Source organism: Megalops cyprinoides, chromosome 2, assembly GCF_013368585.1.
Source record: "Megalops cyprinoides isolate fMegCyp1 chromosome 2, fMegCyp1.pri, whole genome shotgun sequence".
NCBI lineage: Eukaryota > Metazoa > Chordata > Actinopteri > Elopiformes > Megalopidae > Megalops > Megalops cyprinoides.
In genome coordinates, this window is record NC_050584.1 from 18,856,919 (window position 1) to 18,985,298 (window position 128,380).

The following is a 128,380-nucleotide window of genomic DNA, read 5'->3' on the forward strand; positions in this document are numbered from 1 at the left end:
TGAATTGAAATGCACGTTCAAAAAGCTATTCAAAATGCTTACAGCAAATTGCATTGGGTCACAGCCATGTGTCTAAAAGCACTTGCAAAGACCCTTTATGACACAAATTACCATTTTAAAAAGCAAATATTAAGTTTACAGGTTAAAAAGTTTGACTCACTAAAAAATATGACAATAACCTATGTATAAACATAGAAAGAAAACACGAGGAAGTAGTTTTTATTTCAGCACACAGTGTGGAATACATAAATGGCTATGTTGGATATAGTCAAGCACACGAATAAACAGATGAATTAAGTTTATTCTTTACAATACCGAAAGCCTAAGCAACAGCTGGTTGCCCTTTGTTAGGTCTCTCCACAAGCACCAGGCTGAATCTGTCCCAATACGAAGGAGAGTGCTACTCGACATTTAAATGCAAAACTGCTTTGTGTGACACTTGTTCCAGGGCCACGATTTCTATAAATTCTAAATAGCTGTATTGATGTCTGACCTCTCTTGCAGAAAAGAATATTGCATTTTATAAACATAATCGATACCTTTTATAACAGCAGGGTATGAGAAGAAGAAAAGACATGCATTTTGTATCTGGAAAAAATAAAGCAACTGATTCGAAATCCAAAACTAGTGTTTTAGAAGTCCACTGTTTGTAGGTTACTTGTTTGTTTTAACAGGGCAGAACAGCCAGTGACATTTAATACCCTCACACATACCTAAATACTGTAGACACTCAAATACAGAGTAATCACAGGGTTTCATTTTCCAGATCTTTGTACATTGTTCATCCACCGCAGCTATTTAACCCTTCAGAAGAGCAGTGACTGATTCTGTCATGTAATGCACTGCCCTTTGCTAATTGTAGTCAAACCTGTCCTAATTTCATAAGGAATGTTCTTTTTCAAAACCAAAAATGACTTTTGTACATGTATTACAAGACAGCTATTCTGATCTGATCATTGGGAACTTAAAGGCTCTTTTGAGTTACATGAAGAGTATAACTGTGTCTCTAAAAGCATGTGCTTATCAGATTGTTGTACTTGAACTACGTCCTGCTAATTATTAAAAGGCAAGAGCCTTTCTTTAAAGAACCTCTCCATAAAAATGACTAAAATGTTGCCTTGAATCTTTTAATAAACGGTCAGTAAGTCCAAGAATATAACAGTGCCTGTCTAGTAAAACCATCCTCAATATTTCATACAGATGCTTTGGGTGGACGCAGCCATTCTAAACAGTTAAGTAATTTCTCTGAAACGGTGAGAAATCACTCAAGCTTTTGTCTGCGTCATTACACGTCAGGAACTTACCCCTTGTGATTGGGGATCACTATCAGCCCCCAACTTCTCCTGACATTTAAGAACTATCTACCACCTACTCCATCAGTTTTATTCCAGTGAAAGCGTCATACGTTAACACTGAGACGTTTTTTAAAGTGAAGTTACAGCTCTGCCACTGGTCTCATACTCTGAAGAGTCAAGCTGTACGATTTACTTGTGATTGGGTTTACCCGAGGGTCGTTTTTCTCTCTCGGTTTTCTCCAGAGAGATTGGTTGGCTCCTGTATAAATATTTGGTGCGAAGCTACGACCGCATCAGTGCAGCTTGAAACTTCAGCGGAGTTTAATAGCACCCAGGGATCAAAGAAGGTGAGTGGTCCCCTGCATTGCAAATTGAGCTATTTGTTTTTTCCTTTAATTGGGGCGTAATATGCGATCTAGTGATAACAGACAACTGTAGACCTTTTTTCTTAAAAAAAAAAATATAATATAGCCATCATTTAGAAGTGCGTCTATTTTGCAACAACTGTGTCGATGTTGCCTTTGAAGTGAACACATGCAGTATCTTAAGTTACTTGCTTAAACTTAGTCATAATACCTAAAGAAGTCGTCACACGAATGCTTAAAAAGCTAATTCCTTTAACGGGTGGTTGTTTGAAAGCGTTTTGCGCTCATCCCAAACCACACTGGTGGTAGGGACCCCTAAGCGTGATCTCTCGGAAACATTTGATTGTTCATGGAATCTTGACAGGACCTGAGAAGCTTACCATTTTGTCGGCGCTGGGGTTCCTCTGTTGCAGCTCATGGCGTTATCGGTATACCCGTGTTGGATGCTGGTGCTAGGCGCCTGCCTTGTGCTGCCGATCAGTGCCGAATGCGACAAGGACTGCGCGTACTGCATATACCACATGCAGGGTCGTCAAACAGAGATAGACACTATTGTAAGTATAACCTGATTGTATGTATATTTTTTTGAACTTTATTTTCACTTCTGTTTAATGAACTAAACCTGGCACTGTTTAGTGATATAGTAACTCATTGACACATCGATTCGTCTACATGAAGGTAAGCCATCTCCGTTAATGCCCTGTTACACTGAAACGCAGTTGCACCGTGACAAATCGCGACGTGCCTTCAGCCTGCTGGACCCTCATGTCAACTGGGAAGAAACCTCAAGACCAAACTCAGTAGCCTGTATAACAGTTACTCTTGCTGACTAGTGACAATTTAATTATCCACAGTCTATACAGCGCCAGAGTTCTCAGAAGGGGAAAGTTCCCAACATATTATTCGCTTCTGCGTGTCCTACGATTATCTTAAACAATATTGATATACATTAATGTGACGATAGACAATGACTTAACGGTGATTAGAAATTGATCTTCATATTCAGTATAGATATCCTTTTCCTTTTTAATACATTTTCTGCTGTGAACATATAGCATACGCTGATCTTAGCGATAAAATAATAAACTACTGTTGCATTTATAGTTATAAATAAATATAAAAAGAAATTGGGGAACAAGAAGAACTTTACCTTTATATGCTCAACTGGTTGACGCTTAAGTGCACGCACCAGTATTGCCTATGGAAGTTAAGTTACTCGAACGTGCAACCACATCTAATCAAAGTTGAAATTCAATAAAACGAATGTTTATGTATAAACAAGCAGTTAATTGACACCGCTGTGACCGTTTCTTTATTGAGGTAAATGGAAATATTATCTGTTGTATCATTTATGTGATTATAACCGCGAACGGTTCTTGAATTGCGGTAAATGTGCGCTGTTCTGTAATAGGTTTGGAAGTTTGTAATTTAGGAATTCCTCTGATGGCTTCTCGAATTTTAGAAAACCGTCAGAAGCTTCATGGGCAATCTATGCCACAGTGGTGACAAACATTGTAGGCTACGCTTTCAAATTCTCCAAATACACATAACGACAATTGAAGCGGTTACATTATGTTACCGGTATTCAGAAGTGTTCCGTTTTTAAAACCTTAAGTCATAAGTTTTCTATAGTTTATTCCCATACTTAAAAAGTCGTCCAATGTAATGTATAACACGAAAGAAATTTAAATAATACAATTATATAACTGGTCCGTCTCCAGCTTCAATCGGTTTTACTGGATGAGATCTTGCAAAAGAGGGAAAAGCTGAATTTAGCTTACTGTGCGTTATTGAAACAGAGGTTTACCGACTGCTAGCAGCACCATTCATGAGAGCCTTACGCAATATGATGTATTTGACAGTGGGGGTAAAATTGTATCCATCACCGCCCCCTTTCTTTTTGATGTCCGATTAATCAACATGCAACATTTGATGAGTAATCCGTTCAAGTACAGTATGGTAATAAATCACATTATATTAAAATTAAAGCATCACACTAAGTTTTTTTTTTTCAAGAGTATTAATTTTGAGCTTTTTCAGTTATAGAGTGTGTTCCCTAAAGGCGTATTTATGGCAGCGTTATCTGGATGGAAGAGCGTCTGCTTTGGTGTAGAATACGTTTTCTTCTTTCCTCCACTAGACTGCAGTAACGTGTCAGAATTTCCCTTTGTTAATTTTCATCCCCGTATAATGACTTTCGAGGGTCATGGCAGGCATGCATCGGTGATTAACGGCTTTGAGGTAAAAGTTCATTTTATATGCAAATAGATACAGATACGTGGTTCCCGTGTTACTACCGATTTCCCTCGACTCCGAGAAGCTGCAGTAGTTGTATGGAAATGTTTTGTGTGAAAACAAGCTTCTAGGGAAGTGACATTATCAGAACACCCATTCAGCACTTCTCTAATCTCTGCCACTCTCCAAGGCGCTGTTTATTGAATCGGGGCAGGTTCAATATGCCTCTGTTATTACTGGCTTGCTGATATCATGTGCACGACAAGTACACACATGAGACATTTTAACTGATCCTAGCAGATCCACAGAGGAACATTTTTCCTTTGGAAATAGCAGGCCTACTTAAAATCATTTTTCAAAGACTTCAGACTTGTCGTCTATCTGCTGATCATTTTCCCATCTTCTATATGTATGTATAAATTTGTTGACAAAATACATTTACATTTAACATTGATTTCTTATGGAAATTGGTGCTTTTGGTATGACCTTTAATACACAGACCCAAATATGAAATCCTTGGGGGAAACCTTTGTTCATGAGCATGGTCCTCAACTGTTAGGCCTGCTTTTAATCATACATTGTACACAAATAAAAAAAGCATTACAAATTAATTTATTTGATTATGTGATTACTCTCTTTCAGACATGCACATTAGAATGTGAAGGAAAGCTGGTCCCTAAAAAGTCTTGGGATCTCTGCAAAGACATATTGCAAAGGGAAAAGCCCAACAGTTCAACAGAGGAAGGCCAAGTTGCCACTGAGAGCGTGAATCAGGAAAATGATGACCATCAACTGGCAAAGAAGTATGGAGGCTTCATGAAACGTTACGGGGGTTTCATGAAGAAAACCGCTGAACTGTATGGCATCGAACCAGATGACGAAGACCACGGCAGAGAAATTCTCATGAAGAGATATGGTGGATTCATGAAGAAAGACGGGGAGCACGGAGTGGACACACTTACCCTTTTAAATGAGATCTTGAACGCGGAGGATGCTAAGGCAGGCCGGGGAGATCGGGAGGGAGAGATCCTGAAAAGGTACGGGGGGTTTATGCGAAGCGTTAGAAGAAGCTCGAGCCTGGAAGATGGGATCAAAGAGCTGCAGAAAAGGTATGGTGGATTCATGAGAAGAGTGGGCCGGCCTGAGTGGAAGGAAGATCAAAAAAGGTATGGTGGGTTTCTACGGAGATCCTGGGAGGAAGACGGTGAAAACAACTCCGAGATCATGCCAGATGTGGAGAAGCGATACGGGGGATTTATGGATTATTAGTTTCCAAATGAAAAGACTCTTGTGAATCATCTTTTCATGTTCTACTGTCTTTGCTTGCAATGTACAGTTTTGTTTGTGTTTTTTTTTACTGTCTGATCTAAAGATGACCTGTACGTATAATTCTTCCTCTGCCATTTGATCTCCTCATCTGTTTCAGTAAGTATGTGGAGGTCTGTGTTATTTCAGCAAGTGTCATTTGGATGTTCTCCACTCTGTACCATGCAACTATGAACCCTCGCTCTTGTCAGAGTCCGCAAAATTGAAGAAAATGTTTTTTCTTTCCCTGTCTCACTCTCTCACTCTCTCCGTTTCTCTCCGTCCCTTGCTCTTGTGCTCACTTCTTTAGTTTTATTAAGAGTTTATTTGAATAAACCCATTATCAAAATGGAGAAAACATATAGAGAACAGTCTCTGAATATAGACTATTTCATTGAAGACCATTTGTTACTGTGGGAAAAGTTGACTTCATCATGCTTGCAAATACACATTCAAGTAAATGATTCTATTCTTTTTACAACAAAAACATGACATGGTGCAATTTGTCCTCCATGAGCAGTTTGCTGGCCAGGAAAGGGTTTGAAATAAGTTGCTTTTTTCTGATTTGTGTATGTTGTCATTGAGGCTTTTACTCTATTTTTCAAATGTTCTATATTTTTTCATTTGAATCAAAGCTGTTTCTCTTATTGCCTAGCTGTATATATTACAATAAATTCATCGAACTGCAGAAATGACTGTGTTTGTCATGAATAGGTATCCTGGGTAATAACATGAAAAATATCACCCAATGTCCTAAACTCTCGCTGTATTTCTCCATTTTAATGTATGCTGTTATCTCAGTCTGGAAGTAATAATCTACACACACAAATGCTTTCATTGAGCTGCCTGAGCAGGACTCACACTCACACACCTCACAACCAAATCTCTCTACAACTGCTTTTTCCCTGTTGTGTAAAACACAAGTGAATTCTTCGTTAGCAGTGAATTGTCATAAAGTGTTAATATTCTGCTATGATGTTTGATAGGATGGACACCTTGTGTGAAATAAGAATGCAGTATCACGGAGCAAATGGTAGAGTAACTGCATTCATTGGCATTGATTGTAATTGAATTACACATCATTTCTAAAAGGATGTGCCACACGCTGTCCACAATGTAAAGATTAAACGGATTCAAAAAGAACCATAATGCAGCAGCATACTTCTACATACTGACCCGGTGAGAAAATCATTTCCACCTTTCACAACATATATGTATTCCACATCCACACACATTCTTCATATAATAACAGCGTCAAACCTTGTTACTATAACAGAATACATTGATGTTCATATTAACTGTTGAAATTTTTAAATGTATTCCTATCAATATAATTATTTTTTTAAAAATAGTTTGACAAGTTTAAACTCTACATTGAGTAAAGACTGCAAGTAAATTAGTTGTATAAGGAATTCTCAGTAATTACGTCTGCATATTTTGTATGGCATTTATGGCATTCATAGAACAACACAACATATACTTTCAATGATGAAGCAAAGTTCCATTTTAAATGTGACAATGTATTCAACCAGGGTATACATTACGTCCAGTATATCCATATAAAAAGACATCACCTCAAGGCAATGAATGAAACATTAGCTGCATTGCATTTTTAAATTCATTAATTCATTGGTCTTTGCCCCATTTAACATGTAATGTTGGTATGCAAGCACACGCTCATTATAATAAATGTAATATACATGTAAAGCTAAAGCAGTTATAATGACTAATTGTACACTGAATTGTTTTATTTATTCAATTGACTGATGTAATTGTTTGGACCAATTAACTAAACAGCAAGTCTGTGTCTAACAGCTAATACACACACTTATTATTTTGACACTCTTTTAATAGTGCTTTTGAGTTGGGCTTGATTCTTGGACAAGATGCTTTGAAATATCCCCTGAAATCATACCTTGGCCTAACACCTCAGATTGTGTGGTGTCACAGGTCCTACAAGTGATGATAATTGTTGTTCTGTGCACCTTCAAGCTGAGAACTCACAGTATATATCAAGGTTGAAATTTCTTTAGATTCCTGCTTCAGGCAGAGTTTCAAGAACTGCCAGCAGCCAGTGATAACCATTCAATAGTAATGGAAGTGGTTGGATACTTCATTTTAGACCTCGTGCAACCAGTCAGACATTTAAATGATCTTAATATGAGCCCCCAAAGCATACCAAAATTGCTCCTCTGCCTCCAATCACAAGCATGCAAAGTGAGGGTGTTTGACTCAGAGAGAGAGAGACTGTCAGGACTCAGGCAGGGACTCAGGCGCAGACGGAGATAGAGGAGGCACAAGGGATTTATTAAGGTCCAAATCGAAATCCAAAAAACTAGGTCAAAATAGGTGAAGTCGGGGCCAGGAAAACACAGAGGACGAAACCAAAAAAACAGAACCGGAACTCGTGGTCGAGGAAACAGGCAAGGTAAACTAACTGGCAGGCAGAACAAGAAAAAGGCTGGTAGCGAAACAAAAAACTGAGACAAACTGGCAACAAGACAGGGACAAGCAGGGTAGATAAAGGGCTGGGGAGATGAGGAGATGGGATGCAGGTGAGCAGGCAGGCAGGTGGAGGTGATCAGGTAATCAGGTGGGCGGGGACAGGGCGGAGAGCAGGGCAGGGCCGGAACACAAGGGAACTGTAAACAAGAGCACATGGACGGGGAAACCAAAAACAAACCGGCTAAGATGCCGCAGTACTGACAGAGACAGAGAGAGAAAAGCATTTCAAATTGGCTCGTTGTATTCCTTTGTGGGGAAAAAATGATGGCTCCTCTGTGTGGCTTTGTAATATAGCAAAGGTGATAAACGGCACATACATTTATGAAACTGCAGTTAAATTATACTTAACATTGTGGCAATACCATGATGATTCATATAAAACACCCACAAACAGCTATCACTACAACAGTTACCACTGCAAACACTGGAAGCACAATACGTGCGCAGTAATATCTCGTTAGCATGATAGAAACAGTCAATATCTATGTGCACTGTGAAGCTATGATAAGCTTCCTTTAGGGATCCATCAGTGACCGATGGGCGGCACTATAAGGCTTTAAAATGATTGAGGCAGCCACAAACAGTACAGGTCCTGGTTTTGAAACTTGTGTGAATTATCAGCCCAACGTTTCATGATTATGAAATACCCCAGTTGTAATGTGTGATAGGTTAACCTGTAATACACTTGCTCCTGATATTCAGGAACATTAATATGCGATCTGGGCTTTATTCCTTGCAGATAAATACCAATTTAAATTCCAGTAGTACAAATACACTGGACTTTTTTGTCCTGAACTACCATGAGCTCACAAGAGAAAACAGAGATGAGCCTTAGTCTCTCTCTCTCTCTCTCTCTCTCTCTCTATATATATATATATATATATATATGTGTGTGTGTGTGTGTGTGTGTGTATATATCTGTCATTGAAACTATGAATATTGCATTTTGCACCTCACAACAGTTATTGGGCAGAATGTTACATAAATTGAGGAAGAGACCTTGGGGTGGCAGGATGTTTGGCAATAATGACTCATGCTATCCATCCTCATTCTGAAACACTCAGTACTGACCAACATGAAGTGCACTGATGCACTTAAGAGAGGAAATGGCCACCACAAAAAAAAAAAAAACTTTTTTAAACCTATTTTTTCCTCTGCTGTGTTGGAAATATATGTGACATATATTATTCAGATTTGATTTAACATTGGTGATTGATCTGCAGGACGTCATGGAGGGAACGGATGATTGTAATTTCTGAACTGTTCAGTGGAAAGGGGCCTGCCACAAATAACTGTGATGGGGGTAGCAGGGCCTTGGTTTTGCTCTCTGCTCATTCAGCATCACTTCAGCGTGAAGTTCTGTGTTGGCCCTATTCTCAGGTGGGGCTATATAAGAAGAGATGCGTTTGCCTTCAGTGTCCACAGTATGACACCAGCAAGAGGTGAATTTTGTTTGTCATCTCAAAGTGCTGATTCATGTCTCTCTGGCCCCATTGACTGTGATGCTCAGAATTACGCAGACTTGCACAGAGGTCACTGTGTACACAGACTCCACGTCAGTAGAAAATACAAAAGAGTGTAATTGTTAATCGTAATAAACGACCCAATAGACATTGGGTTATAAGGAGACAACTAGGGATGCATTGAGGCCCGTCTGGTGGTCTCCCACAGTGCTGGTCATGTGCGTACATCAGGACAAAGTATCCTGGAAAAGAAATTACAATCCGCTCAATTCCGTGGCAACCATAAACTTAGCAGAAACAAATGGTTGAACTCTTGGTTAGTGCAGGCCTGTGGTGGGTTCTAGAATCATAAACAATTGATGGTAATTTGCCGGGCTATCGTGACTGCTAGTGAAAAGTGGCAGCATTATGAGCTCTTCGTGAATTCAAGTCAGTAAATTTAAGACGCAATTGGTGACAAAAGGAATCCATTCTTACTTAATGAAGGTTGTACATAACATCTAACCAGGACATTATGGTTATTGATTTTCTCTTCTTTTTATCAGCATCACAATAGTGAGTTCTGTAAAGTGGAGGGACGTGTTTTAGGCGCTGCTGTTAGTGTAAACATACTGCGAGACTGTAACTGTTTCATAAACTACAGAGCTTATGCTAATACATTATTCACTATTACCATTCCCATAAGTGATAGGTAATGCATGAGGCTTGTGTCTGAGAATCTTCTAGTTAAGTGATCTATACGTTTAGCGGAAAAGACAGTCACTGCAGAGTATGTAAAGCAGGGCAGTGCTGGAGAACTGACTATACGCGAAAAAGGACTGCATACACAAGGCAGCAAACTGTCCTAGCTGCAGATTCTGCTTCATAAAATGAGCTGTGTTAACGAAGGTTTGACAAAAACAAGCAGAGCCTGCAAAGCCAACCAAACACCTCTTAACAGTGAAGCGGACGCTCAAAGTGGCCAAATGGCCAATCAGGTCACAGGACAAGGACAGCACCCACAAAAAAACACACCTAAGGATAAATTCACCTGTGACTTAATTAAGTGAAAAGATAACAACAAGACAGATTGAAACCACTTTTTCTTTTAAGAAAAAAAAAAAAAAAACCAGACACAAACTAAACAAATGACAATGGTTTGTTCGCTACCGTTGAGAGAACAACAGGAGCTAAACCTGTTTAGTAAAAGAGCACATCAAGTGAAAGGTGTGCAGAGTATAAAGAGGAAACACAAACATATGGGCTGTGACAATGCTAGCGTGATCTCATGAGGTCTCAGGCACAGTCACATGGGAGTACATCATGCTTTGCCCTTACCGTGACACAGATCTAAGCTTTCATTTCCTCCTCTGTGTGGTTATTTCTGCATGAGCTGTGCGGTGTGATTGTTCCTGCCCAAGATCTGTGGATAACTTCTTCCATTCATAATCATAGTATGCTTTTTACACATAATTGTTATGTGCTTTGTGATTAATCACCAATCATGGTTAGCTGTATAATACCCTGAATTATGATAAGCATAACATAAAAAGCTACAAGATCAAAATTTCCAAATATCATTTATTTCATTTTCCTCATTATAAAACGCTTATATCAAATGTATTAATTCCAGTTATCGTTAAACATCTGACATTCAGACTCGGTCTGGTGGCTTGAAATGGTTATTAGCAATAGGTAATTTAGCTATGAATTTAAACAAGCTGGGTAGACACAGTGTGGCATGAGCAAGTAGCGGGAATTTAGGCCACTTGTGTGGAAATCTGCTCGGTAATAATCATGGTGCTTTTGAAAACAGTCATTTTGAACCGTTTTACTGGTCATTTTAGAGAATGACAAGCATAGCCTTCTACAGATATATGGACAGAGTATTTGTGACCCATAAATTCTTAGCAGTGACACTGTTACTTGACTAGTTGTCCACAAGTTCAAAGTACTCTAGTCGCTGCGCTATCGCGCGCTGATTGCGCTATTTTTATCGTCTGGATCGGATAATAATAGACATCAAGGTTTATACTGACGTGTGCGTATAATACACAGATAATCTGGATATACGCAGAGCCTTGGTTTAGTTCGACGCTCATATATAAATAGTAGGGCACGAGGTCTAATGTCAAATCTGTAAAGACTGCTTTAGAAATGGCCTACAAGTGCAATACCCTACCACGTGACATTTTAACCCTTGACCCGTTTTCGCTGGACGTTTCATTTTTCTTTTCAGAGACACGACCAACCTCTTTCTTTGACTTCAAAATCGTATGGTTAAAATGAAAACAGCTATGTCGGCTTTAATACTTGCTTGTATCTGATTCCACACAATTGTATGCGCACATAAACAGAAACCGCCGGCGATTAATGGGTTAATTTAAACCCCGCCCTCATCCAGATCCTGTGCACCGTTAGCAGCCGGAAAATGGGTGTGTGAATGAACTTTGGGTAAGATACGGTGCCGCTTTTCAGTAACCAAGGGTACGAAGGTCGTGTAAGCGTTTGTTTAAATAACACTCATAAGCACTGCGGACCAAACCATTTACTTAGACAGCAATCTGTCTGAAATCGGAACTTGAGTCAAGTATCTAGAGTGGTAAGTTCATCTGTGCATCTTTAGCTAAATTACTTTAGAAGCAACCGATGGACCGCTAGCTAGCCAGCCACTTTGCTGCTAAGACGTATTATGACCATTAAATGTGACTATATTATCCTTTCCCAATACTAAAGTGAAAGGCGGGTTGCCATTTTCTGACATTGATTTCATGTTATAACCGATAAATATTAGAATACCAACCGTGATGGAACTGTTTCCTAACACCTGTAATAAAGCTTGTATTCGATGTCGTTTACACTATTAATGAAGAAACACGAACCACAACAAATGTAGCTAACTGAGCAAGTTAGGTAGCTAGTAAATTTTCGTTAACACCATAGTTATAAAAATGCGAAGGGGGGTCTGAGAAGGCCACATGTGTTCTTGTTTTTGATTAAATAAGCTTCTAAAATAGATGATGTTATTGCTAATGAGTGCCTGCTAATACAACGTTAATGCCGTGTTTTCCCCATATTAACACGTCTAGGTTCCTCGGATCTCCACAATGAACTTCTTTCTGGAGACGCTGCGGGTGTTAGTCCTGTCCATATATTTCAGCTTGGAGGCATTTGTGAAATTGTTCATCCCCAGTAGAAAGAAAAGTGTGGCCGGAGAGACGGTGTTAATCACAGGTGCCGGCAGCGGCATCGGCAGGCTGATGGCTCTGGAGTTTTCCACCATGGGCGTCACGTTGGTGCTCTGGGACATCAACGAGGAAGGCATCAAAGAGACAGGCCGGCTGGTGAAGGAAAGGGGTGCTACCGACGTTTACACATACGTCTGTGACTGCAGCAAGCGGGATGAGGTCTACAAAGTTGCTGATCAGGTAAAGCGTCGACTCAAACGACGTATCGTAACAGCCAAGGCTTTGGTCCAACGTGAATGGACGTCTCATTGCTTTAAGTAATAATTTCTGGCTTTGGTTAAGGAAAGTGGTACCACGGCAGTTTGCACATATGTTTGATCCTGGTTAGAAGTTATCCAGGACTAAATCACACTTTTGGCTAAAGAGACTGTCCAGTTGATTTCAGAAGTGTACCAACAACGTGAAATCTCAGTAAGAAATGTGAAGGTTCCTAGCATTTTACCCAGTATAACTAAACTAAATATGAAGAATGAAGTCAAACTTTACCTACTACATTGGTTGAGGTTACAGTAACCCATGTAAAGCCTGTTTACCCTAACCAGTTTTTAGTTATATGAATTACTGCATCAGATGAAGCTGGAAAATACTTAAGTATTCTTGCTTTTCATATCTGTGTTATGACAGCATTGTGTGTAGTTTGGATGTAAATACAACTGTTTATTATAAAAATCAACCAGTATTTTATCCAGTTAGTATATTGATAATTGTCATGGTGTTTGGTAATGCTATATTTATCTCATAGACAGTGTCACCTACTTTGTCTTTTTGAGAAGAGCCTGTCTGTAGTTTCTCAAGGGACTTCCATTGTTAATTGATACACCAGTAATATTGGACAAAACCACAACGGTCTGTTACATTGACAGTCATGCCTCTGTGATGGTAAATTGTTCCTTGAAAGTTTTTAATCAGAAGTAGCTAGCATTCCTTTGTAGGACCATTACGTTTTTTTAATAAATTAATTTGAAAGAGTTGCCATATTATATTTACTATTCTCCTCGTGTTGATATGGTGATATTAACTGCACCTGAGGATCAGAGTAGACGGTTGTTTAACTATGGTGACTACTTATTTGGCAACTGATGACTCCATGATGTGTAGTCCGATCCATCTGTCTGTGTATCTGTCTCCCTGTTAATGAAATTATCTCCATTTAATGAAAGATTCCCTAAAGAGGAAGTGACAGTGCATGCCAATTTAAATAGGAACAAACAAGCTGTCTTACTTTTCACATCATTTCCACATGAGAGGAAAGAGAGGTTTGTAGTCTAAAGAGCATTGCATATCACAATTTGGCAACTGCTTCCTAAACTGTGTCCAAATTTATGGAACAAGACAACCACACTAAATTTATGACAGATTTCTGCAAGTCTCTAATTACATTGACTGATTTGAAAGATGGTTCTTAAGTCACGTTTATTAATAATCTGAAATGTAATTAAATATAATCACAAATTCAGCAGGTCGAGAGCACTTATTATTTAAATTGAATACATTCTTATCAATTGCATACAGATGGGTTACAGACATATAAAATGCAAGTAGGTGTGACCAACTGCTGGCAGAGAGACAGTTTGATTAGATAGTACATATATGTTGTGGTAATTTTGCAAAGTTTTTAATACACCAATTGGATCCTCGTTGTTGTTCTTAAAGGAATGTTAAGTATTCAAACAAGATTACGCAGAATGATAAGCATTACATTTTGGTTTAGGTAAAGTTTCACATTATTATCTGACAGCCAAACAACAGCAGCCATTTAACTGCATTACTGACAGTCCCATACTTGCTAATATGGTTTTCAGTTAAAATGGGAAAGTACAATTGGTTAAATCAACAAACCTATATGGTATAATTAAATATAATTCACATCTGAGATAGATAAAACTGATAGGCTGTACCCATACCACTGCTAGTGAAATATTCCTGATGGTACTGTAGGTTTATAATAGATATACGTGTAAATACGTGAAAATGTTGGTATGTAGCTCAGTCGCTCTTTTGCTGCTAGTGTAGACACATCTTTTTTAATTGTGATGATGCAACTGTAGGATGCAAATATTTCCATAGGGGAAAGCGAGCCAGAGACAATATCCTCCTTGTAATTTGACACCTCAGTTGACAGGGTGATATGTCAGATAACCATAACTGTAACTGGAGGATGGTTTCGTAGTCTGAGAATCAGTACCCTTTGTTCACTTTTCTGGGGTTTAACAGCACGTACATTTGGTGAAACCAGGTTTCTCTCAAGGCGTTTTCCAGCACAATAGGAAGTACAACTGCAATCTGAAAGTACTAGTTGGGCAGAATGGTCAGAGAGTCCACATCCCTTCTATTCTCACTAAAATACATTAGAGAAAAGACAGTGAAAATTGCAATCTGGTACTGTCAGCATTAATGCAAACTAACTTTTTGAACAAGCTTTGTTTGTGCCAGTGTTTACAGTAGTTCTGTGTCAAACATCAGACCTTTGTTACTTATTGGATCAGAGAACTATGACTAGAAAAGTACTGTTTCTGATAAGATTTTTGTGATCTCTCTGATCATGAAAATCTTGGGCTGGTATTAAGGCCAGCTTGTATCTTCAACTGAAGGGTGAGGGTCAGGTTCTATATTTGCCGGGACATAATTCAGAATGCACAATTTTGCATTTAAGTGCTTGTTGGACATAAAACATTTCATATTTTTGACAGGAGTTCTTGTAATCACCATAGTAATACCAGGCTGTAAGGTTTTGGTTTGGGAATCATGGGATATTGAGACTTGACATGAAAGTTAGCCGGTACAGTAATTATCTGGTATGATTCTGCTCTTACGTACATGACTCAAACCTGGTGTTTTACTACAGGTCAAAAGAGAAGTTGGTGATGTCACTATCCTCATAAACAATGCTGGCATTGTTACTGGGAAAAAGTTCATGGATGCGCCAGATGGCCTGGTGGAGAAAACGATGGAAGTTAATACAATGGCGCACTTCTGGGTAAGTTAATTTTACCCACCAAATACACGTGTAATTGATGGGTCCATAAATCAGAATACATTGCGAACATTCAGAACTGTAATTTATTCATTAAAATTTGCCTAGAAAAACATCCAATAAAGCTTAACATTGGACTGTGGTGATTTTTTTTGGTTTTATGATTGCATTGAGTCATCTCATCTCAGGCAGCACACTGCTTTTTGGAAAAGGTTTAACACAAAATATATTGTAATCTTGACTAATCGTTATCACAGAAGTGCATTTAACTGTGGAATTATTTTTTCAAGACTTATAAGTCATTCCTCCCAGCAATGATTGCGAGAAACCATGGGCATCTTGTCAGCGTTGCCAGTTCTGCCGGGCTCATTGGCGTTAATGGACTAGCAGGTAAGGTTCCTAGCCCTCTTCTTTTTACTCTTTTTATGAAGTATGGGCTTTCCTAACCAGCACGTTGCAAGTTGGAATCTGGGATGCTGATCTTGAACCCTTGAAGGCATTGTAGTTTAAATTAGGCTACTCGAGTAAATGTCATATTTGATAAATGGATTGTATTTAAGAAGAATGTAAGATCTATGAATTATCCACTGCTGAACTGATAATGTGAAAGTTATATAACATCATTCTAAAGTGCATCTCGCAAATTACGTAAAACGCGTAATTATGGCTTTATATAGATGCAGATGTAGACACGTGATACAGGTATGTAAAAATAATTTAAGAATACGCCATGCTTTTGGAGAGTTGTTGTTGGAGGTGTCGTGTCAGTCTTTCAAACTGCAAAATGAAACAAACATCTGTAATACTAGCATTCTTTGACAGGAATCCTACACTTGGCTGGTTGTTCAATATTTCATTGAATATGTTTCTTCAAAATGGGAAAGGATTCCATGACAGGTCATCTCAGTTCAGTGTGTAGATCTGATGTAAATTGGAGAGCTCATGAAAATATTCTTCCAAATTTTACTGTATCTGTGTTCTGTCACATTCCAGAATTCTGATGTAAGACCATTACCAAATCTTGATAAAAGTCTATTTGTTTTTTGTTTTTTTTTTTTTAAATAGAATTGCTCAGAAAATATCATGAGTCATTCTCCATTCTTGTGTGTACAGTTGTTAACCTCTGTAACGGGTTAGTATTGATTTATCATGTTTGGACAGGCCTCCTGGAAAAAGAGGATGAAAAACAAGGGTTGCTTAACAATAAAGCCAGTCCGCACGTATATTTCTTATGTATATGATTGCAACTTTCCTGTTTGCCACCCAGTTGTAGTATGCTTACGTATTTAAGCTGGTTACCACTGCAGTGACAACCACCAAACCCACACAGGAGCACAGGGCAAGGCACATGCATCCTCCGGTACACACGCATGTTTATCATGACTGTGCCAGTCCACCACAATGCACCAGTAGGCAGATGCTGTCTGAGAGTAGGCACATCCTCCTGACGCTATCTGAGCAGCTCACAGGGGCCCAATCAAATCGCAGTGAGGGAACCCTGGCTGGCTGAATTACCTTCCCACACTTACACCCGGTAGAGTGAAAACTGCGTTGTGCCAATGTGGGGTCCCACTCATTGTCGGAAAATGACATGCCCGGTTTCAAACCTGGGCCATAGGGCTCTGCCTGTGCTTGAAACGAGGGCTTCTACTGTCTGAGCCACTGGGGAGCTGACCGTATTTCTTTCCAGCATGACCAGACTTTAGAAATTCAAATAAGTGACAAAAAACGAAAGTAAGAGAACACATTGACCATAGCTGGTGAAAACACTTGCTCTGTGTCAATTATTTTACATGAAAGCATTTTACATAAATGCAGGCCGCTTTGTTGGAATTGTCGTAGATGGTGAGAGAAGCTTATGAATAATTCAGGCGTAGAGCTTTTCACAAAGGGTGAGAGGGATTTCATTGTCTGTGGAATGCACTGAACAATTGAACAAGAGCTCACTAAATTTGGAAAAGCAATCCAAGGTATAACTTAGTGTTTCACTAGGATTACTGTTGTCAGTAATATTATTCAGCTATAGTTATAGTTGATAGGAGGAGGACTTTGTTTTAAACATCTGCATTATTTGCTGTAGTTGTATTTGATTTGTTCATTTAGTCAAGTGTAGCATACATTAAAGCCGTCTTTGTTGAGCAACCGATTATTTCATCTAAAATGTGTTGTAACGCTGGTTCCAAATTAGATCGTACTAGGATGCTGTTACCTCATAGTATGTCTGAACTGGATCCATTTCATATGTGTCTGAAGAAAGTATCCAAGCGAAGCACAGACCAATTTAGGTGAAGCTAGGGGCAGCGTTTTTGTTTGTGCACCATTCCATTTAGTTCATTTTTTTGTTTTCCTCACTTACATACAGATCACTGTGTTATGCATTATGCATCTGGTCCAGGAGAGGCAACCTCAGTAAAACAACATGTCCAAGATTCAAAACCTTGCTGTGGCTGAAACACTAATCTTGTTTAATATCTCAGCTAAATCTGCCTAGCATTATAAGCCTGTTTGTTATTTTCTGTGAAAGATTTTGAATAAGCATGATGAAAACTGCCATTGCACAGGGTTAGAATACTAGCACTGATATCTACCTGCCTGTATGTGACGGTTTCTGTATTTTACTGCATGCATGGTCATTCGTGTGCTTTCTTTACACAGATTACTGTGCCAGCAAATTTGCTGCCATCGGCTTTGCTGAGTCTGTGGGTCTGGAATTGTTAGACATAGGGAAGGATGGGATTAAAACCACAATCGTGTGCCCATTTTTTATCAACACTGGGATGTTTGAAGGATGCAATACTAAGTAAGTAGTGTAATGGATGTCGCCTTTTGCTTTGCTGCCCACCTCTCTTACATAGTAAAGCAACACAGCACAAAAGGTCATGTAGCATGGCTCTGTATGTAGTTGGAGAAGGTACCGCAGCCCCTAAACTGTTCCATAACACAGCCTCAAGCGCAGTGGTGTTTGTACTATTTCTACTGGATTTATGTGAAACCTGTAATTATGTTAAGTCATTATGGCAGTATTTAGTTCTTTTAAACTTTGCATTTATAGTTTAGAACCATGGTAGTATTTTGACTTGTTAAATGAATTTAAATCACGTCTGCCCTGTCTGTTACCAGGAAGATAACGTTAGAAATCCGGGTTAGAGGCTACTTCCCAGTAGCTGATTGGCTAGTTACTCTGCATGTTTCTTATACTAGTATTTATACATACTAATATGAATATTACCATCAAACTCCCACAGTTAAACAGTCTGTTTTGTGAGTGTGACACAGTGTTCTGCTGTCAAGAAGTTTCTTCGGTATTTCCATTCTTTTAGAAAAAGTCACCTGTAGAATGCTATGATTTCTGTTCAGACACAGACCTGTGGACCAACAATTACCAGTTTCTGTATCAAAGTAGCACCCAGGCTGGAGTGAGTGTAAATTACACCTGTTGTAAAGGGAACTTGGCTTAGAGCTAACCATATATTGCTGCCAAGAGAGTCCGTTTTCCTTCGGGTGGAGACAAAAGGCAGGTGGGTTTTCAGGTAGAAAAGAGGTACACTCTAGAGATTGCACATAATCTAACCACAATTTCCTCATTCCTCCTGGGCTGTTATCTTTGTTACCTCCTGGAATCAAACTGCTGCATACTTTTACCCATTTTTCTTACAATGACCAGGATTGCTCTCAGATACCAGGTCCCCTCTGTGTTTGGAGTGGGACTGTATGAGACCACACAAGATCATGTGCATTGGAACAATGGGCATGATAAGGTTATATGGGAAATCAACATTCAGCTGTACAGTTATGAATATTGTCACGGACAGAACACGTATTGATCAGTCAGGCAAACAGGACCGCAGCTATCTATTTTGTAACACACCATATTTTGTGCCAGCCACGTTTTGTATTATATTTGTGCCTACACAGGTGCCTTGGGTCATGTTTATTCATTCACAATGTTGGGTTAGTGTTCTGCGAATGTGGAACCTTGGGGCCTTGGGCAGAGGTGTCGTGAATGCGGTCTGATGTTCTGTTTGAGAGAGGCTGATGTAAAGAGACAGACAGGTGCTCCACTCTGTGTGACCTTGCCGGCTGCATGGCCCGAGACGTGAGGAGTTAGCATGCCCTCGAGCTTATCGCCGTCTGCATTATTTAGACTATCGGAGAGGGCCATGTTCAAATGTTTCTGTCAGGTTGGACTGTAGACACAAGAGATTTGTCTGTCGTTGGGTATTTTTGGCTGTGCTCTGGCTGCCATTCCACTTGTTACATTTGGTTGAAAACTACATTTAGTAGTTTTGTGTAAGTTGTGTCTGCTTAAAGTTGTTAATGCTTTCATAGTGCTTCTGCAGTTAATATTAATGATTTTTTCTTTTTATCCTCAGGTGGCCTCGTATGATTCCAATTTTGGAGCCGCACTATGTGGCAAAAAAAGTTGTGAATGCCATCCAGACAAACCAAGTGTACCTCCTGCTTCCCAAGAGCATGTACTTCATAATGGGCTTGAAAAAGTACGTTTTTTTTTTTTTCTTTACCAGTTTTCTGTTCTTCAGTGATAGGAGTGTTCATGTGGTCGGGCGTGTAGTCTTAGAATGCAATTACAGATAAGCAAAATAGAATTGGTCAAATAAAAAGTTCATTTTAACAAATTTATTTTGTGTTGTAGGAATTCTGAACTTCTATTGTAGAGGAAAATGACCATGCTTTACAATGCAGAAAAGCATGAAGTTAAGAATGCATTTACTTGATGGTTTTTTAAATGTGTATTTGGATTAAACTTTTGCTTATTATTGAGTGTATTGGGAAAAAAAAAGATGTGCTTGTTGATAAACCATTACATATTCATAAACAACTTCTATGAAGCATCAAATAAGTAATGATTGTTTGCCAGGCAAAGTTTTATTGTAGCTGGATAACTCATATTTGTGTAAACACTTGACTGTGCTCAAACCTATGAGTAATTCATGCACACAATACAGACCACTTGACATGACATTTCTGGAGAAGAAGGGAATGGAAGGGTAGACAAAGGTTCAAGGACTGCTATATATGCTGTTCGCTGACAGTGACTGGTACTTCTTCAACCACTGACACACATAGGGGACTGAGTCATCCTCCAGGGAAATTACACTGACAGCAGTGTTGGGTACAACAAAAGCAGGACAAATTCTGCCGGTGACAGGCTTGCACGTGTCTGCTTTCACAGCGCATTGGCTTAGGAGTTCCTCAGAGGCCTGAAACAAATGCACACATCGCTCAGATGACATTCAACTCTTCGGCACAAGAGTGGCACGTTTCATCTGCTGTTTAGGTATAGTCTCATGAGTCAGTGTGCTAAGACGCAGTATGTATCTGGCTTATGGATGAATAGACTCATTTAGGAGCTGTTTAGAGCCAAGACATTGCTCTATTTGTCCGCACAAAGGAAACTCAGCGAGATGTTTTAGACTGTGAGCCTGAGAGAAACCGTAATTTCCGCTGGTCAAATTGTGCCTGTTTAGTCTGGCTTCTTGGGGCTCTTGGGGTAGTTGGCAATTGTTGCGATGATGTCTAAGGTGACCCGTTCAATGGGTAAATTAACAGCTAGCTAACTTGACATTGTCACATTGCAAACAAAGCAATCTACTTTGCAGCCTGCTAGCCACGTTTTCCACTTATACCAGCTCTGCGAAAATCCCAGGTTATACGACCCCCCCCTTGTAGATACTTGCTTGATGTTTAAATTTGGTCTGGGTGGTCGTAATTCTTTAGTTGGCAATTTGTCCTGATTACTACAAAGACTGAACGGTATTTCTCTTGATGACACCATCAAGCTGCTCTGAGTTGAGGTAACACTAGCCATGTTGACCTTGAATGTGACAAGACTGCTGGACATTGGCTGTCCCAGCGATCCCTACACCAGGTTACATATGACGAAAGCATGTTAGTGCAAGCCCACCTGGAACCCATACAGATTGCATTGCAGTGCCTGCGGTTAAAAATAAATTGCCTTAACATGAAAGTATCTGAGCGATCTGGGCGATTTTCAGCCAGACTGAAATCGCTCGAAAGGGGCAGTACTCCACGGAACATGACTTGACGCTGATTGAACTATGATATTCAGAGGCAGGACAAACTGTCTAGAACAGTCACAGCTAGTGTAACATTGTGGTAGAATGTGAGAGAAAAATTTCTATCCCCCTTTTGTGGTGCGTTGCCTGACCGCCCTAAGGAACAAACCGCCCCTTGTACAATTGCAAAACAAAAACAATACAATTTTCGACAAGGAGAGATGGTAGAACACAGCTATACTAGCGAAATAACCATGTAATATCCTGGTAGATTTCGTCACAGTCCCACAACGGTATACACAACGGTAACGGAGACATTTTTTATCACGACATCACGAAATTCAACATATCGTTACATCCCTAGTAAACATAGCACAAAACATCACTGAGGATCACTTTGAAATGAAGTGCCAAGACCCTCATTCAACTCCAAAGTGAATTTCTTTACATTTTGTTGTGTAGTTCGAATATGAATTGACTGGGACAACTTGGAAAAGCAGTACTTTTGTAGTTACGTACAAATCCTCTCTTCAGCGTTAATGATAGGAAGTTAACAATGTTTGTTGTAAGCGTAGGAATTCTCATATATTTGTGCTATATATTCAAAGTTTTCCATTTGAGGCATAAGCCAGATATATCTTTATATCTCTGGCCACCAGTGACATGCATGGCATGTCATTGTTCAACCTTTAACCCTGTGTGAAAGAGACGATTGGCGTATGGTGACGTTGTGTATGGTGATGTCACATATTGTTCCAGGTGTAACAGATTATTATATGCGTCATAGCAAGAGCGTGTCTGTTTGTCTCTATTTTAATAATCTTTGACTTTTGGAAGGCTTCACATCTTGGTTCTCCCATAAAACTTGTATATTTACACCTTGATAAATGCGTACAGTTTGATTACACATGACCATAGATAACAGGACATTCGTCACACTTTCCCTCTCAAAAGTAAAAAAAAAAAAAAGAGACTGAAATGTGAGGTCTTTAATCCTAAAACCTCCTAAAAAGAATGGTAAATCAGCATTATTGATGGGGGGAAAGCTCCTACGTGCATAATATGCCTGTCCTTGTCTTCATGGGTATTTCACTGGATGTTATTACAGTATGTAAGTTGCTTTGGGATACTCTCAGGTTGCATTTTGATGGCCTACACAGAAAATTGTGAGAATTTACTTAAACTTGAATTTAAACAATGTAGGCACTGGCACCCCTTTTAGAATGCTGATGGGGTAATAATGATCCTAATTGTTCCCTGATAAGTAAATTCCTTGGGCTCAGTGAGTAGGCTCAGTTCAATTATCATGTCACACTAGAACATTGCTCTGCAGAGGAGTAAGTGGTGTAAGTGAGCAGAATAGCTGATCTTCTTGAATATGGATATGATGCCATAGGATATTGTGCCTTAAATGTATGACCCACGTCAAAGCTCTATTATCTAACAACTGGAAAATAGAGATCATTTAGTGAAAGGATAATTGGGAATGATTTGAGATGCATTAAGGCAGTTCTAATTCCAACCCTTATATGGTGCCCTCTACATAAAAACAATTGGTATTAGGAAGGACAGTGGTACAAATGAAAAATGTAAGTTTGCAAAAGCCAGTCTACATTTTTTTAACACTACCTGTTCAGTGTCGATGAGCCATTCAATGTTAGCTCAGCAGCTACCGTACAGTCTTCATAACCTACAAATCCGGCAGAGGGCTTGGTGGAGCTTGACTGCCCCAGATTGTTGTCCGATTTGTGTGAAATTGTCGTTTAAACTCCTAGGCCATTATTTTCACAGCATGAGGCCACAGACGAAATTTCTAGAATCGGCAAGTATCCTACTTCAGTCGCAACGGAGCAGTCTGTAACAGATGGTGACAAAACAGAACTTTCAGACACCGTGTTATATGTTATTCTTCTCCATATTATGGAGCTACTCTTAAGCACACGTGTATTCATAACATGCTTGCTTTTTCACTAACGTTCTGTTAAGTCTTTCTACCCTTTTGGTACATATGTCTTCCTCGATCTTCAAATTAAATGGGGGATTTTTTCTCTTAATGCAAATTTAATGTTCGTAAGATGAGGGCTGCAGTCAGTCACTTCAGCCTCCTCGGGCACACAGACATTGCAGAGCCCAGTTTTATGTGGCTATCACAGTTGTTAGTGCCATAAAGGAGCTGTTCTCAAATCCCTGCTACATAAAGAGGCACCTGGACTATAGAGAGGACAATTAACCAAAAACATTGTAATGAATTCAAAGCTATTTCAGAGACTTCTTCCCTTATGTTTATAGATAAATTAATATGATTAATAATATGATTACCATGTAATTACATCAGTGCTTTTGCAGCCATATTAAAGTGGGGAGTATTGTGCTTTTTATGATTCAGATATCTTTTATGAGTTTTTGAAAGTGAACAACTGAATAATCCTTTGGAAATTAAAACAAATTACCCTTCTAAAGAACAATACATTTTTAAAAAACAGTGTCTATGCATGTACAAGTGCAGAAATGGAAAAGGACAAAAAAAAAATGTTCCCAAAACCACTTGCTGCTCAGCTGGGATGTTTGGGAAAATGGTTGTTGAAGTATGTTTGTTGTCATGAGTGTTGTGACAAACATGTTTAATTGATTTTGGCTTTTTGCTTTTTTTTCTGCAGCATTTTGCCGACAAAGCTTGGATTGCTTCTGGGAGACTATCTTGGCGCTTTTCACTTCATGGATGCATTTAAAGGCCGCATTAAGAAGGATTAAAGCTCTGTAGAAGGATGCTTTTAGAGAAGCTATGTTTCTTATTTTACACACTGCATCAAATTTTTAATTACATTTTGTTGAAAATCTATTGACATTAGGTTGGATTTATGTTTTGCTTAATTTGAATGTGTTAGCACTTTGCAGAACAGTCGTGCATATGTGTAGTTGTTCTGTGCTATCACTGAAATGATATCTGTTATATGCTATGACCAATGGTGCATTATGATGCATTATCCTGAGAGTAATGTAAAGGTAATTTACATTTTAAATCAGTTTTAACTTCCTTTTTATGTTGAACTCAGTGGATAAGGATATTTTTTACTGGCCAGAATTCAGACTCCATTTCAAATGATATAGCTCTTGAAATAATGTGTAGACTTGAAATGATAAACTACAGACCAATATTACACATTTTACTTGATTTGAAATGTTTTATTTCATTAAGACCCTCATGGGCCTTGATTTAATTCATCAGTATATTGGCTAAATGTATTTGTTGGTGTACACTTCTTAAAATAGTTGGAAATGTCATTTAATCAATGTGTGTCCCTTTTGGGTGCATGATCAATTTCTACTTGCCCATGAAGATCCTGTTTTCAAAATGTTTAATTCCTTGCAGAATTAGCACCTCTGGAATTCAGGTAGTTTTTTTTAAGATACAATTTTACTGTTTTCTCATCTGTTTGTTTGTTTTGGGGGTTTTTGTGTGTCATCTGGATATTCCGTTACCCAATGAAGAATACTTGCCGCAGAATATTTTCCTCAGTGAAGGTCTCCATTTTTTTGGTGAATGATACCCATTAATTGACGTGAGAAAAGCCTTGCTGGGCACATTGATTTATGTAAAGTTATATTTTCATGATCTGAACTACTGTTGCTGAATGATGTAACATCACCTGTAACATGCACCATACATATATTTGAAGTGCAACTATAGTCATTTCAGGCTGCTGCATTTCTGTATGTTTGTGAACCTCAGCTGCAGTTGATTTGTTGTAATGTTACTGCATTACTGCATTGACATTCTGTATGTAAGCAAAAAAAAAAAAAAAAAAATAGGTTGCCCTGTAATATTCTATGCAACTCTTTTATGCAAAGCTAGAATTATCATAAATACCCCCTAACATGTTCAAGTCATTTTTAAGCATGGGCAAGCCGTGTTCAACAATATTTACTGAACATAGTTAATACCTGAAGCATAGTGAAGGCATGCTTTCCGTATTTCATAAAATGTCATTGTATTTAACCACTTGATCTTAACATTACCATTTATGCCTTAAATGAAGGAATTTGTTGAAGGTTGGTGCATGTAAAATGGCTGATGAAGTCCTCTGTGTGTAATGGGATTCACGACACTAATGTCTGTAGAAGAAAATTAAATAAAATGTACTTTTTTATAATACATTCTTTTACCATGTTTCTTAAATGCAGGTAGAGCATAGAAAACCGTGATACAGTGGGACGTACTGCACAGGGCAAAGTGCGTACCATTTGAGAAACAGGAGATCGGGTGATCCAGAGTTAATATATGCATTTCAAAGGTCACTAGAGAGATATTAATGCATATAAACCATTACATAAGCAAGCATAATTACACCGTTTAGTCTGCTAGAGGAAAAGGGGCATGCAGACCAGCTGGCCTGCTTAATTGGACATATTCATGATGAATATCAAGTAAACATACAGTAGTGATGACAGTAAAGCTTTTCCATTTCCTCATCCATGCAGTAATTCTAAGGAGCAATTTTAAGGAATGGGTTTCATCTGTTTACAGTATGTAGCACTTACAGAGTGATAGTGCAGGATGTTCACAGGATGATATACTCATCTATCTGGTTTAACCAAAGCTGCAAGTTTTTTTGATCACTTGAACGTACCTTTCTTTGGCAACTAAAATTAGCCACAACCAGCAGGGGAAAAATCATCCGCCCAAATTTGATGTTCCTCTCTTAGACTCCAGAGTGCAAATCTGTTGCCAAGTTGGAGAAATTGGTCATGCACTGAAGTCTGTCGTGACTGCTTTATGTCACACTGGAGGAGGAAAACGCTGTAGCCCACATCTGCTGTCAGCTGAGTTTATGATTTTAACACCCAGAGAGGCGTGTTAAACATAACAGCATTCCCACTGCAAGGGGAAAATAAGGGAAGGCTTCCTGCTGTGCTCAAATTTAAGCAGCCATCTACACAGAAACACAAACAATAAGTTATTTTGACAGATATAAAGTGTTCAATGTTTGTTGAATGTATAATTTTATTTTAATATTCTAACCCCCATTTAATATCATCTCTAAAATCAGAGGCATCTCAACAGTGGTCTTGGAAACACAGTCTACATAATATATAATTAATACTGTTTTGTTTGTTCTGCATTGATCTAGGAACAAACCAGTTCAGGTTGTTGGTTGTGCCTCGTTTTATTTGTGTTTTAATATCTGAAAACTTGCTAAATTTTAAGATGTATGAATTAATTACACCAAGGGTTGGAATGGGTTGTCCAGGCACCAGAAACGCCGTGACAACAGTGACTCCTACTGGGAAGAAACAAAATAAGTGCACAAGGTGAGTCACACTGTGCATCTACCACTCTAACTTGAGTCCACCACATCTGTCAGTTCATGACCTTGTTTCCTTGATAATTTGTGTCCATTTCAATAGCATGTAGTGAATCTCATAACCCCACCAGCCAGCCATCTCCATTCCTGGAAAAATTGGCATGTCCTCCAGAGAATGGCAGACATCTGGCCTTTATTCCCACTCAGGTATTAATTAGTTAACTGAAGCCAGTGATTTCAGGGAAACATTAACACCTGCTGTTGGTGAACGTTAGTGACTGTCAGAAAGGCATCTTGTGTTATTTCCATCTCACAATGAAAAAACTCTAAGCAGTTTCATGTCGAGGCATTAGTTACCTCCAAGAACTGTGGTTTCCTTTTCCTGATGTCAGACTCATTTAAGCTTTGATATCCCCTTGTACAGCCATGTTATTCAGACTGGATCCCAGCGAACCTTTGGCATTGTTCCAGCCTCCTCAGTTAAACTCCTGCTGGAACCTACTGTCATCTTTACTACATGAACTCCCCCCTCAATTCCAGTTTGATAACAGATGTAAAACTTGCTGGATAACAAACCTCCAGGACCAGAGCTAGGACCGTGGCCCTGTTATGGACCATCAGAGAACGCTAAACACTCGCTTGGCTAAACTTCTTCACTTGCTTACACCCTGCTGTGCCTCTACTCATTACTGAAACAGTTTCCCCTAAAGGGTGATCCACTCTCATTTTCACAAGGCTGTGATTGCTCAGCGAGACACAACCTATTTCGGAATATTTACGTGATGCAGAAACCACGGCGTGATGGCATTACCGTAGCCCCGTCCCATCAGAGTAACTGTCAGATCCAGTTGTTGTGGGAGTTAATATTGGCATTTTCATTGGGGTGGCAGAGCATTAAGTCCCCTTCACATGAAAGGACTGTGTGTGGGGCATGCTACAAAGGTGACTTTTAAACACCCACTCCTGATAACAGCCTGTCGAATCACAACAATGTCTATCCCTGCATGCAAATGAGCAACGGCTGAAACGTGGCAGAGCGCATTAGTCACTGCTCTACATGGCATGAGTGGGTGGGGTGCCTCTCATCATACAGTGTCTCTTTCTTTTTTACTTATCTTTGCCTCTTTTCGGTTTGTAGCCGCGCTTTGAGCAAATTGCGGTTGCACATACACAATTACTGACTGTAGCAATCGCGGTGACGGATTGCTTATTCGCAGCAAAACCCTCATGGCAAGGCATATTTCTTCAGTGTCCTTCCACTCACGCTATAGCCACAGATGCAATTGACATATCAGTGACATCCTGTAGCTTGCTTTAGATTTATGTCATTATGTAAATGTTACTGATTTTTCGTAGTTGTTTAATGTTGGTGACATTTCAGAGGAAGAGCAATACTTCAAATTAGCAAGTATTGACAAAACTGTTACAAGTATTGACTTTTGCTTTGGTGTCTAATTTTTTTCATGCAAAAATATTTGGCAGGCAGAAGTTACAAGGTTCCTGGACCATGGTCTACTTCCTACCATACACATTACTCTACTAGTTACTGTCAAAATTTCATTCATACAACCTGTATAGTCTTACACTGAAACCAGTAGTACATTTTCTTGTAACTTGCATGCTTTCATTTGTCAATTTTGAAAAACATGTTCAACATGCAGACAACACCATCTAGTGGCAATGAAAAAAAAAATCACATCCTCAGCAAGCGCCTTGATTTCCAGTTCCCCTGACATGAACAGTATGTTTTGACAATCTATGTATTAACAATCCCTCTGCTATAACCAACTGCAAACGACCATACGTTTCTCGTCTCTGTTGCCTCCTTACTTTATTACAACTGGAAAGAAAGGAATTAAATTGCAATTTAATATCAAATACAAATATGTAGAATGTAAACTCCAATGACAAACTCCAAAGAACTTCAGTATGCAAAATAATAAAAAAAAATAAACAGTGGGTTCTTTTCCAAACCAAGACAACCAAACAATCTCAGGATTTTTTCTCTAATTTTTCAACAAAATATTAAATCTATTGATATAACAGCTATTATTACAACTGAAACACTTGCATTTTGAACCATTTTTCTGTGAACTTTTTCCTCTTCTTGCCCTTTTTCTACACTTTTACAGCTTCAGTTGACAAATGAACTTCTGAATTACATTATAACTTAAGTGCATAACACATTGTGGGAAGTATTTTATTTTGAAGTACATTATAAAATTATAAAACATAATTTATCTTAAATGAACACATTCATAATACATTCCTAATCCATCATAACATCCATTTCAAATGTGTGTCACATACTTTTGTTTGAACATATTCAAATAACTCTTATGAATCATAATGACACTCTGCACGCTTAGGGACAAGAAAATAAAATGTATTATGTACCGCAATGCCGCAATCAGTTGTGGTGCCAGAATAAAGGAGTCCTGCAAATATTCAATGCCATATTACATGAAGCACACTAAGATCACTTATGAATCTTTTTGACCAGTTCATGTCATGTTAGTTCAAGGGCATTATCCTCCCAGACCTCATATTTTGAAGACTTAATTTACTTTACTTCTACAAATGAGCAGACAGCAGGTTTTTGGATAGATATGGCCAATCTTGATCAATCCTGGCCATAGAGTCAGTGCTTTCAAGATTTTTTCAATGTAAACTTTCCATTTCTAGACGTGTTCAGTAATAAATAATCATCACTGCAATGCATTGAAGGTACTTAAAGGGACAATTAGCCAAATGTACAATATAATCAAAATGGACATTAAGCCAACTTCTGACAACAGCAACACATTCATGGTGTGGATCAAATTCACTGAAAATATAATATATTTTTCATAACAAATAAGTGACACAATAATAAACCACAACACATTAGAAGTCATTTAAATATTATTTTTATTTGAATGAATTAAATTACTTTCAGGACTTATAGTACATTGTTGTACTGGAGCATTATGGAATTATGTTGCAGTAAATATATTTATGCATATCTGTGTGCATTTATTCATACCCAAGGAGAATGGTTTCTGGAAAGAGTAGAAATCTTCCACATTACACAGACGTAGTATTTAAACAGTAAATTGAACAATACATCACATGTATATATGTGTAAATACATCACATCACATTTCTCCATTTGCCAACATGTAGACAATGATTGTAGATATCACCTTGTAAGAGTTCTAAAAGAAAGAGATTACTTTGCCAGTACTGCATGTCTGATATTTCTTTTTCAGTGTATGTGCCAGCCTTGGAAAATGGTGTTACTCTGTCAGAGCTACTCACCTCTGTTTTCTCAAGGCTGTAATTCTGCAGTTTTCCCACCCTATTTAAATCACTAACAATGACTAACTGACTGATCAATGAATGGTTGAATCCTGTGCTGTCCTATGGTTTAAAAGACAGGCTATGTACACTGAGGCCTCACAGGAACAAATGTGCTAGATCTGTACAAAGCTGTATTAAAATAAATGTACATTCATACTCAATATTTGCACAACTTCCATAAGCCCTCCAAAGTTATTAGATACATTTTTTAAAATAAAACAGGGAAGGCAATAAATTCCAGTCTGGGAGAACTAGAATTCGGCAGCTTTAAGCTGATTGAGGCTAGTCCATATCTGGAACATCAGATGAGTTGAATTCATATTCGGATCATGACTTCAATTACGTGACTGAGTGCTGAGGCAGAACAACTGCATGTTCATCTACTGTATCATCTTTTACTACATCTAGTAACGCTACCCCCTGACCCCTCCCAAACACACGAGTTCTGTGATTCTCCCTCTCAAAACAATACAGACAACATGAGTCCATAGTGCAAAAGCAAACATACTGATGCGTATCGACTGCATCAGGCACGGTATGCATCAGTACGGTTTTCTTCCCAGGGCTTCCAGGATCTGCTGTCTCTCCTGCGCAGTAGGCATGTCTGGCTTGATTCCATCTCGTCTCCGCTGCACCATTATGTCATGCTGAACAGGGGAGAAGCAGTTACTGGACACAGTATGTTGGTGACATGGTCACCTCAATGTCAAATGTCAGCTCTCCTTACTGAAATCCAACCTCAGTCACACTTCCTCTAATTAGTGCATGAATGTGGTATTTTGAGTGATCCAAAGTAAACACCTGAATACCAGAAGCCCCATCAGGCACTTAGTCCTGGTGGTTTTCCATTTGGCTTCAAAGATATTAGGCTATCACTTGGTTTTAAATCGAAATGCTTTAATGATTAATTTTTTTTTTTTTTTTCCTGTGTGATTACAGACTATATACCTTCTCTAGGCTAAATAATCAAAACAGCAATCACAGTGATACAAGTTATTGTAAACAGTATAGGTTCAACACCAAAAAAGCTATGATAAACTGCATAAAACAGAGAAATTTAGGAATTAAGCACTCACCCAAAACTTCCTGCAGTTTTTGTACCTTATGAAATATGCTGAACACATATCTTTATTGTAGTTATTGGCATCTAAACATTTCCTAGAACCATCACTTTCCTTTAAATAAAACAGAAGACAGAAGTAAATACTTTGTAATTTGTTAATGATTCACATGTGCACATTCTGCATAAAAACACAAGTTCTTCATAATCACCATATTCACAAAATATTTCATGCATTCTGTATAAGGTGATTTACCTCAATACATGGATTGATATCATGGTCTCTAACTTTCCGTACATTTGACGACATCCTCTGGCACAATCACATTACAGTCTGAAATGAAGCAAATTTTTATTTTGTACAGCATGTCAGTAACGCTCCTCCTTCACCATGTACCAAAGCACTGGCCATTTAATTAGAATTAAAGTTTCTACATGGTAAACCTTAAGGTCAAATCAAAAAACAAAAAAAAAAAGATTAATTTTTACAATCAAATAAACCAACAAATAAAACATGCCATATGTTTAGGCCCAACATATTTGTTCTTTACTGATTTTCACCAAAAAGGACCTTTTTTAAACAGCAAATTGGATTGAACTGATTTTCACTCACATTTAAGGCACATTTTGCTTTTTTCACCAATTTTCACCTACAAGTTTTAAAGCACCACTGTGCAAGCTCGCAGTTGGTCTAATTAGTGCAACTATGTAGGTAAGCTAACAGTGCCATCTATTGGTGACATCATAACAAAGACTGCACACTACTGGGGGGGAAAAACATTTTGCTGCTGTATGAATCAGTGTCTATCAGTGACAATTCTTTTGACCTCAAACACTTTTCATGCAAGCATACTATGATCACAAAATAAACTCACACAGATTCTATATGAATTTAATAACTGGTTTTCACACTTAAAAAAATTCCAAATAAACACTGAAAGATTCCTTGATTTTTTTTTTAGAGGGGGAACATAAAAACTTATTATTAAATGTAAAGTATTGGGCCTTTCATATGCTGTATCCTACATCACCAATCACCAGTTTCCATCTTTGTTATTTCACAAAGTGAACCGAAAATGTCTGAATCTGAAATAACCAGCTAAATAAAGTTATCATTAAAAAACACCTTTCTCATACATTTACCGGTCACAACACTAAATGTGTTGTCAATGTTCTTTTTTCTGTTCCCTTTGTCCAAGACTGATATATCTTAGAGATCAGAATCATTAATAAATAATCAGTCTATCTAGGTCTAGGTAAGAGGTAAGAACCTTTTTCCTCTGAATTCAATGACCTGTTTTGAATTGCTTGTTTCACGGGAAATGTTTGAGCTATGCACTTAATACCTTAAAGTTTAACAGCTCAGTCAATCTTCAAATAATAAAGATGAGCAAAGAACAGGGTTTAAAATGATGGATAAGAAGCAGACATTTCATTTGTAAGTAAATTATAGGCCAAAGCATCACTACGAAGTCATAAATATTTACAAAAAGCTTGCAGCCTTCAGTCTGTTAGTATGAAAGCTGCGTTTTTCAAATTAAGACGCAGTGCCGCCGTGAGCTTTCAGTGTGTTACTAAAAGTGTTACTCATGGTAGTCATTCTGAACAGAGCCATGATGGTGGTAATCCACAAACAACTGGGATATGATGAGACTAACAAAAGAGGCACACAAGATTTCAGAGTAAAATGTTACTCTTTATTAAAATGCGATTTCTGTAAAACACACATTGAAAATCTTCAATGACACAGACTATATTGTCCTGAACTTGTCCTATGCATTTGCACCACTAACTTCAGAGACTGGGCAGAGGTACAACAGAATTACAAATTCCCCCAGTCAAAGATGAATACTCTAAGATTCTGAAAACTACACTACCTATAATACTGACTCTTTGTAATTTACAATATAAGTTATTTTGGTCAAGGAGATGGTTGTAAGATAGACCAAAATAACTGAGGTATAATGTTAAAGTGGAATTTTCTAACTAAATGTGCTACAGAAAAATGAACTTTATCATGCCACAGTATGATTTTATTATAGTAGGAAGCATAATATCCCCCTTCTAAACCTGACACCTAAATGGCATGTTTACCTGAGGTGTTAGCTAATTTGTTGACTGTTGATTCTATCAGCTAGGCCTGCTCTGTTTTTATATTTCCTGTTATGAACCACTACTGTTATTGTTCCCAACCTGCCACAATAAGAGAATCATCATTAAAGCTGTTAGATTTTATGTCTTCTTAAATGTTCTGTAAATCCCAAGTTGAACCTCAGGCAGCTTGCAGTCACTAAAAGCATGTTATTGAATATGGAATGCAGAAATTTAGTACAGTGATGGAAGTTAGGCTTCATGAACCTCATAACGTTAACGGATGCTACTACTAGTACTACTACTGTAGTGCTGTACTACTAAGTACTGACTCCGCTGAATCTATCAAAACACCCTGCTCTTCCCAAAATTTGGTTTATGTCAGAGCGGAACCTCACTGGTTGCATATAACTAATAGCTCCACCCACTTTCAGGCTCAAGAAGCCTCAAACTCCAGTTTCTGTTCCAATATCCATGGTGTGTAAAATCTATGGCCAGTATGTTGCTAGCAAGCGCCAAAACACCTTGCTGTGTCAATTTCAACATGAGCTTAAGATGAAGGAAATCGCCTTTTCGTTTTTCTGCATTTAGACAGCAAATCATAAAACGATATTGTTTATGGGTAGTTTCAGACATTTTGTTGCACAATAGTTCATAACCCTGGTTTGCTAGCCCCCTTATCTGCTCGTTGGCTACCTAACATTAGGTAGTAAGATGACAAGGTCAGAGCATTGCTCACATCGATCTTTTATGCTAATAAAACAAGTCCATGCAAGATAGCGAACTATTCCAGCTAACTTCTCAACTGAAGATGAACATTTCGTACTCACACGCGTCCATTCATTTGTTGACCTCTAACTAGCTCCCCAGAAGGTTGTAAGAGCATGCTTGCTAACGTTAGATAACTTAGGCGTATACATACGTTGCCGTAACCTCATTTGATCTTTAGCAATATAGCTAGCCACCTAGCCTTATTGCAGCTTTACTTCAAAGTAGGAATTCAATGGCCTGGCCTGGTGGCGTACAGGCTAGCCCTCATTCATTCCTGTGGCGTTAGATAAGTTACATACTAGCAGCGACTGCTCAACGTCGCACACATTTCGGGTAGCCGCCAGTTATAGCTATCTAACATGGCTAGCAATCCAACTATATTGCTAACATTAGCTTACCAGTAAGCTAGCCGTCACGAAAGCACAACAAACAACATTCACAAATACTACAAAACAATTCATTAGCGTTAGCTAACTAGGTTTTCCCCAAACGACGGGTCGCTTGCAGGTTAGACAGACAGTAATTATTTGTAGTTTCTTAACACGCCGCACACTTACATACCCACTCTCTCAGTCGCAGCAATCTTGCATATTCACGTTCATGCCAGTTGGGACGTCATTTACCAACACTGGACAACCAAACCCCAACAAGGACGCCTTTAGATAATTGAACGTTATACTGACCAATCACTGAACCACAAAGAATAAGATTGTGGTCATACAGTTAATTGACACGCAAGAAAACCAATAGAATTGTGAATATAATTGTCATAGCCCACCTTTTGTTGCACATAAAAGTAATACGACTTAATTGCGATTGACAATATAACTAGCGAGTTAGAAAATTTAGCTTAAAAAGGGGGACCAATAATGGTATACAAATGTGAAAATGACATGACGTTAAGCAAATCGAAAATAAGAAGAGGGAGGCATTCATAGTGGGCGTGGTCAAGCCCCTAGTTTGGTTGCACCGCAGCGCATACACAATGGCTGCTGGAAAGAGGGGAAAGCAAACAATTTTCAGGCCCGCCGCGTCCAGCAAAAAATATGAGAAAAAAATTATTAAAAATTCGGAAAATAGTTGAAAGTCAAGAAAAAGACCGTAGAAAGGATGTTAAGGCTCCCGCGGTAAGTTTGGCGTAAATTAAGCAAATTGTTACTTCCTTCTTGAATTAAAATATCGGGGTTATTCAAATTATGGGAGAGGGGTGAGCAGGGAAAAAAGTTTGTGTTAATCAGCCCCCTGTTTGGGACCTCAGAGAAAGCCAAAGGAAGACATAAATATGAAGAAAATTTAAATAAATTGTGTTAAAACTTAGTGTCATATCACGTCTCACGCAAATTCATGTCAACCATCAAGGGAAATCAGTAGTGTAGTAAAAAGTTGCAAAAAAGTTTTGGAAAGATAGTTAGCTTAAGTTTTTTGAATATAATAACAACACTGCTGACATCCGACGGGGAACGCAAACCAAAATAATTTTGGAAAATGTTTAAAATGCATTTTTCGTGCATACTATTTCGATTTTGACATATGTGTAGCTACATGAATAACAGCGTGTATACATACGTTTATCGATAGTAGCAAGTTGGCATTTCCCTGTCAGCATTAAACATGAAATATAATGTATGTCTTTTAATTTGTATGCATCTAAAACACATTTAGGTCAAAGCTGGCAAATGGGAAATGATTATAGAGTATGTCAGAAGATGTGGACAGCAGTGCGTTAGCTAGCTAAACAGATTAGTAACGAATAAGAAGTTGCTTGTCAATATCATAAACAACCAAAATGGAGGGAGAACTGAAGGGAAACTAATTAGGCTATGCTAAACATTTGCTTAGAGATGCGTTGCTCTCAAATCTTTATTTATCGACCCCATTATTGTCGTCGAGAACATGCTTTGATATAGAAATATTGTAGTGTTAACGATAATGTCACCTTTCCACCAAGAACAATGTCTTCCAGCTTTTTTGTCGTATTAATTCATGCATTAGCTGAACACGGCTCAGATCAGAGTTTGTGTTTGCAAGGTTGTGTTTGGAAACTTCATTGTGTTTTGATAGGACTGGCTTCTCAAAACTCGTTATCTTATATTACATCCTATATTATGAAGTTATTCTCTTGGTAAAACTGCTGTTTTTTTCCTGAAAGGCTTTGCACAATAGATTGCAGGTTAGTTATATTTTATGTATGTTCTTTGTGGTATACGGTAGGATAATCCTGTCTTTGAAGGTAAAATACTATGCACTGATTCGGAAAGTTAAGTAATCCCATTTTTAAGGGTAGTTAGCATGGCATGACACCATGTGTCGAGTTGCACGGTCTTTGCGCATGCTTTTCCCAAACAATACATATTTATTAACCTATTTTGACTACAGTTTATGCGAAGCAATAATATCGTCGATGCATAGGTTTGAAGTTAGATGGATGGAGAATTAAGCTATGGTTGTTTTGAGTACTTTGAAGTGCTGCCGATGTTGGTTTCACGTGGGAACGAGGAGTTTGGCATCTTAAAGGGACAGTAGCATTATTATGGCTGCAGTGTTACGGCTCATTCTTGTGTTTGCATTCTCAATGTTGTTATCCTTGGTATTATTTGACAGTGAACCAAGAAATGTAACCGCATTTCTGTCGTGTATATTTATATGGTAAGATGCTAAATATAAATGCGCGGGTGAAGTTGTATTGTCAGCGTTATGTCTAAAAATGTTTCGACGTGTTACTGTATAAGTGTTTTCACAATATGTGCAAATTTTTTAAACATAGAAATCGATTTGATTATTTCTGAAGCTTGCATTAGAACGAGTTACTCACCTGCTTATCCTTTGTGGGCTTATGTGTTCCTAATGAAGAAATGTCAACTTGTAAAGTCTGTGCCTTTAAAAATGCCATGTAGCAGGGTATAGCAATGAACCGCTGCATTAGTTTCATCCAGGCTAGCTCTTGACTCAGTTTTAGTGATGTCCCGAGTGATTAATGCAGTTGGCATCAGTCATAAATGTTTATTTTTCATGCTGTCCGGCTTCTTGCTTGTTGTGTCAGACTTCCACAGCTTCTCTCGTATGGGAATCATTTCATGAGTCGTTTTAGTACCCTGTTAGAGTTTTTAAAAAGATGTTGCTGTTTGTGTTGCTTAACTGACAATCACATGTAAACCAAAGGCTGAGCATAGAGTGTCTGTTCATGCTGTGTTGTATAACATGCTTTTAAATTGTATTTATGAATGCAAACAAAAAGATGAATGCATGTGAAATTTGAACATTATTTTCTATTTTACCTTTGCAGTAACATTTTCAGATTTATTCATTTGAAAAGTTAGATAACAGTTGCAAAATATATATTATAAATAGAAAGATTTGCCATTTTAAAAGTTTCATATATTGTTTTTTTTTACCTGATATTTTTGACAGTCTTTTCATACATTGTGTTGTGATTGCATATTGTCTTTGAAATGTCTGCACTTGTTGTGGTGGTGTGTGGTGATTGGATTGGTTTGCTCTGTGATTCAGTCATATTTGAAATATTGAATGGAATTCAGGTCTGTGATTCCAGAGTACTTAAAATTTGTATTTCAAGTATGTCAACTCACAAGTTTGTTATTTTCAAATTTCATCATATCTAAAGTGAGATACTTTGATTCTCTCAAGTGTGGTCTTTACCTAAATATTATGCTAATGACTGTATCATTTCAATTTTGTCAACACACTATGCTACATTTCATTTATTACTTATGATTGTAGCTGATTATTGTTCCATTTTAAAATAGTTTTGATCAGTAAAACATATTACATGCACTTACAAACAAATATTCACATGAACAATGAAATGGTTGGAACAAATAAAAAAGATTAAGATGCAGATATGATTAAATTTGGCATGTTAACACATGTGCAAAACAGGATGTCTTACAGTGAAAAGATTCATTCCAGCTATTTGTTGGAATTTATAATAGTAAGCCGTTTATGTAATGGTATGCAAATCCAACTTTAACTAGAGAAATTTTTATCAAATCATTAGGTGTTCCCTATAAGAATCAGGCTAACCATCACAGCATTTAGTTTTAAAAGTTTTATACTAGTCCATGACAAACATAAATTTTGTTAATCTCAGGACACCACAGGGGTGGTTTAGTTGTCCTAATATAGCATTAATCTAAATATTAAAAATAGTTTTAAGATTAAAACAATTAAGAGTGGGTAGTTTAAAGGCAACAGTCCATAATATCACAAAAATTACAGAGAATTTCTGGATGATCTTAAAGCACATAAGTCTAAAAAAGATTCATTAAAAAGCATGTCCAAAACCTATGTAGGAAACTTTTCAATTATGACACTTTGCAGTTCATTTTTAGGTAGCAGAAATTCGTATTTAATTTTTTTACAAATTTTTTTTTCAATGGTGTGCAATTTATTATTATTATTTATTACACAGTAATGGATCTGTTTTTTACAGTACATGAGCCTGTGTGTTAGTGTTCCTCAACCTTATGTACTGTAATAGATTATATGAATTGCTTAAATTATTGTGATATAGTAAAGTTTGTTTTGTGTCACCATGTGTTGAGATAATTATGACTTCTCATTAAGCATCCTTAAATTTGTTTAATCAGAGTGATACAGTAGTTACCCATGTTTACATTAAGCATTATTTTTGCAACTTTATAGATTTGTGTTTAGATTGCATTATTATAGGAATTGGGCAGTATTTAATTTCAATTTACCTAAGATTAGTTTTAGTGTATTTAACATATAAGTATTTTTCAAATAACTAGTGGCTTGCATTGTGCGTAGAAACAAATAAATTGCCATCCTTAACTTTATCTGTAGAGAATTAAAAGGACATTATATTTCATGAGTTTAGTTAAATCAGTTATCATCAATGTGAAATATTGTAAGCTGATGTTTGATACCTCAGTCTAGTAACAAAACATTTTAACAGTGAAGATGTTTCATAAATTCTGAACCAATTTATTGTATCAAGTACTGCAGCTGAATTTGTTACACTCAACACTAGTAATATTTTATGTGATAAAAAGAGATAATTATAGAAGTATGGCACACTGTTTTATAGACAGATGTAATTTACAAGTGTTTAAGCAATACAGTTTACTACTTGTTACATGTGCAGTAGTTAAATATAAGAATTGACATGGTTAATTTTATTTGTAAATCTAATAATGAAAATGCTTAATGTGCTTACATTTTTGCAACTTTTCCCTCTGTCTACGAGTAGACATGTTCATGCAGTTGATGTCCAACTTAATCATTTGAAACAAAATTAATTCGGACTAAATTCAACTTTCGACTTTTATTTATTCATACATTCATTCTACTCAGGATTAGATACAGCAAGATGAAAGTAAACCTGAACAAAAGCTTGTGAATAAATAGGTGAATTTGGAAGTACAGTAACATGGCTTGCATCATCTGGGTGTAATAGCCATGGTTTCCTTTTATTCTCTATTTCTTGGTTCATTATGTTACATGCTACACTTTATTCAAGGAAGGCCAGAAAGAGGGAAAAAAAAGAATTACTTTGATGCCCTCTAGGAGAGGCATGAAAGCTAAATTCTTAGTCATCATTCCTAACAAAATCTCCATGTTTTGTGTTACAGCATGGTTTTGGTTCTTGAAACAAACTCTTCCAGATCTGGTACCTTAAGGCATGTGTTGACATGACCAAAAGTGAATGAGCGGATACTGCTGAGTTGGAGTCATCAGTCAAGGGCTGTTCATGATGATATTGCGACTGTATTTTGCATGTGCAGTTATCAGGGAAACAAAATCTGAGCTGCAATCAAAAGATAGTTTGGATGTATTTATTTTTTCCTCTAACAAACATGCTGGTTCCATTCAGTTTCTCAGAAATAAAAAGACATTGTATAAGCCAAGGATATTGTTAGTGAATTGTTTTCTTTCAAGAAATAGATATACTCAGGTGTCAAGTTTGAATAATTAGGAAAATTTAAATTCAAACAGGTTTGATCTGATTGCACAAGACAAAGGAATGGCTCTCCTAAACTGTGGCTGTTTTTGCTGAGTTTACACGGGGTTTCACTCCAGCTTGGTAACTGGGTACCTGAAATACGGCTATGCATTGACATTCACACATGTGAAAATGTCTGCAAATTGTAGTATGGTTGACAAGAGTAGAATAGGCTTCTTGCTTGAGATCATTCATTGCAGTAGATTAGAAACTGGTTTTCAAGAAAGGTTTTGTCTGTTATTTGACAAACTAGGTTGATTCTGTGGCTTGTGGACAAGAGAAACTAGAGTGGCTCTAAGCGCCTAATTAACTCAGCACTGAATTAGTTACAGTGGAGACTCTCCAGCTTTGCTGACATCATGTTTCCAGGAAGCCAGTCTGTTGTGTCATTCTGATGTTTGAGATTTGTGTTTCATAGCTAAATGTGGCCATGAAATGGTTTCAGATACAGTTGCTATTTATAATTTTCTCTTCACCAAACAAAGGAGTTACATCTGAATGAACATCTCATCTTGGTGCCCTGTCTTTACGTGTTACATTAACAATGAGTAATGGAAATCTGCATTTTGATAATTTCTCTGTCTGTTTTAAAGGAGGCATTTAAATCACAAAGTCCATTTAAAATCAGAGCAGGATGAATAACTAGTACAATATATTTTGAGTTTTAAATATCCCTAAACTTCTCCAACCATCCACATTGTTTAACCATGGTCCTAAAACTGGAAAAGTTCCTTCCATGTGAAAAGCTTTTAGTTTACTTGTAAAATTCAGTCCAGAAAAAAGAAACAGACCAAAAAGAAGTTAACTCTGTGCTGGCATATCACAGTCCTACATTTCTTCCCAACACACATCTGCATAACAGTTTTTGTTTTGTTTTTCATAGATTCTCAACCATGGGAAGTATTATTGTCTGGTCATCTTCAAGTATATTTAGATGAGCACATCAAAGAAGAGTGCCTTGTTCTACCATCAGGTGTGCCTTAAATTATGTTAAGTAATTTCATTGTAGTTATCAATTTGATGTGGGTACATTAAGGATGTGTCCCTTGAAAGTATCATCTAGGCACTGGCTAAAACCCTTCATTAAACTTCATTAAGAGAGGGAGGAGTGTCAGAGGGCCATGTTATGTTAATAGCTATCTCTTTGCCAACAGTGATATTGCAAAACCTACTATACTGTCCAGTTTGAAATGGCAGATGCCTCTTTTATTAGAGTAATTAAGACAACATAATACACAATACTGAGTGATGTGCATACTGAGTGCATCTTGCTATAACTGTTCTATTCATTTCTGTTCTCTCTCTCTCTCTCTCTCTTCCAGGCCCCTCAGTGCTCCCAGTGTTGATCACATGAAACTGGAGAGTGTTCCCAAAGCACAAACATTTACAATAGCTGGGCAGAGCATAATTGTCCAACTAGTAGGCCTGCCTTAGGCTGCAATGGCCACGGTAATACCTGGGGATTTAGAAGAAGTTAAGGATACCCAGAGGGTCCTGTCTGCCACAGGGAAGCGTAAGAGAAGTGAAGGCAAACCCAGGAAAAATTTCCCCTGCCAGTTGTGCGAGAAGGCCTTTAATAGTGTTGAGAAATTGAAGGTGCACTCTTACTCGCACACAGGCGAGCGCCCGTACCGGTGCTCACACCAGGACTGCAGCAAGGCCTTTGTTTCTAAGTACAAGCTGCTAAGGTACTGCATTCTCTTTTGGGGCTCCACTATAGTTGCTAAAGCTTGATAGGCATTGGTGCAGGAACGCCATGAATATAAGTTGATGAACTTTCTTTGAGCAGCAGGTGGTTTATTCATTTTTATAAAATTGAATGAGTTCATTGTAATGTTAGCTGTGTTTTTAAACTTATGAATCAGATTGTTGTGCTACTTTTAAGAGTTGAAACAGAATGCTATTTGAAAACTTAATTGAAAATTAATTGAATATAGCTTAATTGCTATATTACTAAAGTGTTGAATGAACACAGCCGTGGACTAATGCTTTGAATTCATTCATATTTTATATGTTGGAAAGCTGATGTATGGGGTATTAATTATCCACTTTTCTTACAAATTACATTGTTATGGAATGGCATGGATGTTTTTTTTTAATCCAATAGTCCCTCATTGAATATATGATTTATACAGATTTTTAAACATAAATGAATACATTGCTCAAATATAACTGCTTACAGATTATATCTGTGTTTAAAGGCATATGGCTACTCATTCTCCTGAGAAAACCCACAAGTGTAATTATTGTGAGAAAATGTTCCATCGCAAGGACCATCTAAAGAATCACCTCCACACACATGATCCAAACAAAGAGGCGTTCACCTGCGAAGAATGTGGCAAGAATTACAACACAAAGCTCGGCTTCAAACGTCACCTGGCCTTACACGCGGCCAACAATGGTGACCTCACCTGCAAGGTGTGCCAGCAGACGTTTGCCAGCACGGGTGTGTTACTGGAGCACCTGAAGACCCACGCTGGGAAGTCATCAGGTGGGACCAAAGAGAAGAAACACCAGTGCGAACACTGTGACCGCCGCTTCTACACCCGCAAGGACGTTCGAAGGCACATGGTTGTGCACACAGGGAGGAAGGACTTCCTCTGCCAGTACTGTGCGCAGAGGTTTGGCCGTAAAGACCATCTCACCCGCCATATGAAGAAAAGCCACACGCAAGAACTACTAAAGGTCAAAACGGAGCCCATGGACCTGTTAGACCCGTTCTCCTGTAACATTACTATGCCAGTCAAAGATGAACTGCATTCGATGATGTCGATATCTTCCAGCGAGCTTGCCTCCAAGCCATTTGCCAACACATTGCAGCTGAACATCTACAACACCCAGATCCAGTCCATGCAGAGCAGTGGACCACCGCACCAAATGGTCTCCACAACCCTGCCTTTAGGAATGACCTGCCCCCTCGACATGGAGTCTGCTGTCCACCCTTCCCACCAGTTCTCTTTAAAATACCAGCTTGGTTCTACCTCGTATGCCATTTCCATGCCGGAAAAAGAACAGCCATTAAAGGGAGAAATAGAAAGTTATCTAATGGAACTACAAAGCAATATGCCATCCTCGTCAGAGGATACACAGATCGTGGCCTCGAAATTAGATTTAGAGTCCCACGTAGGGGGTCTCGACGAAACGTCAGAGGACGTTTCGCTGCCGAAAATCTCCGGAGTCGCCTCGGCCAGTGAATCGCTTCACTCCTCCTCCCTAGACTTCTCCCAGCTGTTCAACTTCCTGCCTTTGAATGGGCCTCCGTACAGTCAGTCCGTTTCTGGGGGGGGCCTTGGAATCAGCTACACCCAAGAGGAATCGCTCGCGCTCTCCCAGCTCCCCTCACAGTCCCAGGAGCCCCAGGACCCTGGGAGTGGCGTTTGCATCAGCCCCCTCCACGGTCTGTCCTCATCTTTCACATCCAACCTAAACTCAACCACCACCCTGCCTCGCTTTCATCAAGCTTTTCAGTAACAGTCTGGGGCTCTGCCACAAAGTGTATGTATCTGCCAAACATGAAATTTATATATTTTTGAAGCCAGTAACATATTCTGTCTACACAAATGTACAACACACACATTAAGTATATGTATGTGTAAACACATATATATACAAACATACCTATGTGTATATTTAAATGTCTTTGTATACATATATTGATATTTAGATATCTATATCAATATATATCTAAATATGTATTGATACATATATAGGCATATATTGTTCAAAAGCAATAGGAATGTGGTTTGGCTCAACCACATGGTACAACCCAAGAATATCATTCAGCATTTTCTGGAAAAATTCATTTCATTTCAAAGTTTATTAATCATATGCGGCCACCACTATCATTTTCATAGCATGGAAACACCTGTTAAGGTATAGCTCACACAATCAAATGGATGTCATATTTAAATAGGATTTTAGAGTTGGAGAGGTTTTTTTTAAATAAACATATTTAGGAATGTGGTTGCAGTGATATTAGCACAACTCAACCTCCCTACCTTATAGTAGTTTGAGTTTAGTACATAGGTTTTTACAATGTTTTAAGATAGCACTTTGAAATTATAGTGAGGTCTAAATCCCATTACACCTAACAATTTTAAATGTTTTATATGAAAATTATAAGATTTGTTTTTAAAATCACAAGGTACTGAAAAGATTAAGCCCCGTGTGACATTAGTACTTACTAGGCCTCTTCAAAACCAAAACCAACCAAAAATATATTTAAGAGCCACGTAGAATGTTTTTTTTCCTGAAATATTGTTTTTATATGATGCTGCTGCTCAGTTCCCTCTCTAACACGTATAACATGACATCAGAAAAAGATATTGTTGCTCTGCTTACTTTCAATACGTATAAAGGGACTAGAAGACAAAGAAGATAAGTTCAAAAGGCAGAAACTGCTTGTTCTGTTTTTTTTTGGCACTCTAAAAGAGTATACATGAATCCCCCCCCCCCCCCCCCCCCAAACAAGGGTAGACCTTTTATTTTCAGCAGATGAGTAATCATGACTGTGATCTACTCTTTTCAATATTCAGAGCACTTATTGCCATTGATACATTAAATTGGGTGAACGGTAAATGTTGCCATAGGAAGGTGAGATGGCAACCTGTTATCAACATCTGGACTTTTGTCATGAGGCAACCATTAAATGTATATTCACCTTGTCTACTGCATGAAGAAGGTAGCCCACCCCACTAATACTGCCCATCATTTTTGCTAGTCCAATATGTTTTCAAACTAAGCAGTTGTTGGCAAATATCTGGACTTTATAAAAGTTGTATGTGTATGCATATTTGTGTGTTAATGTATTTTTGTTTGTGTTTAGTTGAAGGTTGTTAAATGTGCAAAGGAATAGAGATTTATCCCACTAAAACTTTTGGGAGAATGTGCAGAAGGTTGCAAAATTGTGGTTTGGCCTATCTATAGCTCTTAGATTACCTTGTGTGTGTTTTACCTGTATGAGTGTTTGTGTGAATGAAGGAGATCTGTGCTTACATATGCATAAGTGGTGATGATGAAGTTGGCTTATTGTTATAGTCTATGTCTAAAAAAATGTGATGTTTGGGTAATACCATTATTGCAGCTCTGAGAAGTGGCATTCCTTATATTTTGTCACTTGACTACTGCAATACGGAGGTGTCATGGCATTGACTCCCAAAAGATTAATGATTGAAATTACTGGAAGAAAATGAATGTCATGATGTGGCTTAAATAAGGCGATCTACTGTGAAACACCAATACCATTATTGTTTGACTGATGTTAAATAGGCACAAACACTTTTATCTAATGCTGTAGAGGGAAAGTGTAAAATATTTGATATTAAATCAGATTATTATCATATTACAAGTACAAAGATGTCAGACATCTTGATATTAAAAAGATAGCATAAAAGCACTTTTTTATAAGATGCTATACACATTATTTGCATGTGCCAAGCACATTCTCATGCCATTACATTTTCATCTGTATTAAAATACATGGTTAAAATAAATCATTAATCAGACTACCCGGACCCCTGTTTCTCCGTGGTTAAAGTCACACAAACAATTACATCACTTAAAGACCATATACCATAACCCAATCAGTTAGTCCTGCAAGGAAAGAGCATTGTTGTTAAAATATGCCACCAGGAATCAATAAGATGCTGTACTGCTACAATCATAACCCTTCATCACCACAAATTCTGTTTCTGTTTCACCGACTTGCTTATAATAAAAAGGCCAACTTTATGATCATTCAATGCAGCAGTGCTGTCAATTGGAAAGAACTCACTGAAAATATAAAGGGTCTTATTTTCTCTCAAGGTATCTTAACCAAAATGACCAATTTTGATGGCAGAATGGCAGAGAAACATGCTTTGATGAAATTTTAATTCAGAGGGAATGTGGGATCTATTCAGTTCTCCAGCTTTGAATGAACACTGTTCATTAATTACATAATTACATAAGGTTAGCAGTTGCTAATGTTAATGAAAAGTGTTAAATGAAAAGTTAAATAATGACTAATATTATGCCTACTTAAATTTGTTTGTCAGACTTATGGATGAACCTCAAAGCAGGAGAGCTGACAAGGCCCCCACTGTAAGTCTGTATTTAACTGCTATATAAGCGGTCAGCTAGGATATAGCATGAGGGAGGGGTGTGAACATTATTTTGCTGATGACAGCTACATGATCTGCAAAAACATTTTGTAAGGTATATTGTACAGTGTGTGGTTTTATTGAACAGATGATTGCTCTGATTTCAACTGACAAATCCCTGCAAATGATGAAAAAAGGTGAAAACTTCAATATTTTCTATCAAGTATTTATGATCAGAATTTTAATGTCTGTGGTCATTTACAGGGTTTTGTAACTGTGTGTATTTAATGTATCCTGAAAAGAACACAAGGACTTAAACTAGCACTGAAAATGCCTTTTGTGACATTGTAATGGATAATTAAGTAAATCTGTTTTAAATCTCTTATAATACTGCTTGATAAAGAACCAAATGACATTCCAGTGCTTTTCTGTGCAAGATACTGTAACTGAGGAATGTTGTAAAAAAGATTCTGCCATCTATACGTTCTAATTAGACATTATGAGGTCAAACTGGTTAACCGAGTTTCCTCAGGTTTGATCACCTTGAATTTACTTTAATGTCAGAGAAACAAGTACTTCAGTTAAAAAATACTTCAAATCGGCACTAAAATGTATAGCACTGTCTGTGTGCATATGTGTGTGGATGTGTTTGTGTGCATGAATGCTGACCGCTTGTGGATTTTTGTGATTCTTTTGCTAGTTTATAGCACTCAGAAAAGTTTTTTTGGCCTATAGAATATTTTATTTTTAAAAAAATACTGTGCAAGAAACATGTTACTTTGAAAGAATGGAATCTTTTTTTGTAGTTGATCAAGTTCAACTAATCATTTAATTATGAACTGTACTACAAAACCCTAGTCCCTGAAAGTTTTTAGCTTGTGTAGCTTGAATTTGGTACTGTTAGCTGATTGTTTTGTAGTAAATTTTCCCACTTAGTTCCATGGCCTGTTTATGCACGCTATTTGCCAGTGTCTTAGCCTCATATAAAGGGAGATTGTTTTGCAGATTGTCTGCAAGGAAGGACCTCACACACAACTCTGAACCTCATTCACTTTAGTGCAGTGCCACCAATCAAAAGCAATCAGTGTGTGTCTAGTGTTTTAACCAAGTACGGGAATTTGGCAAAGACAAGCTTTCTTTCCTTCCTTCCTTTCTAAGATGTCCCTTTTCTTTTTCCTCTTCACCCAGAGCCATAAATTATTTTATACACATATACTGTAGGTCACATAAAGGAATTCTTTCATTCTCTATATTATAAATGATTTGCAGTTTGTTTGCATATAATCTATAGTAGCATTTGAAAGAAGCAAAATAAAAAATTAGCAGTGCCTGAACTATACTGATTTCTTTATGACAGATCCGTTTCAGAAGTTTTCACCTGAATAGTCTTGATACACAGACCAAAATGTATATGTGCATTTCTGTAATTTATGACTGATTTGAGAGTGTATCCATCTTAAAATTGCTCCTGATCATTATTCCCAAATCATACACTCCTGAAAATGTATTACCATTTATTTCTGTGTATTTTATAGACTACAGGTTACCTCTTTGCAGCAGTTTTATTCTATGCTTTAAGTGTTCCCACCACCTTTACAAATCATATTTCAAACAGTATATATTTTGCTCAGTTATGATGAGGATTATAATCGGCAATCAATGGGTGAGAGTTTCCCTTGAGCTGATATTTGCCATCTAGCCCTTGTACGCCCATATGTCCTATTTCTTAATGTAAGAAAATGCCTTGAAGAATTCCCCCTTACACTTTTTATAGTTTCTAATTAGGTAATTGTTTCGGGAGATAATTCTAATATATCATGAGCCACATTTCGTGTCATAGGAAGGTGTTGAATGTCTTTTTTTCTTTGATATTGGGTTGGAAATGTGCTATAAATGTATCTTGAAGGTATGTGGTTTTATAAAAATGCTTGGTTAGCCTCTGTATAGGGCATATTTGAATTATAGCACTTTCTGAGATCGAATGCCTTTGTGAGTTTTCTCAAACATTTTGTTGTTAAAGAACCTTTATTATAAATGGTATGTGCCTGTAGATGTCATATTTAGCTCTTTAGAGAAAATGTTAACGTGTATATACAATGCTAAAAGTTTCTATTTTTACAGGTACAGTTTTTACAGTGTTTTTACTATCAAAGTGTCATTTTTGCTTTACTTGCACAAAACTTCTGTGTCTCTCACTCGAGGGTATTAAGTTAATGTTGAAGGTTTTCTTAAACTTGGCCATTATCAACAATTGAAACCACAACATTCCTTGGGATGTACAGTATTTCAGAAACTGTTTTGCTATTTTGTAATGGAAGATCCTTCATACCATATGTCCCCTTATAATAATAAATGATCAAACTTGTCACTAAACACATATTACAAAAGTCATGCTTTCAGAATGCTGCACTAATACATGCGTTGCAGTGCAACAGTATTTTTTTTGAGAATAATCAATATTTAATTTAACCCACTAGACACGTTAACTATATCATTGATTTTGTCTCTGTCGAGCTTCAAAGGTTTAAACTAATTTAGCTTACTTATTAAAATACATATTGAGCACATATTCTCCCAGAGTGAATGGGTTTCTGAACTGCAGATAGGTATTTTGGCATAACCAAGGTCAGCTGGATCTTCAGAAAGTTCAAAGTTGATACATTACTATACCCTAAAACACAGTGTGCAAGCCGGAACAGAAGTGAAATGTACTGTTTGTATTTTATTGCATTTAAGTAAATTTTTTCTCAATTTAAGAAAACTGCACATTTAGTCACACAGAATCCACAGAAGAGTTAGCATGATTCACACTTAGCAACTCCAACTTTATTTCATTTCATAGTGGATGATGGCTTTCTGGAATTTGCAATCCTTCAGCGAGAGACACAGACCTTTAGCAATTCATGTCAACTTTCAATATAAGCTTCAGTGGTACAAGAGAACCATATTGAATGTGTATGTTAGAAACACTCCTGCAATATTTTGGTATTGGATCAAGCTGCTAATGTATTCTTCAAAAAAAAAGCTCCTTATGGTGCTACAGACCTCTTTTTTTTCTTTTTGTTTTGTTTTTTGTTTTTTACAAAATATCGATTTAAGCTGAATGGACAGAGATTGTGCTTAGTTGTATCATATATTTTTGTACTGTGACTTGTGTGGTCTTTTATGGACTTATCTGTAGTATCACAAGATGCTCTGGTGCACTTAAGACGGTGTCTGTGCATATACCCACTGTCTGTAAGGTGGGGAAGACCAAGTGAATTCCCTGTCGAGCGCAGTTTTCAGGAGGGAATGGGAATGGGGTTACTTCACTTGAGAATGCCTTCAAAATGACTGAAATGAAAATGTTGAGAATGGGAAACATCTCTCCTGTTGGTGTTGGACATGATTGTGAGTACAGAGCAATGGATTTGTTCAGAGGGAAACTGCATTCCAGCCGTGTCGTCGTCGTTGTTGTTCATCACATTTCAGTAATGCCATCCTGTGATTTTTGGACTCATGTTGCTAATCATGTATATTTTACTTAAATGTATTTTACAAACTACTGTTGTATTTGTATAAATATAGACAAAATAATTCATATATATCTGTGTATAAGCTGTGTAAAATAGAAATTACTTAACGCTGCAGCTTTCATCAACTTCCTAACATTTACATCATCCAAAGAGACAGATTATTTATTGTCTGGCAAATAACATGATTTGTTTTTTTTTTCATACTACTTTGCTGCTATTAAACAATAGAGCTGCAGTTTACAGCCTACAGTGTTATTACTGTGTAAACAGTATATGAAAAGTTCAATAAACGTACAAGAAGGATTCAGTTCATCTGATGTCAGACCTGGCTGTATTAACCCTTTGTGTTTGTGAGTGCATGCACTCTGTCTGTGTATACCAATACATCATAATATGAACAAGGTTAGGGTTTGGACAAGGAAGTGTATCCAGGTTTTTTTTCCTTTCCATATGACCAAGTACAAATGAAGCCCATTGTTTGTAGGTACTAGTCTAGTCTACAAGTAAATCATCGTGTAAAATGAATGGGCCTGTACAATATATACATACCTTGCTTCCTAAAGAAGGAATCGTCTCCCCAACCTAATCTTTGCAGATTATAGATAATCATCATGTTATACTTGTTATGATTATATAATGCAAACTGAACATTTCTCTGAAATAGGCATACTTTTATCAGAAATCCCTAAATCAAACATTACTCCTTTATTTGATAAGCCTACGATAGATATCATTTAGATATCATATAGCTATCATTCATCAAGTCCATCACTTGTCGAACACTTGTATTGATTGTCTATTCATTTACAGTTACACACAAAAATATTGAAGTAAAAAACAATTTAGTTATCACATTTAATGTAAACCAAACAAGAGCTAATCTGAAAACTACAAAATTGTGACACTACACAATATTGTAACCTCTGCTACTGCTCTCATGGTCTCAACTGGCAAACATACAAGTTTGAGCTCAAGAAAATAAAATTTAACCAGTTTTTTTTTTTTTTTTTTTTTTTTTAAAGGAGGTAATATTGTGTTCTTTAGTATTTGCATCACAAAAATACTTGATGTTTATTTTTGACAGTTCTGAAACATACAAACATACTGTCTTAAATTAACTGGAGAAAAAAGGGGAAAAAACTATACTCCGTGCTAGAACACAACATAGCCTCAAACATGCAGGATACAAACTAGGCTAGGTTTTTAGTACCAGCTAATGAAACAATTTATTGCTCCTTCCATGTCAACTTATCCGGCATTCAAACTAAACCCCGAAATACCCCCATCAAACAAGATATGACCAGGCTTTTTTCAAAGCGGCTGTAACTACTTTCCTGGACAACAGCAGAAGAACGTCATTACACGGGGCGTCGACAATTTGGAAAATTCCTCCTGCAGATCTGGGTCTGCGCATGTTCAATGTTTTGTATGGATTCTCAAGTCGTAAATCACTCGCAAGATAGCTGTCATAGCTAGCAAAAATCTCGCATTTTTGGAGCTGCGAAGAGACACTTGTTCGCAATAAGCTAGTTTGCAAAAATGTTAAGAAAATAATACAAGATAACGCAAGCGAGAACCTTCCAGTAAGTTATCCCAAATAAGATAAAATAATTAGTGCGAAATTCACTGACCATATGTCTTCATAGGGTTTATTCAAGTTACCCTGATTACCATGTGGAGTTTAGCGGGTGTCGTATCTCATGGTGAATATAAACAGCTTATTCCTAATATGACCATAAATTGGGTCAGGACCATTACCCGCAATACTGTGTGCATTTACGCGTCAGCGAGAGATAGGAAGGGTATCTTTTCTAGAGCTGTCTTCCAGGTGCATCTTACAACAGTTAGAACTTTTAGCAATGGTTTTCCATTTTAGAGGGATAAAGAGCAAAGCTTTAGCTGATGTGCTGGAGTTGTGATTTTATAATGGTTGGTGGTTCAGTGTTTGGTTTGAATACCAGAGACAGACATAGTGTTGAGTCCCCACAGGTGTTTTCTCAATATATATATATATTTTTTTTTTTTTAAAACTTGGGATTCGGGGTCGTACAGTTGCCATAAGATTGCAAGCTACAGCAACAGATTTCCTGACAGTGCTGCGCTTAAATATTCATGGGCTTGAGTATACGTCCATGCTTCTAGATAAGACCTTTCAGGTCTATTACAAAGAACAATCAGTTGCATATAACTACATGACATGGTTTCAAGTTCAGAACCTATTAAGGTGTTAAGTTTTGAAGCCACTTGAGTATGCCTATTCATTGTTTGAGACTGCTCACTACAACCCTCAACTCGATAAACATTTCCTCCCAGCCGTTGATGACATGCTAACCTGCATTTTAAACAGCATGCAAGTCAAAAATGTATCAGGTTTATGAAGTCAACACATCAACAAACATCAGCTCTTCTCCTAACAAGCCGTCAAACGCGTTTTTTCCTCATTTTGTTACAGAAACGGCAGTATTATCTAGCCAGAACAACTACGTACCTATAATGCCATGGCATTTTTTAACAAAATGCTTTGGCTGTACAAAACTACTCTAAGTTTCAAATGTACCGCGCCACTGAATACAAGAAGTATGTTTCAGCAACACGATCAACGGTGAAGGATAAAGCAGGCTATGACGTGTCAATGTCCTTTGAATTCTCAAAATGAGTTTTTCCCCAAACTACTTTGATAGCCGGCTAACGTTACAAAGGCACGATGAATATTAGATGGCTAGTTTTTAAAATTTCCAATCACCTAAAAATAACAGACGTCTCGACAGACACTGAAATAAGATACAAACTGAGAGGGAGAGATCGAAGTATGAAAGATGCTACTGACAATGTCAATCATTTCCGTTAGTTAGCTTACTAGTATCCGTTAGCCTAAATGTTGCTACACAGTTGCAAGCTAGCTTGCCAACCTAGTTTGCTAGTTATCTCGTTTAAAGTATCCAGCCAAGTCAACAATCAGCTAGTTCCTGGTTTTAAGCACAGATACAAGTATGAACTAAAATTACAAGGAGATATCAAGCTAGCTACCCAACTATGAAACTTGCACTCAAATCATGGTTGTAGCCTAGCTAGCTAACTTAGCTGACTTGTTACTGGCGGACTGACGCCGGAAAAAGACGTGACGACGTGGACTCTGATTGGTACTGCAGAGAACGCCATTTTGTGCCAACAGATGCCTACATGTCTAGATTTGTGTGCCTATATATAAGCCAAAATTGACTTATACTGAAATATTAAAATAAAATATAAGACTTAATTTATTGCACAAGTACCCTGTTTGCCACATTCACAAATACCGTGTGGAAATGACTCGTAACATATTAAGAGAATTGACATCGATTTCAATATGCCTGACGCACAATGCCAAAAGATTTCTACCTGCGTTCCGTCTTTACACTGCTAGAAAGGAGATTTTCTAAAACAGTACTGGATGATTGCCTCAGTCAGTGGCTTAGCGTTACAGCAGCAGCAGCAGCATAAACGATTTGAAGAGTTCTGCTACAGTGTACGCTGTGGTTTTTATTACTTGTTCCTATTACCACTACACGGTGTTGACCTACTTACATGAAAATACAATGTCAAGATTAAGAAATCTTGTTACAGGTTTCAGTGAGGCTACATCCATCTTTCTTGTTGTTTAGGTAGTGTTAATTCATGAAGATTTCAAATATTATTTGACTGTGTGTAGTGCATGTTCAGTGCTTATTGGTGTGCAGGTTTGAATGTCACCACAGTCATGAACTGTAATCATTTTCAGTGTTGGGTAGCCTACTGTTGCATTCTGCTCAACAGTAGATGACAAATATTCTTACATGCCCTTATAACACTTTAAACTCTTCAGGCAGTTCTGCATTGCATTGTAATTGAACTGGGCTTACATCTGCTTTACTCAGAAGCATGCTACAATCTATGGCATTACATTGATCATTTGCCATTCATTACTGTACAGCCAGGTCTTCCATGAAACTAACTGTGCTAAATAAAGCTGAGCAGTTCCTTGAAGTGACTGAATATACAGCACTTCATCCTTATCTAAAGTTTCCTGTGAGCTGGTTTAGCTACATAATACATAACTGGCAATATTAAGTAAATAGGTAGTCCTAATATAAACTACTGGAGACAGTGTAAATCCACCAATTTTCTCATGCTTATATGTTGTATTTATGTGTGTTATGGGTAAAATGTTTCTAATCTGGCAAAAAAATATAAGTCTTATACATATTTCATTGTTGAAAGCATTGTCACACACTGGTCACACCAATACTTTTTCATATTATTTCACAGATGCCATGGATGGATATTTAATCATATTGATGGATGGATGGAAATATAGATGTAGAACACACCAGTAGGCCTATACTATATTAGATACTGTAGTACTGATCTTAAACCACCATTGTCTGCCCTCTGCACACTTAGTGATAAAATGTTATGCTATTTTACATTTCATTTAAAGCGGCAAATAGTCAAATTATTATAAGGCATAAAAAGTTATTTAAGCTAGGCAAAAATCAATGGCATCCTCAAGAGCTACAGCATCCAAACTAGGATAAAAAGAATCCACATATTCCAGGTTGGATGCTTTGTTTTTAATTTACTAATATTAATAACATATCACCTGATAGTGTTATGTTCTTTATATATTCAACTTATCAGGGGGATGGTTGGGAAGGTAATTACTGATTTATGCACATTACTGTGAGGTTACCAAACACTGGTGCCTCCAGTCGATCTTGCCGCAGTTTTATTTTAATTGTTTCTTTCTTATGTAACTTGTTTTGTTGCTTTCATAAAATGCAGTTTCTATGTAATGTCAGACAGAAAATAAGAAACACTTCCTTAAATTCATGACTCAGAAGTTAAGGACATCTGCATTGTGCACTGTGGTGAGGTTGAATCTGGGCCTAACTGTTATTCGCAATGACAATTAAAATGATATACATACGTTTATAATTTAGTAACAGCGGAGAACATTGTTTAAATAATATTCTATGAGTTTGAGGTTTATAGTTCCTACCGCCGGCCCGTGGGGAGATCAGAGACTTTCTGTTACTGACTAAAGAAAGTCTTGGGCTTTACATAGTAGGCTATGCAAATATGCATGTGTTCCGTGTAGTGAGTCTTTCTTAGGAATTATAGTAACTTTGCAACATACTCACAGTTCTGTTAAAGCCTAGCAAAAACCATCCTGGGATAGTAATTGAACGACTGAGTTCTCAACAATGGTACGTGTAATCCTTGAGCAATAGGATGAAGATAATCATACAATTTGGCATTCATCCTTGGGCTAGTTTTTGCATATTCAATCAAAATCTGCATATTCAATTCATTGAAAAGTAATCCGCCCATCGTGCGTAGATACCATTGATCTGGAATGATCCGGCTGAATTCAAATTGAAAATAAACAGTCTACATGTGTGAAGCCAAATACTGTAGCCTGATGATTACTATCGCAGTTAACTAAAGCAGTGAATTGCGTTTCCGGAAAATATTTCCCCCAAGGTGTGTCAGGTGGTGAGCAAGCACTAGCAGGTGCAGCATATCAGTAAATTGATATCCTCAATCGTGTCTTTTTATTCATGCATTTACTGAAACAAATTAGCACGTCGTTTAGCAATTAGGAAGGCTCAGCCGTGTTCAGCTGTGAAAAATAACTTAATGCCGTCTGCCTTACTTTGCCGGAGATCGCACGACGGCAAACGCAATGCCTTCGCCAATCCCACTGACTCGGTTGCTGCCGAAGAAGTTTTATCCATCTACTGTTCTGGGAGCTTGCAGTAGTCCACTCGTTAAATATGCGAAGGATTCAACTTTACGAGTGCCAACTCAGAGCTTCCACGGCAGAGATGTACACAGAGTGTGTTCGTCTGTCATCAACTGGAAAGAACTGCGGTCTCTTCATCCCATTGGCTCAGGAGGCTTCGGCGCAGTTTACAGAGGGTTTTACTTCGGAGAGACGGTTGCAGTTAAGAAAGTGAGGAAGTGGTCAAAGAACAAGCTAGCATCGAGACAAAGTTTCTGGTCTGAGCTGAATGCAGCTCACCTGCAACATAAAAACATTGTTCGGATAATAGCAGCCACAACTTGCTCGCCTGCAAGTAAGGACAATGAGGATAGTATTGGAACCATATTGATGGAGTATGTAGGATGCACCAATTTACAAAATATAATCTATGGTCCAGCGGATGCATTGGGAAGGGACAGGTGCGTGAAATATTCAAAGGACATTGCAAATGGGCTCCTTTTCTTGCATTCCCATTCCATCGTACACTTGGATCTGAAGCCGGCAAATGTACTTGTCTCTGAAAAGGATGTCTGCAAGATTGCCGATTTTGGGTGTTCCCAGAAATTGGAACTCGATCGGGACTTGTCTCCTGTAGCACCCCACAGGTGTCACATTGGTGGAACGTACACGCACAGAGCACCTGAACTTCTGAAAGGTGATGATGTTACCTTGAAGGCAGACATTTATTCATTTGGTATCACCCTTTGGCAACTGATCACAAGAGAGCAGCCGTATGATCAGTATGATCGACAGCCGGTGTTGTATGCAGTCGTTGCGTATAATTTAAGACCTTCGTTGACAAATGAAGTGTTTCATAAGACTGCCTGGGGACAGGCCTGCAAATCCCTTGTCTGTGAATGTTGGAACGGCGACCCACGAGCAAGACCCAGTTCTAGAGATCTCGTTGTACAATTTGAAATTATGTAGTTAGGCCTGTTCCTTCCTTGTTTGCTTAGGCTTTTATATAATGAAAGCATAGCTAATGTTCTCAATATACTTATTTCATTTGGATTGTTCTAAAAAATAATGAATTAAAGTTTGTTTTACGTGTACATTTTAATCCAGTAGGTTATAGCAAATGCAGGTGCAGTATAGGTTATACGCTTCTTCATAGCTACCAACTTGGTGCCTGCCCTGTAACCAGCGCACTACCTGAAGATGATACGCTGTGATCCGCTAGGGGGCGAAAAAGTCTGGACTTTAGTTCAAGAACTACAACCCATGCGCTGAATATAATGGTTCCTTGGCTATGAGGCTAGAATGTAGTATTTGATAAACTAAATTAACTGGTACGAACGTTAATATGATCACAGGGAAAATATCAGTTAAAAATCTGGATTGAAATAGCTCAGGAACAGCGTTTCCCAGCCCTGTTCTTTGCTTGCATTTTACTTCTCTATCCATTTAGTCACTCCTAAACTGCTGTCAGTGCGTTTTTAAAAATCTGTTGTAGGCTATGTGCCGTTTAGAAGATATTGATCATACATTTGCTTTACCTTTTTTGTCATAGTTTTGATTCTTTAATATTAATTTAAATATAAAGTAAGAATTTTAATGTTGCATATGTTTTGTAATCTTTGCTGCTGATTCTTTAAAATGGTGTAACCCTGTTTTACCTGTTGTGTGAAATTTAATTAAAATGTATTCCAGTATGTCTTGTGTACTGTAATCAATGGGGGGGGGGGGGGGTCTTGCTGGCACATTAATCATTGCTAAATAACACCAGTATACATTCAGCTGAGGTAATTATCAAAGTGTTTTGTTATTAAATTATGTAGGGTTGTCACATTATGCTGATGACAGGGCCATTTTGACACAGTGTGGGACTATACATTTGTAGCCTGTATGGTCTGGGAAAAAATAGAGGAATTGAGAAGGTGATCTCTTAACTGAGGTTTTACATTTTCTGTATCAAACCCACATGTATTTTACAAGTAAACCCACAGCTGTTAATGTTGAAATGTGTGGTGTTCCTTTTGTATGCTCCAAAGTTTTAAATAGCTGGGTCTGAGGTTTCATCGTAAGTTATCCAAAGAATATCCAAAGTATTAAAACTGACACAATTTAGGAATTTGTGTGAGATGTTTCTCAGGGCCTAGCTTGGGAGCTGACAGTATCTGATATATGCATTATTCCATGATCTGACCATGTTTTAAAATGAATGTATAGGTTTCTGGCCTTGTTTTGGCAGGCTAAAGCACAGGCTGTGGATCTAAATGGGGGAATCCATGGACTCTAAATCAGGTAAAGTATATACATAAGTATATGTATTAGGCATTAATGTGTGGAACTATATATATAATATATATATTGCCTGATGGATTATTTGTCAACATAGCTGAATTCATGCATCTTGTCTTGGCTCTGTGGTTGGCTGAGGAGGTCAGGCCTCAGATTCTGCAGCAGTGCTAATCAGATTGACCACCTTGGGTTTCTGTTGTATGGACCTGATAATTCATGTATTTGTGTTACTGTAGCAATTTCATACCCTGGTTGTTGACTTATGCCTTCCCTTGGTTCCAGTGTAGAGTACAATGGGGAATGAAATTTCCAGGAGGGCCACATTGCCTTTAAGGAGCAGAGTCAGGCAGATTTTGTTTCCATGGGTTGAAATGCTTGGTGGGAACTGGTGCTTATGAATGCCAGGGCCCTATATAGAACTAGGTATTACTAATACATTTTTAAAATGTTTCTTTCTATATGACAAAACATTCATCTTAAACTCATTTTAAACCGAGACAGAATCTATGCGGTTAGACATACTATCAAATTTTAGGATACTTTGGGGTTCGCTGGTGAGATGAGTGTCCACCAAAGTTTTGTGCAGTTTATGTTTTTGTGCATAATTTGCATTCTAGCAATGGCTTTGCCGATGGAACAAATAAATCGATACTTATCTCTGTATGGATTGTGTTTGTAATGGCATAAAACATCAAAACCCTCCGATAAAACTGTTAGACGCCCCTCACAAGCACTCCCACTGAACTCACTAAAACAGAGAAATCTGGGAGGGTACTCGGAACGTTGCCGTCACGCTGTCGCGAAATCCAATTGGTGCTTATGGTATGGCGCAAAGGTCGCACAGTACCCGTATGAGGAGTATATGTGTTTCGCAGCAGGCCTAAAGCGGTCCTTTTTGTGAAGTGGTGAGAGAGAGGAGTGTACTTCCTGGCTCACCGCTGTTCGCATCCAATCCTACGAATAAGTCGGTCAGGAATACTTAAAAATGGTGAGCGTTACAAATGTTGTTAGCTATGTAATATGGGTTGCTGGCGAGCAAACTATCTCTATATTGTATTTCGAGCGGGCCGCTGTTGACCGTGTCAAGAATGAGCTTAGCTAACTAGCTAACAGTACCGCACGTGTCCGTGTTGAACTGAAGCGGCCAGTTTTAATGAACGGTTCTCTGGGTACTTAGCAGAATTGTTTCAGAACAAAATAAACGATTAGATAACATACGAATTCGCTAGGTACCAGGCGATAATTGATTCTGCCATGGCAGTTCAACCAAATGACCGTGGCTGAAGTATTTTCGGTAGCAAGCGGCGGAGCTAGTTAGTCGTTTTGTCATTGGTTAACTAGCGAACTGGCTAGTAAGACGTGTGTCATAATGTCAGTTTGTTCAAGACTCTGAAGACATTGCAGATCTTAGATTAACTCGACTAACGATTGTTGTACATTCTGTCATTGCAGGCATTTAAGGACACCGGCAAAGCGCCTGTTGAGGCGGAAGTCGCAATCCATCGCATCAGAATTACTCTGACCAGCCGCAACGTCAAGTCCCTGGAAAAGGGTAAGATGTTTGCCTGCCGAGGGGGGTCTGCATTTCATCAAAATCAAACCAGAGCAATAATTTCACAGGATTGTCTGTTTACTTCACTGGCTATGAGGATAACATTTTGAAATGAAAAAAATGCTGATTTGTTTATACGCTATTCTGAGCCATGTGTATTAAACGAGTACATTAGTGAATTTTGGTAAGCCTACATCTTACAACATATCCCACTGTGCCAATTTTACACCCACAGTGTGTGCAGACCTGATCCGTGGCGCTAAAGAGAAGAACCTGAAAGTCAAAGGGCCTGTCCGCATGCCAACCAAGGTAAACCTCGCCATCCAGGCATCCCTACTGTGAAATTGTGGAAATTGTCAATGGCATAATGAATTTGAGAATAGACTTGAAAGGTGTTGATAGGCTTGTTTGGACCAGCACAAGATTTGGAAGTTTTAGTGCTGCAGCATAAAATATTAACTTCTAATGCTCATAAAATGATTTCTGTCTCTCTCACCTCAGACTCTACGTATCACAACCAGGAAGACTCCTTGTGGTGAAGGTTCTAAAACATGGGACCGGTTCCAGATGCGCATCCACAAGCGTCTCATTGATCTGCACAGCCCGTCTGAAATTGTCAAGCAGATCACTTCCATCAGCATTGAGCCTGGTGTAGAAGTCGAGGTCACCATTGCAGATGCATAAATGTATTTTTTGCCACTGTAATAAATGGTCTGAAATGACAAATTGTTTTTCTCTCTTAAGGTATTGCAATTGCTGTGTCTGTTATCTGTGGTTTAGTCATTGGAGTTCTTTACACTTAACACAGCAGTGCAGGGTTTCTAAATGTAAATGTATACAGTGGAGTTGGGAACTCCAGACCTTGAGGTTTTCAGTCTTTTCTGGTTTTTGGTATGATGAAGCACCACGCCAAAACACTGGTGGTGAAAGTGTGTGTGTACTGGATGCCATTATGAAGTGTTAAAATCCTCTAACTTCTGAAACGCCACAGGAGAAATTTAGATTTGATCACATTAGCATAAGCAGAGCTGAGAACCTAAATCTAAAATGCTACATGGGATATCATCAGAAGTTTTCACTTGGCAGAAGGATGAAGCGGTTTTGCAGCTAAGGTGTATTCCCTCCTGTGGGACATCAGGAGTGAATTCTAAAAACTTTACTTTAGTCCTTTAGGACATAAAAACCCTACTAATTTTGAACTGTGTTTTAAGATGTAAAGTGGTCTGATAAGTTGTTCCCATTGGCTACATTTCAGAATAACAGGCATTTTTACCTTGGTGTCCCAGTGATCTGGTTGATCTATCAACAGACATTGAAACAAGCTGTCAGATTAGCCCATAGTTCAGACTTGTAACTAGCATGAGCACCAGAAGTCTGTGATAAACACTGAAACATTTTACATTGGTAAAGGTCAGCATAGATTCAACGTCAAAGATTGTTTAAAACACTTCTCAAACTCAAAAGTGGAGGGAACTTTTCTCTTAAAATTCTTGAGCAAATATGCCTTTGTGTAGTTGCAGGTGAGGGAAAAGGGTAAAGGGGGCTTGTCTTGAAAACACGTCAGAAAACCTTAAGTAGCTGATCTCGCAGATCATGAACCATGTATAGAACCCACTTGAGAATGTAGTTCTAGCACTAAACATCAATATTTGCCTTATATGCGTCTTATGTTGAAAGCTTATTCCAATTGTGTTCCTTACAGTTACAGTGGTAAGGCATTGCTTTTTTGACAATCAGAACACTTCATAATTAGTAAGGATGTTTGTTAAGTAAGAAATAACATTATACCTTATGTAAAAAATATATTTACAGCATTTTTCCCCATTTAGGCACTGATGTGAACCAACAGCAAATCTTTGTTCTTGAAATTCATTTATTTTATTTTGACATTGTGGGAACATTGTTTGGCATCTATGGCACATTCAGATCAATAGTGATTTATATTTTGTGCATTCCCAACATGATGTGCTTTGAAAGAATGTGTGCCCTGACCAAAGGAGGTTTGAGAATTACATATTTGGGAGATACTACTACATTCTTTGGCCCTGATTGAAAAACCTCGACTAGACTCTTGTGTTTTTTTTTTAGTTGTGCAAAAAGTTGTATTCAACAGGTCTGCCGATTTCGGAAGAGGGTTACTCTTTTCATCAATATTCTGACTAAATGCGAAATAGCCTTTTTATGTGAAGGTAGTGAAACTAGTCTCGCAGACTAACAAACAATTTAGTGATTTTGCAGTGACAGCTTATTCAATTACTTGTTCACCGAATAAAAGATCAGTTGATATCCTTCCGTGTACAATATTTCCTTAAGGCACTAAACGCGCTATTTTCAAAAGAAAATAAAGGCATGGTTAGCAATCAAGGAAACAGCAAGACTCACCTGTGTTAATTAGAGAATAATAGGCAGGTGATGCTGGTACAATATAGGGCTAAAGGGAACTCCTACTCTTAATTCAGCCATAGTTGTGTTGTTTCTACAGAACTCCACAGTCATTGTGCGTCTTTGCTGTCTTTCTGTGGGAAAATAAAAACAACCTTAAATTGCGTCTCCCTCTCCCCCATCCACTGTTTGCCACAACTGGTTTAAAATTTGGCCTCTTTTGTTCGTAAGTATAAGTTACGTTTTATGGATGTTCATTTGAGAGGGCTAGTGTTTTGTAAGACGCAGGCTGTCTTGACTGCTTTGCAGAAATGTCGACTATAAACGACTCGACGAGTGAAGGCACAGTTCTCGTGCACCCTGATCTGGATGCGATGGAGTCAACGCGTAATGAGCTACATCTCGGTAATTCGCATAAGGGAGGGCTGTCAGACATATCGACGATTTCCTCAATTGTTTCAACTCAGGTACTATTATTTTTAAAACCTATGTTTCCTTTCTCCTTTTCTTTAATCTTACCATAGTGTTAAATAGCTAGCAATGGCAGTAGGGTGAAATTAAGTATCGGTTCAAATTAACGTGGAATAAACTTGGTGATATTATTACATGGTTTCTGTTCTGATTTCAGCCTTTCTTTTTCAGAGTGAGACTATTGGCAGTGCAGAACAGCATCATCTTAAGGTTTACCTAAGGGTCAGGCCATTTTCCAAAGACGAGATATCTAACGATGAAGATCAGGTAAACATGACAGCCCTTGTCACAGTTTACATGAAACATTTGTTGTCTAAGTACATTCTATTTATGCCCCTCTCTCTCACACCAGGGTTGTGTAGTTTTGGAAAATGCCCAAACTGCCTTGTTGCAAGCTCCAAAGGGATCAGCAACTCTGAAGAGCTGTGAGAAAGGCATTGGGCAGGCTTTGCATAAGTTCACCTTCTCCCAGGTTAGGTTGTGTGGTGGTGATCATTTTATGGCATGTGACTTTGCCAATCTGTCTTTTTGGAAATACATTTGCCAATGATGCTAAATGGACTAGATTTTGTAAGTTTGGAATGGGTGATACATTTTGATCATTCATGGCTCAGGTTTACTCTTTGTTCAGATCTTTGGTCCTGAGACTGACCAAGCCAGCTTTTTTGGAAGCACTATAAAAAGCCAAGTGCAGGATTTCCTAGAAGGCAAGAATGCCCTCATCTTCACATATGGAGTGACAAATGCAGGCAAAACCCACACAATTCAGGGTGAGTCTGTTGGTAAACCTTTTGTATGTTACTCACATTATGAATGAACATTCACACACACACAGTTCCTTCCTTTAGATATGTACCATAACCCTTAACCATTTTAGTCAGAAAAACCTAAACATTTTTCAGGTTCTCACAAGGATCCTGGTCTATTACCCCGAGCAATCAATGTGATCTTCGAGCATATTAAAGGGAAGCAGTATGATCAAATGGATCTGAAACCATATCTCAGCAGCGATGTCCAGTATCTGGATCCTAATCAAGTCAAACAAGAGAAAAGTGCAAAAGCTGCTGTGTTTGCTTTGTTGAAGGAGGTTAGTGTGTAAAGTTTGTACTTAACTGTCATACATGGCAATGGTTCAATCTGGAATGAAGGGGGTGACTTTGTTCTGAAGAAGGTGCTTGCAAAATGGTGCCATGATAATCCTGCAATGCTGAATTAAATTTGAGTTGCTCTCCTCCATGCAGCTGTCAGATATTTGCATTTGCTCAAGTTAATTCGTGCTGCTTAATGTTGTATAGGGCATCTGACAACATTCCAGTAAAATTTGGGGTGGTCTTCCAAATAGCTCCATACTACTTCTGATAAGTGCCCTGTTCATCATGCAGAGAGTACTGATTTGCATTCAACAAGTGATTTAAATACCCATACCGTTATGGCATTTGTATTCCATATGATTACATGTGGGCAGGCATGGTTTACCACAAGTAAAACGATGTCAAAATGTAATTGTTAGAAGATAAAATGTTTTAATTGCAAGAAGGATTACATGCTCTAGTGTATTACGTTAGATGTAGATGTAATGCTTTAGAGTGGTGAAAATGTTTAAGGAGTAGAAGCCCTTGCGTTTTACATAAAACTAAATGTCTCAAACAATGGTTTTTGCAATATGCAATGCTGCACTGGTTACAAAGCTGTACTAGGTCTATCTGTAACATCAGCCAAAAAAAATATTAGGTGGTATCCTGGAATACACTGACGATCTGATGTAACCCGTTAACCAAGAATCTCATCTTATAAAAACGTACGGCTATGTGGGTAGGCATAAATGCTAGCTTTGCTAACTCTTACGTAAATTTTAATAAGCTAATAACTGGTATGGTACCTTAGCTTGGTGAAGTGTATCTTGTACCTCAGTAAAACCGAGTAGTTTCATGTTGACTGTAATCCATTTTAAGTCTTGTTACCCATGGTTAACCTTGCTTCACATCTTCCTCTTTCAAACAGGAAACCGAACTACATGCAAAAGCAAGCGGAGGTTCGGCCAACACATCAACTTCTTCGGCATCCAGTTTGTGTTTCTCATCAGTATCCTATGATCAAACAGGTAATCTGTGCCCTCTACAGGTGACATTAAATGGGTACTGTACTCTTTTTGCACTTAAACCGAAGTTCAAAGACCATTTTTTTTTCCTCATCAGTTGACTGCACTGAGACAGCCCCTGAAAAGGAAAGGCACCAGTTTTCTGTGTGGGTGTCTTTCTATGAAATTTATAATGAGTCCGTATATGACCTGCTGCAGCCTATCCCCTGTGCCAAGAACAAGAAGCGCAGTGCCCTGAGGGTCTGTGAAGACAGCTCCGGAAATTCATATGTTAGAGGCAAGTCCTGCATGTGCCTGCAATTCTGTGCTTGGTGACATGGGGAAAAAGAAATTAAATGATCCGGAATCTGGAACGGCATACCTTGAAGTTGAAGTCCTGTACAGACGAAGTTTATATTGTCATTCAATCATGGATCTTTAGATATTTTTTCTGTTTATTAATGAACAAGTATTGTTTTGTTCTCAGATTTAAAGTGGATCAATATCCAAAATGTGGAGGAAGGTTGCAGAATTTTGAGAATTGGCAATAAAAACAGAAGTGCTGCTTCCACAAAGTTGAACCAATCGTCAAGCAGAAGGTACAGATTGCTTATCCATTTATTTATGGGTTAAAGGTGTATTGTGCATGTCACTAGATGTTTTTGTTTCCTGGTTTCGGAGACAGGTATCATGAAATGTTGTTCATTTTTAGGCTCCACACAATTTGAATTCACCTTTTAGTGTGCCTCCAAATTCATTACCACAGACCTTGCATACATTCAGAACGAGTATTGAGCACCCTTGTTAGTACAGATTCTTTTTTGACTGTACTGTACAATGCAGTTTTGCTTTAGTGTGTTCAACCTTGGTCCTGAACTGTGCAAGTGTGTCAAGTCAATAAAATGACTCCCCCATCATACTTTGCAATCGCACAGTAAGGAGGAAGAGATGTATAGTTTGTATTCTAACCCCATTGGAATAGAGCTATTAGCACTGGCATTGAAACCTGATATTGACTAGGCTGACGTGAAGAGTTGTTATTAGTTTATGTACTGAGACTGATGGAGGATTGAGGGGAGTTGCAGAAATGAAGCTGTGTGTGTAGTTAAAATGGTACGTTGGAAGAAGGTGGTGATTGGTGATATTTCCTTTTCTCTTTGCAGCCATAGCATATTTACCATCAAACTCTTGAAAGTTGAAGGTCCTGAGGTCCAGAGGATATCAGAGTAAGTTTAAAATCATGGCTTGAATCTGAAACGCATGTTCTTGCTAGTGTTGAGCTTTGCTGTGAATGTTGTTTAAATCTAGACCCCTTGATCACATGGTATTTTATGTTGTCAGACTATCTCTTTGTGACTTGGCTGGCTCTGAAAGATGCAATAAGACTAAGACATTTGGGGAGCGCTTGAAGGAAGCTGGAAACATCAATACCTCCCTACTCATTTTGGGAAAGTGCATAGCCGGGCTCCGCCACAGCGACAGGTGGGAAATTTAGCTATAGACGTGCTTTGTGGGGCAGTGATAAGTTGTCAGCATCTCATTTATTTCACTTCTGCAAGTCTTTGTCCATTTAATGCCTGAACCCGACTTTAAAGATCTGTCAGCTGTAAGAACTAATGTTTTAAATTTATTTGATCTTACAAATGTAGAAGAGTTTACCCTTAAATTTAACATTGACTGGTCACATTGTAAGAAATGTCTTCAAATGACATTACCACTTAGAGCAATTATGTTTGATCTGAACTGAAATGTCTTTGTGTTTCCACTACTGGAGGAGCTCAAGGTTTGTACTTTTCTCTGGTTTCTGTTAGAATAAAAAGCAACTACATTCCCTTCCGTGAGAGCAAACTGACCAGACTATTCCAGTCTGTGTTCTGCGGGAAGGGCAGGGCCTGCATGATTGTCAACATAAACCAGTGTGCCTCTACCTACGACGAGACTCTTCATGTCATGAAGTTTTCAGCTGTTGCCAAGCAGGTCTGTCACAGTGTCAGCCAGTAGTCAAATTTCATCAACAACCTGGGATTCCATAGGTTTCCTGCAAGGATTTCAGAATTACTCAGTTGGACCATAGAACTGAAGTTCATGCGGACACATGTCTTGTGGCTTATTTGTCCAGTGTTCACTGAACACATGCCACATTTGCTCTTAATAATGAATTATGCAAGTTGAGATGAATTGGAGTTGAGTTTCACCAATGGCTTATCACTTTGGAGTTTTTAAAAATGTTATAAGACAGTGGTTTGAAGTATTTTGTATGTTTGTTGGTACACCGGGTCTTTACTTTTGGAAGGCACATGTGCATTTCAGGTGGTCCAGATCATACCAACAAAGTCCTTGGAGAGCCTGGCCCCTAGACTGATGGGAAGGGATGGGAAACCCTTTCTGAAGAATGGGGTAATCGATGGAGAGGCTTTGGACAGTTTCCTTTCAGAGGAAGAGCTCCTGGATGAGGAGGATGAAGCAGAGATGTCCATTCTGCCCCAGGAGGTACTGCAGAACCCAGTTCATATATGGGCCCTCACCTTCCGTTTCACACACAAGTGCAAATATCCTTTATTTATTTGACTGTCCTCCCATGGGCTGGGCAGGGTGGCTATCAAGGGAGGTCATTTCTCAGCCCATTAAAACGCAATCCCTCCCTTTTCAAGGAGCTCCTGAACATCATTGAGAATCTAAAAGAGAAGTTGCTCACCGAGCGGCGTAAGAACCTGGTCCAGGAGATTGAGATCCGGAAAGAGATGGGCGATGCCATGCTGCAACAGCTGATGGAGAGTGAGGAACTGAGGAGGTGCGGGTTTGGTGTGTGAGAGCGACTCTGAGCTGTCACTCTCTCTCAGGAATATGCTGAAGTGTAGCATAGTGGTAAGGAGCAGGACTCGTAACCAAAAGATTGCCAGTTTGATTCCCTGCTGGGGCACTGCTGTTGTACCCTTGGACAAGATACTTAATCCAGAACTGCCTCAGTAAATATCCAGCTGTATAAATGAGTAACATGTAACAAAATAATATATAGCGACTTACATTAGAGTCTCTGCTAAATGCTAATAATGTAATGAGTAGAGCTCTTGCTACCAACCTTTGAAAGGAGTATGGGCGAGCACAGTTTTAAAGGGCCAGTCTTTGCTTCAAAAGCCGACAGATAGCAGAACTGAAGGAAGGCTATGAGGAGAAGCTGGAAAACACCTTTGAGCTCTACAAGGATGCCCTCAAAGAGCATGCCTACCAGTGTGCACTTGAGCAGATAGAGGACCAGTACGTGCCTGTGGATGAGTTCTTTGCTGAACAGGAAAAAGTTGAGGTATGCTTTAATTCTATGATGCATGCTTGTCAACCCCTTCTGTCTGAAAGGCAAATGTTCCCATTATCATTAGCAAACCAGGTTAAAATGTTCCTGAGTATAGCTTGCTCGGCTCCCCAATATATGTGCACATTACCAAGTTGGAGTAAAAAGCATAGGATTTCATTTCCTCCAGCCGGATCAGTATGAGGCAGGAAGTTAAAATCCCGAGAATCTCGCACACTTAGGGCCATCCAGCAGGTGTAGAGTCACGCCGTCAGATGGTGACACGTAGGAATGTCCTCTTCTCCGTTTTGTGCTTCAGGAGCTCAGGAGAAAGGTGATGGAGCTGGAACAGAAGCGCCGAGGTTCTACAGAGGCCTCGTCTGTGGCTCTGACTGTGGAGAGCGCCGTTCAGTGCTCCCCAGATCCCCCAGCACAGGAGGCGCCTCAAGGTCTGTACATTTGTTTGTTGAACCGTATCCACTATACTCATGTTCATGTTGGCAGTTATGAAGAATATATAAGGATCATGGAAGGTATTTGTTAGTGTACTACTATAGCTTGAGGCATTATAGCATTGTGAGAAATGTATATTTTACAAACATTTAAATTGCATTAAATTTAATTTTTTTTGCTCTTTGTGGTTGCGCACATAAGAGGCTGTAAGAGAGGAAAATCTTTTTGGCATCAAAATTTGATAAAAGCAAGTTGTGCTCAGCACTAATGAGACCATTAGTGTATTATATTTGTCTTCCCATTATCTTATGGCACTGTCAAAATCATACAGCATAACCTTGGGAGTACAATGCATGTAAATGGGCAACTCTGTGATGAAACAATGAAGTAGATACCAGCAGCCAAGTAAATTAAATTAGAATAAAAAGAACTGTACTCATGGTTTTGTTTTTTATATATATATATATAGATTTGGAAAGATACAAAGCACTTTATGAGGCAAAATGTACTGCTGAAAATCTCTGCGAAAGAAAGGAGGAGGTAAGTGTCTTTGAAATACAGATTCTCAAAGTACATGTCTTAAACAAGTGCAGAACGCAACATGGCAGGTTTGTAATGAACTGGATCACTTTAATTTGACAGTGATTATGTAGCTGGAATGGACAGTTCTCTCCTGACATGTTCAAACCTAAGTGATGCTTTTTCTGTAGACTATTCAGTCATTGGAAAGGAAGATCGAAGAGCTGACAGAAACGCTCCAGGAAGCAGGAGAGAGCTTTCTGGAAAAATCAGCTGAAATTGAGACTCTCAAAAAGAGGCTAGCTGACCAGGTGAACAGGAGATGTACATGTTGCTTATGCTTAATTATTTCATTGTATGCATCATTAAAACTGCAACAACACTAAAAGCTGCCAACACATGTTTGGTTATAGTTTTAATTAAGTGATTAATTGAAAAGTACATCAGTTAGGGTGCCACAGAGTTCTTCCTTGTGTGTTAAGCTGTTTGCCGCTTCTCACAGGCACATGAGATGGACAGACTGCAGAATGACTTGGCTGAAAAAGAAAGTTTGGTTTCCTCTCTGAGAGAAGAGCTGACAAAGCTTTCAAAAGAGTCCTCCAGCCAATCGAAACCCAGGAAAGGCCTTCTGGCTAACATTAAGGAGTCAGTCACATCTCCCCGGAAAGGTCCCCTCAGCAGGACCCTGAGGAAGTCTGTAAGGGCCACTACCCCTTCCACCCTGAAGAAGAAGCCCTGCCACTGAGAAGTGGGCTTTTTATTATTTGTATTACTTTTTAATGTGTAATATGCTTTACTTGTCAATTTAATAAATTTGTAGTGTCGATTTTAAATTTAATTTATACTGTTGCAATTTTTACAGGTCCTTTTTGAAACGTTTTGGTTCTGTTCATCGGTTGATGTAACTGCATTTAAAATTTGATCAGTATTGAGCCACAATGGGAGCTCTCAGCTACAGTACATGATTTGACTCGTAATCCATTCCATTACATATCTGGTTGTGTTTATGATTTGTAAATTGAATGGGACAAAGCACTGGGGTTTTCTTTTTTTGTAAAACAGAAACACTGCACTCCTAAGTGGGCTTGTATTGAAATGGAGACACGAGATCACTGATACCTGAAAACATTTCTGAACCTTTTCTTTAATCCTTTCAATGTAGCATTGTTTGCATATTTAATTGTAGTAGAGGGAAAAAAACATATACAATAGGTGGTCTAAAAATTTAAACTGATATAAATTATGGCTGACACAAGAACTACCATTGCTCTCAGCAAATTGCAAGACCAAGTTTAGGTCTCGGGGCATTTAGAATAAACCTTGTTTATTGCACAAAGCTCACATTGATTATGCTTCTTATGCTCATAAGAAGTGCGATATAGAAACTAGAACATAAATTGGGTTTGTCTCCACAGTAAAACAAAAGTATGCAGATAAACTCTACCACATGGCAAACCTACAGGCCTTAATACCTACAGTTAATCTGTCAGTGTTGTAAACCAGGTTATGTCCATTTATTCAGTGTAGATGATGTCATGTCTGTCTGCAATGCATTGGAAAAGGGAGAATCAAACATTTGTACTGAAGGTTGCCTCTTTTCAACTAATTCTTCTGAATAGTTGACTCCATCCACACAGAGGAAAAGATCCCCAAATAATCAGTGCTGTTGAATAACCTATTTGTCCATATGTTCATATATTTCTGTACATGTTATCCAATGACAAACACTCATTTAAATGAATCAAAATTACTGTCAAATTCCCTTACACACTCAGAACTCCATATGCTTGCTTCCTTGGTGCTGCTTATTGATGCTTGTTTTCCAAAACCTGCTTTCACATATGTACAAAATTGGCACCAATTGTCTTCACACACCCGAGTCCAAAATGGCAGGCGTTCCACCCTGTTCTTCCTGGTGTTGAAGCACTGAAAGCTCCCGCTGTGATGCTTTAGTGAGGCCGACAGTCAGAAATCCTAGTTTTGTAACAAAGGCTTCACTGGACCACAGAGGAGTAAGCCGTTGGGTAAAAACGAATGATGTTTGGATTGCTGGAAACAAGCGACAGGACTTTTTACCAATGCAGAATCATTGTCTTTTTCTGTCCATTATGGAAGTGGATCTAGTCCAGATGGTGCTAGAGATGTTCCTTAGGATAAGCTGTCTTCTCCTATGGCTGCTGCTGGTACTGACCCTCAGTGGCAGTGAAGAAGTCATCCAGCACACTCTGCATGTAGTCAAATGTGGGCCTGTCATCTGGCTTGCTCTTCCAGCATGTGTTCATAATGTCATAAAGCTCACTGGGACAGTCTTCGGGACACGGCATCCGATAACCTCGCTGGACAGCCATCATTACATCACCATTACTCATCCCTGCGGGGGAAAGAAACATTTCCAATTAATTCAGATTCATCAATAATGAATTCACATCCTTGTTCTACCTTTGCTAGCCTGAAACAGAACGGAAACTTAGCTGTGAATGCCTCACTTCTCTCTTCAACTGAGTCAGAGGACCATAAAACATAGTAACATTCCACACAACAGTGAGGAAGAGCACCAGCAGCACTTTATGGAGCACATTCATTGCCATTTAATATTTTTAGAATACATGAGTACAAAGTCAGTCACACAGGTTCAACGAAATATACAGTGCTGGCCAAAAGTATTGGCACCCCTGCAATTCTGTCAGATAATGCTCAATTTCTCCCAGAAAATGATTGCAATTACAAATGTTTTGGTAGTAATATCTTCATTTATTTTGCTTGCAATAAAAAAACACAAAAGAGAAAGAAAAAAAAAGTCAAATCAAGTATCAATTTACACAAAACTCCAAAAATGGGCCGGACAAAAGTATTGGCACCCTTTGAAAAATCATGTGATGCTTCTCTAATTTGTGTAATTAACAGCACCTGTTACTTACCTGTGACACATGACAGGTGGTGGCAATCACTAAATCACACTTGCAGCCAGTTAAAATGGATTAAAGTTGACTCAACCTCTGTCCTGTGTCCTTGTGTGTACCACATTGAGTATGGAGAAAAGAAAGAAGACCAAAGAACTGTCTGAGGACTTGAGAAGCAAATTTGTGAGGAAGCATGGGCAATCTCAAGGCTACAAGTCCATCTCCAAAGACCTGAATGTTCCTGTGTCTACCGTGCGCAGTGTCATCAATAGGTTTAAAGCCCATGGCACTGTGGCTAACCTCCCTAGATGTGGACGGAAAAGAAAAATTGACGAGAGATTTCAACGAAAGATTGTGCGGATGGTGGATAAAGAACCTCGACTAACATCCAGACAAGTTCAAGCTGTCCTGCAGTCCGAGGGTACAACAGTGTCAACCCGTACTATCCGTCGGTGTCTGAATGAAAAGGGACTCTATGGTAGGATACCCAGGAAGACTCCACTTCTGACCCAGAGACATAAAAAAGCCAGGCTGGAGTTTGCTAAAACTTACCTGAGAAAGCCAAAAACATTTTGGAAGAATGTTCTCTGGTCAGATGAGACAAAAGTAGAGCTTTTTGGGAAAAGGCATCAACATAGAGTTTACAGGAAAAAAAACGAGGCCTTCAAAGAAAAGAACACGGTCCCCACAGTCAAACATGGCGGAGGTTCCCTGATGTTTTGGGGTTGCTTTGCTGCCTCTGGCACTGGACTGCTTGACCGTGTGCATGGCATTATGAAGTCTGAAGACTACCAACAAATTTTGCAGCGTGATGTAGGGCCCGGTGTGAGAAAGCTGGGTCTCCCTCAGAGGTCATGGGTCTTCCAGCAGGACAATGACCCAAAGCACACTTCAAAAAGCACTAGAAAATGGTTTGAGGGAAAGCACTGGAGACTTCTAAAGTGGCCAGCAATGAGTCCAGACCTGAATCCCATAGAACACTTGTGGAGAGATCTGAAAATGGCAGTTTGGAGAAGGCACCCTTCAAATCTCAGGGAGCTGGAGCAGTTTGCCAAAGAAGAATGGTCTAAAATTCCAGCAGAGCATTGTAAGAAACTCATTGATGGATACCGGAAGCGGTTGTTCGCAGTTATTTTGTCCAAAGGTTGTGCTACCAAGTATTAGGCTGAGGGTGCCAATACTTTTGTCCGGTCCATTTTTGGAGTTTTGTGTAAAATGATAATTGATTTAATTTTTTTTTCATTGTCTTTTGTGTTTTTTCATTGCAAGCAAAATAAATGAAGATATTACTACCAAAACATTTGTAATTGCAATCATTTTCTGGGAGAAATTGAGCATTATCTGACAGAATTGCAGGGGTGCCAATACTTTTGGCCAGCACTGTATACCTTTCATTATCCTAAAATCTTCTAGCAACCAGTGCTTCAAACAAATCATGCAGTGCTTGTTTTCAACCAGCAGATGTCAGTGGACTATTGACTGTCATTTGACAACTTCAGATCATCAATCTTCAGAGCCTGATGCTTTTTTTGTTACCAATATTTTTATTAACAGAAGTTAATGAACTATATACGATAGGGCTTACAGAAAAAGTGAGTCATAGAGGTAGGCATGGTTTGCAAAAGTACAGAAGTTAGGATCAGAACAGAGCACAGAAGAGAAGATTCAATACAATAAAATTATTCTTCAGTAGATCCTTCCTCTAATTTGGTAGCTATACATTCAATAAAAGTGGTCCAGGGCTTTAAGGTTTTTTTTCTTTTTTTCTTTTTGCTTTATTCGTTTTTGCTGTAGGGCATTCTAATAAAACAATATTTTGAAATTCAAAAAGTCATGTTATTTCCATTGGTCGATTGGGTTAAAACCAGTGCCATTAGGGCAGAATGTAAAATCCATGTCTGATTCAGGTTGAGATGAAGACAGTAATCATCACTTAACAAATAAAGACATGGGACTTTGATCATTGTCATACCGCTGATATTTGATATCACTTCTGTTACATAATCCCAAAACATGTGTAAGTATGTAGTATGTATCCACTGCACCAGAGTTGCAAAGTGTGCAAGCTGGATTGGGAGCTCTTCCCATTATACATAGCAGATACTGTGTAACATATGCTTTATAAATTAACTTAAAATGTATGAGCTGATGTGCTCGATTTTTTGGATACTGCTTGAATGCCCTCCCAAATTCATGTCTACTTCAGAGTACAGTTAAATTTGACTAGCTCATGTTCCCATAAGCCAGTTACTCTGTGAGGAAGATTCATATGAATGGGATAATAAACTTTCATTAATTAAAGAGGCCACTAGAGGGCATCCTGCCCAGCCATTGGGATGAGAAGCAGTCATGGAGCCCCATGATGCTCCATAGGCACAGAGTGCAAACCATAATCTTAAGTACATAAACTATGAAGAACCTGGTAAGTTTATTTAATGTCCTGGAATGTTCTAAGACTGTGATCACTAAATATGTCTTTCAATAAATGAATGCCTTTTTTGAAACACTGACATTAGATATGTCTGTATGTGTAGTGGCGTGTATTTGTTGGATTGTGTTAGAACCTTTTTTCAGTGCTCTTACCTGGGTAAGGGATTTTTCCATATGTGACAATTTCATATAGAAGGATTCCAAATGACCACATGTCTGATTTAATTGTAAATGATCCATAATTGATGGCCTCCGGTGCTGTCCATTTAATGGGAAACTTGGCTCCTGTATGAAAACATTTGTTAGATTCCGCTTCCACCTTCAATCCCTGCCCCCTAACACCGGATACCTCTAGTATTTGATACTTTTATTTGTAGTATTGTGATGCATTTTGTATTCTGTGTTATAGGGACTGTTGTATCGTAGTACACTTGGCTTCCATCAGATTGCACAAGTTAATTTGCAGTAGGGCTCGAATAGTATTATGCTCACACTCACTGGTTTTGGAGTGCTGTTAGCCTGGTCTGACACTGTTGCTCAATTAAACAGAATGGATACACTTGTTCTACTGTGCTGGAAGTCTGTCTGGATAAGACTGTCTGATAAATGCATGTAATGTAATGTATGTAATTCAATTCCAGTTTTTCAACAGAATTTTCCTGGTTGCATTTCAGCAACTGTAAGATTTGGTGTCTGCAGCACACTGACACAGAGGGAACAGAGTCACAACTGGAATAAACATTCTTCTTGCTATGTCTGTCTCTATTTGTCCAGCATCAAATTAAGTGACAAAAACGTAAGTGCAAAATCTGCTATTCCTGAGTTGGTGGCTTTGAGTGTGTAAGCTTTGACAGGCCTGGTCTATATATAGCTTTATGTACTACACTGGAATGCAGAAAAAAGGATTATGCAACTGAGCAGAATATTGGCTAAATCAATACCACAGCATATTCATTGTACACTTCTTAAAACGTGATTTCTTTGCATCATTAATGTACAGAAATTCTTTTAGGCTGACTTGTCTTAGTTAACAACCGATTGAATGCTGCATACTAGTATACAATAACCTCAAGCAGCTACAACAGGGCAACAATGAGACATTGTGTATGAAAGTGATTGGTCAGCAGGGACGGGAAGCCCACCTTCTCTAGCTGTGTACTGATCATCCTCAATGACTCTCGCGAGGCCAAAATCAGCAATCTTGCAGAGCAGGCTCTCAGACACGAGAACATTTGCAGCTCTCAGGTCTCTGTGAATGTAGTTCTTTTTCTCAATGTAAGCCATCCCCTCTGCAATCTAGAAACAGGGTAAAAGCCCATTAGAGATTACATTCCACATTGGGAATGGTCTAAATCATGTTTAATATGAAAATAGACTCATAACTCCTGTTTCTAAACCACATATACTACTATCAACTTTGCACCTCACACGAACACAGTAGGCCATGTCACATAAAGTTACTTAAATGTGAAGGGTCTCAGTGTAATACGCTTTACAGGATACATGATCAATTGGCACAGACTACAGTTTTACACAAGACTAGAAGGACAGATTACAAGTCTTTTAAATGCTAGTGAAATCTTCATGCTAACCACACCAGCAGCACTGCACATGATGGCAGTTGCTTACAGATTAGCTATGCACAGCGTACCACCAGCTGTGCTGGTGGTCTTGACAATTGAGGTGTGGTATCTCTCCTCCATTAGACCATACATCCTCTCAGTCTTGCTGCATTGTTTCATCTGAATTAAGGTAGCACATTGCAGGTATAAATGATTGTATGATTTCATGTTTATTACAGACTTAAGTGTTAAAACTTAGCCAAAAGATCCACTGTTTTTTAAAGGCAACACTGAGAGAGTGATACAATTAAAATAGATAATTAACATACTTTGTTCCCTACAAATTACTTTAATAAATAAACTACAGTAATACACATTAACAGTAATTGAATGCTATCACATTATTTTCTCAAAATTCCCATTGGTCAAAACAGTAAGAAACAAAGTGTAATGAAACGCTGAATGTACTGAAGCACTGTTACTCACACTCTGTCTGAAGAGCCCTGACATAAAATGACAATGGCAACGATTGTGCAAGATGTAGTTCCCTTTTTGAGGTTACCAATGGAAAAACTGACATCACAGAAATTTTTGCACTTAATAGCACTTCTGTGGAAACAGGCTAACAAAAAAAGGCATCTGTAAAAAATACCTCTTTGAAACATCAATAACAATAATTCAAATTTATGAAAAGGAAAGAAGTCCGCCACCCACCCGGCAAGTCCGCACAAATAGAAAGTAAATACTACTAATAAAAAAGCACTTTGTACCTGGGCTGAAAAATCTATTAGTTTGGGTAGCAGCACTTTTCTGCCAGCTTCACTTTTTAAGAAATCCAGCAAACTACCTGTAAAAGACAGAGGAATGCCAATATTACCTGAACAATTAAGAATGTAGTAAAATGCATTAAATGCATTAAATGTATTAATATTAGAAATGTAAATACCAGATTATTAGTCTATTAGAATTACTTAGAGATGAATTTTGTCTTAAGCTTGACACTAAACTGTTGATGCAAACCTGAATTTCATTTCAATTCAAGGCCATCTCAAATACACATAAATAGAGCAAATGAACAAAAAACAGATATGAAATGGACAGGACTTTCAGATATGAAACGAAGCAGTATTCCATTTCCCCATCCACACTCCTTTGCAGTGGTGTAACTAAAGAATAGAAAGAATAGAAAAAAAGGTATGAATTAGAAGGTCAGATGTTTAGCTACCGTTGGCCATGAACTCGGTGATGATGTAGATGGGCTCGCTTTTAGTGACCACGGCATAAAGTCGCACCAGTCTGTCATGCTGCAAGGTCTTCATCAGGTTGGCCTCCTCCAGGAAGGCCTCCGCAGACATGGTCCCAGGTTTCAGGGTCTTCACTGCCACTTTGGTGCTGCTGTTGTAGAAGGCTGGTAAAGAAATCCGCAGAGTCTCAAGTACTGCTCAAGTCCTCAGTGGCTGTCCATGGTGAGTGGTATATCGTACAAACAATCAATTTATACAGCTGAATATTTCCTGAAGATAAGGAAGCTATCTTCCACTGATACGTACAGGCTAACACACCCCTCTGAGCTTCCTTTAATGGCAGGACATTTGAGGACAAAATGAGAGATGTAAAGGCACGTTGAACAATGTAGATACACAATATAGACATACATTGAAAACAACAGAATTTCACAGGTTGTGGTTAATGAATGCTCACACTAAGTTAAAAACAAAGTTAAAATGCTATGCTAGAATGCCAACACAGCAGTCAGTGTTGTCAGTTTATGGGACCATATGTGATGCCCCCATCGCAGAATGCAGCACAAATGTCATGTACTAATGTCATGAAACCAGCTGTCATTAAAAGGTAACCTTAAATCCAATAAGCTGTTCCTTACCTTGCTCTTCAGTAGGCATACACATTGACGAGAATGAAAATCATTTTAGTTTCCAAAATATACTGTACTGTATGAAAAAATAAATATAATAAATTAACTAAATATACGTACCTTTTAGATATCAAACTATATACTACTATTGATACACTACTACTACTAAAACTACTACCTGAGTACTTTTAATACAAAAAGCTGGCGTTTGACAAACTGCAAATTAGATGGTTGCCATTTTTCCATGGTAGGGTTTATACCTACTGCAGGGTTTTACCAGTTAATGAAAGGGTGTGTTAACCCTAAAGATACTGATCTTTAGTGGTACACACTGGTTTGGCATATTACTTAAGCAGAACAGGTTGTAAGGTCTGGTATATGGGGGCAGTGCTACTGAGACATAGAGAACGATTAAACGTGTCTCTGAATATCAAGCAATAGGAATGGTCATGAATGCAAACTGTACAGCATAGAGGCTGGATTGTGCTGTACTGAAAAAGCAAATGCAAATGTACATCTCTAAACTTTCCTCAGGGCAGTTATTGACAGATACTGTCTACTGACAAGTAAAGGCAATGCAAATGAAGCACAACATAGAGTATGCAAATTACCAGAACAAAAACAACATGCAAATAAACAGTAATACCTATCCTACCAATGCATATCTCAAAGCAATGCCCATTTGCACTTAATGTTTTGCAGCTGCCTTTCAATTCTGACACACATCAGCCATATTGTAAAACAAGGCACATCACATATCTTGGCATAATTCCATTTTCGTGCAGTGAATATGGAAAGTTTATGTTGTCTCTAACTTTGCGACAGGTGTTTACTCAAACAGAGATCTCAGTGAGCTCCTTATTACTCATTGGTTTTGGTATCGGTAGTGAGAGTCAGACAAAATATCTTTTTGTTAGACCCCATAACCCTGCATTAAGGGGAAGTCATCAGCTGGACCTAACGCAAAGGCTCTTGTACACAGCCCAAGAAACTCCTTGCTATTTGGCAACCTAAGAAAAAAATATACAAAAATACCAATGAGTCTTTGACTGGCTGAATAAAATATTAAATAATATGCATTTTCTTTATAAAAAACAACTTGTATTACAACAGAAAGGCCTTCAGCAAACTGACTTGTGCCGTAGGTTTAATAGGTTCAAATGTTAAAACTACTCCTAACAGGGCTTTTGGGTGACTATATTGCCATGCTGTTTACGGTAAAAAGACTCTCACAAAGGGGTATGAAAGGAAACGTGCTGTAGAACGGTTCAATGGTTTCCTCACGGTGTCACAGAGGAAGGCATTTCACTTGAATTTTGCGTCAAGGAGGCCGCATAAACAAGGGGAAACATCTTGAACTGAAGAACCCCCCACTCCATTTGTATATCTGTAAAGCTGGGTACTTCCTGGAATTCACGGCCGGCATGAATATAGGAAGTGCATGAATAATCATAACGATGCAAATTCTGCAGCGAAGGGAGGGAGCCTTCCATTCCCCTCTTTGTGCTTCAAGAGCTACGGCTTTTGCACGTCCTCCAGTACACACTTCACCCACTATATATCACTGGTACTGTGAAATGACTTGCTGCAGAATACAATGGTACAGTCGCACAATAAATGGGCTATTGTACAAAAGATGCAATCAGTTACTCTGCACCAACTGATGTGTTTAACCTTCAAACAATCATATAAACAAAGGTTTGTGAAAAGCTTACAGTTAGGATTATACATACATATATTCTCATAGAATATACTTTATCATTGTAGTATAGTGAAGTATAGTTTCATTATGTTCTTTGTCTTTACCACAAATACTGAGAAAGTATCTAGGCTTTCTTACTTTGGGTCCTGCTACAATACAGAATAATGAGGTCAGTAGAGTGCAGCACAGTCCTTTTTCTGTATTCTAAATAAGGACAGAAAGCAGAGGTGGTAAGACTCACCCATCCAAACTTCACCAAACTGTCCCGCCCCAAGCTTTTTCACCATCTTGATGGACTCCTTTGAGATTTCCCACGCGTCTTTGTCCCATGGTGTCTGGGCTTTGGGTTTCACACAGGGCTTGTCCAGTTTTCGGCAGAGCCCATCTGCTTGCTCTGCACAGCAAACAAACGTTTCATGCCTCTTGACATTTTGTGTTGAATGGTTGTTGATTCCAGGGGTCACTATTAACTATTTACTGGCAAATGGTTCTGGTACACTTCCAACCAGTTTTTTTAACACGTTGTTACTGTTACTGTATTTATTCTTAAAATTAATCGCCTTATTAGTCAAGAACTTTAGGCGAAGTCACAGGGCACAAGCATACAGACAATGAACAGAATCTATATAGTGAGTGGTTAAATTTCACCGGGCTCAGATGACAATAAGAGTAACATTTTACTCTGGTACTTACTCTGGTAGTGCTTTATCATGCTGTTGATGTCAGAGAAGGTGTTTTTAGGAGAGACGTAGTAGCCTCCATTGTCCATTGTGCGGATCTTATAATGTTTGACAGTGTCTGCACCCTGGTCATCTATATCCCTGATAGACAGCGAGTAACTTCCTGATAAAAACAAGAACACAGAAACACACATCTTCAGGCTTGAAAGAAATACTATCCCACTGTTCTGGTACATACTGTATCCTTTGATTAAACAGCTCTTTACCTTTTCAAAAGGTTTCTAATACTAATACTAATCATACTTTTCAAAAATCCAAACTGGTTAGTCATTTATTTTTCAAAACCTTTTCAAAACCCCATCTGGTAACTAATTCTTTCAACTTTTTTTAGTTTACATATTTGTGTAACTCTTTTTGAGAACCTCTCCAAATTAGAGTACAATTACAGTTCATTTTTGTTAAAAAGTAAAATCAGCTGTGTATCTTTAATTGTAACTCTATTCCTCAAATTCTGTTGGTGACTTTTCAGAAACAGTCTGAACTTGTACTACAGAACTTAGTATAAATGTTGGTGCCGCAGACCCAGGTTTAAATGTTGTTGCTACTACTCTCATTCTAAATGTTTTTGCCACAGACCACAGTCTATATTTTGCTGCCACAAACCCTAGCATATTACAGTATGGTGCTGGGAGGATGACATCTGCGTAACTCAAGTACACTGTACCCCGAGTAAAAACAGCTTCTCACGAGCACATTTTAGTAGCATATTTTAGTAGCATGTCAATACAATGCTTGAACACATTATGCCAGTCTAGGTGACAATATTTCATTATGCATATGTACCTTTGGATGTCTCACTCTCTCGAATGAGGAAAGATCCTGGCTTATTTGCAGGAGCCAGCAGTTGCCTCTCTGCATCTCTCCTGGTAATGTCTTTAAAGAACCAGCTGTGTAACACAAAAAACAAGCTGCAAATCAAAGCCTTTCAAGAAACGAGCCCATAGGCATACATATATAAAATTCATCTGCATCATCATTATTCCTTCATCATATGGTATTTTATAATAATTTCTCAGTCTGTTATGTCTGCCATGTTATTTGTGAGGTGGCTTGTTAGTTAAGACAAAGGCAATGCAGCTGAGGGTACAAGGTCAGTGTTTATATTTGACATGAATGATGTGTTTGTAGTTAAATGTACAGGCTTACTCTTCACTCTCCACTGTGTCTGCTTGAGCTACATAATTACTGGGAATCAAACCCTCCTTCTTGGTCATAAGAGACTTTGCTCTCCACCATTCTCCTTTCCTGGAAGGAAACAAGGCATGCGTGAAACAAAGGGTATGGTTCTATGTGACATTGCTGCAAATGCATGCCTGACAAAATAAAAGAGGCTGAAAAGTTATGTTAATTGCCGGGAAAAAAACCTCTCTGTTAGGTTGTTGAAGAAGTCTATCAGCTTTGATGGACCAGATTTACAAACTTTGTATTTACTGCTACAAAACTATAAACACTTACAAAACATAACAGAATGTACTTATAGTCCTGACATAACACAGAGGGTGTGATAAATCATACACTTTTCCATTAAGACAAAAAATAAATCAACTTACTCTTCAAGAACTTTAAGTCGTTCTCCTTTCTTAAACGTCAAATCTCCACTGTGTACTGCTTCATATGGGTACAGTGCAACCACTATTTTCACAGACCCATTTTGCTCTGTAACAGAAAAGCAGTCTTACTCATGTCCTTATAGCTGCCCACTTTAAAGGTGACGTGAAAAAGGGACAAACATACCCTCCATTCTTTGGAACACTTGGCCAGGAAGAAGACCCCCTTGAGTTGGCAAACTCTATGGCAACAAATAAACAAAACAAAATATGATTATTGCTAACAAATGATAAACAACAAAAGAAGACATCAGTGTACTACAGTGCTTTTTAATGTGACCAGGTGGCATCGTTATTACTTAAAAACTTAAGAAAAGCTATATTATTGTGTATCTTCCTTATGACCTGTGGTTTTATAAGATTTCTCAAATTATACTCTTTGGCTCTTAAAACTCAATGTAATATACTTTCATGGGTAGATTTGGCATCATATCTATAAACCTAAAAATTTCTCAACATCTTTATAATGTAGTAACATTGCAGACATTCTAATCCAGAGTGACATACACAATCTGCACATGTTATCTATTCTTACAACTGGATATTTACTGAGGAAAGTGACTTTAGGTACCCATCCCAAGAGCACAAACAGCAGTGTCCCACTGGGGGGACTGAACCATCAACATCTGGGTTACAAGCCCTGTTTTTGCAGATGAATCAGATCCAGTCACTGGTAAATTCAATAAATTATGTTGTAATATTATATGGAAAGCCAATGAAATTGGCTTTAGTATTAAGACATGGGCACAAACTCAAATGAAAAACACAAATACATCTCATATCAGATGTCTGTTATCTTTCATATGCAGAGTATTACGATATTTGCAATTTTGGAGATGATTACTGCTTTGTCTTTCTGTACATTGGATTAGGCATTCGGAATTTCAAATTCCTGGTGATAATCAAGATACATGTCAATCAGCCAGTAAGACATATGAAGCACCTTCGTACTACTCTGACTGGCACTGTGTAATTGTTACCGCATTGATGGTCAGTGAGCTACAGATAGCGGAGAACCTGACCTTATCTAATATCTGTCCAAGACCTGTTTTGATAATGTTGCTCACTCAGATCACTCAAAAGCAGCTGATTCATTTTAACTTATTTAACTAGTTGCATTTAATATAGTACCTCTGTCCTTCTATGAAATGATAGTAAAGATCTGTCCCAAAAAAAGTCTGTTTTGCATAAGTGGAGTACTATTATTAAAGAAACCTATGTAACCTCAAGGAGGAATATATTGCACTCACCCTAAAAAGAAACCCACTAAGGTTTCAAAAATCCATTTTAACATTTAATTAAAAATCATGTCTGAGCACATCCTTGACAAAATGTTATTAAATGGAGGCCATTCTCTTTGTTACAGTATGACTAAATCATTTAATGCAAAGGTAAAGGTATCGCATTCAGCACAACAGTAAGAAGGAAGAAGGAATCATTACCACGTTAAAGCCACTGTAAGTTTTCTGTCTTGCCTGTTTGTAGTTCATTGGCTGCCACTGACTCGTTGATACACACAGTGCTAGACCACTACTTTCAGCTTGCATTACATCAGTTATTCAGCTTTAATTCTTATTTGAGCAACTGGCTGATGTATTATGCAGTTTAAATCATTAACAATTATAACCACTGTGGTGGCAGTGTAGCATAGTGGTAACAAGCAAGGTACTGCTGCTGTACACTTGGGCAAGGTACTTAACCCAGAACTGCCTCAGTAAATACCCAGCTGTATAAATGGATACGGTTGAATAATTGTAACCTATGTTAATCACTCTCGATAAGAGCATCTGCTAAATCACAATAATGTAATGTAACTAGACCATGAATGAATCATAGACTCCAACTCTCAAACATGATCAATTAATAACTATATAATGTAAAATAAAGTTAGGAGAAAAATGACAGCACATCAGCATGTCCATGCAAACCTGCTAACCGAATAGACTAGTGCAGAAAGCCACTTTCTCTGGGTACCCCCCACTACTTACTGGCCTACTGGTGGTGGGGTCTCTCACATATCTAGTTCGGTCGGTACGTACTGGTTGGTTTTTCGTGTGAGCACGCGTATCCTCATTCCCGCCATTGGTCAGCTTGGATTTTATACAACCCATATTTTCTGTTAAAAGGGGAGGAAAAAGGAAAAAAAAGCATATGTGATTTTGCACCCTATAAAAATGACAGTGAGGTTAGACTACAGAGAAACAACAGGCATTACATGTGTTATACAGCATTATTTTTTCCCAGATCATTCTGCTCACAATGACATCAGTATTGATTTGAACTTAGTGAAACATATGGCCATTATTCTACTGGTTAGGTGCCTAGCAGGGAAGAATATGATAAATAGAAGTATAATGCATACTGTTTTCATGCAATAAGTCTGTTTTTAATGTGCAACAACATTTCAGTCCATGTGTGTCTTGAAAATAACACACGTACACTCATCAAAGGGTTGTTTATGAGAAAAAAGGTGAGGAAATGTTTCACTTTTTAATATTGTCATTTATTTGCCAAACATAAAGCAGAAGCCTTTTGACAAATTTGGGTCCATCACTTCCATCTGGCTCTGTGCATATGGCATATTGTTCAGAGCAGAAGCCACATGGGTTTCTCTCCATTAAACCTGTAACACTATAACACAGTGCCCACTTGATAACCCCAATGATATACTGGTATCTATACGCCTAATTGTTCTCTTGTAGCACAATGGTGCATGCTACCTTGTAGATGTTTCAGTGGCATTGGGCTCGACTGTCTTAGCTGAGCAGTTATCCTGTTTTTATGGCACTTTGTGTGGTAATATTAAGTAGCCTTCACACACCATTTACATTACTCTATTCAATGGTTTTATGAACTCACTCCATTAAACCCTTAACACTATAACATAGCCTTTACACAGCATTTACACTACTCTATACAATGGATATACTGTATGTAGAGACCACATACAGAAAGACAGAAGGAGAGAAAGTAAAATGTGAGAGCATGGTCTATATTTTTCCAACCTTTAAATATTCAAATATGCTGCATAAACCATACAGACACACAGATGGGAAATAAATACAAACATGGACAACATAATGAGTAGTTTGTTCCCCAGTGATCTTTAACCTTTATGTTTTTTCACAGCTATGCACACAGAACCATTCAGGCAAGACCATCAGTCTATGAGACAAATTTAACCTATTTTTAACCACTGCTGAAAGGATTGTTCCGCTGTTAATATCTTGACAGTACGATAACAACACTGAAAACAAGATAACTTGTAAAAATCATGTCCTATATCTAATTGCATCCTCTGCCAACACTGACTGCAGTCGTCAACATGCCCTTTGAGTAGTGTGATAATAGAGAGGTCACTTGTGCATTCGTGTACACTATATGGCCAAAAGTATGTGGACACCCCTCCTAATTATTGAGTTCAGGTGTTTCAGTCACACTGATTGTTAACAGGTGCATAAAGTCAAGCACATAGCCATGCGATCTCCATAGACAAACCTTACAAGTAGAATGGGTCGTACTGGAGAGCTCAGTGTCTTTAAACGTGGGACTGTCATAGGATGCCATCTTTGCTATAAGTCAGTTTGCAAAATTTCTGTCCTGTTAGATCTGCCCCGGTCAACTGTAAGTGCTATTATTGTTAAGTAGAAGCGCCTAGGAGCAACAACAGCTCAGCCACGAAGTGGTAGACCACGCAAACTTGCAGAGCGGGGCCGTCCAGTGCTGAAGCACGTAGCATGTAAAAACCGCCTATCCTCTGTTGAATCACTCTCTACAGAGTTCCAAACTGTTTCTGGCTGCAACATCAACACAAGAACTGTGCGTCGGGAGCTTCATGAAATGGGTTTCCTTGGCCGAGCAGCTGCACACAAGCCCAACATCACTATGCGCAAAGCCAAGCAAAGACTGGAGTGGTGCAAAGCACGCCACCACTGCACTCTGGAACAGTGGAAACGCGTTCTCTGGAGTGATGAATCACGCTTCACTATCTGGTAGTCTGAAGGGCGAATCTGAATTTGGCAGATGCCAGGAGAGCGCTACCTACCGGAATGCACAGTGCCTGCTGTAAAGTTTGGTGGAGGAGGAATAATGGTGTGGGGCTGTTTTTCAGGGTTGGGGCTAGGCCCCTTAGTTCCAGTAAAGGGTAACATTAACGCTACAGCATACAAAGACATTTTAGACAATTGTATGCTTCCAACTTTGTGGCAAAAGTTTGAGGAAGGCCCTTTCCTGTTCCAGCATGACTGTACCCCTGTGCACAAAGCAAACGTCCATAAAGACATGGTTTGACGAGTTTGGTGTGGAGGAACTCCATTGGCCTGCACAGAGCCCTGACCTCAACCTCACTGAATACCTTTGGGATGAATTAGAACGCCAATTGCGAGCCAGGTCCTCTCGTCCAACATCAGTGCCTGACCTCACAAATGCTCTTTTGGCTGAATGGGCACAAATTCCCACAGACACACTCCAAAATATTGTGGAAAGCCCTCCCAGAAGAGTGGAGGCTGTTATAGATGCAAAGGGGGGGGGGGGGAGCACAACTCCATATTAATGCCCATGGTTTTGGTTTTGGAATAGGATGTCCAATAAAGTTGGTGTGATAGTCAGGTGTCCACATACTTTGAGCCATATAGTGTATATATAAGGAAAAAAAATACAGTTCATTCAGTACATTCATTTTGACTTTCAGGACAGAAGAGTCCAAAAAGGAGGCAGGGCTTCAATTCTCAAAAAGCCAAACATATATTTCTTTGATTTATAAGAGAAGTGTACTGGCTACATACATTAATTTCTGAGACTGGATTTAAGGAAGGACTGGATTCATGACCTTTTGTTTGTCCTTAAGTTTTTTTTTGTCTTTTCAATACTCATTATGGTCTTAAAATGACAATTTCTACCCAAGACATCAAACAGATGATGCCAAGGGAACAGAAATTGCCAGATTGTGTCTTTCCATTTTTCCACCACAGAATATTTTTATAAGATGAGAATATTCTGGCTTTAGTTGCTTTCGTATTCAGGCAAATGTCATAAACCAAGAGGTGTGAACGTGAAATTGGAGTCATTACCTCATTGCAACAGTCTACATCAATGCCATTTGTATTAACTGTGATGGTGGCACTCAATTATAACAAGACATACTAATTGGATTAAAATGCATGTGAGTCACTCCTTGTCAGAACAGTTTTTTTTTTTACAAAGTCAGTTCATTTCATCAGGTGTCAAAAAAAAAAACAACAAAAACACAAAGCAAACAAACAAAAAAAAAACGCCAGACTTGGCCTGGATTTAACCTAACCACGGCATTCTAAAGATCTTCATCTTTAATGTCTTAATCTTAATCATGTGTTTTTTTTTTCAGTAGTTTTAAGATATAACACCAGGTGCTTGGCAGTCACTGAAACAAACAAAAAAAAGTTTCTCAAACTTTAGGAAAAAGCCAGCTGTGGTTGGATTGAACAAGGGAAATGATGTAACTGGTATTAGAAGAACAAACTGATTTTTTTGCCTGTTTTCAAACAACAATGAACAAATTCATTAAGATTTCACAAATCTTGTGTGCAGTGAAATTAAAACTGTTAAGATCAAAGACAGCAATGCCCTGCAGTAGTTTTAACAATCACAAGTGAAATTTGCTGTTGCTCTATGAAGAAAGCCATTAGCTCTAAGTCAGTTCTCTTGTTTGGGCTCAATGAATAGTATACTAGGGGAATGCCAGTTGGGCCAAACTGTAACAAATAAACCAATGAAAGACTGCACACTCATCAGATATGCTGTAAATGCTGCATTGACCCTTTGCTAGCAAATTATTTTACAATAGCAAATGTGAAACATTTACATGAACAAAATATGTTCTATTGAAGGAAATTCCCTTTACATTTATAAATTGTGATGTCCTCAGGCAGAGCAAATGTCTGAGACGATATTATCAGTGTTTGACCAAATATTTTCCTTCCCAGTGGATACACTACGCTGTTCTTTCTGTGGTATTATTTCCTCAAACACTGGTATTTGAGGAAATGTTGAACAGTTTTGCTTTCAGGCAAGTTTAGCTGCCCACTAAGGCCCACTATGCACAATTCCATATGCACAAACCCCCTGACCCCAGACAGAGGCAACACATTTTTAAATCATGTTTCACCCAGTTGTTAAGGTGAAAGGAAACAGAAATATGAAATGTGCTATCTTTTAACCTCAGAAGGATGACATTAAGAAGGGCTAAATTTAAACAGGAAAGAGAAACAAAATTCACTTTCTGCACCTGCATTGCATAGAGCTAGTATCATTTTGTTGTAGTTAAGATCAAACTTAATTTTAATCTACACAACAACTGAGGTAATACAGTCTACAAACCCATTCCCCTACAGTCCATGTAATATGTCTACTAACAATTCAAAATATAAGGAGATCTACTATTTTGCTATGTATAAACAGCATGGCTAAAACTTCAATTCAGTTCTCATCGTTTTATCCCAGCATTCTCAAAAAAGCAAGGTTAGGATAAGTGGGTTAATTTGAAGAACAAAACTATATTACTCCGACACGATATCTCTACCAACCAAAAGAAACATATTGTGCGGATATTTTGCTGCACAAATATTTAAGGGGAAAAAACACACCACATGGGTAAATAAATTGTTGGCGATTATCCACTTATTTATAATAGAATACTTAATACTTAACAAGTTAAATTCACAAGACATAGTGCTGCTGGGCCTTCTCATTTTGAGAGAAGCCAGCTGTCATGTTACAGTATTTTTAGGCTTCTGACAGGAAACTGGAAGAACTTTTTGGTCAGATTACCGTGATGTGCCCCACTTCCTTCAATAACCAAAGGCAGGCGGAGCCAGAGAAAACCAGCACACAGCAGTCTGGTTTCTAATGCCAAGCAGTGTATTTCTCTATACACATCCCGATGTTCATGTGGGTTTCCAAATTCAGGTTTCATAATTATCCTTGTCAGGATGTTCAACAAGGCATAGACTTGAAGATTAGCATGGAGTCTCAACACTGGGCTGTGGTCATCCAAAGACACAGTCACTGCCATAAGGGGTGTACAATCAACACAGTCAGTTCTGTTATGTCTTATGGTGACTGGCAACCTATGGAAATTACCACACTACATCAAGAACACCTCCTAGCACAAGACGTGCAACTGAATATGTCAGATAAGAAATATAGAAAGATTAAAATGGTCCTCTGTACCCAACTTTTACTAGAACGTTTTAGTGCTTACCACCAACAAAATGTCAACATGCTTACGATTCTGCAAATAAGTGAATAAAGGTATTGTGACAGAACACACATAAATTACTTGTAAAAATATGGAAGCAGAAGTTGCTAGACATTTATTTTGTACTGTAATCCCTATTTGTGCTGGAGACAGTTTTCTGCGATCATTCTTCCAACCCTGCCAAACCTGCTCTCCTGTGGGTTAATTCACATGTTAAATCCTTGCATCCTTCACAAACACTGTGAGGAATACAGAGTGTGATTTCCCTTAACAGATAACCTTTCATAGCTTACCATTTCTGTACCTTAAAAATGATTTTTGTATGTGTATAGATCAATATAATTACCATGATGTTCCCCAATGTAATGCTACGGAGTATATGATTCCAATCTGAACAAGGGACAAAATTTACCTGGAAACTTTAATTTGAGACACACATAAGCAGTCTAATTACACACTGCAAATGTGTGATCACAAGTCTTTTACTTACCCACAAAAGTACCATGGCAACCATAAAACATTTGCCATAATCTCATGGAAGCTAACATTGATCATGCCTGACTTCCATTATAAAGATTGTCTGCATTTGAGACAGGGCATAGGCAAGCAGGGCGCATATAGGTTGCATCTGCTTAAACAACTAACTTTATTCAAGAACTTTATTCTGTCATGCAAAAGCAGCCTTGGCCATTCAGGTTACTTGCATGCCCATGTTGAAACAGAACAGCCTATGCATGTAACTCCAGTAACCTGAGCTAAGATTAGGCTACAACAGAGGCTGGATGTTGGTAAATTTTCAGGAGAAACTTCCTTTCAGCGCATGGCTGAAATAGCCGATAAATAGCCTAAATCAATAAATTGCCGTTCGACAATGCAAACAGCGGAAACTATAGGATCAGTGTTTATTTTATTCACGAAACGTAATTTATTTTAATTAATTCGTTATTTAAATCTAACAAAGTCGTGAAAATGTGAAATGCATTAATAATACTTAACCTAATCGCAACATAATGTCAATATTCAGATCTAACCGGTATCATCATCATCATCAATATGACTAGAAAGCTAATAATGGTTTGGACAGAACAACACAGAACGATAACTTGAGATGACAGGCCACAGCATGAAACAGATAGCTGCTGGCAACTTCTGGAACGCTTCGTCAAAACGACAGCACCTTACATGTAAATAAGGCCAATCGTGTTCAGCTAAAACGATCTCATCTGTTCACTGACACAGGCAATCCAGAAAAGCAATTTATTTAAATACAGTATCAGAAACACCTTTAGTGGTCCATTTACGATTAACAAATGAAATAACAGACACTTCGGGAAATGTACAAATGTGTACAACTTAATAAATATGACAAATAATTAAATAGCATACTTACTTTATCAAAACGGCTATAAAACGTTCCGATGCTGTTCCAGTACACAGTAAATCGTAATCACTGTCCGATTTACTCACCAATTTTACCAAAGTGAACGGTCCGGCTGTAACTTCACCAGCACCATCCACTTCACAGAATGAGGAACTTGATATTCAGTTGGTTGGGAGTTTTTGTTGCCACTTCCTGGTGCACTGTCCAAGGCGTTTATAATTTTATTTGCATAATAACACACCGGCCTGGCTCTTCAAATAGTTAAGTCTCTGGAGACATTCATTTCATGTCTGTTAAGCCTGTTAACTGTACTTACAGCGTTTACAGAAACCTCCATCTCCGTGAATGTGCCATTCTGCATTAGCAACTGATTATGAATTGATGAATGTATAAACACGGAGTCACCATCGCAACTATTTATTTTCTTTGAGGACACATTCAAACTGATCTACTCCCCCCCCCCCCACACACACACACACACACACACACACACGCACGCACGCACGCACGCATACACACACACACACATTTCATGAAATGCTAGTTCCATAACATCCGCACAGACCATAATTTTTTACTTAACAGAGGCTTTTTCAACAATGCAAAAAGAAGTATGCTCTTTGCCAAAGATGGCAAGTATACTTGCTTAAAGCCATGAGGTGAAACATTCCTCACTATTTGGACTCAGGCACACAGCTTAAGGTAAGAGCCACATGGCCTTAATTGTAAATACGAAGCTCTTATAACACTGGCAACAGCATGGGAAACAGTAGAGTCACAGATGTGACGAAAGTTTATTATTATTATTATTTTTATCCCCCCCACCACTGCCACACACCCACACAGCACACATATACATACACACATGCCATAGTCTGTTTCTTCAGCAGCAGAATTGTATTTTGAGCATCACCCCAGAGTATTTGGCTTCTGTGATGAGTGTGTGTTTAGAGATGGATTTTTCTTTTAAATGTGACAATAAGCAGTCAATGATTATTCATCAAAAATCATTCAAAAAAGTCTAACAAATGCATCCACTTGCCAGTGACCTCGTCTTGCAATACATTTAGTGATTCTGAAAGTAACAAAACAGGAACTATGCACACAGCCTGAGTTGACACACCAGCACAGAGAATAACAGAGGTTATGGTGACATCAGTTTTCCGCATATATGAACTGTCATCATAAGCACACAGTGAGCCACTCTCTGGGTTCCACCCAAAGCGTGGCATTGTAACTCCCTTGATTAAGGTGATCATTGACCTTTTGGTATCCACTGATTCTAGTAGTCTTGACATGGTTATTTTGCTTACATAACTGTGATACAGTCAGTCATGATATTTCACTGAACAGACTGTGTTGTCTTGGTGTCACAAGACTGTTAATTGGTTTCAGTCTCACCTGAGTAACAGGAAACAGTTGATTCCCTTGTATCTAACCTGAGAGGTGGCATTCAAAGAGTTCCTCACGGCACTGTGTTTGGAGCTTCACTCTTCACCATGTTGCTTAACATGTTCCTTAACATGTTGCTTAACATGTTCCTTAACATGTTCCTGCTATGCCATATTGCATGCCTTTTTGAATTTAGCTTCCACTTCTGCATGGATGACATGCTGATTTGTCAGCACAAAATTACTCACCAACTTGATGGTAAGTCTGAGGTCATTATTACTGCATCCAGCTTAGAGCTAAGTGAAGTCAGTGATTTTGATTTGAAATCATGATTATATGGCTTCCCCCTTTCTAATGATCAAACATTTTTGAATCATTTTTGATTGTTTTTTACACTTTCAATATAATTTTGAACAACAACACAGAATAACATAATGGAAAGATATTTTTACACAAGAGAGGTAAAACCAGACATAGGCCCTCTCTTGCACGGCATGATGCCGAGAAGCTTCATGTCTTTGTGTCCATAGATTTCTACATTACTGTGATGCCACAATTCTGACCCATGCAAAGTATTGGACTCACATTACATCCATTTTAAATGGCCTTCACTGGCTATCAGTCAAAGCTAGAACTTATAGCTACTACTGATAAAGTATTCTTGCTAACTTGGAAACTGATGAATGGCCTTGCACTTTCCTATCTTTTTTTTGACCTCCTGCATCCATACCAATGATTATGGTCATCTTTGCATCCCACAACCAAGCCTCTATGGCAATGCTAAAGCAGTGTTACCCCTTGGCTCTAAAACTAACTCCCAGCTGTAGCCCATTACTCAGAATCAGTCGACATTCCAAAAACTCAACTCACTTTTGCAATTTGGCTTGTACTCAATTCCTTATTCTATAATACACTGTATGCTCTTTTTCGGCCTTCTTGTTGTACTTGTTTCAACTTGTTTTGATTTTTTTTTTTATTTTTCGTTAACCTTTTGTTTTCTTAGCCACTTCCCCAGACCTGACATCTTTGGCCATTTTATTATATCTGGATTTCATTTGATTGCTTTGTTGTTTTCAGTTGCTGTTCTTGTCCACTAATGTTTGTTAAGTGCTTGGTGTTCACTTTCATGCTCATGTATTGTTTCTTGTTGGTATTTTTACTCGTACACAGCATCTTTTAGTTCTTGATAAACACTCTATAAATTAAATTAAATAATATGGATTATTACAATGACAATTACAATGATATACACATCGATATTAGTTATTTCTCTGCAATGCATTTTCCATATTGAAAATATATCGATTAGTACATTGGAAAATCCCTGCAGATCTTTACAGTTAGATGGTTGTAACAATGTTCATAGTGTTCTTTTGTATGAAAAAAGAAAGATATTCTGCACATGAATGATTTGACTTCCTCTTTTTCATTAATTAGCCATGGAAATATTCAGTGTGATGAGTTGTGAACCTTGAAACCTGAGCACAGAAAATAAGATCATTTCAACATGTTTTGAATTGTCTTTTTAAAGGCAAACGGTTTGTTTGGTTAATGTAAGGAAGACTGGCAAAAAACATCTTAAAAGATTTGTGTTTTTAAAAAAACAGAAATAAAAAATAATCCAAATATCATGTTTTTTGTTGTTGATAGAAATATAATTGGAGCTGACTGCAGTAGATAGAATCTTAAGGAAAAAAAAGGTTTTCAATGTACAAAAATAATGCCAAATTACTAATATGATATGAGTAATATGTACTCATATTGAGATACTCCTTCAGTGTATAAACACCCTCCAAAATAGGCCATTAAAATATCATGCCATTAAAATATCATGATACCTACTTGGGCTATATTACTTCACACTAGCTGGAGAAATACTATTTCTAAGCAACGTTCGCCAGTGTTTTTGAAACAGCAACTGCTATTGTCCCAGAGGCTCCAAAATAGTAATGATTGGTTTGTATGAAAAGCTGTTTCCCAGTTTTGTACAAATAAATTCGCTTTAAAGCTGCCATTGTAAATTGTTTTATGGACTGAGGGCTTTAGGTCATTTAGGTTTTATCTGTAGGAAACTCTGGAAAGGACCTAACTTGTGATGCTGTACAGATAAGGAGTGTGCATTGCTGTTTGCTGTATGGCAAAGAGAAAATTGACTTTGATATTTCGTTTGCACCCTGTGTGGATATGTGGCCTATAATGGTAAACCTTGCAATGAAGGAACAGATCCTCCACAGTATGCCACAGGTCTGTTGGATGATCTACAGACAGCCAAACTGAAAACCCTTTGCAGAGCTGCATTAGGATCTGCTTGACAAAACCACTGGCAGAAATGTGTTTGTAAAATACTGCTAATTTATTGCTCACTCTTCTGTGTAGTTATATCCTTTGCATATATGGATAAAAATTAGTATTAGTAGAATGTGCCCTTAGTATTACATGCCTGTCCAATCAAAATGCACTGTAAACCAATTATAAAGGATGACAACAGACAACAAGAGACAAACGATAATTGAATGCAAAATTTGGTGTGCAGTACTCTTAGAGTAAAAACGACACAAGGTGAGAGTGGTAAGAGAACAAATGTAACAGGACATCCCTGCTATTCTGATATAATCATTAGACAGAGGATTATGCAAATGAGGCCCCCCCTTGCTTTCAGGTCAGATAGCATTTCAGAAAAATGCAGTCATGTTTATTCTCTTCCTGGTAAGCCCATGTTTCCTGGAGCAGTCGCAGGCAATAACCTCCACTGCCGGAGCGTATACCGTGAAGCCCCAGGACACCGGGAGTGAGACCTGAAACTGTCTAAACTCTCTCTAAAGGAGAAGCGTGGGAATTCCCAACAACTACAGAAGACGGCTCACATCAGTGGCTGTCAGTGGTTCACTTTCCACATGTGCCACACAATGGCAATAAGGCAACTCTGGATTCCAAAAGGACACACCTCTCATGATAAAATACAGCCCTGAACAGATGGAGACCTCAGATCATCACCGTATGTGACTCACAGCATGTGTGAGATAATGAGGACCATTCATATTTCACTTTTACTGCGTATGTTGAGGATGGGTGATTTAAATACATCAGCAACTTTACTGCAGACGTCTATGTCATTTCAGAACTCCCAGCCTCTGCCAAGCAAGAATGTGTGGCATGTATGCAAGGAGCACAATATTTAGTTTTTAGTGTGCAAATAAACAGGAAGACAAACCATAAACACAAGGGGGGCATTTCCTGCTCAATGTTTGATGTTTTGGGAGTACCCAACACAAATGGTAATTAACATTATCTCCAAATCTCTTGATCATTTATCTCAAGTAAGGTTATTGGCCACTCTACATTTCAGCACAAAGTAGCGCATGCGGCAGTAAGACATGCTTTAAAAGGTTATCATAAGGAAGTTGATAATTCATAAAATTGTTTTAATTTTCTTCAGTGTAGCAACTTGTAATACAGGCACCCCGCTTCACACAGGCCTTGTCAACATAATGTACCCCAAAATACACAGCTGAAAACAAACCCCTGAGACAGAAGCTTTATTCAAAAAACAGAAAGCAAAGCGTTCGACTCTGACATATGAGTGTTGAGAAGGAGCCATCCTGCAACATCAGAGAGCCTGAAACCCCAGGTCCTTCCATGTAAACCACAGTAATGTTCCCATAACATTTACCCTCCCTGTGCAATTCCAGTTCCTTGTTTCAGTACTCTGTGTTTTCTTTATATAACCTGCTGCAAAAGTAGTCAATGTCTTAGTCTGTCTCTGTGTAATGCTAGCAGTATGAAAACCTGCTTATTGCCAGTGACCTAGATGTAGACAAGAAAAAAATAGCACAGGGCACCTACTTCCTCCTGGTTGCAAAGCTGCATTCTGATCTGTTGTAGTTATAAATTATGCCTGTTGAAGCCATTGCCAGTTCCTGCAATCACATTTAGCTTTTCCTAATGCATTAACTCATTGTTCTTTGCAGCATACACTTAAACACGGAGTAAAAGAGTTGCACATATTTGAATCATATAGGCAGAAGTGAAAACACAGGGGAAGAATGGTAACAGTGCTTTCCCTTTATCCATTTTTTTACACAGATTAGCACACAGTTACAACAGGCTTTCTTACACCTGTTTTGAAAGCATATAAAACAAAACATAACGCACAAGAGAATGTGCTGTCACCGAATGTGTTTTTGTGGCAGACAATGATTTCTCCAGTCAGTTGAGAGTTGAGGTAATTTGCTTTGCTCGCTTTCTGCGTGTGAACTGCCAGTGAGATCACACATCTATACGGCCCCAAGTACAGTGGGCCTGCTGGGTGTTTATGGCGGTAGGAGACAGAGCTGTGGTTTCCAAGGGCATGACCACATCAGTAAGTTCTCGAGGCTCACGTTGGTCTAAGACTTACAATGCCACCCTGAGCTCGCACCTAATTTATATATTGTAATAGATTACAGCAACGCACCACAAGTTATTAATTTAAAGATGAGTACGCTGAGTATTACAGGACATAGAAGACCATTAAGAGAACAGGTTACATTACATTCATTTATCAGATGCTGTTATCCAGAGCAACTTCCAGCACAAAAAAAAAAACAAAAAACAGAAGTGAATCCATTCAGCTTGGACCAGGAGCAGTGTCAGACCAGGCAAACAACACTTCCAGACCAGTGGGTGTGAGCATAATACCATTCAACATTCACCCTACCACAAGCTAACCTGACTAGAAAGCCTAGAAACTAAGGGAAGCCAAGTGCACACACTACCATACATCACAGTCACTAGATCACAGACTCCTTAAAACATAATGAGCAAAAAATGACCTTAAAGTTTGTCTTTATATATATTCCATCTTGTATTACCTGAACAACTAATTATAATCGATTATCCATTTCCATTACAAGTTCAATTCTTTGCAGAACAATGTTCAATCAGATAAATGGCGTGATGTTTTTCAGTACCTAGTAATGAATTATAGCACACTCTTGTGGCAAAAGGATAGGAGTTAGGAGGATAAGCTTAGGTAAGAATCACTCTTATCGTACCTGAAATTTAAACTTGAATAATACAAACACAATTGACAGTCATAATGAGGGTTGGGGGCAGTGGTTATATAATAATTCAATGCTTTTTAAATACCAAACATCAACTTTTAATGGAAATAAAACACTGAAAAAAATTCAAAATGTAGGTTGTAATATTAATGTAATGGCTTTCATCACAGCAGATGAAAGGTATCTTATACATAAAGGATGGAAAAGCATAAGTAAACATTAATAGTTAAGAAGTTTGTAGTTCCTATTTCAATACAAATAGCTATAGGGATGGAAATCTGATGTAAGCAACATTCATCATCTTATAAACAATAAATCCTAGGACATTCAGCAGACAAAACTCAATAAAAGAATAAGAATGTTGCCATGGGGGACACTGATTTTGACACATGGAAAGGCAAAAAGAATAGCTAACGAAATGAGGGTGTTCTTTCTCATCCCAGATCAAAAGAGAAAAGAAGAGCAATATTTGGGTGAATACAGTTGGAAAAGAAAACACTTCCCTAAAGTGTACATAAAATCTGTCCATATGAGACATGGTCAGAACAAAAACAAATGTACAGCACTTTGCTATTTAATAAAATATATTGTTAAAAAAGAAAATAAACAAAAAAAAATTTATGAATGTTCATGTTTATTCAATAGCTGCCCAGATAACGATATGGTTTCTAATTAAACTTCAATTAAAATAAAACTTCTCCTCAAGATAAACATTTGTCTTTAAATTTAACCGAAGAAACACACCAAACCGTCCCTCACACTGGAATTTTGGAAGGATAAAATCCAACAACACATGTGTTTTGTATCAGCTGAAAAATCAAGCCTCAATGGCCAGAGGATTCACAGCTAAAGGCGGATAATAGCAATATTGCATGAGCTGTTATGTATGAAAAGGGATTGTTTCCTTATTTTAACACCTGGAGAAACAGAAGTGTGCTGTAACGTCTCCTTAAAGAAGAGGCTCAACCTGGTATTAATGTGATCATGTATGTGTGAGTAATAGCTGGGAAATTTTTTCTAAGAAGTCTGCATGGCGAAGTGGAATAAAACCTCTCCAACACATACTACAACTCAATGGTGCAGAAACATAAACTAAAAATCTGAGTGATTCCCTTTGTTTTCCTAAGTTAAACAGTTCTGTGCATAAACAATTTATATAAATCTTGAAAATGCTACACAAACATGTGTGACATAAGTATGTATCTGGCAGTATCTGGCAGTATTGGTACGTTCTAACAAGAATGGCTATTGGTCATGCATTTGAGGCATTTGAGGCTTCTGAAGTGTGAATGGTAGGAGAAATTTATTGGCAGTTCTGCCAGCAGGGGGCAGCTGGCTCAAGAGCGTGCTGAGTTTGCAGTGTGCCTAACACAAGCTCATTTAAAATCTTATTCCATCACTCAGCTATCTCAACAACAATGCCACAGACCTCTCAACAGCGCTGCTATGGTGTATAGTTTCTTTTCAAGGACCAGATCAACCTCCGAGTTACTCATCTCATTTAAATAATGGTAGTGTCCCACCTATACAGAAAGGGCTTGTGACATTCCTAGTTTAATGTAGCTTTAACAAAAACGTTAAAACCATGTGTGAAGCGGACACAATATGGAGTTATGGTAGTTTCCATAAAACAATATAATTAATCACTGCCTACATTACATACTCACAGAAAAGTAGTTGTGTGTGCAGATTGTTAAAAGATTTGATTGTAATCCTGAGAAAGAAATGAAAAGATGGCTGTGGCTTATCTCATCTCTACTGCACAGCGCAGTAGGAGCATGTACACTCAAACAGTTCACCACGTAACTAGGCAACAAGCACCTTTTTCCTCTTTCAAGTTCTAAATAAAAGGCAATGCCTGTGCTCTCTTAATCAATAACACTTGCTCTCTCTTCACAAGAGACAAAACAAATGCCATTAGGGCCAAAGATTTACAACCTAGTTTTAAGTCATTTACTTTACCATTATTCTTTTTGTTGAGTCCAGCATTTGAATGCACAAACAGAAACGCGTAAAAAAAAAAACCCCACTGTGCTCCAGACACTTGTTGTCACTGTTGCTCAAATTTACTGGGGATTTTTTGTCTTTTTACAGAAATAGCTGAACATGCTTGAATACACTGCACATCAGCAAAAATGAACCGAGAGCAGCGTTTGTCTCCATCATCTGCTGACGGCTGAGTTTCACATAATAAAATAATGCTGGCTTTAAAAGGGGGAGCTGCTGACAAACCTAACGACTCTCTGAATCAGGGACGCTTCACGGACTGCGCATTTTTTCTCTCCCCCCTCCTCCGTCCAGACTCGTACCGTCTGCTTTTGAATCCTTTTCAATCTTCTCGCCTGTCCGATTTTTTTTCGCGGGCTGTGAAGAGGAGACACCTGCTGGAGCGTCCCGTGGGAGGCCCCTTCCGGTCACCAGACACTTTCCCAGGTGAAACTGGAGCGTGTCGCACGCGGCGGCTTTGATTGATCGATGCGGGGCCCTCCGGTCAGATTTCCCCCAACCTGCAGAGAAAGCCCAGATTCTGCATGAGGAGGATGTCCCCACTAATGACTTGAGGGCAGAGCAGAGGAGGCAAGGCGGCCCTCAGAGCCCGATTAGACCCCAGTTACACACCCGTCATTAGGGTGTTTGTGGCTATACTGTAAATATGTGCACAAACATTTGAGAAAAATCTCAGCTTAATGAGATCATCAGGTCATCAAATTGAAGCTTTTAGTATGCAGGACTGTTGTGAGAAAAACGCAAGACAAAATTACTGTTTACTCTATAAATGCAGCACATTTTTCCTTATCATGCATTACAACAGCAAACTGTCCAAAACTAAAACCCAAAAGTCAGTCCCTAGGTTCCATGTGTGCAGGACCGCAGTATGTTTATGTTTGATTCGCAACATAACCCTTTTAGAATATCTCAGTGGCGGTTTTCTGGACCTGTTGAAATAAATAATCAGTTCTGATGCTGATCATTTTCAAACAGAATTTTAAATACATTGAATTATGATTCTATAGAGACACAAAACCCCACACCATTCTATTGATAGCATAACCTTTAGAGTGCCAACTTTTTTTTAACTAGACAGTTCCTTTAATCATCAACTAGTTCTTAGGAAGTCATAGGTCAAAAAAATACTTGACATCCTAAAAGTACATTCATCACACCAGACCTTGAAAGTGAAGGATGATCGCATTAAAGCTGAATCAAAGGTTGCTGCGTAATGTTGAATCTAAAATAGGAGAAATTACTTCAAAATGAATATATTGCAAATTTTATGAAGGTTAGACAGTTTCCTCAAGCAGAAGATTTTATGGTTTTATAATGGCACAGAAAATTTACTTCACAATGGTCTATAATGACTGATAAAAATTCTGACAAACACACACACACATACACACACACACACACACACACCCAGAGCTGTGAAAACTATTTCAGTGCTGGAGAAGGGGGAGCTGCTCCTAGGAGGATAGAGAGAAAAGCTCTCGTGACACAAAGACTTGTGTTCTTCTGCTGGGAGCTGACTGTCAGTTAGTAGGAAGTATGAGGCGCACTGTACTAACGTCAGCGCTTTTCCCCTGAAGGAATCTCTCTTCTCCAGCTCGTGCTCCACGGACCTGTATAAGCATAAAAAGAGCTTTCTCATCCTCTACCCTCTGACAACAACATGAAGGCAGTCAAATTTTTTTTAAAAGAGAAGTTTAGTCAGAATCAGCTTTATCCTGGACCACAAAAAACAACTTGTTTTCTCTTTTCATTGACCTGACATTTTTATGGTCCATTTGCCATGTGCGGCGCTGCTGTCAGTGTCAGAATTAAATGTTCTTACTATTGTTGAACCTTGAGAGAGAAGGCAACACTTTACCATACAGCACTTTTGTCCAGCAGAGGTCATCATCTTAATAATCAATCTGGTGCACGGCTACATTTGTTAAAGGAATTTAGTCATATCATGCCGCTAACTTCACTTAATGAGTATCCATAACCACACCTAGACACAGCTCTGGAGTCCTGGGACATGTTTTCCCATTGATACTGTGGAAGCAATATTGTCCCTTGCAAGAACTTAACGGATTTGCTAATAGAAATCCAGGTATCTTCCTGTCATCCCAGTATCTGTGGCAGCATCTTTCTGTTTTAAGACATTTTGAATCTGGAATTATAATGTGAGAATGGACACTCCTATTTGAAAAATAGCTCATCAACAAAAAATGATACTTGACCTGGTATTTGTGCATTGTGTTGATTACCATATTCTGCTGGGGGTTTGATGCACCACACTAAAATCTGCCTGTTTCTTCAAAGACTGTGGGTGACCAGATTTTTTTTTTTGCAATTGTCTGTTGATGCTAAACTGTTCTTGCTCCAGCTGAGATCCATTTTGTTAGTTCCCAAGGAGAGATCGATATCATAGTGCTTGTGTCTGCTAGCTTTGTCTAATCACAGAAGGAGTTAGATACAGGCTCTTCAATAATTTCTGAATCCAGTTAAATCCAGTTCTTCATTTAACACTGAATTTCAGTTACTCCATCTACAGTCCATTTACAGGAATGGAGATTAATTGGTGGCTATGGTCAGCAAGAAAGAATCAATAATAAAGCATTTGACCTGCAAGGATCCAACTTCTTTTTGATAAACATAAATGTAAGAATTTATTTGTTGTTGCACTGTCTTCTTACAGGCAACTGGCTTTCAGCATAACAACCTGGTGGAGTAAAGTCATATTACTTACAACTGGTAATGACAAAAGACAAAAGACACAACTGAGAGCTTACTGAACTCTTGCATGACTAAACAACCAGATGATTTACATACCATAGCAGCAGCAAAGACAACCAAACAGAGGTCATTATTAAAATTCTGTATTATAATTGGCCTTTCATTTCATCCTACCTTGCTGTTGGTTTACTGTAAAATTGCTCTGTGGGATGGACTGGAATTTATCAAAACGACGGATCAATTGAGAAAGGAAGTGTAGTTTGTGAGTGTGTGTTCATGTGTGTGTGTCTGTGTGTGTGTGTGCATTCCAGCCTGGAGCTGACAGAGGCCTTGTTACTGCAGTCTCCTGGCTGTGTTCCCACTCCTCCCTGAGTTAGACATGAGGCAGACTTTCCAGACAAGACCCCCTGTGGGGAAACGAGGGCAGCGATACCAAAGCCTTCCACCTGACACACATTGCAGGGCCGAGTTCCGTACAGCACGGTCGCGTGCGCTCACATGGCTAGGACTCGCCTATCTCAACAACGCAGACCAGAGGGAGCATTGCGACATCATTTCATGGGGCTGGGAGCAAGGTGTCTGTTTGTGTTTATTCAGGGTGTCAGGTTATCTCAGAATAATGTCGCTATTGTAACAACCACAATGCTGCAGCTGGGATATGCAAGGTCGGTTTTTCCTAAGATGGAAATGACAAGTCAGAGCTGTGATGAAAATTATCGAAGACCATGCAACCGCATATGTATGTGTGTGTGTGTATTTGCACAATGCATTTCTTTAGCAGTCCCCTATCATATCATAACATGCTGTAAAAACTCTGCCATCAAAACACTGCTGTTACACATTTGCTTAGGGACAGTTGGTATTTAAGCGAACTGTTTTTAAGAAAATAGTTAAGAAAAATGATGGCAATTCTCTGTTGTGTCTTTTAGTGCTAATAAGAGAGAGGGAAACAAGACACATATGTTTTTATCAATTCCCAGCTGTGAAAACGAGAGTTGCGGATCTCAGCTGTTCACCATAATTACTGGTTACCAGCAACAAATTCCTGGTTCTGTAATGCACACATCATCAAAGGAGCTGGTGAGCTAATAATACCGCCCTTATGTTTCACATAATAATACCCATGGTGTAATTAGTTAACTAAACATATGTCACCATTAGCAGGCTACTGTCAGTGTCATTTCAGATGTTTGAATTTAAAATAGCTACTTACTTTACGATAAAAATGATAAGCTTCTTACAGTAGTTAGCTAACTAGCTGCTGAGGAATAACCACTGCAAGATCGCTGGGTGGCTAGCCCAGTCTTTCCTTACATGTAGCCAGTAACTTTGCCAAAACCGTGTTTCCTTTCACACAATATTATCAGCGTGGACAGAAAAATGAAAAATTTTCAAATGAAACATTGCACAAAACTAAGGTAGATGCTTCAGGCTACACATTTTTTAAAAAACAAAATCTATGGCATTCATACATTGTGGTCAATGGTGAACAAAACTGAATTTTGTTCCAGTATGAACGCTACGTGTTTCTATGAACCTTAATAGGATGCAACTGGGAAAAATAATGAAGTGACTGACCTGTATCAGCAGACACACAGCAGTTATACACAATACTGTGAAGCCAGCACTCAATACTTCAGTACCACACAATTAGCCTGAATTTCATTACCCAAGGTTTTACAGTATATTTACCTTCACTGGACTGAATGTAAAATGGCATTTTTCAAAAAAAAAAAAAAAAAAGGCAGTCTGCTTTCAAACAAGTAGATGTTCAAAAAATAAAACTGAGCCACACTGGGGAAGGTTTAGCCTAGACGCACCATTATTTCTCTTCTCTCTGTGTACAGAAGAGGTGTTTGTTTCAGTTCTGGACTGGCTCTGACACACCTCAGAGCTTCCATGCCCCATCCTTTTGTGATACAGGCCAAAGACTTGTTTGAAGATCAGAAAGCTTCCCAGTACAAAAGGGAAAAGTGCAGGAATTCAAAAAAAAAAAACTTGCTCTGATTTTTTCAAAACCTTAAAATCTTGTTTGTCATCAGATTGTACTTGCTTTCTGGCATGTTGTCTTGCATCTTAAACCTTTGCAGGCCACTTGTCACTCTCTCATATTATGTCATCACAGCTGCAGCAGGTATGGAAAGCATCATGTAATATTGGAATCCCCTCCAAAGTATAAGTAACAGGCAAATCAATCAATTGATAAATAACCCATACAAAATGTTTTAAACAGTGTTCAATGCCATACAGAACATCTGAGCATTCAAATTGTCAACACTTTGGTAAGCTGTTGAGCTTTTCTAAGCCTCGCAATTAATACACATGCAGTGGGATTAGTCTGTGTCTTCCTTCAGTTTAGATTGGCCCAGCTTGACAAATTGACACATTCTGTCAGGGATCCACTGAACTCAAACAGCAATTTTACATCCTAACATTTTACATACAAAAATCTCCTACTCAATGTCTCACAGAGTTTGATTCCATATAGTGTGGCAGAGTAACCGGTTTAATGAGAAAGTCATACATCACACATTGTCCTATCTTAAAGAATAACTTTTGGGTTTCAGTTAGATTACAGCTTTGACCCACTTAGTGACACAAACATAGTGACAGTATTGTTTCACTAAAAAAGATGTTTGATGGTACCAGATGTGCTATTTTAGATCATCAGATGGACAGGTGGTGAGGTCATTTTTTTGTTTTCTTTGATAAGAAGATGCAATTCTTTTTACCATCTGTTGTAAAATGTGGCATACAGTAAACTGAAAGCTTGTTCTACAGGAAACATTTTTTAAACATGATCCCCTTGAGCACAGCACAAACAACTAGCATTTGTTGCAAAGAATGCATGTGTTATATAAGTACATATGCATGTACATATGTGAATTCTTATCTTACTATTTTAATCTTCTTCAGTACATTCATTTGATCTCTAGAATGTAGTAGTTTGCTTATACAGAGCCATCACATGTCACTTTCATTCTAAATCAAATAGATTACAGATACAAATATGTAAAACTGTATCTAGGTATGTCAGAAAAGTCTGCAGCAAAAGAAAGAAAGAAATGATACCTTCAAAGTGACATTCACACCCCCTGGCTGCCTCTCTCTGTCTCTCAAACTCATAAATACAAATTTGTGTGGCCTTCTTAAAGTCACAGTAATGTCACTTTAAAACCTCACACTCACTATGGTGCCTGCATTAAAGTTTATAAAACCAGCACTAGATTTATTGGGAATATCAGAAACTTGAAGTTTCAGAGACAAAAAATCTGAATTGATCACCTTGCAGATAAAATGTTATGAAAGTGTTATTCACTTTGGCCAACAAAAAAACGGCCTCATGCATGCACAACCACTTTAGAAGAAATGGCCTCCTTTGCTGAACTTCATTCTCAACCTCCAGAACCCTGTGGCATGTATTATTTACTCTACAGCAATATTTAACCAGAATGAAATATCACAACCCTTTCTGTCCATTTAAGCAGGCCCTTGAGGAGAGCAGTTTTAATGACAACTCTGCATATTTTACTGTATAAATAACATTTTTAGGTATTTATCATTCAATTTTTTTCAGTCCCCTAAAACCACATTTTGTCCCTATATTCAAAGCAAAATTGCTTTTTCACCAGATCCGGGGCAGTGGAATATAATGCTGAAAATATACAGTTAGAAAGAAAACAAAACAGGAGCAAAACCTCCAGTTTCAATGAACTTCTTAAAGACTTTTAACTTTCTATATTTTTTAATCATAAAACTGTTAACAAGGAGCTGTGCTGTAAGGCAAATTAACTTTTTCATTATTTTATTATTATTATTATATAAAATTGTTAAAAGTTAGGTTTTGCCACAATAAATGTTTTCATGCACCATGTTGTAGTTGTTATGTTGTAGCGGAAGGGATACAGAAGTAAAGAGAGCTGTTAATGAAGCATGCTTTTGTGAAAACATTAAGTACCGTAAAAGCTATAATGATTGAGGAAGAATTGAAAGATGACATCAAGTGACATCTCAAACACTGCCGCACCATTAATTCCTTCTGACATTCAAAAGTAACAACAGCTTGTTCACATTTTATCTATAGCAAGCTTGACTGTATTTTGTCTCCTTCATGTAGATGGTCTGTGTTTAATGTTCATTCATACTGCTGGCACAGCTGCAGTGTGTCCAGTCAGTGACCTGGCTGACAACACACAGCTCTGTTTAATCAACACAAAATCTGGAGCAGGGAGATACTGACCCTCTGGCTCAGTGCAGCTGCTGACAGGGGGGACAGGCTTCAGCAATTACCTCCATCACAAAGACTATTACCATGGAAATGGGGGGACGTCCTGGAGGTCACAGTCACTCTGACCCTCTCCCTAACATGCCGTTGGAGTCCTTGAGCGGGCAGGTCCTGGCAACCATGATCTGATCCAAGCTAATGCCTACCCAGTAAAATACGGACACATCGCCATGCTGGGGTTAATTTAACTCTACCCACTCTCCAGCAGGAGAACTGCGGGACACCTTGTCCCTGAGACACAGCAATGACACTCTCCCCAGCAGGAGCAGTAATGGGTGTGGAGGGCTGTCCCAACTCACACTTCCTGCCTGGATGGCCCAGGTAGCTATTGGTGGGCTACTGGAGAATTGATTACAGACAAAAATAATCAACTCCATGTTCTGAAAATACAGTACGTTACTTTGACAGTAGATTTCTATCTTGTAAATCGGTGAAGTAAGCATCGCATACCCCAGTACACAAAATTGCAACACAGTAATCAGATGGATCATGTGTCTATATGAATAAATAAATATGCAAATAGTTTATGGAAAGATGTCCTCCTGCCTTAAATTCATTACAGTGAATGCTCCATTCCACATCTGAAAATAGCTTAGGTACAGCAGAAAGAATACACTCTTATGGAAGTATAGTTATAGTTATAGTTATGTTCCCATTAGCTGATCAAATAGGTGTGCAGACTTGCGACTGCTCTCTGGAATTTTTTTTAATGGTCAAATAGTTGTACTTCCCAGGATCATAATGATATATTACAAAGATGAGGGGAAACTAGGCCATTAATGGTTAAAGTGACCATGCTGTAAGACAGTAAAATTCACTGGCAACATGACACCATCAATACAATTTAGAAATGTACCAGATGAAGTCTGGTCTGAATCAACTGATGGAACTTATTTTAAGGAAAACCGTCTCCCTGATTTTGAAAGTTGAATGTAATTGAAAAATTGAATGAATGAATGACACACAGCAACAGACACAGAAAAGACCCATTGCAATGTCAGACAAATCTAAATAACCTAAGATCTTGAATGATGAAACTTTCAGATAACATTTATGAGGGTTAACCCTCAACTGATGTTGCTACAGTGACGCTTCTTCTACTTAAAAATTTTAAGATGAACAGAAGTATGCGGCATACTATTTCACATATTTTCAATAAATCAATACACAAATGCAAAGTACCAAATTTTAAATCATAGTTAACTGACACTTAACAGACTTACTTTATTTTACCCACAATGCATGTGATTAAGTTCGAAAAAGAACAGTTTCTCTATACAAATAGTTGTAAAACCGTACCTCACTACCTGACTTCTGGATCTGAATAACCAAGCAACACTGATTCTTTTTGTGGTTGTATAACCATGAGGTAAAAGTCAGTTCTTTATCAAAGAGAGTAAATGGCTACCTCAGTACTTAGCTGCATGCATAGACTTCACTTCTGTTGTTGTGAAGCTGTTTGTTCCATCTTTGTTATGAAAGCCAGAATTTGTCATGCACAGTAAACTGTTGGGTCCGGAGTCTGGCACAAAAACAGTGCCCACCCATGTCATTTCCATAACTGAAAGAAGTTTGAGTAAATGCTTTGTGTAATTACTCTCAGGGTAAAAATAACCATGCATATGGTTGTCCAGGTAGTGAGTTTCACACCAACGCATTTGGTAATCTGATATGAAGATTATTTTTCTCAGATAAAAAAAAGTACATTTTAGAAGCCCTGCACCACGATAGCTAACTGTTCTCACCATCACCATCGTCATCATCATCATTATCAGTAGCAGCACCAGCATAGCTCTAAAAATTTACCATTAAGTTAGTACAGCGTTATGTGTGAACCACATAAATTGGTGGACAACAGTAGCCAACCACATGCGTGGGACCTACAAGGCTAGTCATCGGTGTATCACTTTGAACAACATGATCTACACAGGTAAAGAAAGTTGGATGACAGTTATTCATATTTTGATTCATTGTTTCTAAGAGTCATTACCTCGTTCTCCGTAGATCATGCAGGTAATACCTTATATCATTCAACATGAAATTTTAAAAATGGCTACACGAGTGATTTTAGCTGGCTTGGTATCTACATACCCCACTTTTAAGTTGATCAGTAGTGTAAGAGAGCTGAACCTAAATGAATGATTTAGCTAGCTAGTTAGTGTAAGTTACTGGTTTAGCCAGCAAACTAACTGAATTGTGTGCCAGTCGGGTACCAGTAATATTATTCAAACTATCTAGTTAACTACCTTATATATATACACCGGCGAGCTAGTCACTGGTGGCAGTTACTGCAGGGTAATGATAGCATGAGTAGAATAGCGCCGTCCAGATGACAGGGGATGACAGGGAAACTGTAAGACTAGCTGATAAGACTGTGCTGAGCAGTTAACGTTAGCCACATGCTGACACGTAGCTAACACTGGCAGTCGTGTCATGTAATTGTGTTAGTAAGATAAACATTCTGAATGTTAAAATATACTATGGATTATGTTGTGAACTATATAGCCAATGGTAGCTAGCTAGCTAACATAGCTAATTCACAGAAATGGGTTGGATTATGCTTGGCTGCAACCTGAGGTTTTGGTCTAATTCACTAACCTGCGCCGCAATAGCTGCTTAGCGAAGTAAGCTTATACCGTTATCTACCTAGCCAGCGAGCGGTTTTATGATTTCAACGGTACGCATGCGAAATAGCGTCATCGGGTGTTAGCTACCTAGCCTAGCGCTGAGCTTTAATTAGCAAGCGAGCTAGGTAACCTTAGCTACAAATCCAAAAGGTTTTATACCTCCCCTTCGGGCTGTGAAACGCTTTCACACACCATCATGGAAGGAATTGGATTATCAACGTTCCCTTTTTGTGTCACAGTCTTTGTAAACCGGTCGGACTAGGAAGACAATACACGACAGGAAAATCAGGGTTCCCGATACTGTATCATAGAGACGGGATGGATGTCGAGTTCACTGAGGTTTGGCTTCACCTGTCGATAAATCAAAATAGTAATTCGGTAGCTTCTATTATTAGGTACAATGTCGTGATCCCGGTGTAACCAGCCTGGCAGCAAGCCATTGAAACTTTTTTTTCTATCTCGTCTTATTTAGCTACAAGGTCAATTTGTTAGCTAGCAAGCTATCAATTCGTCAGAACACAGTTAATACTAGCTGACCAGCTATTAGCTAGCTGGTTAGCCGTTTGTTTTTCTCTGCGTTTGCTCTGGCACATTTTTGACCTTTTGCTTTACTTTTTCAATATGTGGTACTAGGCACCTGCTATGCTGTGGCGCTAGCTAGCCAGGTAATATAGCTTGTACATGCATGCACTTGCATGAATAGCTGGCTGTCTAACGTTAGCTGTATTGTCTTACAAACTAGGCATAGCTGGCTTGCAAAGTGACAAACATTATGTGAAAGTTACGATTGTAAATATTAGCCATTCGATGTGACATTACTGAGAGCTTTAACACATCAGTTTATATTCTGTTGTTGACTAGCTAAACAACTTAGCTTGCTATAAATTGCTGGAGAGTAGCTAGTCCAGTTATTCTGACAGTCGAGGCAGCTAACATTAGCTAAATTAATTATGCTGGCTGAATCTGGTGAGTTAAGTAACGTCAGATAGCATCTGCCTATAGGCGACTTAATAGATAGTTAATATACATTAGATCGCTATGTAGCTAGAGAGCTAAATGTCTGTCATCGAAATAATTTTGCTTTAGCTAGGAATTTACCATGGCTAGTTAGCTATCAATGCAATGTCAGTTACTTAATCAGTCAAAGCAAAAAGTAAGAGTTTATATTGTAGAGCTAATTGGAATTTAATCTTGCTTTGTGCTGCACGCTTCACAATGCCCCAGTAGTTTCGTGTTTGTTGGCTAAAAATTAACCAGTGAGAGGTGGAAACTGATGTACTTTGCATTTTTGGGGGGATTTTGAAGTAACGTTTCCTTTGAGACTTAAATGCTGACAAGGACAGCCGCACTTTCAGTTAACGCTTTGTAGGTTACTAACTGGTTGTGTTAAAAGTTTTAACAAGGGGCATCTTCTTAAATTATAGGTCTGGTCACTGTCAGAAGCAGTCCTGGTACAACTTTGATGTCTTTCTTTGGGAGAAGCTAGCAGTGTGACAGGATGCCTCATGGGAATGAGTCCTGCATGAAGGGACATGAAACGGCCAGCTATTTCACCTGCTTAATTCACCTGTGGGAGGAGTGGGCTGGACTTGGATGTCTGGAAGATTACCTCAGCTACCTTGATTACCTGGTTTGGGTTTTCACCCCCTTGGCCATTGTGTTCATTCTACCCTTCTTCATCCTGTTGTTTCTCTACCTCTCCATCCTCTTCCTCCATGTCTACAAGCGTAAGAATGAACTGAAGGTGGCTTATTCCAACAACCTCTGGGACTGCGCAAGAAAGACACTAGCTACCCTGTGGGATGGTCATGCAACCATATGGCATGGTAATTCCTGTTTGTTGCTGTAGTTTTGAGATCACATATTTCAGGGACTTTATCTTAAATGTATATTTCTTTGTCTGTTTACTGACAAACTTGTAAATCAAGGTCAAAACATAGAGTAGCACCCGCAGCAATAGTTTAGCATAATACTCTATGTTCATACTGTGTGGAAGGATCAGATGGATAGATAGGTGAGCCCTAGCCTTATGAAACAAACAAACAATTTAAAATATGGCCATAAGGCAGAATAAAACACTGTGGACCTATACACTTTCTAGCAGAGGAAATGTATTCTGTGTAAACTGCAGAGGTTATGGAAATGAAATATGTTGTTTATAGATTAAGAAGCATATATTTTTTTAAAATCTTAGGCTAATTGATGAGTGGTTGCATTATTCAAGCCATTTCAAGCGTGTACTGGTGTGTGTGCAGGTAGACTTAGATTAGTTTACTTTTCTATGCCTTCAGTATTCCTTGGAGCAGTATAGTCTCTGGGTTTTACAAGTCATTTTTGAATGAACTGTAAAAGTCCAAAGAGGCTTTCCTGTAGAGCCATGTCTTTCTGTACTTGCATGCCACATCTGAAACATGGCTCTGCAATAATAACCCTGACATTATGGTTTCAGTGTGCCATTGAGTTTTAACATGGGGTTAGTTCAAGACCCATGAAAAGATTCATGAAAGCATTTGTGTAACTTGAAATGGTATTCAGCTGATGTAATCCTGAGGTAATGACATGGAGGGTAGTGAGGAACAATTCAGTTTTGGATCCATTTGAAATGGTATATCATGGGTGTATTAGCTGTATTTTAATCTATTGCTGAATTGTAGTGAAATACATAAGGTAAGATTGGTTTTGGCTGAGTAAGCCCTCAGTGCTTCCTGACAGAGTCCCTTAGCTTTGTCTGTGTGCAGTTTAGTCTATATCAATGTTCATAAATAGGCTGACGTTCTTTATGGTCACAACTTGCACAGAATGGAGACAAGACAATGAATATCAGTCCTTTTAGATTAGATATCTTGGTGAAAGACCTCTCTGACTGTTAAATAATCTACATGTCCTGGATGCTCTTTGGGTTGATGCGTGGCAGTGAAGGCTATGATATACGTAAAAGTGAAAGTTCATTGTATGGAGGACTGCTGACCAAGCACTTACCAGACACAAGGTCATTCTGAACTGGAGTTTTTCATGAGGCAGTAAGTACAGCAGATAGTCTTAGTCATTCCACATTGATAATGCAATACTTGTGTAGGTTGTTAGCATGGAAGTTTCTGATAGCATTCAGTATTTTTCTCACACATTTTTGGGCAGTCACCATATATTTAATTAATCTATATTCCATTGCATGCTTTCTTCCTCTAGTGTACAAAATGCATTTGTGTAGCGTGTATGTGTGTGTATGGGTGTATCTGTCTGTCAGTGGTTCACAGATGGTCCCCAGCTTTCAGTCTTGTATTCTTTAAGTGACCATACCTTAGATTTTCGTTGTTGGACAATATCAAGTTGTCTTTTAAGATTTTCAGTGACTTTTTTTGTACTTTCACACTCCTCCTGAATATGTGGATGTGTACGTATACAAGTGTAGCTCTCAACCAGTCACTATTTTTATGACACACTGCTTGCCTGGAATCCTTGTTATGAGCGGAATCCCATTGTCCCACAGATGCAATGTTCTTAGTGGGGGTTATGTTCCTGAACATGGGCTAGAAATCAAATTTTTCACACAAAGGAAAGGCAGGAGATATATGGGATTTGGTCAAATTTAGCAGTCAATTTTTAGCAAACTTTTATCACATACTTCGTGTGAGGCTTCAAGAATGATAGGACGTGGAGAAGGGCAAGACCTAAATTACGTTCTGTGGATGAACAGGTGTTTATTTCTGAGCAAGTGTGACAGCAAATAAACTCAATGAAGGACACAAATAAATCTCTTTTAGCTCCCTCTCGTAAGTTCACAGAATGAAAACAAGCTAAAATAAGAGACAACACAACAAGGTGAAACAAAGACCCAAAAAATAACTTTTTTCTCACTCCACAGGCTGGGAAAAATAATTAATGGTGGTATTTTTATATATTTCATTAACACGGATCATTGTAAAATGGATTGTTGTGAAACTGCCTGTGTGTGTATGTGCTTTACACACTGTCATGACATAGCTAATTCCATTTTCAAAAGCTGAAGTAGCGTCTACCCCAAAGCCGTCAAGATGAGCATGAGCTTGTCTACCTTGTTACCTCTTCAGATTTCAGAACAGTTGAGCTCTTTATGTTGGCCATTTTATGAGAAAATTGAAATTTTCAGCTAACATTATAATGGCACTGTCACTAATGTGCCATTTTGCTGAGCGCAGACATAAAGAACCTTTACTAATTTGTGGTGTCTAAATGCTTGGCTTTTCAAATGCACTCTGCTGAATGTGACTCCCAATGTGGTGTCAAAGTACATTTAGACGGTTCAGTTTCAGCCTCATTGCCTTTGAAATTTGCTGTTTTACACATGGCTGATGCTCTGCTTAGCAGCGCACCACAAGCTGGAGGCATCTGGCAGAGATCTGATTCTCTTCCTCCCCTCTCTCGACAGGTTATGAAATACACGGCTTGGAGAAGATACCAGACAAAGGCCCGGCACTTATTGTTTATTATCATGGAGCTATTCCCATAGATTATTATTACTTTCTAGCCAATGTCATCATTCAGAAGGGGAGGACGTGCCACTCTGTTGCTGACCACATACTCTTCAAGATGCCAGGTACATAATTTTGTATGTTGACAATGTGCAGTGAAATTGTTATAATGTTTGTGACCTGAAGAGAATGATATCTTAAAGATCTGAGAAGAGATTTTGTGGGAAAAGGGCCATCTGTTAGATTTTGTATCTCCTGTAAATTAATATTAGTGTAATGAGGTATGAGGTAGGATTAGTCTAACACGCAGTGAAATCAGAATACACCTTGAACCGGAGGTCGGTCACCATGCTCTGCACCCCATCACCTTTATTGTTATGTTTGTCCCTGTGTGAGTTGACTGTTTATATCAAAGTTATCATGTGTAATTGACCCCCTCCCCTGTGTTTAATTAAAAACTACTTCACCATAATGTTATGTATGTCTGTCTCTTCATTTGCACTGTATACTGGCTAAATAATTTCCATTGTAGTTGTTGTTGGGTGACATCTACAGTTTCAGTGATGCGTGAAGGTCAGCCGTAAGTTTTGGAGCCCACAAAAGGGGTCATTCTAAACATGTACAGTATGTTCCCTATCTTACTATTTTCAGGGGCAGTGTGCAGCTGTTGGTGTGACTTTATATCAGAGTGTTGGATCCTTGGTTTCCCCCAGCAGAGTAGTCTGAGAGCCATTGGTTGTGAACAGCTGAGTTGCACTCTGGAGTCTCTGGGGCATTGCCAAGTAGAGTCACACTCCCGGCTGTGTGACAGTCTGCTCAGGCGTGCCTAGCCCGGGGTGCGGTGGCACATCGCTGCACGCCGCGACACACATCCACTTGGAAATGTACATGTCTGAAATGGATTTGAGGGACTGGAGATGTCCCTGGACCACTTAGTAGGATCTAGTGGACATCTAATACGAGGTTGCCGGTCACGTCCGGTTCTCTGGGTGCAGCGCACCAGGGGTACAGTGCACCTTGGAATAAAGCAGTAAATACTAAAGAAAACACATATTCTGAGTCTTGCTATTGTTAAACAATGATGCAAATTGGAGTAATGTGCTTAGAGTTGCCTGCTGTGGGAATAATATGTTTGGGTTTGGTGCCTTTGTTATGAAACTGCATGGAGTAGAACTGGCCTTTCACCCAGAGAATGGCAGGTTTGCATCCTGGGATTGGAATCCAGCTGTACCCTTGAACAGGGCACTGAACCAGATTTTCTTTAGCCATTATTCAAGCTGTATATATGGATGGCACTTAAATTATGTTCAGTGCAGTCACCCTGGATAAGGAATGTTTAAGAGGTTCTTCTGTAACAGTAATAAAAAAAAGTTTTTAACAGTGCGTCCTGATTGCTGACCTGGCAGGGTTCAAGCTGTTGCTGGAGGTGTTCAGCGTGATGCATGGGCCCCAGGAGGAGTGTGTGAAGGCCTTGAGAAATGGACATCTCCTGGGCATCTCTCCAGGAGGAGTGCGGGAGGCCCTGTTCAGTGACGAGACCTACCCGCTGCTGTGGGGCAAGCGCAAGGGCTTTGCTCAAGTGGCTATTGATTCCAAAGTGGTGAGTGGATTAGCAGTTTCAAACAGAGGTGCCACGATATTCACTAATGTATGTACTGAAATTGAAGTCGTTTTGAAATCTGGAAAAAATATATAAAATATACTTTTTTTTTCATTCCAGCCCATAATTCCTATGTTTACACAAAATGTCCGGGAAGGATTTCGATCTCTTGGAACCTTAAGTAAGTTAAGCACAAAATTATGTGTATGTTTTCAGCAAACATGTTGTAAAGTGAATGATGTGGCAGTTACACAAATGTAATATATTTAAATATTCCTCAGATGAATATCAGTTCTTTAGATGTGGTACTAATATTAGGGCTTGATCTGAATGTGATTTTTTTCCGTTTATTTTTATTAGGGTTTTTCAGATGGGTGTATGAGAGGTTTCGATTGCCAATTGCACCGGTGTATGGCGGTTTTCCTGTGAAGTTTCGCACTTACTTGGGTGATCCGATTCCATATGATCCTAATGTAACTGCAACCGAATTAGCAGAAAAGGTATTTTCACATGTTTTCAATTACATTCATTGCTCTTTCCCTTGTCAAGTTCAAAAGCCTTTGGATTGTGCAAAATTAGGGAGGTCGTGTTAAGGGGTAGATTTTCAAAGCAGTGGCTTATTTGTCTGGACATAAATGAACTTGAATTTGTGCAGTTCAGGCAGATGCCGTAATCATGCAAGTAGCTATTATTGGAAGTGCAGTTCTAAGCTCTCGTGCCAAATTTCAACTAATATGTGGTTGGTAAATGTTTCATTGCCATATGTAAAGGGTGTAAGCAGATATGCTGTTGCATACATGCAAGGTTAAGTTTTCCTGGACTTTCCTGGACCTTTTTGTTTGCTGATCGAGTACTTTTTCCAATCCAGACTTAGCTCAGTTGTAGCAGTTTTATTCCCCTCTGTGCAGCCAGTTTAGTGCAAACACAAGCTGTACAGCTCAGCTTGCATTAAAGGCAAGCACCTTAACTACTGATCTGCTTGGCAGCCCAAAAAATTGATTGTTGATCTATTGGAATGTTTGTGCAGGCAAATGCTGTAGTTAAATGTAATGTTTAGCTTGCAGCCATCCTTTAAGTACCTGTCATCACTATGAGCCCTTTTCTCTCACATGCCTTCCAAATGTCCTGTGCTGTTCAGCATTTTAACCATTCATTTACCAGTTTAACCATGTACAAATAATTACAATGTATTAAACTATGTAAAGAACTGTGGGAGATTTACAGACTGTTAGAATTTTGCTAATGCATATCAGGAAAAGTGGGGAGAAACTCGATCCCCCAGTTTACAGAGTGCACCCAATGATACAGAGGTCAGGTGATGGAAGTCACATGTCATAAACTGACTTAATCCTGTTATGGAAATACCAGGACTTAAGTTTATAAACCGCTCTTTTCAATTTCAGGCACAGCAAGCTGTTCAGTCTCTCATTGATAGACACCAAAAAATACCTGGAAATGTTCTTCGGGCCCTTTTAGAGAGATTTCACGGAAGAAGCAAAGAAGAATAAGATTTTTTTTTTCCCCCTTTTTATGGTGAAGCCTCACACAGTTTAAATCTTCTTTTACTATGTTAAATGGGCAAAGTGATAGTATTATCAGAAGTATAGTATTATCAAAACAATATTTTTGCTGTTGTCCAGATTCAAGCTGTTGTCCAGTGGTTTTTTTTACTTGTGTTTTCACACAAAAGGTTCCAAATAAGAGAGACTGCACTCATGCTGTATTTGTCACTGAACTTCATATCATTTGTAGTGGAGTGAAGATTAAATTAAAGTGAAGTGTATGTGAATACATATATATATATATATATATATATATGTGTGTATATTTGACTGTCTATGCTTCCTAAATTATGTATTGTTAATGAATAAAAATTTTTAAATGTACTGACACTTTTACTTGTTCAGAAGGAAGCCATGTGAAGGGTGGATGACTGTAGGGGATAAGCATATCCTAACATCTGTGGTGTGCAGCAGATTTGTACTGTATTACAGGTATACCTCCTAGACAAAACCAGCACATCATAAGGCTTTTACTAGTGTTTCTAGGATGACTGGGCTAGAGGTCGAATTTGTTACCCTCCGGTTAGGGCGGACACTATCCAAAAGCTTCTGAACCAGTTGAGATTGACACTGCCAAAGCCTTTTAAGGTTGTCAGTTTAATATCCACTGCCGTAGAATATCATCTGCATGTGTTCGACATTTTGAAGGAAACAAGTGTATGTTATTAAATTATCTTTTGTAGTAAGGAAGAGGGCAGAGGAGAAGAATCAGACCCACCAACACATTAGCAACCAAAAGAATGAATCTTTTCTTGCATGCCCTTTTTAAACATCTACAGTCTCTTCAGGACTTACAGGGACATATACAATAATTCTGCAGCACTTTTACAACAGATCTGGTGTGCTGTCCAATGGAGATACAATCTCTTTTGGCAGATTATTTTACTTTGTGGTTATTTGTCCCAAAGTGCTGAGTATGTTTCAATATGTGAAGTGTCCAAATATGATAGAGAAATTGAGTTTCTTTGTACTCTGAAGATTTCTCCTTTATTCAGGTTCCCTCAGCATGACCACAGCATGCCAGTGCCTTTCAGAGTCTGTCCCAAATAGTTATGTACTCTAGAGGATCTGAAAAGAGATGGTGAAATGTGTCCAGACTGTTGTTAAGTATAATGGAGTATCTGTTGTAACATACTGTGGATTTTTGTTGGCTATTTGAGTTTTACCGGGAAAGAACTGGCTGTGTAACAGTGGCTTTGTAGGAATGCCCTCAGTCTAAAAGTCTTGAAATAAGCCTGTTCTTCTCCTCCTCCCATCTTGTTTTCTCCTGAGCACAAATAAACCAAACGGAGCAGGGGACCGTTTGGGTGTCTGGGAGCCTCACAGATCACTTTAAAATGTTATGGATGTAGAGTCTAACTGAAATTTATTTTAAAGGTCTTTGAATTATGTTCTTAATCTTGTACAATAAGCTGTTTGCACATTGATTTTTGCACTTGATTCTTGTACTTGTTTTGAAAATTCCTGATTCTCTGTAATTTGAGTGTAAATGTCAGTTTTAAGATTTTTTTTATCTTTTAATCTGATGTTACTCTAAATCAATGGCTTGAAAACACTTAACTAATTCAGAAATGCATACACCCTGACAAAAAAAAACAGAAAACTTTAAACAGGATTTTTTAATCATCATTGTGAATCAGTCAAGTAAATTACACCCTTCTAATCTGAATTGTTCCAATCAGCTGGTTGGTAGTAGCTGGCTTCTAATGTAGTTCATTGACACCCATGTCCTGTTCATCCGTGTCTGTTTGGATCATTCTCAGCTCTGAAGAAGCACAGCCAGTGAAATAAGAAAGGTGGCAGTGCACGTGAAGGGTTTGTGTTGACAAGTAATTATGTGCTTCTGGTTCACCAGTAATATAAACATTAAATTCTCAAACAATAAATTAAGATATCTGTCAACATATGTGTGTAAAAAATATGTTGAATGTCCTGGTATACAGGTTTTTATATACAGTCTGTGAGTTTGGGATACCATTGATAATTTTTTGAGATGTACATGTACAAATTCATGGCAGTATGTCTGTGTAGTGTGATAAATACTATGTTTGTGTGAAATGTTTACTTTTCTGCTGTACTCAGAAACGTGTCTCTCATGAATGCCTCTTTCATATGGGTCTGGCAGCAGCTATGAACAAAAGCCTGATCATGTTTGCTTTGAAACACACTCACACACAGTACATGAACAAATAGACAAATGTTAAAGTAATGTTATAGGAAATTTTCTGGGCCACGCTAAGGCAAGGACAGTGGGTATGTGTTAGTTCATGGAGAGCGTTGATCTAAGATCGAGGAATGAGGGATCATTCCTCAAAAGTTTTCTCAGGAGAAATACATCATTGCTTATTTTTTTATCCCCTCTATGTATGGTATGTGCATACTCACACCGACTGCTAATGCTAATGACTTTACATAATCATCATGTCTGTAAATTAAATGTTAACAATGAATAATTCTACCCACCCCACTCTCCAAATACTGATGCAAGCCTAGATCAAGAACATGTACACATTTGGTATTGCGACACATGTACAATGGGTATGTCCTCAGTTTGCTGAACCTGAATCAGTCCATGGGGGCATCCTCTACCTACAACACGCCTCCCGAGGAATGCTTAATGCTGATACAGCACCCCCTGGAGTGTATTCCACATTGAAGTGTCAGTTCTTACAAGCTTCATGCTACAATCTTATTGAACTACTTGTTGTAAATTGATTTAAGGCTTACACTTGCATGTTAAACAAAACAGCACATGTTATCTGAGATGCAATACCATGCCATGAGCACTGTGATGAAGGATGGCATGGCGGAACTGGGGCTTGGGTTGTAAACTCTGTTTAATGAATCATTCCTTGTTGAATTGACATGTGCTTCAAATGCTAAAATAAAGAAGAAAAAATCGAAGTCCATGTGTTCTTGATTTTGTTTTTCTTTTCATAGTGATTATTACTGGGTGTAGTTATGTGTTGTATATGAGTATATTTTCTTGCAAAAATTGTAAATTGTAAAGCACTGCATCTTCTACATTGTAAGTACCTAAAATCATAGGGAAAGTAAACTGCTCTCAAAGGGCAGAAATACACTCATATGGAAAGCCATTATAGGATATCCTTATATGTTGCGCTGTACAACTGATCTCTAATTAAAGGATGCCTTTTCTAGCTTTGAAGTTTTCCACATTTAGCTCCTAGCATTGTTTTAACTTTACTCTTTTCCAGTCGTATTTTTTTTTTTTTTTGCATTTACTTGATTTGGCCAAAAATAGAAAATGTAAGATTTAAGAAGTGTCTTTTTGAAAAGAGATGTGAAATTACAGTCATGCCAAGGCCTGTTACAAAGTGGCCTCTGTTAAGCTGAAGAGACCAAACGGGAAGTTAAGAGATGAGCCTGCTAATGAACTGACATGAACAGAGCGGCATAATGTCTAATTATGAGTTCTGTCTTGCCAGTGGCGCCCTGGTGATTTTTGACGTACTGCGCATCACTGAATTCTGCATTGGGAATGAACACATTCGGGAACAATGGGAACATGCCCTCCTAAGTGCTATCTTTCCTCAGCGCTTCTTTCAGTTAATCGAAACATTAGAAGGTGGTTTCTATGAAACCTATAATCATGGATTTGGGTCTATAAACCTTGCTGTTTCCAGTGAAAGCAGAAAGTAACACTGAACAGAGAAAAAACCTGGATGGAATAGGTAAATACTTTTCTTGCACATGATATAATTTGATTAACATGTACAATTTAAATATTAAATGGTAAATCATAATAGCAAAAGAGGCTGATAAAATGACCACAGTGTACTTTATTAAATGAATTTGGTACCTTGTGTTGCAATAAAATAAAAAATGTACAAAAATCCAATATATACAAAATTTTAAGGTTCTTTTGTTTTAAGTTTAATTTTACAGCAAAATGAAATAACCAATTGAATGTGTATTTAAGCACAACTTCAGACTTTCATCACAAAATTCAACTTACTCAACAGACCAAAAAATAAACATGGTATTGTTATTATTTTTCTTCTTTTTTAATACATCACATACAGCACACTAGTTTAATCTTTACTATATCATATGTAGCTGTCAATCTTGTGGCAGCAACCTCTAGTCAATAGACACCCTTCACAATCAGGACTGATAGGAATGTTCTTTTTTAACATTAAATTTGCATACATTTATATACAGTTCAAATATTTTCAACAACTATTTAATCTTCCATTGCAAGTAAAATACCAAGTACTTTTGTACATCATGTTTACATCATGTTTAAACTACAAGCAAATTTGAATGCCATTGTTCCCATGTTTATGAATAAGTTACTGTGCTTGTACTACAGAAGGTTAAAGAAATGTATCCACAGTTAATATTCTACAAGGGTGTGCACAACCTCTTTACAAAATAAACATGTAAATCAGCTTTGTAAATCAAAATGCTTACACACGGCAGTCAAACTCACCAGTCAAACATCTCATATCCGCTGTTCTCACCCTGAGCAGATCATTTTAAGATACAACCTTTTCCCTTTCAGCCAACTGAAACAGTATTTGGTCAACAGTGGGCAGACCAGCAGTCACCTTAGTACTTTCCTGACTTTTTTTTAAATGAATACTGAATATAGTGGCTTCACTGGGATGCAGTGTTAGGAAGATGTAATCTTTGAACTTAATGGCTGACGAATGGGCAAAGACATGTCTTTTTCATTCTTCTCCTGCCACCTAACCCAGCACATTTTATGTTACATGCAGCATGACTTCTGCGGAGCGCTGCGGAGCACTGCCTGAAACATTGTTTGGGCCCCTTAAATGCAGCACACAGTGAAGCAATGCTGTGGTGAACTACAATCTTTCATAGCTCTCTTTCTACTCCCCCCAAGCCCCTCATCATCTGGATGTGGAAATGGACCATAGTATAAACACAGTAACCAACCCGAAGCGCAATATCACACTGAACAATTTCACAGTAGACAAAACAGAGAACTCCACTGACTGGTCCTATTCCGCATAGAGTTCAACATGCCATTGGGGATACTTAAAAATGTGTAGCACAAGACAAGAAGAGAGACAAGAGCACAAAACTAGTTTAAGGCAAATGAAACAGATTGAAGCAGCTTATATTGTAACAACAGGCGATTCCTTCTAACCAAGAACTGATTCGTTTCCTGGTCTTTGAAATCTGTTTTTGGATGCACTGACTTAACAACAATATCCTCCATCATCACAACCCTGTAACCCAGTTTCTATGTTCTGTCAACATTATCTTCTAAATCACAACGGAGGTCAGTACCACATCAAAGAAAATGCTATTGAGAAATCCCTGTGGTTTTTGTATATCGAGGGGGGAGGGGAATGCTCTGTTACTGCAAAATAAGTTGAGGTAGTTAAATGTACAATATACTGTTTTAAAATCTGCCCAGAAAGAGAAAGTCAGACAATATGATGTAACAGCTGTTACAGTTTGTTTGAAAGTAAACCTTGTATAAAATCAGTGCAAGGACAAGAAGCATTAAGAAAACATAGGTTCACATATTGATGAAATGATTGTAATTTTACTAATACACAGGTTCTTTTAGAGGTGTAAGTGTTCTGTAATCCAATGAATGGCATGATTGCCGTTGATAGCTTACAATGTGGAAGCTACTGTAAGTCAACTGTGGTGACATGCACATTTAAGTACCTCTTTCACATGCCCTAACCTGTAGCTGCATTTCATCCTGTTAGCACTTGATTATTTATTGCCATGCATACCAATTTGAGGGTAACAATTAAAATATGTTTTCCCATAAGCCTCAGATTTCTCCTTAGCAAAACATAGGCCTAGTGTTTCACAAAAGATAAAACAATTAGGAAGTTCATATTAGATGCAATAGGCATATCACACTCCTAGTAAGGCCTACAAGCCTTTTTATCATTTTTGTCAGTAGTTTGAAATTCAAGCAAAGGGCTGGTGAATGAAGACATTTCACCACACCTAAACAAGAAATATATCTATATATCTAAATACAGTAGACTTTTGATTTAGCTTATGCACACACACCCGTATTCGATAAAAGCTGTATAAGATTTCATTTTTGCTTTAGATCAACAGAGAACCCCCCACCACCCTCAATTTATGTTTTATTTGAATTCTTCCAGAATATGCTTGGGACTATGAATATGAATTAATGTTCATAAACCGAACCAAAAGTGTCATCACATAAATTAAAATAAGGGCACCCTATAAACATCTCAAAAGCTATTCTTCAGGAGTCTGTTTAATGTGGATTACATAAAATACCTACAAATGTATTTTACATCTTTGCAAAACCCCTCACTTTTACCTAAACAATCTACAGAGAAATATATGTTTATGTCAATGTAATTCATTCTGCAAACTGGTTGCACTTGTTAAGCATTTCAGTGGCTAGGAAAAACAAGGCAGACATAATATTTTAGACCATTGTGCGGTGGTTGTTTTGCTTTAAAAGTTTAAAAGGAACAAACTGAAAAGTAAGGATGTCTGCCAGTGAAAGAAGAAAAGGTCAAGTCAATGTTTTCTCAAGAGGCCGTAAGTGACAACAATTTATTGGGAGCACTTGAATGATGACATGCCACTGCATTGTTTATTTTCTTTGGCGTATATACATAACTTAGATTTTGACACATTATCCATTGATACTGCTGCACATTTTACTGCAGCAATTCAAATTAAGTGCCATGCTGTATGGTCCAAATGCAATGCCCCATATAGGAATCAAACCAGCAACTCTCCCTGCTTCACCAGAATTATTCAAATTCAAGAGAGAAATTTTAAGACATGCAGACTGATGTTAGAGAATTAATGCAGATTCATATTAGTGTTTGTATGGACAATTTCCCCATCTAACACAGGCAAAGAACATTTTTTCTCCAATGTATCGATGCCATCAATTTTATCACTCCCTGGCCCTTTTACCAGGGATGTGAGGTAAATTGGTTGCTCTCCTGATTAGACTGAAATGATTTTGTATCTGTGATTATGTCAGACTTTATGCGATTTTTACATTTTTAGTGAACTGTACAGTCATCTGTGCTCAACAGTTCAATTCTGAAAAGTTCTCAAGGAGAAACTAAAATCAAATCTAAAAGACAATTCTTTTTGGAGAAATGCAGATCAGCCGAGTAGATTTCTGTTCTTGACATCAGTTTGTCTCTGTGCTGTCTTTGAGCATCATTATCGACCAAAACTCTGTGCGGAGAAATCAGCTTTTTTCACCATAGCCTTGCTTAATTGACAGCTATGCTTTGTAATGTTCTGTATTACTGTGTTTAGTTTATGAATCTTAAAAATGACAGACCGAACACCTCCCAATGAAGCAGGTATATTAATTATGAATATTACGAAAACATGAGACAGACCTTTTTAACAATTAAATCTGGAGGCATTGTGATACGATGAAAATCAGTGGCACTTCCTGAAACGCAACATTTATATATGATTGCTGTACTTTTAAGAGGCTCTTTCTTGCGGGTGTGTTTTTTTTAGTCTGAACTGATTTCACTCACATCAATATTTGAAAGTTAATTTGATCATGAAAAGAAGAACAAATTTTGCCTCACCTTCTTACCACTACTTTTATGAACCCCCAGAGTAGCATATAGCACGTTTAGTTGCATTCTTCCTGTGCGAGTTTTAGTGCCTTTGTAATACATGTCATTTACTGGAGAGCTTGATGAGCAGGCTAAGCCCTCACTATACAGTAGACACCAAGCCCCCAGGCAAAGCGCATGGCATGTCCTCATTACTGGAAATCTATCAGCTCCATTCATAATTAACACTGCACGCAGAGTGCAAAAAGTATAATTACTTTAATTAACCAACTTTTTCCTCCTCCAAAATGCAGAAATCACCAAATGCTTCACAGCAAAGTAAGAAGTGACTAGAACTTTACAGACCATAGTTGAGACAGCATGGTGTGTGATACCTGCCAAAAGGTTTTATAGAGTAAGATAAATGCTCTGTATGGGGGATATTTAAATCAATTAATTAAAGGTAGTATTTTTAGCTGTTATACATTTTTGCTGTCGTTAGTGTGGTTTCTGACAGCCTGTATGTCCTACTGATGATCTGCTGCAGAAAGGAATAATTGGCTTCAGCTTCATTTAATTATGGCATGGTGACTCATCCCTTGCAACGTAATGTATTATAAACCGTTTAGAATGAAAAGAATATCAAACATTTCAAAACACCTAATGCAATATTCATCTGCGAGGAAGAAAAATGCCTTCAACAAAGTAAACCATTGTTTATATATTTATATAATAATTAGCCACAAATTACCCACTGAGAAGTGTTTACTCGCAAACATGTCAGGCTGCAGTCTACCGACTGCTGGCAAAACCTGACAAATAGAGCAACACTTCACAACAGGTGATTTTCCCCAACACGGGAGATTGATTCAGTCGCGGAGCGCTGGTGAAACGCAATACGGGCCTCTCAGTTTTCCCCGCTCACATCCACATACACCACCGTCTCATTCACAATGTCTCAGCTCCTCCCTCCCCCGATGAATTTTCCATGCATAGGGCTGGACACGCATCGATGCGGCTGGCACTGCCAAACAGCGACGCCAAGCATGATGGGAGGAAACACAGCACTTCAGCACACAGCCACATTTCTCTTCATTAAAATGACGAACAGTTTGCTCAGCACGCGTGCGTCCTGAACCTCGCCAGGTCTTAGCTGCTATCCTCTGTGAATACAGTAAGTTTGGGTAAGAGGCCCAACCACCTGAAAACATGTTACAAACAACACATTAGGAGCAACCAGCCCAGCTGCATGTGGAATATGGAAGTCATGCACTTTAGCAGGTGGAGAGAGGCAATATCTGTACTGCAAATCAGCTGTTGAAGTCTTACACCCGATTTCTGCAGACAGGAGTCTGCATTGAAGCTCTTTTCAAACAGCAGCAATAAACTCGGCCCTCATCAGAGGTGTCTAAGACTTGGAGAGACGGCGCTGGATCATTCTTATTCTGCTGAGAGTCTGCTTGTTTGCTCGGTTTTGTGGAGAGGACCCTTCTGCCAAGGTGATTATACACTGCAAGCTAAAGCCTATCACAGGAGGGCCTCGTTACACGCGATTATGCTAATGTCGCTGCTGCAGTGGCTGCTGCTGGAGTGTTTTCCTCTCTTGGATTCATCCTTGCATTACAGATGTCTGACAAGAGCCTTCATTATTTGTGAAACACCTGCGCATTAAAAAACCTATGGAGGCAATACCCTCGATCCAAAGGGGAGCTCAGTCCTGCGTTTATGCATTCAAACTGATCAACTCAACCTGCCAAACTCAACATGCACAATGAGGCTGGGAGTAGAACTCCTTATGGGTGAACTTTGAAACTTTTTAGTTTTTGAACAGCATTTTGTATTCACACGGACACTCTTGAATTCATTATTCATGGAGGAAGAAACAAAGAATCAAAATACACTGTGTTTTTTTTTGGGTGACTTTCACAAAATGCCAACCTATTCTGATACAGAGTGCACAAAATTTGAAAGACAAAAAACAGTCAGTTTGAATGTATAACATATGTTTCTGCAAAGTGATAATTATGACATTTCTAAATGTGTAATTGTATTATATATTTTTCTAACATGAATTTACTTATTATATGTGCCATGATGAGCAGACCATCATATACAGCTCTTCCTAAACTGCAAGCGTCACTTCGGTGTACCAATGATTTTCCTGAAGTAAAAAAAAAAAATGAGGGAGGAAGGAAGTGGATGTCATTAAAACCATTTGTACCTGAATATCATCAGCGATATGAGATTTATGTCCCATGATAACACTACATTAAGGCAATGCTGAAAGGATTTGAAAGGGTAACTTACATACAGTAAAAGAAAGAGGATACATTTTTGTTAGTAAACAAGGCATTAGGTGACCAAATTCCATAATATTTATATTCAGGTCTTTTGCTTCACCAAGGTCACAAGCATAATCAGTGCTTCAGCTGTGTGTACATCATATTAATTTCTCCATTTAACACTCAGTTGTAGGGAGCAAAATATTTGAGAAAGTTGATTTCTATAACCTGACGACTGTTGTTTGATTAGAACTGTGTTAACAGACTTGGAAGACAACAGTAAAACAAATGAAAAATCTGTATGAAGCTTTACCTGTCCTGTGCAATGTCTCAAAGAAAAAGATATCCCCTCATTAAAATATGAACTTTTATAGAGAGAGTTATTGTGTCATACAGGATATTCCCAACTAACAGATAATATTCTTATACTAAGGACATAATGCAACAAAACAACATTGTTGACAACAAAGTTTTCATAACTAACATTCTGTTTGATCCCTCAAGTGCAAATGAAAATGTTAGATATACTTACTAACCAATGTTCCTTAATTCAGCCAATCATGATCAGGTTTATGCCATGGTATACATTAAAATTAAAAAAAAAAAAAATAAATAAAATTCAATAGGCTCAATGTAACAGAGGGTACATGGATCCATGTTTGCTTCTGCCTCAATAAGTGACTGTTATACGTCAATCAACCTAAGGTCTGTGTTCAAAGAATTGTCTGGAAAAGTGACCCTCAAGGCATGTTTAAACAGTGGTGATGAGATATCACATGGGTTACACATGAATTTCTATCCGACAGTGTGATTCTTGAAGCTGTTAATAACTGGCCTTGCTGCCAGAGGGCCATGACAGTTATTGTACAAAATGATCCTCAATAATATGTATTCTTAGTGAACAGTGAAATATCACACATCTTGGAAAGTGGCTATATATAGACACAAACCCACAAAAGAATTCATCATAAAGTAATTCTCCCCTGATGAAATTTCATTAATCTGCGTACATACAAGGCACAGTTTTACAGCTGGATGTTCCCAAGTACAGTAATGTAAATTACTATGGTGGGTTCATATTGATTATTTTTTACTTCCTAAATGGGAGCTTAAATTTGCCAAGTTTGTTATCTTAATGGATCCAACATACTCCAGGGAAAAAGATTCTTCCAGAGACTTGAGAGACCAAACCTAGCTGGAATCTAGTGTTATGTGGGGTAAAAAACAGTGGTTTTTCTCTTGATCAGATTGCCTGGGCTTTGCAAAAACTAATATGCAACAGAATCCTCTTTCTAATGAATCATTTAAATGGCACCGCTGTCTTAACTATGTTTCATATAGACAAGTTATATTTGTTCAGCACTATGCATTGTAAATGATGACATTGACACTGAGTTTAAGGCAAAAGAGAACTGACAATTATATTCTTGACTGAAAGTATGTCAAGAATAAATAATCAATGAATTCACAAATTACCATTATTATTATTTTCTGATGTTGCTGCAGTGGTCATTTCTTGCCCTCATCCCAAAGGAAATGGGTGACATACATTCTTTGAGAATGAATGTGTATTTGCACATATTTTGAAAAGGAGATACTTTTTAGATTTTCCATATGTATTTTTGTTTAACTGTAAAAGAAACATTCATATCTGAAACAAAACATTATTAAACATTATTGTTATATAAAAACAATTATTATTTTTACAAATTTTTCAAAAGACAGGTGAAAGCTACAAAATTGCACAATGGTAAGAAGAATAGCTTGAACCAAAAATCACAAAATTGTGTGCAAAATGAAAACAAACAAACATCAAACTGCTGTTTTTATTTTTGGTTAAATCCCACTTCCCCTTTTTGTGATCCATTGTCCCTCACTTTATTGTTCCCCCCTTAAAAGAGAGCAAAAAGAACCAACACAAAAACTACCTCCATCTATTTTAACATCTCATAAGTGGATACAAAAGAGAACATGCTTCTGTTTTTGACATTTCAAGTATTGAAAATTGTACCTAACCTGCCTCTAGGATTGTTAATAGTAATTCTATATACATTTGCATCTACAGTGACTCTGTTCTACATAGTACACTTTCGTGTTTTAGACCTAGGGAAATGAGGATTGTTTCTACACAAATAACAGGCTTTTATGGAAATACTGTATCTGACCATCCAAAGCATAATGATACAATAAGAATCGCAGTAGGACCTTAATCATTACCAACAACAGCTGCAAGAGATTTTGATCTTCACTCTAAAGTTCGTGTCTAATTTTATTTGCTCTACCAAGGTTCCTCTCTATGATGATATAACAGCTTTTTTCTCAGCACCATAAAAGTCAAAGCTGACCCTTTCCAAACAGTGAGATGCTATTTCAATTAGTGTTCTTAATGTCTTTCAGTTTTGGGACAGTGAAACACAATGGATTAAAGTAATATTAAAAGTAATATTCTGAGGCTCACAGCACAACTGTCACTGAAACACTACTGTTTCCACGGCTCCTGGGATTTTATTGGCCAACAGAGATTCCTCTATGCAAAGAAGGCTGGCATTGTCTGTTCTCTTCACAGAAAATGGAATGCAGAGAAATCACTGAAGCTGCACATACATACTGGACACGCACTGGACAATTTCTCACAAAAATACCATTTGGGACTGAACAGGAGGGAAGTTACATTTATTTAACTTTATATTATGATTTATTCTATGGTGATTTCTCCCCCTTTTCTCTCTTTCGAATAGTACAATAGTACATTAAAACAATGTGGCCTGTAGTGATGCTCTGGTTATGAGTGTTACAAAATGCAAATGGCCTTCAATAAATCCAGTCTTCAATAGATTTATAACGAGTCCGGATTTGAGTGGATACAAATTATTGATGCTTAGATGTCAGTTTAATTGGATTTACACATGGTAAAGCCCCATTAACCATGTTTTACAAAAGGGAGGAGTTAATTAAAAATGGTATGTGCTTGCCAATTAAGAGGTACCAGGCCAAAAAATCCTTTTTTACAGCTATTTTTGTCAATTTTCAACAATTTATTCAAAACTATGAATGTTTCCATTTAAACTGAGTTTGACATGATATGTAAAAATTGCAGGCATATTGTGCAAAAAGTGAATAAAAGTAAAAACT

General features: G+C 38.3%; 9 protein-coding genes and 1 non-coding gene across 12 annotated transcripts; 8 read left to right on the top strand and 2 right to left on the bottom strand.

Moving 5' to 3' along the window:
- Window positions 1-1,396: 1,396 nt before the first annotated feature.
- penkb (proenkephalin b) lies at window positions 1,397-5,878 on the top strand. Its single transcript, XM_036522218.1, has 3 exons — window positions 1,397-1,642; window positions 2,074-2,214; window positions 4,538-5,878. Exons 2-3 carry the CDS (start codon window positions 2,077-2,079, stop codon window positions 5,162-5,164), a joined length of 765 nt encoding a protein of 254 aa, XP_036378111.1. The 5' UTR covers window positions 1,397-1,642; window positions 2,074-2,076; the 3' UTR covers window positions 5,165-5,878.
- Window positions 5,879-11,579: 5,701 nt separating this feature from the next.
- sdr16c5b (short chain dehydrogenase/reductase family 16C, member 5b) lies at window positions 11,580-25,523 on the top strand. Its single transcript, XM_036521284.1, has 7 exons — window positions 11,580-11,749; window positions 12,237-12,575; window positions 15,241-15,372; window positions 15,660-15,759; window positions 18,025-18,169; window positions 19,743-19,868; window positions 24,065-25,523. Exons 2-7 carry the CDS (start codon window positions 12,255-12,257, stop codon window positions 24,156-24,158), a joined length of 918 nt encoding a protein of 305 aa, XP_036377177.1. The 5' UTR covers window positions 11,580-11,749; window positions 12,237-12,254; the 3' UTR covers window positions 24,159-25,523.
- Window positions 25,524-29,901: 4,378 nt separating this feature from the next.
- Window positions 29,902-34,572, bottom strand: chchd7 (coiled-coil-helix-coiled-coil-helix domain containing 7). Its single transcript, XM_036521888.1, has 4 exons — window positions 34,536-34,572; window positions 31,369-31,446; window positions 31,129-31,227; window positions 29,902-30,699 (listed from the first exon to the last, which is right to left on the bottom strand). The coding sequence occupies exons 2-4, from the start codon at window positions 31,420-31,422 to the stop codon at window positions 30,595-30,597; spliced, it is 258 nt and encodes an 85-aa protein (XP_036377781.1). The 5' UTR covers window positions 31,423-31,446; window positions 34,536-34,572; the 3' UTR covers window positions 29,902-30,594.
- A 6,825-nt stretch (window positions 34,573-41,397) lies between these two features.
- Window positions 41,398-43,428, top strand: plag1 (pleiomorphic adenoma gene 1). The gene is made up of 2 exons (XM_036522508.1): window positions 41,398-41,645; window positions 42,159-43,428. Exons 1-2 carry the CDS (start codon window positions 41,398-41,400, stop codon window positions 43,426-43,428), a joined length of 1,518 nt encoding a protein of 505 aa, XP_036378401.1.
- An 11,828-nt stretch (window positions 43,429-55,256) lies between these two features.
- mos (v-mos Moloney murine sarcoma viral oncogene homolog) lies at window positions 55,257-56,264 on the top strand. The gene has a single exon (XM_036518121.1). The coding sequence runs from the start codon at window positions 55,257-55,259 to the stop codon at window positions 56,262-56,264; it is 1,008 nt and encodes a 335-aa protein (XP_036374014.1).
- Window positions 56,265-58,458: 2,194 nt separating this feature from the next.
- Window positions 58,459-59,856, top strand: rps20 (ribosomal protein S20). Its single transcript, XM_036521766.1, has 4 exons — window positions 58,459-58,566; window positions 59,031-59,130; window positions 59,366-59,439; window positions 59,632-59,856. Exons 1-4 carry the CDS (start codon window positions 58,564-58,566, stop codon window positions 59,812-59,814), a joined length of 360 nt encoding a protein of 119 aa, XP_036377659.1. The 5' UTR covers window positions 58,459-58,563; the 3' UTR covers window positions 59,815-59,856.
- On the top strand, window positions 59,218-59,285 carry LOC118773877. The gene has a single exon (XR_005004787.1). It is a non-coding gene; the product is annotated as a small nucleolar RNA U54 (small nucleolar RNA).
- Window positions 59,857-61,823: 1,967 nt separating the features above from the next.
- Window positions 61,824-69,104, top strand: zgc:56231 (uncharacterized protein LOC406257 homolog). Its single transcript, XM_036518136.1, has 18 exons — window positions 61,824-61,979; window positions 62,155-62,250; window positions 62,336-62,455; window positions 62,615-62,753; window positions 62,886-63,070; window positions 63,985-64,084; window positions 64,179-64,358; window positions 64,548-64,659; window positions 65,224-65,286; window positions 65,402-65,542; window positions 65,872-66,041; window positions 66,354-66,550; window positions 66,712-66,851; window positions 67,196-67,361; window positions 67,666-67,795; window positions 68,269-68,339; window positions 68,510-68,629; window positions 68,821-69,104. The coding sequence occupies exons 1-18, from the start codon at window positions 61,824-61,826 to the stop codon at window positions 69,061-69,063; spliced, it is 2,529 nt and encodes an 842-aa protein (XP_036374029.1). The 3' UTR covers window positions 69,064-69,104.
- Window positions 69,105-69,114: 10 nt separating this feature from the next.
- On the bottom strand, window positions 69,115-89,883 carry LOC118772394 (tyrosine-protein kinase Lyn-like). The gene is made up of 13 exons (XM_036520674.1): window positions 89,757-89,883; window positions 83,121-83,248; window positions 81,260-81,314; window positions 81,076-81,181; window positions 80,672-80,770; window positions 80,309-80,412; window positions 79,479-79,628; window positions 79,027-79,179; window positions 76,436-76,618; window positions 75,981-76,057; window positions 74,791-74,944; window positions 73,802-73,933; window positions 69,115-70,689 (listed from the first exon to the last, which is right to left on the bottom strand). The coding sequence occupies exons 2-13, from the start codon at window positions 83,241-83,243 to the stop codon at window positions 70,487-70,489; spliced, it is 1,539 nt and encodes a 512-aa protein (XP_036376567.1). The 5' UTR covers window positions 83,244-83,248; window positions 89,757-89,883; the 3' UTR covers window positions 69,115-70,486.
- A 17,992-nt stretch (window positions 89,884-107,875) lies between these two features.
- On the top strand, window positions 107,876-115,556 carry LOC118773203 (transmembrane protein 68-like). Of its 3 annotated transcripts, XM_036522036.1 has the most exons (8): window positions 107,876-108,151; window positions 108,446-108,477; window positions 109,237-109,638; window positions 112,218-112,385; window positions 113,667-113,860; window positions 113,981-114,041; window positions 114,221-114,360; window positions 115,264-115,553. In XM_036522036.1, the coding sequence occupies exons 3-8, from the start codon at window positions 109,311-109,313 to the stop codon at window positions 115,366-115,368; spliced, it is 996 nt and encodes a 331-aa protein (XP_036377929.1). In that variant the 5' UTR covers window positions 107,876-108,151; window positions 108,446-108,477; window positions 109,237-109,310; the 3' UTR covers window positions 115,369-115,553. The 3 variants fall into 3 exon arrangements, with proteins under 3 accessions (XP_036377929.1, XP_036377931.1, XP_036377930.1); XM_036522038.1 differs by lacking the exon at window positions 108,446-108,477 and having other exon boundaries at window positions 109,539-109,638; window positions 115,264-115,556; XM_036522037.1 differs by lacking the exon at window positions 107,876-108,151 and having other exon boundaries at window positions 108,160-108,477.
- The last annotated feature ends 12,824 nt before the right edge of the window (window positions 115,557-128,380 follow it).

Coding starts and splice junctions, on each gene's coding strand:
- mos (XM_036518121.1), top strand. CDS start 55,257: ATGCCTTCGCCAATCCCACTGACTCGGTTGCTGCCGAAGAAGTTTTAT.
- LOC118772394 (XM_036520674.1), bottom strand. CDS start 83,243: ATGGGTTGTATAAAATCCAAGCTGACCAATGGCGGGAATGAGGATACG. Junction 81,315..83,120: donor ACCCCACCACCAGTAGGCCA/GTAAGTAGTGGG, acceptor TTGTTGCCATAG/AGTTTGCCAACTCAAGGGGG. Junction 74,945..75,980: donor TAATAGATTTTTCAGCCCAG/GTACAAAGTGCT, acceptor CCCTGTTTCTAG/ATTGCAGAGGGGATGGCTTA.
- penkb (XM_036522218.1), top strand. CDS start 2,077: ATGGCGTTATCGGTATACCCGTGTTGGATGCTGGTGCTAGGCGCCTGC. Junction 2,215..4,537: donor AAACAGAGATAGACACTATT/GTAAGTATAACC, acceptor ACTCTCTTTCAG/ACATGCACATTAGAATGTGA.
- plag1 (XM_036522508.1), top strand. CDS start 41,398: ATGGCCACGGTAATACCTGGGGATTTAGAAGAAGTTAAGGATACCCAG. Junction 41,646..42,158: donor TCTAAGTACAAGCTGCTAAG/GTACTGCATTCT, acceptor CTGTGTTTAAAG/GCATATGGCTACTCATTCTC.
- rps20 (XM_036521766.1), top strand. Junction 59,131..59,365: donor CGTCAAGTCCCTGGAAAAGG/GTAAGATGTTTG, acceptor TTACACCCACAG/TGTGTGCAGACCTGATCCGT. Junction 59,440..59,631: donor CTGTCCGCATGCCAACCAAG/GTAAACCTCGCC, acceptor CTCTCACCTCAG/ACTCTACGTATCACAACCAG.
- zgc:56231 (XM_036518136.1), top strand. CDS start 61,824: ATGTCGACTATAAACGACTCGACGAGTGAAGGCACAGTTCTCGTGCAC. Junction 61,980..62,154: donor CCTCAATTGTTTCAACTCAG/GTACTATTATTT, acceptor TTTCTTTTTCAG/AGTGAGACTATTGGCAGTGC. Junction 66,551..66,711: donor TGTCCATTCTGCCCCAGGAG/GTACTGCAGAAC, acceptor TCCCTTTTCAAG/GAGCTCCTGAACATCATTGA.
- chchd7 (XM_036521888.1), bottom strand. CDS start 31,422: ATGTCGTCAAATGTACGGAAAGTTAGAGACCATGATATCAATCCATGT. Junction 31,228..31,368: donor ATATCAATCCATGTATTGAG/GTAAATCACCTT, acceptor TTTTATTTAAAG/GAAAGTGATGGTTCTAGGAA. Junction 30,700..31,128: donor AAAACTGCAGGAAGTTTTGG/GTGAGTGCTTAA, acceptor TCCCCTGTTCAG/CATGACATAATGGTGCAGCG.
- sdr16c5b (XM_036521284.1), top strand. CDS start 12,255: ATGAACTTCTTTCTGGAGACGCTGCGGGTGTTAGTCCTGTCCATATAT. Junction 15,373..15,659: donor ATACAATGGCGCACTTCTGG/GTAAGTTAATTT, acceptor TATTTTTTCAAG/ACTTATAAGTCATTCCTCCC. Junction 18,170..19,742: donor TTTGAAGGATGCAATACTAA/GTAAGTAGTGTA, acceptor TTTTATCCTCAG/GTGGCCTCGTATGATTCCAA.
- LOC118773203 (XM_036522036.1), top strand. CDS start 109,311: ATGCCTCATGGGAATGAGTCCTGCATGAAGGGACATGAAACGGCCAGC. Junction 112,386..113,666: donor CATACTCTTCAAGATGCCAG/GTACATAATTTT, acceptor CTGACCTGGCAG/GGTTCAAGCTGTTGCTGGAG. Junction 113,861..113,980: donor TGGCTATTGATTCCAAAGTG/GTGAGTGGATTA, acceptor TTTTCATTCCAG/CCCATAATTCCTATGTTTAC.